This window comes from Ochlerotatus camptorhynchus, unplaced genomic scaffold (genome assembly GCF_037179485.1).
Source record: "Ochlerotatus camptorhynchus isolate MF236.1 unplaced genomic scaffold, CSIRO-AGI_Acam_v1.1 ptg000114l, whole genome shotgun sequence".
In the NCBI taxonomy this organism is placed as follows: domain Eukaryota; kingdom Metazoa; phylum Arthropoda; class Insecta; order Diptera; family Culicidae; genus Ochlerotatus; species Ochlerotatus camptorhynchus.
The window spans coordinates 2532279-2654614 of record NW_027040604.1 but is presented as its reverse complement, the minus strand read 5'-3'; the positions used below and the strand labels follow the sequence as shown (position 1 = coordinate 2654614).

The 122336-nt window shown below is 40.3% G+C and overlaps 6 protein-coding genes and 1 long non-coding RNA gene across 8 annotated transcripts; 3 read left to right on the top strand and 4 right to left on the bottom strand.

Annotated features, from left to right (window-relative positions):
- Nucleotides 1-11773: 11773 nt before the first annotated feature.
- Nucleotides 11774-12316, bottom strand: LOC135699673 (ctenidin-3-like). Its single transcript, XM_065219965.1, has one exon. It carries the CDS (start codon nt 12225-12227, stop codon nt 11808-11810), a length of 420 nt encoding a protein of 139 aa, XP_065076037.1. The 5' UTR covers nt 12228-12316; the 3' UTR covers nt 11774-11807.
- Nucleotides 12317-24219: 11903 nt separating this feature from the next.
- On the top strand, nt 24220-24821 carry LOC135699672 (spidroin-1-like). The gene has a single exon (XM_065219964.1). The coding sequence runs from the start codon at nt 24264-24266 to the stop codon at nt 24690-24692; it is 429 nt and encodes a 142-aa protein (XP_065076036.1). The 5' UTR covers nt 24220-24263; the 3' UTR covers nt 24693-24821.
- A 16811-nt stretch (nt 24822-41632) lies between these two features.
- LOC135699760 (spidroin-1-like) lies at nt 41633-42786 on the top strand. The gene has a single exon (XM_065220081.1). The coding sequence runs from the start codon at nt 41640-41642 to the stop codon at nt 41982-41984; it is 345 nt and encodes a 114-aa protein (XP_065076153.1). The 5' UTR covers nt 41633-41639; the 3' UTR covers nt 41985-42786.
- Nucleotides 42787-43407: 621 nt separating this feature from the next.
- LOC135699670 (uncharacterized) lies at nt 43408-48471 on the top strand. The gene is made up of 2 exons (XR_010517530.1): nt 43408-45587; nt 48224-48471. It is a non-coding gene; the product is annotated as an uncharacterized LOC135699670 (long non-coding RNA).
- Nucleotides 48472-52506: 4035 nt separating this feature from the next.
- Nucleotides 52507-53287, bottom strand: LOC135699762 (spidroin-1-like). Its single transcript, XM_065220082.1, has one exon. The coding sequence runs from the start codon at nt 52934-52936 to the stop codon at nt 52592-52594; it is 345 nt and encodes a 114-aa protein (XP_065076154.1). The 5' UTR covers nt 52937-53287; the 3' UTR covers nt 52507-52591.
- Nucleotides 53288-61586: 8299 nt separating this feature from the next.
- LOC135699759 (spidroin-1-like) lies at nt 61587-62194 on the bottom strand. Its single transcript, XM_065220080.1, has one exon. The coding sequence runs from the start codon at nt 62098-62100 to the stop codon at nt 61750-61752; it is 351 nt and encodes a 116-aa protein (XP_065076152.1). The 5' UTR covers nt 62101-62194; the 3' UTR covers nt 61587-61749.
- Nucleotides 62195-80708: 18514 nt separating this feature from the next.
- LOC135699755 (uncharacterized) lies at nt 80709-101572 on the bottom strand. 2 transcript variants are annotated; one of them, XM_065220076.1, is made up of 4 exons: nt 101412-101572; nt 101104-101307; nt 100961-101044; nt 80709-81112 (listed from the first exon to the last, which is right to left on the bottom strand). In XM_065220076.1, the coding sequence occupies exons 1-4, from the start codon at nt 101479-101481 to the stop codon at nt 80811-80813; spliced, it is 660 nt and encodes a 219-aa protein (XP_065076148.1). In that variant the 5' UTR covers nt 101482-101572; the 3' UTR covers nt 80709-80810. The 2 variants fall into 2 exon arrangements, with proteins under 2 accessions (XP_065076148.1, XP_065076147.1); XM_065220075.1 differs by lacking the exons at nt 100961-101044; nt 101104-101307; nt 101412-101572 and adding an exon at nt 81536-81686 and having other exon boundaries at nt 80709-81469.
- Between the last annotated feature and the right edge of the window lie 20764 nt (nt 101573-122336).

The following is a 122336-nucleotide window of genomic DNA, read 5'->3' as shown; positions in this document are numbered from 1 at the left end:
TCCCGCATTTTGAACTTGCATCCGGCCGCATCGTGAGACACTATCCACATACACACACACACAGTAAGTCGAAATAAAATACTAATTACTAAGAGAGAAATTGCTTTCAATTCCTTGATCGAACAATCTGTATATACCTACAGCCGACCCTGAAGGATCCTCTTTCATGCTCGAGCTAAAGCCATCACAAAAGAGGTTGTTGTAGAACCCACCCTCAGTGATCCCCGTTGGCTAGACCAGGGATCGAGGGCCTAGGGAAGTGGTCCGTCTGACCGCTTTTAACACTTAGCGTAGCATTTTTTCGGATTCTAAAGCGACGTGTTAAAATCTTAGATTTATACAGACCCGATGTTTCTGAATCATCTTTCCCCTTAAATGCCGCACAGTGCCGATCGTTTTGATATTTGTTGCGCATCTCTGATGTGTAACATATATCAAATAGGCAAGAAAGATGATGGAGGTATACCCAACATGGTGCTTTCAAGAACTGGCTGTGTTGGCATTAGATTAGATTACGCTAGATATTTTTCTTTAAAATTCTCTTGAAATATTCCTCAGAATTCCTTTACAAAACCTTTTAAAATATCCATGGATTTCTTCTAAGAATTGCCATAGAGTTCTGTTCAGAATTCTCCCATAACCGACATAGGAACTCCTTATATTTTTTCTCTAAATTACCTTCAAACTATACTCAGATTCAGATTCTTTTTGATTTCGAATCAGAATTTCTTCAGAATCATCCTCAGAAATTTTCGACAAAATTTCGTTCGATTTTTTATCAATTTTTTTTTTCGAATAATCCTTAGAATATCTTAATCAAAGCTACTTTGGCATTCCGCTCAAAACTGCTTCTAATACTCTAGGAATTCTATTCAACATTCTCTAAGTAATTCCTCCTTGGAATGCTTAAAACACAAGTCTTATAAGGTTCTTAAACTTACAAAAAATTTCAGTAATCTAAAGATTTATTTTTATACGGAATTAGCGGCGAAGAGCGCGACTCTATATGCCAATACATTAAATGAAAATGGAATAAACTTCGTGGCAAAATTGCATAGAAGAAACTCTCTGAATACGCCGTTTTGGCTTGTCGCCCTTGGTGGGGTTAATTCTCGCCACTTCCTTAGTATGTGTTCAATTTTGGATACACTTCTCCAATGTTTTAAGATCTTTTGATGCGATCAGATAATCAGGGTTGCAATTGATAAAAATTATAGAAAGGATATATTCTACAGCTGTCATACTCCCTACATTCAGTGTGAATCCAACCTGGGACGGGACTTGACATTCGGGTAGCGATTTCAAGACAAAATTTTACCTTTATTTTTTTCGAACTGATTAAACAATTCGGAAAGTGTCGTCATTTTCATGATTCGCTAAGGGCGCAGCAAACCCTCACTACGTCTTTGTTGAAATATTTTTGATTTTTTTTTTTTTTTTTCCTTTGGTTTGTTTTTTTCGTCGATCTTGTTTTCCGTGCTGAGCACCAATGCTACCGACGTGCCAGGAAGGCAGCTCCCACACCTGGACCCTACCTATCGACCCATCAACTCATGAACCGGGGACCAACGGCTTTACTTCCCATCCGAAGGAAGGCGTGATCAGAGATGTTATGCCTCAGAACATCCCGGCGGCGCCGACTGGGATTGAACCCAGGCCTGCTGGGGTGAGAGGTAATCACACTTACCACTACACCACCGGTACCGTTGAAATATTTTTGATGCAAAACATTATTTTTGATAACTGAAATTCTTGGAACCAGAAAACGATACTGGCACTGTTATCAACACCGGTAATGCACCGCTGCAACATTTCATGCACAACATACACAATTCATCGCATCGAGACGCTATAAAAGAATGACCACATACAATGTTGTGTTTCAGAATCAATTCTACCTCAGAGTGAAAATCATCCTTCAAGTGATCCTGTTAAATAATTAAACAAAATGAAGTTGTTCACTATCTTTATTCTTATTGCAAGCATCATTGCTGCCGTAAGCTGTGCCCCACAGTATCCAGTGTTGAGCCAGCCCTGTGGGTTACTGGTTCCGACGGTGAACCTCAACCAGCCACCTTGCTGTATTGGACCACACGATTGTCCTTGCATACTCCCTGCAGTAACGAACGGAGCTGTCTTCTATAATTAACTTGCACTTTTGGAAATGGTCGACAGTCCAAGGATTCGGATTCGGTGGATGAATATATCATCAGAGTGTGTTACAAAAGGTCAATCAAAGTGTCAATATTTTTCCCAAAACCGTTAAGACAAATAAATATTGTTTTTGACATAAAAGTGTCTGCTGATCATATCATGATGACATCGTCGTATATTTTGCTGGTAGGGTTGGCCACGAAGATGTAACATACATAATTACAAACATTAATGTTCACTAACCGTTATGTAGCCGTTTTTGGGTGACGATGTTGATGACGACCTGTGTAAGGAGAAAAATGAGAAATGAAGTTTAGTGTACTAATTCCGTGTTGAAAAGAAATGGTAAACTGGATTATGCTTGGCATGTGAGTTGTGATACCGATAGTACCTGTATCGGTTTTACCTGTAATATAGGATGATTATTCGATACCGGCACTCAAAATACCGTCTTAAAGTAAAAAAAAAAATCGGCACTTAGTGCTGATAAATAGTTCTTCACGCACTTCTGTTTTAGTTAGGACAAGTATGCCATTTTAGTACTCAAAGCAGTGTCGAAAAGCGACACCTTTCAGCACTGAGTGTCAAAAATAATTTTACGAAAAACTTGACCCTGATAAATGCTGCTGGTTTACTATAAGCTGCTGTAAAAACAACCATTATAGCATTATAGAATTTTGTTATTTTTTTATTCTGTTTTGATTGGAAACAAATCACAAACAAGAAATTTACATCAGAAATTGTTTTATAAACCTTAAATTTAAAAAAAAAGCAGAGGTCTAGTGCACAAACTCCGAAGTCTTACAACAATAAAAGGGCCAGCATGAACCTTCAATATTTTGGGACTCGAAAACATTATTTGGATATGCATTAATTTTGAAGAAATTTTCAGGAATCTAAGACAAAGAGTCTCAACATGTCGGTTATTAGGATTCCAGATTTTAAATGTTCGAGAGATTTTCAGATTTGAAAACAGAGATGAAGGTTGGGTTATGCCATGAAATAATTTTCCGGATTCAGGATCAAGATTAATAATCAATCAATAATGAAATTTGGAGGAGAATTCCTTCGAGGATTCCTAGAGAATATCGGGGACATTTAGGGGAGAATTCCTACACCCAACCGGGGGATGTAAGATTTGCTTACAATTATGTGGGATTCATCATCAGAGGATGTTAGTGGAGACCGCATGAACAGTGGATGCGATATACCGAGCTGCAGTCCAATGTAGGAAACTGGAGAAAGAAAAATGTGGAGTGTATTAGTGAGTGAAATTAATCGTGTCAAAAAAATTGCCGACTCAGGGACTCGACCCACGAACGTTGCGATTATCAGACCTGTGCTTTATCCACTGCTCTCTCCATGCTTCGGGATATGGATAGGCTAAAAGCAAACAAGTAGGCTCATTTCCTCGCATACTCAACTTCGTTTGTTTTTCTGCTGGAGAGATTCGAGGCAAGTTTGTGCGTCGTTCTACCATGTTATACATAACAATCAAGGCAAATGCTTGCTTGTGTAGGTGAAAGCATACACAGAACACGGAATAAAAAAAGATAAAAAATTATTGCATCGTCTGACAACTTCTGACATTCGTTGCGATGTTCATGAACAAAGGATGATAGGAAATGGAACTAACATGCATTGTAATAAATTTTTGTTTTGCGTGTAGAAATTTATATGTACTGAAACTTATTCAAGTTATCCAAGGGCGTAGCCAGGTTTATAGCTAGGGATGGGCGATAAAAAATACTATGGAAAATTTGGCCAAATGCCATTTGACCGTATGCCCCCCTCTGGCTACGCCTATGAAGCTGTCTAAGCAACTCTTATTAGATCATATGTCATATATATCATGATCATATGCCATATGACCTATAGTCATAGGTCATATGGTTTTATTGCTTAATAAACGTGTTATACGAGATAACAATAAATAATTGGGAACTCTTATGAAACTTCTACGTTGTTCAAACGTTAAATAATAGCTTCCAGAGTTGAACAAGAATGTAGTTGATTTTGTCATTTGGTTAAAAGCTTAAAAAACTGCTTACAGCACTTTTGAATGATTGTTTGCATTTGGTTTAACTATGTTCTTCATAAGATCCACGATAACTTTTATAGCACCTCAGTTAAATCGATTGACAAGAGCTTAATAGAACGTGTTATAAAAGCAATAATGATGCATGATAGTGGTTTACCACCCATTGTAGCACGGAAACTAAGTCCGACAGCAGTGGGCTCTCCTCTCTGTTTGTCTTGATCAAGCTTAATAACCTCTGATTGTCCTCAACATGTCGCTGTATGAAGGGCCAAAAACGGATTGGGTAGATCGATAGGCAAAGTCGCCTATACGCATCTACGGAACAAGAGAATCTCCTTCCAGCAACTTGATCAGCCAATTGGTCAGAAAGACAAGCCCCCAAACAGGAAGATGCCCCAATGAGTGGGGAGAAGAGCCCGCCCTTTATCCACGAAATGTTATCAACAGGGAGTTGTCATTCCCACTCTCCCCGTCCAAATCGCTTCAATCGGGTGCCCTGTTGGACCGTCCCTTCCCTTTTATTTATGTATTTTAATGTATAAACGAGTTGATTGTAATGATTATTGTCAATAATACTTACATTTCGATGAAAACCGTGATACTTATCATTACAGAAACCAATTTTGAATCGTAGACCATGTCGTTCAACAATCCACTCGTTCCGAGACGGGGCTCTGTGATAAAGCCATCTTCTTCATCATGTTCGCTCGTCACCCGGAATGCAAATGAAAAGAGATACAACCAGGATTAGTTTTTTTTTTTTTTGCAATAGTCCTTGTTACACATTTTCTGTCTTATCCTTTTTTCTTCCAGTGTTTATAATTTCCTTTTCTCGATCTTCTTCCTCTGTCGATACACCATCTGAAATTTCGCTATACTCATTATTATAAATTTCTTCCACTTTCTTTTTAATTTTTCTTTGTCCTTAGCTAGTTCTTCCCATTCTTCTATATTAAGTTCTTCATATCTATCAAAGTCCTGATTTAATGATTTCCTCCAAGTAAGGCTTGGTCTACCCTCTTTTTTCTTGTTGAATTTGAATCTATACGCTAATTGCAGTGGATGATTCATCTCTCTTCTTCTGATATGTCCAAAATAACTTATTCTGCCTACCCTAACTCGTCTATTTATTGTTTTTCCTGTTAAAATTTTTCTTGCATTAAATTTCATATTACTTGGTTTTTTACAGCTATTAAAAATGTTCCTTAGAATATTTTTTTTCGTAGTTTGCTAGTGCCACCCTGTTTTTCTTTGTTAATACCGCTACCTTAGTTCCGTATAATAACGCTGGCGCCAAAACTGTATTATATATAAGCTTTCCTAATTCCCAGCTCGGATGAAATCTTGTACAAAAATCTACTACTAATCTTGAAGTTTTCAAAGCGTTTATAGATCTATGCCTATTGGTTAATTTTCTGTTTAGGGTAGCTGTCAGACAAACTCCTAAATACTTAATATATTCACTAGTTTTAAAAGCAGTTCCATTAAGCATTAATTCGTTTGGCTGTACTGCTTTGTCATTTGGGTATCTAACTAAAATTTGACTTTTCTCCCTATTGATTTTAAGACCTACTTTGGATAGCTCCTCTTCTAGTACGTTAAGAATATTCTCTAACTCATTTATACTTCTTTCTATTATTAATATGTCATCGGCAAATGCTAAAATTGGCCGGCGCCGGTGGTGTAGTGGTAAGCGTGACTGCTTTCTAACACCCCAACGCGTCTGGGTTCAATCTCAGCCGAGCTCGGTGGGATTTTTCTGAGGCATAAAAATCTCTGGTCACGTCCTTCGGAAGGGAAGTAAAGCCGGTGGTCCCGGCCCATGTGTGGTTGTTGAATGGGTGCAATATCCTACGCAGGTGTGGAAGCTGCCTTCCTGCACATTCGATTGCCGTTAATGGATGGCAATCGATGTCCGTCGGTGATTGGCACTAGATTGCGGAACAGAGACCGACGTTAAATAAAGGAATGAAGAAATGCTAAAATTATCAGCAGTTTTAAACAATCTACATCTATCAATTCTAATTCAGGAATATCTCTTGCAACGTTTTTAAGAACATCTTGTATTAAATAATTAAAAAGTTGAGGTGACAGGGGACATCCTTGTTTAATTCCCTTACCTCTTTTGAACTCTTTAGAAAATTGGTTTTGCCATAAAACTCTAGTGAGTTCATTCTTAACACATAATAACACCCTGTCAACTAATCTAGATGGAACATTTAAATTAAGTACAAATTGCTAATCCTCTTGCCTTATTAATATGGTTGCCTTCCACCATCCAAGTGAAATTCGCTGTGTGTATTTGATTCCCTAGGGTGTTTGCTTCCTGCAATACTGCTACATCTACTCCATATGCATCTAACGTACCGTCAATTTCGGTCCATTTGGTTAATGTTTTGCACCCTCTTACATTCCAACTAGCAATTTTTATTCCTATGCTCCTTTCTACTGGTTTGCTTTCAACCGAATATTCAGAATTATTTCGATTTCTTTCATTCTTTTGTTTGAAAATTGCTGGTTCTCTTACTTTATTCATTTCACTTGCACACCTACTTAAAGGCTTACTTCTATCATTTTGGTTTCTCTTATCGATAACTACCTGAGTGGGAGTTATAGTTGAAACATTTTCTATTTTTCTATCAATTATACTGTCGTAGTGGTTTTGGACTACTCCTCCTGTATAAAATAGTCTAAGCTGTTTCCTTCCACTCTGAGCTTCTCCGAACTCCACTCTGATCTAGCACTTTAATTTCTACCTCAAAAATTTCTGCTAGTACCACTATTGCTTCTTGTCCTAACCAATACCCATTTTGGTTCAACTTCTCCAACGCCGCTTCAAAATTTCCTTCCAATTCAATGTATTCTGCTAGGTACACTTCAAAACGTTCCCTGTTTATCTTAATGTAATAAACTATAATATAACGAAGCTTTGCTACATTGTAATCTGACATATAGTATTCGTTTTTCACTCTTCCAAGCTGGTCCAACACAGCTCTTAACAGACAATTCCCATCTCTATCTATCTTTTTAATCTTAAGAACTTCCTTAGATGATTGTTAGCTAAAATTGTAAAACTCTTCTTTTGTTTTAGTCAAGTATCTGTCTTCCGCTAATTCAAATGCCTGATTATTAGAACTATGCTTGAAATGAGGTCTTGTAATTACCGCACAAAATTCCATCTCACTATCTTTCTCCACTATTTCCAAAATATAGGGCTCTGACTTCCTCATTCTCTCTGTGACTCCAAACACGATTTCTTTCTCCTCCTTAACTATGACTATTTCTTTCGTCAACCTCACAGCTTATCTGTTTATTAAGTGATCCTGTTTCAAACATTCGTCGTCATAAAAGTTAATGCTTGTTATTTCATCAAAAATTTGTGAATTAATATTTTCTGAACCCTAACTTCCTCATCACACCATTCTTTCCTCTTATGTTTCAATTTGAGCACTTTTAAAAGACCATTTTTAAGCACTTCAAACACTAATCTTTTGTTGTTTTCATTTCTCGAACAACTATCTTCACTGTTATCTTCCAGAATAACTTCACCATTATTTTCATTCTCAATCGGTAAGTTATTCACATCACTTTCACTCATCACGTCCGTTAACTTTCCCTTATCACTTCGTTTTATAATTGCCACTTTCGGTTCCTTTTCACTTTGAAGTGGAATACTTTTCTTTTTTTTACGCTTCAGTACTTCCAAAACACTTGTCACTTCACCATTTACAGATACCCAAAACTGCAATTTCCCAAACGTTGAGTTTCTGCTATCTCTACCATATAATTTGTTTCCTCCCTCCTCAAAAAATATTTCACCTTCACATTCGAGAATCAAAGCTAAAGCCCATGAAATTGCAGGACCAAATTCTGCCGTGCCTTTCTCTACCTCCTTTAGGTGGAGGCGAACCAGCCCAAGGCTGAAAGCCTCATTAATAAAGTTAAAGAAGAAGAAGTAACTCCTTTAAATATTCGTTTAGATGATCCTTGTATTCAGATTCGGGGAAATTATTCAGACCACTGAAAAACAAAAACTCCGATTTATGGCTTTGAAAGAAATCCGTCAAAATTAAATTAAACTCCATTATCTCTTTCTCCGAGTAGCAACCTCTTCCCGCTCTATAGCAAATTTGATCTAATACGATCCGTCCCATATTATTTTTACTCTGATCGCGACTGAAGGTTAATATTTTATCCCCTCCCCAGTCAATTATTACCTTCTTGTTTTCCATACCGAAGATTCCAAATATTCCAGTTCCCACTGACTTCCTTGCACTTTTCCACTGTAATATTCTTATTCCACCACAGCTCTTTTTTATCACAGCACTTTTCCTTCAGCTTGTGCCTCAGCTTGTGCGAACGTGTTATAAAAGCAATAATACTCCAAAAAAAACTTCTTTTATGCAACACTACCCAACAAACACTGGATGCTCAAAAAGAGCAAATTTAGGCAAAAATATGTTTCTTCCGCTTAGAAATGGCTTATTCAGCCTTTAATCAGCTCAAATTGTTTGTTGGGTATGTATTGAGTTAAACACGATCATGAAAAACAGTTTCAATGACTATCACTAAACACCCATTATTCAACTGCACTACAACTTACAAAACAGGTTGTACTGAAACTTATACAAGTTATCTAAGCAACTCTTTTCAGAACAGTGCTTCCAGATATGTTTGTTAAGCTTTTATTCAATTATTGTAAAGCCGTTTTACAACGCCTAATCAATTTTGATGAGGTTGTTGTTTAATGACCTATAAAACTTTGTTTCAGCATGGGTTATACCAGTGCGCCGCCGACGCTTTTGCGCACGCCACCGCCGACGACGATTTCGATTCGGCGCGCCGCCGTGATGATTTTTTGATATGTCTACAATGTAATTTATTTATTAATAATTTATATTTTGGAAGACTTGTTTTTCTCCAACCATTGCACAAAACACACACAAAGATTATAAATTTAGCCATAGCATAGCAAGCGACACCTTAAACTACAAGGGAATTCGATAAAAATCTAAAGGCAGTAATATCGAGTTTGGCCAAATGTTACATATCAAATCACGAAAAAAATCCAAACCACCTGTTTGATGTAAGTCACAAATCTCTGCTATGTTTTTTAAGCTTTATTAGCGAGATTTTCACCTCATTGGATAGTTCATGTCGTAATCTCGACTAGTGACTAAAGTAGCCGGACTGCCAATATCTGCACAAACATTGAGCATTCATCCAAATAACATGGATAGAGTCATAATTTTCCTTCTTATTCTTACTGGCTTTATCACTTCTTACGCGAGAGTTTTGCCTACTTTCTACTTAGTGTTCTTCAAGTACTTTCACTCTAAGCGGGGGAGAGGTAGCTCATCGATTCTTCCGGTTCGCCTCCTAGCATCGTGCTATAAGGTACCAGGCGATAACCAGGGTAGTTGATCGATAGCTCGATGATGTCATTTTGTTGGCGTCTGCAATGGGAAATTCTCATAGCAGGCGTTGACGATGGGGCGTTGTCGAATAGCAACTATCGTGGTAACTCACCGATTACCTGTCGATCTGCCAAATTTGGAAAGGCGTCTGCATTGAATTGTCTCATTAAATAATATTCCGCCCACTATATCACAAGAAATTGCGAGTAGCTGAGTGGAATGGAGATAAGTTAAGCATTGGGTACAGGAGCAAGTCTCCCCTGGGTGGTGCCAAAAGATGAGCGCAATAGAATCATCAAGTTGCCATAAGGCACGGAATGAGACTATTGCATGGCTGGGTAGTCAAAGTCTACTACTACAGTGGCCTGCTTACTGAGCAGAAAAACGCGGTCCCAGGTCCTTACATATCAAAGAGATTTATGGTAAAATCGCTTGTGTATCGTGTATTGCGAAAAACGTTGTTGTCGTTGGTTCCGGGTTTGAATGGATACACAAATTTGAGCAACGGTATTATGTGATATGAGGGGCTCGGTGGCCTTAAAGCAACTGTTTTTGCTTACTGAGCAGAACATCATGAGTCTAATATCAGGCCCATCCACATTCAAGATTCGTCAATCGTTTTATTTGTTAATATGACTACATGGTAATAACAGCAACTCGGTGATTAAAAAGGTGCTCGTCTGCCTAGTGGCAAACGTTTTTGCTTACTGAGCAGAAGACCGTGGGTTTAGTCCCAAGCTCCTTCGCGTTATATGATCGTTAGGACATCAATTCAGCTTATCGTTTACCAAAACGAACCCTGCTGCAAACCCAACCCTCTTATCCAACATCCCAGTGATTCCTCGTGGAAGTGCAGAGGTGTTCTCGGTTTCCATCAAAGCGAGTGTCATGTCAACACAATCCTTCCCATTCCTTTCTTGACCTGTGTTCGGGCGCGGCCGGCGCAGGTATTGCCTAATTTAAGATCACCAGTTTTTACACATTGAGGATGATTGCTAGTCCCAAGCATCGTCTATTGGTTCTCTGTGTAATTACAGCTGATCTGGCAGTAACAGAGTAGCAACCGTGGGCGGTCAATCAAGCTCAAGCTCAAGCTCAAGCTCAAGCTCAAGCTCAAGCTCTTCAAGCACTTTCACTCTAAGCTCATGAACATCGATTTTTTTTTTAAATCAGCCAGATTTTCTAGACCAGGCTGTTAATCAAACCCACCACCTTCGGTTTTTTGATACCGCCATAATTGACTAGGCAACTTCTCTGGTTCGTCTCTGTACCTGTAGCCAGAACGAGGGAAAAGCAACTGGTGAGAAAATTCAATGAACGAGGGATGCTCCATTTGCACATCAATGCTTGGGAATGTGGATGATAGAGGGTGCTAGTGTGCATGCAAAATACGCTTGACGATCTTTTAAGAAGAATTTTCTTTTGAGAGTTATGTCTGTTTGTCTGTGGTAGACACATTTGTGAAAAGGGCGCAATTTTCCCGCCCTCTGTTCAACTTTTGGTTGGCTGGGGACGTAGTGGTTAGCATCGATGCTGTGGTAGATGTTGCCTCTCACGATAAAGGTCACGAGTCCATGTCCCATCCCCGGATAAGTCACGAATGGCCTATAAAAGTGACTATAATAAAAAACCAAACTTTTGCTTGGCGGGTGCCACCCGTCAGTCATCCAAGTTTGGAGTCGAGCAGTGTGATTGTCTTGCAGCCTTTTCTTAAATTGAGCCCTTGAAATAACCTGTGCTGTAAAACAAGTTCCACACCACTTTTCTGCACATGCCAATTACTGTCCAGCCCATCATTTCTTTCCATTCAAGATGTGTTGCATAAATTTTACCACATGACCAACGAAGGATTTACTATACTGAAATTAAATTTTCCCTTTTCCCCTCGTACAGCCCGTCACCAACCTGTACAAAGATCGAGTGCTACACACGACATGAGCCCAAAATCGGCAACATAAAGGTTAGTGATAATTCCTTTCATGTGCTGTCATTATATTGTATTTAAAATCGGATTCGCTACTTACTTAATGTTATTGTGACTTATCAGTTTAATTATGCATGCATCATCTTCGGGGCCAATGACGTCATCAGTAACTGATCAGTAGACACATATATGATGAAAAATACTTTAATTGTGTTTTTGAAAAAAAAAAATCGACACTCTAGTTAACCTTCTGTTCTGCACTCACACTCATTTATCCGCCAAATCCGAATCCTTGCGCACCGGCATTTGCCGCCGATCCGGACATGCCACCTCCCATGTGACCGAATCCACCACCCTGGCCGAAGCTCTGGGCTCCGGCGTTGGCCGCCGAACCGGACATTCCACCTCCGTGATGTCCACCACCCATTCCGAAGCTTTGGGAACCGGCGTTAGCAGCCGATCCGGACATGCCACCTCCCATGTGACCAAACCCACCTCCCTGGCCGAAACTCTGGGCTGCAGCATTGGATGTCGAACCGCTCATTCCTCCTCCGTGATGTCCACCACCCATGCCAAAGCTTTGGGAGCCAGCGTTGGCAGCCGATCCGGACGATCCGAATCCAAACTGTGGGGCGCAGCTAACGGAAGCGATGATGCTTGCAATCAGAACAAAGACTGCGAATGACTTCATTTTATTTTTTGATTAATTGGAAGCCTAGAGCTTGAACACTTGATGGGAATTTTTGACTCTGAGGTAGAATTGAATATGATGCTTGACTTTCTGTTCCAGCAATCTTTTATAGTCCCGCAAACATTCGTTGCGATTAATTATCGCCGCTGTACGTTTGATGGAGGCCGGTTATCAGCTGTTAGCAGGACCGGCGTTGCTTGGTAGGACTGCCGCTTTCCTGTTTCAATGGTTCAATGCGTGTGGTGACTTTATGAGTTTCGGGTTTTTTTTCTTCATCCAGACGTAAACGCATTACAAACATACAGGGATTTCCGTCGCTGGGATTCCCAGTGTCCATGAATGTCCACGGAATCTATGGAATAATATGGTAAAGTCGGTCCCATACTCTGTAACGCAAACCAATGGTGGCAATGAAATGTCACATTCAATTCGAAATAATTGAATAATTCATCAGTGTGGTTGACGGTAGACATCGCAACCATGTGGATGTATTTAGGAGCAATAGCCTGATACAAAATTTGAAATTCGTTTAGTTGGCGCACTGCCAGTCGGCTTTGAAATCGATAGAGAAAGTTTTTCACTTTTTTTCAGTTTCTTGTCTGTTTTCTTCTACTGCTGTCAGTGCTGAGTCTATTGTGCAGAGACATGGATTAATTTAATACCCCGTTCACATTACAGCCTATATCACGTAATATAGTCTGTCTTACAAAGAGCACGCATACATAGGATTTCCAGTGCTCATTGCAAGACACCGTATATCACGTGATATACGCTGTAATGTGAACGGGGTATAAGCTGTCAGTTTTAATCTCGTCTCTACTGACAGCATGGCGCCACCTTCCTACGGGCAAAAAGCTACTCAAAAAAAAATGTATGGAGATTTGAACCTTTTTCCAAAAATATCGATTTTAGAAGCGAAACGAGATGGCCAGGTCCATCTTCTTGGGAACCACTGTGACGCCATTATCGCTGTAACAATGTTTGGTGTAATATTGTCGTTCAAGTTGGACACCGGAAAACCTACACGCGACATTCGATTTTACCCTCGTTCGTCGGACATAGTGCGCTGAATAGCGCATCATTGTGCGAATACAGCGCACTATGTCCAACGTTATGTTTAACGTACAGAACGATAGTAAATTCAATTGGCGCGTGTGGGATTTCCGGTTTTCAACTGAAACGATAATATGAGTAGTGGAAGCTTGCCAAGTTCGACAAGAATAGACAATCCACCTCATGCTGCTCCAGAATAGACAATCCACCTCATGCTGCTCCAGAAATGGCAGTAGTCTCTTCAGTAGGCACTCCTCCTGGTAAATTTGCTGGTCCCAGAAGTAACGAAAGTTTCGAATTTATTGGGGAATTTCGACTTCTTTTTGATTTTACATTCTTCCGGGGCACTCTTCCGGTCAACCGAGGTATAAAATTCCTGCTCAAGAATTTGATCGAAAACTGCCAGGAGTAGATAGACCAGGATTTTCGTTTCAAGCGTGCTTTCTTCGGTGAAGCCATGATGTAAACAAATGAACTTATCCTGACAACCAATGCCTACTGTGATTCTATACACTCTTAGCTGGATTTAGTTGAATTTTTGGGCAACTTTTACTCATCAAATGCCTTATTGGTACAACAGCAATTGTATCTGTAGTTGAGTTAAATATTAACTAAAAGAAAGTCGATGAAGAGAGTCGATCTATGCAGATAAATTTTTTAGTAATGTTTATCTAGACATTACATCTTGCGTAACATTTGAAAACGACACCAAAGCTTATGTAAAAAAAAGTTGTAAGTTCCTTTACACGAGAACCGAAGTACGCCCACGCAAACCAACAAGATCATCGGTTAAGGGAAATTCTAGTACACTGAACGAAAACATCCGCAATACTTCAACTGGATTGATGATTGATTTATGGTTAAATTCGTCATCAACTGATGAGCATCCATATGACTGTCATCCAAATAAAGGATGATGTTTATTTAAAAATTGGTTGTAAATCATGCAAGGCTCAGAGGACAACAATTTAAGAATAGTATGTATTGCAAACCAAACAAACAATTCAGAGTCACAAATAAGCATATATATTGAATAAATGCTGTATTTATTGCAGCATACAATGTGCAATGCCCAATAAAACGAGTTGTCGAATTATGTGCTGAAAAACGTCCATTGAAATCGATAGATGAACCTTTATTCCGCTGTTTGCAATGAGGTGATTAATTTACTTTATAAGCTTTGACTGTCTTCCCGATTCTACACCAGAAGTTTCCCAACAAACAATCGTCTATTGGAGAAATGACTTCTTGACGATTTTATTCAACTATATGCTTAATAATAATTGCATTATTTTTAAAAATAACTTCTGTTCAGGCTTTGTTCACACAAATCTGGAGAATTTATTCAACCACAACACATTGAACTTTTGGTGGTGTTGTATAAAGTATGTCGAGAAGCTGTTATTCGACTTATATGAGTTGTAACAGAGCTTATTCGATAATATTTTTGATTATTCAGCGTTTATTAGACACCACTGCTTCCTTAAAACAGTGATGCTCTCTGTACACACGCTTGATTCTCATATGAAGGTAACGTTTAATTAGACATTATTATACATTTATTAAACGATTAATTCAACTGTGGGAAAATTAACCCGAAAATAAGAGGGACGCGGGGACAGGGAATGGTGTGTTTTCTTAAGTGATTGTTTTCATTATTTGTGACGTGGCTCGCACTACACAGATATTAGAAAATTTATTAAATACTTATACATGTCGTTGCATGGGATTCGAACCATGTACCTTTCGATTATCAGCCGAAAACATTTATTAGACGTCTAATAAAGTATGCTATCAATTGAAAACAGTCGAATTAAAGCGTCAATCTCAATGTATGTGCAAATTACACTTATTCAGTTTGTTATTAGATCAAACTTCTGGCGTTGAATTGGGAAGACAGTCAACGTATATAAAGCTTTTAATAAGAAAATTAATCAGATCAGAGCAAGCAGTGGAATAAATGTGCATCTATCGACCTCAATAAGCTTTTTTCAGCACATAATTCGACAACTCATTTTATTCAGAATTGTACACTGTAATACAGCATTTATTAAATACATATGCTTATTTGTGACTCTGAATTGTTTGTTGGGATTGATCTTATAACAAACTGAATAAAGGTAATTTGCAATTGATTTAATAACATGCTTTATTAGACGTCTAATAAATGTTTTCTAGCTCCATTATTAGATTTCTTTGCATCGATTTACAATATTGCTGAATGAAGATGAATACAGTCAGCATAATAGCTCTTATACCACTATACGTCCATGTTTTAATAGCATGCATTGTAAATGCTTTATAAATGACGTATTAGATTCATTATTGCACAACACTGGTTCAGCTTAACAACAAGATGAAATCAGTGGAAAACTGGTTACCGTCTCCGCTTTCCAAGTAGAAGCTCGCGAGTTCAATCCCAGCCTCAACCTCAATTCACTTTTACTAATTCTTTTTCACTATTTAATTTCACTATCACTTTAAACTATAACAGATACGTATTTCGTTTACTACTTGCAAATTTCAACAGTGTCTAGTCATAGTCACACTGAAGAAGTTTGCAGTTGTAAACGAAATACGTATCTGTTATAGTTTAAAGTGATAGTGAAAGTGAATTAGTGAAAGTGAATTAGTAAGAGTGAATTAGTGAAAGTGAAAATGATGCAATAGTAGTAGAATTAAAAGGAAAACAACGTAATCAATCACTCAAATTAAATTTTAATAACTCACATTTTTACAACGCAGTAAACAACTATAATAATGTGAGTCCAACCTGAAAGAGTCACGACCGGACAGTGAATCTAATAAAACTTTTTTCCTTCATTAACTATTAACAATAAGACTAACTCTATCTGAAGACTTCCTCTAACTCTTTCAATACTTATTCTTTATAATTATGTTTTCACTGGAAAAGTCTATGACGGAGAAAAGGACTAAGTAACTACGAATAAATTTATGATCAACTTATAATCTTTTTCGTTTGGGAATTTCGAAGAATGTTTGTCTTAAGCAGTGTTTTCCAAAGTAAAATATGTATTATTCTTAATGTCTGTTTTGTTACAAATGAATATGATTTCTAGACGGTATATATAAATAAGTTAATGATTTAATTTTTATCTACTATCACTTCATTTGATGACTAGCTTCTACAGAAGTTGCTGATTTGAACACCTGGGGGTCGCTGCCAAACCAACGAAGGCTTATCCACCGAATCCTTGACCCATTCCTTGGGCTCCTGCATTCGCCATCGATGATCCCATTCCGCCGAAAGGTCCTCCCATGCCCATGCCTTGGGCACCAGCATTAGCGTTCGAAGCACTCATGCCACCGCCCATACCGGGGAATCCTCCCATGCCCGTGCTCTGGGCACCAGCGTTAGCGTTGGAAGCACTCATGCCGCCTCCCATGCCAGGAAAGCCTCCCATTCCCATTCCTTGGGACGCAGCTTGGGCTCCTGCACCGGACGTTCCGAATCCAAACTGCGGAGCACAACTCACAGCCAAGGTTGCAAATACTCATTTCAGCTAAAATAATGTTTTTCGGAATAATAAAACCAAAAGATGGTATGATGTCATGTTTTACTTGTAACTTACAAGAAGAGGTTACAAAGTATGCGTTTGAAACATAAAACCTGTAAATTTTGCTTTCTATGAGTCACAATCAGCGATTTTCTGATCGCTGAGTGAGTGAGTGAGTGAGTGAGTGAGTTTGTGAAAAATCGGTGATTGTGACTCTCATGAAGTGAAATAAACAGGTTTAATATGTCAAACACATTCTTTGCAACCTCTTCTTGTATCCTACCAATTCAAAATTTGACCATGGCATCTAATTATTTCATAATTTAGAAAAACATTGTTTTAGCTGAAATGAGTATTTACAACCTTGCTCACAGCAGCGATGGCACTGGCGATAAGAGCGAAAATAGCGAAGAATTTCATTTTTATACTTTTGAAACTATCACTTGGTTTGTTAACTGTGGATTGCACTGAGTCGTGATTGACTTTGATGCTTTAACTAGAAATCTCGTACCATTTTATAGTCGCTCAAAAGCAATCTATTTGATGTTAATGTGTGAGCGCAGGCCTCTGGTTAATCCTATCGGATATTTAATCTATTTGAGTAAACCCCAGACAGATTGTTTTCCCGATTGGTTTGTTATCAATGAAGCTCGGAGGGGGGTTTGAGATGAGAGATGGTGGAATTTATAAGCAAGAGTTATAAATGTTGTGAATATGAGTGATATCGGCATAATCTATGAACTCAAATAATGTTATTTAAAAGACGAAATTCGTTCAATTTTTGATTTTATATAGAAGTCAAAAGTGAAATCCAATTAACAAATGGTTTTAAAGGGAGCAGCCATAAATGACATAGCACATTGTATGACCAATTTTATACTCACCCCTTCCCGCTCAAATCCTACGTCATTTATGCATGTTCCCAAATTGGGGTGGAAAATAGCTTATCTAAATGAATAAGGTTATTTTAGTCACAACATGGGCGTAGTCAGAAGGGTTGCGGGACAAATGGTCGAAAAACAAAACGTCGAAAACGTCAAATGACAAAACATCGAATGGCAAAAAGTCGAAGGGACAAAAGATCAAATGATGATAAGGGGGACAAAAGCTCGAATGGACACATTATCGAATGATTCAAAACGGGACAAAAAGTCGAAAGGACAAAAGGTCGAATTGCGTTGTGTTTGTAAAGGAGTAATTCGTAAATTGCATACTGTCATGTATCTACTTTAACGGTCTTATGCTGATTGCATGAGGAAAACTATTAAAATAGCTCTCCAATCAAAGTTCAAAACAAGGAAAGCATGACAATTACCATTACCGATCACGTCCATCTTCTCCATTACGGGGAACAGAAGGATACTGTTGGTGTAACATCTACTTAACGACTCTCTGACGCCCCCATATTATAATCTGGTGGATAAAATTTCGGGAGCTAATTGAGCTGTCAAATAGCGGAACCAATCGAGCAAATCACGACCAACAACATAAAAGAAGTGGGACCATCATCATCATCATCATCAAAAGAGCACATCAGCTATTGCGAACAAAACTTCGAAAACTCTTTTCTCGTGACTCAAGACTCGCCTACGCAAACTAACACCATCTTTGGGTTGGGAAAAGTTTCCAGTTTCCCCTATCCGATGATGCTAGTAATTTGCGTTCGATTGGCGAGGAAAGAATAATCAACGTTGTGTTTATAAAAGATGATTGTACCTTTTCAATTGTTGTTCTACAATATATTGAATTAACCACTTTATTCGAGCAGTCAAAATGACGTTTACTACCACTCGAACTTTGAAATAAAACATTATTTTGAGATTTTTTCTTCTAGTACCTCGAGAAAAGTAGCCAACATTTGTGCGTTTCATAAAAAATATAAATTATTTGGACCAGTTTTGTGAAATCGCTCGTAGAAAGTCACGCCAAAACTGCTTGACAAAGTGGTCAATTGGTTCTGCTTTTTGATGGATCGAAATTCTTTCCGCCAGACTATAAATATAGCGACTGTACCCCATATATGCTACGGAGTTGGATAGTTGGGTAAGCGATTAGTCAGGATTCGCTTAAGCAACCAATGCGACCAAAATAATTGTTTTATTTTGAAGGAGCTTGGGCGTAAACCCACGATCTTCTACTCAGTAAGCAAAAGCTGTAGCTACCAAGCTATTCGAGCTTCTTAATGTGAGTTTTATGGCATTATTTGATCTGTAATTAGTCGACCTCCTCGTGATTCCTAAGCTTAAGTTCAATTGATCTCCCAAATGAATCAGCATCTCCTTGATCTTGATATTTAGAAAATCCGTTTCCCCTTGCTAACTTCGGGAAGAAGTGCATCGGAATAAACGCACTGGCATTGCCCAGTGTCACTATGAACCTCCTGATGTTGGCCCACTTGACCTACAATCCTCTTCAGTTCCACGTTTCCAATCAGCTCAAACTGCTACCGATAAACTGCACTTTTAATACACTCTCAGATCCAATACTTCCAATACGAAAGTCAAAAGTACAAAAGGTCAAATAAACAAAAAGTCAAATGGTCGAATGGACAGAAGGTCGAATGATGATAAGGGGGAAAAAGCTCGAATGGTTCAAAGGGACTAAAGTTCAAACGGCTTTAAAGAGAGGGAAAAGGTCGAACGGCCCAAAGAGGAGCAAAAATAAGAATAGACTAAACGTTGAATTATAACAAAAGGTCGAATGATCCAAAGAGAGACAAAAGGTCGAATGGACAAAAGTCGAATGGTTCAATGCCGTGACCAGGATTTTGTTCCAGAGAACCGACGCGGTGTCGGTAGGACCATATTTGAGTCTACGGACAAAGGACTTACGCCATCATTACAACTTGGTGCATTGATTCGTCCGACAAAGGACATACGCCATTACTCCATCATTGCGACTTGGTGCATTGACTCGGAGTATAAAAGACGTACGCCATGACATTGCTTGGTTGGCGTCAGCTTGGAAGTACTGTTTTAGTAGCCGGTAGATACACAGCATACAAGGCCTGTTTGACAGACTTACAAGGTGTAACCGTTGGTTTCTTAAATCGATTTGCATTAGCTTCGCCAAGTGCACCACCTCCTTTAAAAACACCTTGCCTTATGCAAAGTAGTGCTGCCACCTATGTGTCAGTAGACGGTGTTCATTCAGTAGTCGACCGTATTAGACTTTCACTATTCTTACACTGTAAATGCAGCATAAAAAAGGAACATGATTCACGAATGAATAATATTGGTTTTGTCAAAAAAAGGAAGCCCCAAGAACCTTCTAGATACCGCCGTAAAACCAATTCTTTCTTTCTGGCTCAAGACTTCGAGATAGTTAGTAGTGCGGGCGTGTTCTTAAAAATCGAGTTAGTTGTCCGAAGTGAAAAGTGTGATTTTTGAGTAATATTTAATTCTTTTATTTTAGGAAAGTTAGTAGTGTGTAGTAAGGGAGTTAGTGTTTCGTGTAATAGTAGTGTTAGTAGTGTGTAATAAGGTAAAGAGTTAGTTATTTGTTAGTAGTGTATAAACTAATTGTTAGTGTTACCTTATTTAGGGTTCTGTGTAAAACAAAGCCAACGTGGTCCCTTTCCGTTAAGCGGGTCTTACACGTTGAAGATCGGAAAAAGGTAAAGTTTTGTATGGTTAAGATTTCCAATTCGACGCGGAAATTATGGTGTATGTGTGTGGTTGGGACTAATGCCTGTTTTAATAGGCCTGACTAGGCCTTTTTCCGTCCGTTGTGCACAAATCGGACATTTATTTCCAGTTCTACTCCCAACTTGGACACACGTGAATGCTATACGATTCCCGGAGCCAGAAATCAACCCTGCGTGTACTCCCTTGGAGACAACGGCAGAAGCGGGAAATTCTCGACGTCCAAGTTGTGGATCCACGTTCTTTATCAAAATGGCGATGCAATAGACAATAAGTCCATTATAGTCAGATCGACGCATGGTCAGGGAAACCATTGCTGTGGTCATTGTTTGTAGCCATTCAAGGACGCCATCATAACGCCTAAAACCACCGTAAGCCACCATCACCGTAAGCCACCATCACCGAAAGCCACCATCACCATCACCACCGAAACCGTAAGTCACCATCATCACTACCACCACAGTCCCACCACCAAAACCGTAAGTCGCGCTGGTCTAATTATTAAAACACAAATTAGCATGCAAGAACAGAATAGTACGAAGACAAAACACATAAGTTAGTTGACATGTATAGTAAAAAGGAAACAGATAAAACACGTGATCACGTAGGATTTTGTATGTTGTAAACCATCAAAATAAATGTTCAAGTATCGAGGCATGATTTCTAAATAACACATTACAGCTTTGTTGATTTATTAAGAAGTAGATATTTCTAGAATTTCACACATTTCTGAGTTATTCGTGTTTCGACGATGAAAATTCACACAATGCTGGAATTTCCCACCCCTTGCTTTCTGAAATCTTTCCGAGGTTAGATTTGGTGAAACTAATGTATCTAGTTGGATTCAACCCTGATGAACCTTTTAGCGTTCATGTTGTTCATGTTTCTTCTTTATGCTAGAAGGTGCAGTGTCAGAGAGAGTAAACATAAAACGACCCTGTGAGCTTTCCTTTATTCGTTTGTATTGAAGGAGGGTATAGAAAGGAGTAACAAAGGTGAGTACCTGGCCAACAAGTTCCAATAAGTCTTCACCCCTACCTGGTTACTTTTTTTTTTGCTCCTCTCGGCACTCCTCTCGGCGTGGACTTGGTGGTGGAGAACGGCTGGACGGAACTTAATTCGACCTGGATCGAGATTGGATTGTAAAGCAAATCCATCAGGTCAGAATCTAACCGTTGACGACTCGACGGTGTTCGGGGGCTTTTCGACTATTTGGATGGTGCGACTTGGACTTCACCGGTGCATTTGGAACAATTGAAGTTGCTACGACCTATACTTAATTCAAGGCCTACAGACAGGCTCACAAAGTGAGTATCTGTCTTTTTGGTGGGTCGGAAGGTGCTCCACTTGGACTATATTTGCAGTATCGGCTCTGGACGGTGAATCTATAATTAGTTGCTGGTACTCCGAAGACTTAAACCTTGGCTGATACTGGTGATCGGTGTTTTGGATTGGTCGGAGAATTGTAAGCAGGTTCCAGAGAGACAATTTGTACAAGGCCTATTTGACAGGCTCAACAGGTGAGTACCTGTCCAAATACGTAAATCTCTCTTGGAAAGGCTCTTCGCTTTGTCCCGTATATTCACAGGACATTTCCTGATTCTTCGACGCTCTGCCATCATCTTCTATGGTACTCATTATGGGGAAGAAACTGAAGCCCAAAATCCACGTGAGGGACAGTATTGTAGACTTACGGCAAAGTTCATATCCAGCCACCAAACTAGGAAGATCAATTACTTATCATCCTATTAATCTGTAGTGTTGTAGTTTTAATGTAGAGTGCAATAAATGTAGTATCCGTGAAATAAAGTGTTTTGCAGTAAAAACAACAATCAATACGAAACTAACGATTTTAAATTGGCTCACCACGTGACTAGCCTATTGGTCCCAAGCAAAGCGACTAACGTACCCCATTCTAGTATAAATTCCAGTACTACACTATGTTTGTTTTGATTTGCTATGAAAGTTTGACTGACAGATAAAATGAGGGGTTAGTGGATTTTCGTATGTTTTGAGGGGTGAATCGATTAGCTTGGGACCGAAGATAGTACCAAAGCTGAGCCAAAAAGTTGAGCTCGTTTCTTCGGGACCTTCTGGTCTTAGAGCTACCTCTATGGTAAAAATCTGTGAATGCATCTGGAGTGCCTGGAAAATAGACATTTATATTCCGGAACACGTATACACTTACTGGGGAGCAGACTAAACAGCAAAAAAAAAAATGTAATATCGATCAATGTAGTTCAAGCTGATGAATGAAATAATGATGTAATAGCAAAAAGCAGATACAATTTTACATCAATGGATGTAATTTTGTTCGCAAAATCGATGTACATCGTGCAACGTTATATTACACAACCGATGGATTGACCTGGTTGCAGCAGTTTGGATGTAATATTCAACAACTTTTGTTTCTGTTTACTGGAAATTCTCAACCTACCGGAAACAGCGATACGATCACAGGAATCTCTGGTGAAACACTTAGTAAAGGTCGCAACATTGGGATAAAAGGTCAAACAACCCAAAGAGAGACAAAAGGTCGAATGGCCCAAAGAGGAACAACAAAATTCAAATAGACTAAACGTCGAATGGTGACAAATGATCGAATGATTCAAAGAGAGACAAAGTCGAATGGAAACAAGCTCAGATAATTAGAAGGGAGACAAAAGGTTGAATCGTTCAAAGAGGGACAAAAGGTCGAATGGTTCTTGGAACCAAATTTTGTTCATTTAAATAAAAAATAATAATATTAATTTGGCAGAATTTAGCTGCAGCTATTCCTCGGAATTCAACCAAAAACGGCCAACATGCGACGAAACCGAAGTCATGGATCCGGAGACCCACCTAGACAAGTGGCCAATTAAAACTCCAGATCGAAAAAAAACCAGTGGAACCCAACAATGTCAACGTCACTCCGTCGTATATGATGCCGATCCCCATATAACCCCTTTTCCACGCAAGACGGCGAAAGAAAAAACGAATATCCGAAATGAATTCTAAATCCATTCTGTTTCTCCCCCCTTTCCCCTGGCACCAAACATAGAAAGAAATACTAAAATAATTTTAAAATACAGCTAATCCAAACCATAGAAAATCGATATAGTGTTATTCAGAATTTTATAAAATTTGGTAGTTTTGTTTCTTATCACAAAATATTAGACCCATATTTTATTTTATTTTGTCATTAGGGTGACAATTTACATGTTAGGGTGGTCTAAAAAATCGATTTTTGTTTGATATTTTTTCAATTTTTTTTTATTTAAACATTAATTTAATGACTCATTCGACCTAGTGACCTTTTCGGCTGGACTCCTCATCTCTGTTTCGAAATCTGGCTAGGGTAAAAAACTACTTTTGAACATCATACAATTATCAGTTTGAAACGCAATTGACACATATAATTTAACAATTTGAATTGTCGATACACAACATACGCCTATTCTGGAGCCGAGAAGATTTCGGGTTTATGATAAGATCCATTTTATACTGTTGATATCCATCTACGGCCAGTAGCGTAGCAAAAACATGAAATAATTATTCACAACATTTGTAATTCCTTGCGGACAGAGTTATTTGTTTTCTACCATTGCTGCAAGTTGCCCCAATCGAGATTAATTGATAACGAATCTACTAGGACAGTCTGGGTATTACTCAAGTAGACTGAATAACCGATTGCGAATGCACATCAAAAACAAACGCATTGCACTTGAGTGTGTATAAAAATGCCGCTGATTTCAAACCAAAGCATCACATTCATTTACGATTCAGTGCAGTCTACAGTTCAAACAATTAAAAGACCTTCTGCTAAGTTTAACGATACAAAGATGAAATCGTTCGCTGTGTTCGCTATCTTTGCCAGTACCATCGCCATCGTAAGCTGTGCCCCACAGTTTGGAATGGGAGCATCCGGAGCTGGAGCCCAGGCTGCATCCCAAGGAATGGGAATGGGTGGAGGCTTCCCTGGTATGGGAATGGTCATGAGTGGTTCATCCGCCAACGCCGCTTCCCAATCGATGGGTCACGGAGCATTCCCTGGAGGCATGGGAATGAGCGGTTCATCGGCCAACGCAGGTTCACAGAGCGTTAGCCAGGGTGGATTCCCCGGAATGGGAATGAGTGCTTCCGGTGCCAACGCTGCAGCACAAAGCATGGGACAAGGCAGTCCTTTTGGAGGATTTGGAGGATCAATGGCCAACGCAGGAGCCGGTGCCCAGGGCATGGGAAATCCTGGGGGTCCAGCATTCGGTGGATAGACTTACTCTTCTTATGAAATGTGTTATTAATATTTATTTTAATTATTTACTGTGCAACAAAGGTAGAAAAGAAGAAAAATCTTCAGGACTGATTATGTTAACAGCACTGTAACAACTGTTGATAGCTCTCGAAATAAAAGGACGATATGAAAAATAAACAAAAGTATTTTCTTTTCAAATGCACAACCTTGTTAACTTCATTCTTAACTTAACATTCACTCAATCACTGATGCAATTAGCAAGAATCTTGAATTATGAATACTCTCATAAGCTTCAGGTCCCTTTCAACCTGCAAAATATCACTTTTATTGATTTAAGAGTTCTTTATCTCCTTCACTCTTTCTAATGTTGTCACAAACCGAAGAGCAAAAAAACCCCCTGTTGGGAATGGGAACTTAATGTTGAGTAAAATCATGATTACTTACTTTTATACTTCAAATACAATTCATATACCCCGCATGAACACATTCACATATCAAATGGATATATCTAAAATGAATTCACATTTCCAGAATCAACAAAAATACTTCTTTGATATTGGCACGTATTTAGTGATAAAAATTATAGTTGCAATTTATATGGAAAAAATAATTATATTGATCGTAAATTAATTTAGCTGAGCGTTCCAGGGTGTTATTTAGAACAAACGGCACCTCATTCCACGGAACAGGAAGGAGTTGATTCTACATTCACCTCATATCACTGATCACTGCGACAAATACTAGGGACGCATGGGATTTGATAATTATCACTTGAAACACTTTTAATACCTCTTCGGTGCTTTCAATTAAATTTTTATAGTCCAAAATTTTTATTTATGCAAGAGCAAAAACGACGTTGCAAAACAAAATCACGTCATTTTTGCAGTGCGGCCTACTCTGATCTTTTTTTTCATTTAGGAAGGACGTAATGTTGTATTTTTATTATTATTCTCTTACAAAAGAGCAAACAGGTTTCAGAAGCATATCTAACTTAAGCATGTAAAAAGCAATTATAAAGCATTTAAATGTTCAATGTTAATCATACTAATTCAAGTAAAACCCAATAGGAATAAAAACAACTTAGTGCATAAGTATGTGTTTGAAGACATGTTTAAATTAGTGCTGGTTAACTAGCGCTGATGAGCCAGCTTCTAGCAAAAATGGTCATCAGCATGATGAAGGGTGGTCACTGAATTTAAGAAATCACTTTCCGGTCAGCCAACACCATTTCATGTATTTTTTTTTTTTGACATTTCCTCTGTAACCACATCGGAGGGCCTGCCGCTGCGGACTTGATCGGTAGTGGAGTTGCGGCCACCACGAAATACTCGAAACCAATATCTGACGAAGCATTAGCCCCATAATATTTATCCAACTTTTCTTTTGTTTCCTTCGCCGTTTTGCTTCTCAAAAAATAATGTGTTATGCGAGAACGAAAATCGTTTTTATCCATACTCAACATGATGCCAAACACGTCAACAACAATCAGCTGTCAAAACTAAACTAAAGACAGTATCGTCACAGACAAACAGACATAACACATTGAATATTTCTCACTGTAAAACATCGTCGCTAAAACATAACCGCCATCTGTTGAGTACACTGTACTACCAAATTCAAACATGTACCATGATTGAAGAAAGCGATTCAAGGGCCATTGTTATGTTAGGCAACGTTCGGTTGGAACAATTCCACTTTGTGCGGTTCGATAGTCTGGAAAATATTTTAAAGAAACAAGGTGCCACTAGAGTGGTCTTGCAATTTATGCTTCTTGAAATTTGGATATAGCTAAACGGTTCTGGAAACTTGATAACATGTGAGATACATATGTCACACCATTTTTCATGCTATCTCGATGTTTTACCTCTGGTGATATTTCTCATATGACAGTATTTTTCAGATCGTCTATCACCTCCGAGTTGCAACCCCGTTGATCTCATTTACGACTGTTGGTATTTTCGTGAGATTTGTTTGCCGATTTGCACGCACTCTATCAATGAGATTTGAGAATGATTTTCCTGACAGTGATTGGTACATCAAATTACAAGGAAATTATATTGACACTAAGATCCAAAGATCAAGCGCTTTGAAAATTATATTGACACTAATAACATACAAAAAATCCATTCTATTGACTAGCAACCCGCAGGAGAATGGCAGTGCAAAGATTAAATTATCTACATCACTCTTCGGGGAATTCCTAAACATGCATCAACATAACTTCTATTTAGGCTACACCGTTGGAAATTCCCCCGTAAAGAGATGCATGCGAGACTGATTGATAACGAGTGAATACAGGAAAATAGCATGGGAATTCCGATGATACCATTAGTACGATCCACCGACTGTATTGATAGCACATCATCAACAAACTCATGCAGTTTAAACGACTATAAAAGATCGATCCTTTTCAAACTGGAGTATCAAAGTCAATCGCGATTCAGTGCAATCCACAATTCATATACTAACTGATAGTTTCAAAGCTATAAATTGTTACCAACAACTTGGGAACAATAGTCTGGTTCAAGGCAAGGCACACAAGGAGATTAGTTGAGGTTAGGGTTAGGTCCTTTTTTCATTAGTTTAGATTTGTTAGTATATATATATAGAAATAATTATTTGAATTCAATATTTTCCCTTGGCACATTTTCATTTGTAAATAAATTATACCTAACATAAATATAAACCGTTCAATTAGTTACCCAGCCCACTATATTAATGTTTGTAAATCTTTGCATGCAGATAACTGTGAATAAATAAATAAATAAATAAAAACAATAAAAATGTAAATAAAAAAACAAAAGACGGCAAAGTCCGCATTAATATTACCTAGTTTAAAATCTACTAACCCCTCGAAAACGGCTCACATCTTATCCGTTCGATTACATGTCATTTATGCATCTAAAATGTTGGCATCACGGATCACCGGAAAATTAGAAGAGGAGAGTAAGAAAGAGAGAGAGAAAGGAAGAAAAGGGAGAGAGAGGGGAGATGATGAAGGAGTTTTGCTAAAGCCGGCAGAAAGTGGTAGACCGTCCAAGAGTTTGGATCAAAAATATATAAAGAAAAACTAAGAACGGAAGATAAGTAGGAAAGTGGTTCAAGGATAGTGCTTGTCAACCTGAGGCCCAAAGGACATCATTGGGAGACCGAAGCCTGGGTTCAATTCCTCCAGCAGAGACCTCCGACGAGTGTTGGCCTTGGAGAAACCGTGTGGAAAGTGGTACCAAGGAGACCCCCCCCGGAGACTAAATACCCGCAAACGGAGACGGTGACAATAGTTCCCACGTGCGCTCTAACCACGATCCAGGAAAAAGTGAGTTGGGGATCGGCGAGTCCCGCGCTGGTGTCTAGCGAGTATCCGCCATTGCTACGACACACGCAACGGGCGAGCAGTAGCCAAAGCTGTGGCGGTGAGGGTCTGGTAAGGTCTGGCGGGTCCGCCCCCGCTTGCCAGTGCCCAAAATCCAATGTGCTACTGCCCCGTCTGCGAGCGCGTGGAACGTCGGTTATTCAAACCTTACTCTGTCGGAGCATCGAGAAGGTACGCCGAGCTACGGATCTACGCAACGACATCGGTAACCTAGCGGCGGAGTTCCCCCCATGGAGACCAGGATCATGGGTGCTGATTGGAGTAGCTGACCACCCTATCATCAGAGGTAACCAAACTACAAAATCCCTTTCTCTCTCTCCCTCTACGCATGGGCCCCACCGTTTCCTGATCGGCCGCAACGACCCCCCCTTATGATGTATCTTTTAAATTGAAAATTATATAATGAATAAGCTTATTTTCTGTGTTTGTGCCTTTTTTTTCTTGAGAGACTGTCTTGGTGTCCTGTATTGTTCCGCCTATTATTCTCATGTTGATTGGTTGTATGTGTGATGTCCTCCCGAAGCAAGTGAATGTAGCCGACCCTGAAAAGAAACCCATTAGCACTGAGCTAGCCGTAAATAACAATTGGCGATCCAACCAAACAAAAAAAAAATATTCTTGCTGCAAGAACATTTTTCTACTTGCTCCGGGAGACTCACGATTCTCCCTCCTATTCATCGTGATTGTATCGTGGTGTTACGTTAGCGTATTGGTTCAACGAGAAAGCATTAAACTCTGTTTGATCCACTTTGAGTCAACATTTCCATTGTAAATACGACGCATAAGATCTCTAATTTATATTACTATTTTTCCATTGATTGCTAACGGTTTATTTCAGAAATAAGTGAATTTTAAAATTAGAAATAAGTGAATTGAAAAACAAGGAATAAGTGAATTGAAATTTAGGATTAAGTGGAATTAAATTGAACTGAAAATTGCATTAAAACTATTTAGTTAATTAAGCGGAAGTTATTAGTAATTAAGTGATTTGAATTGAATTGATTTTTTTTCTGCATATAGCTTTTCTTCTTATTGATAAACAGTAGAAATGGCAAATGAACTTGATTTAGTCGTTGAAAAGTTAAAGCAACTATATTGTGACATTCGGGTAGATCATTTAAATGAAGATGAGTTAGATTTTGAGCTTGAAGTCAGGGATATTGTTTTCAATAATAACGAGTCAATCTCAAGGAAAAGAAGAGCGCTAAGAGAGACGTTAAAGAATGAAAAATCAGAGGAAAATCCAAAAAAATCGCTCAAGCAAAATCCGGTTATGGACTTTCGTGTTTGTGTGGCAAAGTTTAATGAGATCGATGAGACGATTCGGATTTCATCCAAGGGTGTGCCACCTAGATGTCAGTCTAGATTGTTGCATATAGGTAGTCGGTTGATTCTTTTAGAAGATTATATTAGCCCAGAGGATGGAATCGAAATCGGTAGAATGCAAGAAGCGGTTCTGTCTCGGTTAAATAGATATTTCTATGGAAAGCGGACAGTTCTAACAAACGAGTTGGAGGACAATGATTTGGGCAACCTTTTTGATGAAACAGGAAATCCATTGGTGGAGACTACTGTTTTGTCACCAGTAGGGAATGTAAAAAAAACCCCCTCACCGGAGAAGAAAATGAGATTATGGATTCTTTACTCAGGTTAGGCTTGTTGGACCCTGATAATCCGGAAGGAATACAGGCCGGTGATGTGAAGAAAGCACTTATAACACTAGAGCAGGAACTTTATTCACTCCGGAGTTTTAGGGAAGTTCAATCTGCTTTCCGGGAGAATCATTATCAGACTTCACAGGTCACGACTAGTTCAAACCACACAATACCGAGTTGTACCACCACCTATACGGGTACTATTCCGAAACATTCGGTTCCGACTGTTGTCAGTACAGGGTGGTATCCTTTGAGGACAATTCCTCCGGTGTCTTCTTCGGTTCCTAGGATCAGTTTTTCCACAAATTCAACATCAAGTAGCTCGATACCTCGCGTCGTATCCTCGGTCAATTCGAACCCATACTTTGGACCAGTACCAGTTCCGGATGTTTCGCAGTCCGTGACAGTTACTTCAGCAGGGTATCCTTTGGTGACAACAGCTGGACCGTGGCCGGGATATTATCCAGGGGTACCAATCGGACAGGGATACACAGCTCCTCCTACCACTACTGGACAGTATATTGCGCCAATATGGAATCAATTTCCCTACTCAATACAGCCTCCGGTTACACAGCCTATTATAAGCCGAGAGAATGTTCAGCAATCTCAGGTTGGTTCTTCTTATCCTGTAGCAGGACAAAGTCAGGTACCTCCACCATCTTGGTACCCTTTTCCAGTTGACGTTCCGCGAGGTAACTATAGTCATAAATCGTTACCGGTTTCGAAGTGGAAACTGGAGAAATACGCGGGTACTGACCAGGGACTCAAACTCAATGAATTTTTGGGTCTAGTTTCGCAACTAGCCTTATCAGAACGGACTTCTGAGGCTGAGCTATTTGATTCAGCGTTTCATCTGTTTTGTGGGCCAGCACTCAACTGGTATATGACAATGCGTTCCTCAGGACGACTGGCCAGCTGGACACATCTAGTCCATGAGCTTCGAAGAACATTCGCTCATCCGGAATTAGATTCATTGGTACGGACAAGGATTTACCAAAGGCGCCAGCAACGGAATGAAACATTCCAGGAGTATTATTACGATATGGAGAGAATGTTTAGGTCCATGATCGTACCCATGAGCGATGTGGAACAGCTGGACATCCTCAAAAGGAATATGAGATCGGACTATAAGAAAACGCTTCTTTGGAAGCCAATCTTTAGTCTTCCAGATCTTCTAGAAGCAGGGCACGTGATTGATGCGTCAAACTTTTCACTGTATGTTAAAGTATTCGGAAATGAGAAATCCACCAATGCAGTTACGGAATATCAACCAGGAAGAGGTGATCCCAGGAATTCCAACAACCGTCCTCCTTTCAAATCAAACCAGCAGGGATCAAATCATTACAAGCCTAAAGAAGGAAATCCCAAAAAGAAGGAAGAAATGGAGGGTAAAAAGCCGAACAATCCTCCATTATCAGGTCTCCCAAAGCAACCTGATCCGAAGGAAGGTCCTTCTAAACCTACAAGAACATTAGAAACCCTTATTGAAGCACATCGACCTCCTCGTAGCTATGAATGTCTTTATTGTCGACAAACAAATCATTCTTTAGAACAGTGTAGGAATTACAAAGGTTCCCTTTGCTTGGTTTGTGGATTCAAAGGATTTGAAACTCAAAATTGTCCCTACTGCCGAAAAAACGGCTTGCAGACGGTCCAAAATCGCAGACCGTCGACCACATCCGCGTAAACCCAGTGCCGTCAGATTTCTATCCTCCGGAATTTTGGGAACCTGTTCAGAGAGATCTATATACGGATGAGGAATCTCAGGTTCTCAACATTTCCTTAGTCGACACCCACGATAACAGACCTTATGCAAAAATCAAAATCTACGGCATGCCTTCTAAAGGGTTATTGGACTCTGGTAGCCAACTTACCCTAATCAGTGAAAAAGTCTTTCTCAAGTTAAACAACCAGAAGCTTAAAGCTTTAGACCGTCCTACAGTGATTCGTTCCGCAAATGGGTCAGAATTAGAAGTTCTAGGTCAATTGTCCATTCCTTTCAATTTTGCTGGGCTTATCAAGATAATTCAAACCTTAGTAGTCAGAACTTTGTCGGCTGACTGCATACTCGGCATGGACTTTTGGCGGAAATTTCGAATCTGGCCAACCGTTAAGGATTGTGCCACAGTAGATGAAGAGACTCTTCTCAGGGCCGAATCAGATCAAATTACTTTCAGTGATTCTGAACTCGTCCAGCTTGAAGAAATTAAAAAGCTGTTTCAAGGGGCGTGCTCAGATAGGTTGACCATGACACCTCTAATCCCACACCATATTGAAATAGCGGACGAATGGAAGGGAAAACCTCCTGTTCGCCAGTATCCATACACACTTTCCCCAAAGGTACAACAAAAAGTCGGGGCAGAGTTAGAGCGAATGTTATCGATTGGTATAATCGAGAGGGCTCACTCTGATTGGTGTTCGAATGTTGTACCGGTTATTAAACCAACTGGGAAGGTTCGCCTCTGCTTAGATGCTCGTAAAGTAAACGAAAGAACGATTCGTGATGCGTATCCCTTGCCTCATCCAGGCCGGATTCTCGGTCAACTCCCCAGGGCCAAATACCTGAGTACAATTGACTTGTCCGAAGCCTTTCTCCAAATTCCTTTGGAGAAAAGTTCTAGGCGGTATACTGCATTTAGTGTTCAAGGCAAGGGAATGTTTCAGTTTACGAGGTTGCCTTTCGGCTTAGTGAATAGCCCGGCTACTTTATCACGATTAATGGACCGCGTCCTTGGGCATGGTGAGTTAGAGCCGAACGTCTTCGTATACCTTGACGATATAGTCATCGTATCGGAGACGTTCGAGCATCACATGCACCTCCTTCATGAAGTAGCTAAGCGCCTGACAGAGGCAAACCTTTCCATCAATATCGAAAAGTCAAAATTCGGAGTTAATGAATTGCCATTTCTAGGGTACCTTTTATCAACAGAAGGCCTCCGGGCCAACCCAGAAAAGGTCCGAGCAATAGTGGATTACGAAAGACCAACATCGGTCACAAAACTACGTAGGTTCTTAGGGATGGCAAATTATTATCGCCGATTTATAGACGACTTCAGTGGAGTTACCTCTGCATTAACAGACCTTCTGAAAACCAAGTCGAAGGTTTTAAGCTGGACTGAGGCCGCTGAAGAAGCCTTCAATTTAATCAAGGAGAAGCTTATTTCAGCACCGATCCTCGCCTGCCCTGATTTCTCACAAGAATTCACTATACAGACAGATGCCAGTGACGTTGCAGTTGCCGGGATTCTTACGCAGATTCAGGGTAGTTTTGAAAGGGTGATAGCCTTCTATTCACATAAGCTGACAACTCCGCAAAAAAATTATCATGCTTGTGAAAAAGAAGCGCTAGCGGCTCTTCTTTCCATTGAAGCCTTCAGAGGCTATATCGAGGGCTCACATTTTACGGTGATCACTGATTCCGCCGCCCTAACACACATCCTGACGGCTAAATGGAAAACTGCATCTCGTTGTAGTAGGTGGTGCCTGCATTTACAACAATTTGATATGACTATTCGCCATCGGCGGGGAAAAGAGAATGTTGTGGCAGACGCGCTCTCCCGCAGTGTTGCTGCTGTTTTTGCTGATCCAGGTGCTGTGGCTATAGGAGATGAAAATGCGGTTACTACTGTTTTCCCGTCCACTTCCATGATATTTAACAAACCGAACCCAAACCCAATTGAATCAGCTCAGGCTTGGTATGAAAATTTGCTCGAAAAGGTTTCTGAGCAACCAGATGAACATGTCGATTTTCAGGTACGTGAAGGTGTGTTGTTCAAATACGTATCAAACCCCAGTGATGTGCATGACGATCGATTCGATTGGAAAATAGTTCCACAACCGAGCGATCGAGCAGGGATTATCAAAGAATGTCACGATAATTCCATGCATCCTGGAACTGACCGCACTCTCAGCAGAATTCGATTGCGCTACTTTTGGCCAAGGATGGTAATTGACGTACGGGAGTACGTGAATAAATGTACCATATGCAAGGAAACTAAGGCTCCCAACATAGCCCTAGCACCCTCGTTAGGAGAACAACGGATCACTACTCACCCATGGCAGATCATAGCCCTAGACTTCATAGGTCCACTTCCCAGAAGTCGAAAACAGAATCAATACATTTTGTCCGTCGTCGATTTGTTTAGCAAATGGATCATGCTAGTCCCCTTCCGCAAGATAGATAGTCAGAGCCTCTGCAAAGCTTTAAGGGATCAATGGTTTTACCGTAACTCAGTCCCCGAAGTGGTGATTACTGATAATGCTTCGTGCTTTTTGTCCCGAGAATTTCGCTTGATGTGTACGCAGTTCGACATTAGGCACTGGCTCAATTCTAAATACCACTCGCAGGCTAACCCTGTGGAGAGGGTAAATAGAACAGTAAACGTAGCCATACGAACTTACGTTAAAACCGATCAAAAACTGTGGGATACCAAGTTGTCCTAAATAGAAACAGTGCTCAACACTTCGGTGCATTCAGCGACTGACTTGACTCCATTCTTCACGACGCACGGATACGAAATGTTGTTGAAGGGATCAGACCATCAGTACGGCTATGAGGACCCACCACTATCTACAGCTGATCGTGAAAAGCGTCAGACTGAAATATTTAGTAATATCACTAGCGTGCACAGGAATCTTGTTAAGGAGGGGCATTTTTTATATGGTGCATTTAATCTGGGGATGGGGGAGTACTCCAAAGTATGTGGTGGATGGTGCTGTCCACCTCCCACTATTTTGCTACTGTTCAATTTAGCTAATTTAATTATTGTTTGCTCCGGTGGTGGTTCATCCTCTTTAACGCAAACTGCTTTCAGACAGCCAATGGAAATATGCAATTCAATCCCATCGTCGATGTCGATGATGATCGGTTCGTCAAATGGTTGCGATATTAGGACTTTAACCGAAATGATACATTTGCTGCAACGTTGTTGCCTTGGTGGTTGGGTTCAGCTGAAGTCACGTCAGATGGTGGTGATAGCACCGACAAACCGACATGAATGACCAATAAGAATCGCATTCTCCTTTCACATGCACACTGCTTCGACAAGTACAAGGTTTAAACAGTGCGCATAGCAGTGAGCAAACAGTATATTGCTCTTGATCAATCCAATCTTGATCGGTGGTGTTGAGTACTTGGCACTGATGAAGTCTTCAAGAAGTAGATGAAATACGCGTATCTGTCAAAAGATAAGCAATTATAACGGAATGAAAATGAAATAAACCAACACACTCAAAGCTCTTCATAAAAGTATATGGTTGTTTTTGTCCTTGCACTTGGCTTGTACTTCAGCAGTGCTGCCAGCCATTGTGCTGGCACTGTCAAAACATACTGCCATCACCTGCTCCCAAAAAATCTGCATCGCTGTCAGGACCTCAGCAATAGTATTGAAGATGGTCGTCGCGTCTGTTTTCAACACCCGTCTCACAACCACCGAATGTTTCCGTCGGTCAATTCGGCGTTATCAATATACGGGAAATGGATGTAATGTCGGTCTAAATGCCCCTAATTTGGGCCCATAGATAAATTCAGCAATCGACTAAATTTTCAATAGCGACCAAAAATATCCATTGGTACCGTCCCAATGACGCATTCATCTAGATAAAATTAATAAATAGCAGACTTATACCCACTTTTCAATTAGGGAATCCAAAAGCATCTTCAACCTTTGTACAGTTGCGAAAAAGTCCATCCTCAGAATACCTTGAGGTTCTTTTCGAAATTTTTAGAACTCTATGAGCTCTTTTGAAATTCTTCTCAGAATTCCACTGGAATTATTTTTAGAACTCTTCTTGACGTTTACTCAGAACACCTTGAAACTGAAATTCCCTTAGAGTTTCAGAAGAATTTCCTCAGTAGTTTCAGAAATTTTTCCCGGAATGAACTTGAGATTATCCTCGGAATTCACTTTAAATTTTGCGTAAAATCCCTTTGGAATTTCACTCAAAATCTAATTTTTCTCGGAATTCTTTTCAGAATTATCTTGGAACTATCTGCAGGATTCACTAGAAATTATTCACAGACTTTTCTTGGAATACTCCCCAAAAATCTTTTGGAACTGTCCTCAGAATTCAATATCCTTAAGGTTCTTCTCGGATTTTTTTAGAACTCTCCTAAGAGCTCTTTTTAAATTCTTCTCAGAAATCCACTAGAATTATATTTAGAACTCTTCATGTTTTTTCCTCAGAACACCTTAAACCTGAAATTCGTTTAGAGTTTCAGAAATTTTTCCCGGAATGAGCTTGAGATTATCCTCGGAATTCACTTTAAATTTTGCGTAAAATCCCTTTGGAATCACTCCAAATTTGATTTTCCCGGTATTCTTTTCGAAATTATCTTGGAACAATCTGCAGGATGCACTACAAATTAACCGCAGAATTTTCTTTGAACTCTACCCAGAAATATTTTAAAACTGTTAAAGAATTCAATATCCTTGAGGTTCTTCTCGGAATATTTTAGACCTTTTTTTCTCAGAACACCTTGGAACAGAAATTCCCCTAAAGTTTCAGAAGAATTTCCTCTGAGTTCTCCAGAAATTCTTTCTAAAATGAGCTTGAAATTATCCTCGGAATTTCCTTAAAATTTTCCCCAACATACCTTTGTAATTTCATTCAAAATTCGATTCTCTCTGTATTCTTTTCGAAATTATCTTGGAACTATCTGCAAGAATCACTAGAAATCATTCGCAGAATTTTCATGCAATCATCCCCAGAAATCTTTTCTTTTGGAACAATCCTCAGAATTCAATACCCTTGAGGTTCTTCTCGGAAGTCAAGTTTAAGTTGTCCGTCCATCCACCAAAAGGTTGTAGTTTTTCTACCAGAAATGTTCAATAAAGCTTGCCCCTCCATTCACCAGAACTGTGCAATTTTTACGTAAGGAATTTTCAATTCAGCTTGACCCTCTATTAGACTAATGCAAAATTTGAAATTTTCACTCCACAGTGTTCAAACGGTTCCAAATCGGGTCCTGATTAGCCTCCGAAAGTTTAAAATTATTTGATAAGAAACTGACTTGGCACAAACCATTTGAAGTTTATATGGAAATTACTATGGGAAAACAAAACTTTTTGTTCATCGTTTTCTAGCCTTTTTACATATGGTACTGTTAACAAATTCTATTACTATTTTTATGGGAATTTTTATCAGTTACAACTTTGCAGAAAATCGTTTTTCAGCCAAACGTCAAATTAAATAGTTATTAATTGTTTAAGAGATTGACAATCTTATGGTAAGATTAAGCAACTGTATTGTGGGCAACACTGTATTCTGCAGTGTGACATAGTAGCCATGATTTTTGTCCTCTATTCTACGCGCCATAAACACCAATGTTGCCTGCTGAACAGTTGATTGAGCATAATCATAAGACATCAGTGACATGAATCATTAATAATTTTTGTTCCTTAAATTTGATCGAAAAGTGGTCTTCAACAAAGTTGTAGCTGAGAAAAATTTTAACAAGCTCAGCTATAATTTTCTAAAGTAGAGTAAACTGGTGAATTTTGAGATAGATATGAACTGAAATTATGGTTTCTCCATAGTAATTCCCATATAAACTTCAAATGGTTTGTGCCAAGTCAGTTTCTAACTAAATGAGTTCAAATTTTGGGAGGCTAATCAAGGCCCAAGTTGGAACTGTTTGAGCACTGTGGAGCGAAAATTTCAAATTTTGCATCAGTCTACCCTCCATGCAGCAGAGTGTTGCAAATTTTACACCAGAAATTTTCAATACAAACTTGTTCCCAGAAAATTTCATTTGACCAGAACGATACAAATTTTCCATCGTTAATGTTTAATAAAAATTGCTTCTCCAATCTTCTGATTGGTGCAGATTTCCTTTTTTCATTTTCCACTAGTAATTTTCAATATAGCTTGGTTCTCCTATCATCAGAATGTTGCAGGTTTTCCACCAAATAAAGCTTGCCCCTATTTTCAGTAAAGCAGCTTCCCTTCAATCATCAGTGCAAATCAATGGTGCAAATTAAACACCAGAAATTGTTATTAAAGTATGTTTCTCTATTCAGCAGAAGGATGCAAATTTAAGACCAAAAATTTTCCGAAAAGCTTGCCCATCCGTTCATTGTTGTGCGGCAGATTATCCACCAGATATTTTCAATTTAGCTTAATTTTAAATAAAGCTTGTGCCTTCATTTACCAGACCAGTGCAAGATTTCCACCAGAAATTTTCTGTTCATTTCATTTATCAGAGCGATGCAAATTTTGCACCTGAATGTTTCAATAAATCATGCTCCTCCATTCATCAGAACGGTGCACCGAAAATTGTCAGTGAAGTTTGTTTCACCATGCACCTTTGTGGGTCAATTTTCAGGCTTTACCTTTTCATGCACCATAATGGTGCAAATTTTCCACCATAAATTTTCAATAAAGCTTACATTCATCAGAACGATGCAAATTATGCACCAGAAAAATGAATAAACCTTGCTTCTACATTCACATGTTGCGAACTTTGTACCAGAAATTTTCAGTTAAATGTGCAGTTGCAGATTTTTAGCGTGATTCAATTAATTCATTACGATTAGTCATTCATTTTGATTAGTCCCTCCATGTTATTCAGTTTGACTAGTCCCTCCATGCACCACCTTGATGATATTGTTACAACAGAAATATTCAATAAAACGCTTTTTCTTTGATTTACCACCTCGAAGTTTAATTTTTTTTAACCTTAAATTTGCCCTCTTGTTTTAACCCTCCATTAGCCACCTTGAAAAAAAATTACACCAAAATTTTAATGTACCGGTGCGGTGCAATTTTTCGACCAAAAAAATTCATTCAAGTCTGTCCCTTCATGCACCTTTGTGGTGCAATTTTCAGGCACCATCTCAAAGGATTGACGCAATACAAGGTTTTCATTTACCTTCAAATCAAGTTCAGGTTATTTAACCTTCAAATCAAGTTATTTTATATCATAATTTTGTATATGTGAAAATATTTTTATTTTTAAAAGGGTGGGCAATCGCCCCACCTTGCCCCACCCTGTGCACGCCAGTGAGTAATATTAAAAAATTAGTTCAGGAAAATCTCCAAAAAGCCCATCAGGAAGGCCTTAAACGATATGATCTTCGTCATAGAGCGTATGGAAAAGCACTAGAAGTAGGTCAAATGGTTTATAGGCGCAATATGAAGCAGTCTAGTGCTATTGAAAACTACAATGCTAAATATGGGCCTCAATACCTACCAGCTAAAATAGTACGGAAAATTGGTTCATCGTCCTATGAAATCACAGATCTCGATGGTAAATCATTAGGTGTTTGGCCAGCCGTACATTTGAAACCCGGATAGAATTCACTTCATCAACTGATAAGCACCTACGGCGAAGGATCATCGCTCTCTGAAATCAGAACCCAACCCCAACTCGACCTATATCCTGTATCTCTCTAGGTCATTGACCTCAGCCGGTGCAGCCTGCAGAAAATAATAGAATTTGTCTGGTATACAATCGTTTCCTCTCCCAAACAACTCAATTGCAGCGATGAAACTGGAAGAAAGCGTAGATAGCCCCACGGCTTCGTAGCCACAAAATTCCAACGAGCAGCAATAATTCTTCCTCCAACTAAATAAGAATTTTCAAAGAAATTTGTTCGTTCTCCGATAACTCGATGCGTTGTTAGCCGTACCATAATAACTTTTCTGTTTGTTTCTGTTTCGGATTTCCTTTCACAGGTGTTCGAAACCGTGCGTTCACCTGCAAAAGTTTGACAGGTAGCTAAATGGCTCAAATCTCTAATTCGAAGATAGATATGCTATAATTATGCTTGTTTTATGGTACCCGAGGGACCAGCTGTTTTGACGAAAACAGCTTGGCCCTAGACTTAAAACAGACGAAAAACTGTTTCTTTCCACGAGAAAGATTAACTTTGTTTACATCCCTGTTTATTAATACCAAAACCAAGGTGATCATCGTTGAGGTAGTTATTTAGCCTCTTCGATCTTTTAGAAGACAGATGAAGTCTTCTAACATAGGAAATCTATGAAGATGGTACAAGTCTTCTAGGATAATTAAAGTAGATTAAAATAATAAGTTGAGTTAGGGTTAATAAAGAAATGATTGTGGAAAGCATGAGTGTTGAATGAATGTAATGAGAAGGGTACCCAATTGAATGAGAGTCTGAATGAGAGTGTGTTTGAGATAAGTGAATAAATATTGTTTATTAATAAGAAGAAAAGAGCTTCCATTATAAGCTGAATGAAACAAAACGAACAAGGAACTGCAGGAAATGAAACAACAAAATCAATGAATAACCGAGCAAAAGAAAAAAATAGAAGTTATAAGAGAGCATCTGGAATGCAGTTGGTATTTATAATAGAAACAAATCATTAAAACATAGGATCCGGAGAATTGTATACTCACAGAACTGATAGTTTGCGTGAAACATCGATCCATGACACGAAAAATTACCAACCTAGGCTAGTTTGGTAATTTTTTATGGGAGGTGGGATGATTGTTACCAACAACTTGGGAACAATAGTCTGGTTCAAGGCAAGGCACACAAGGAGATTAGTTGAGGTTAGGGTTAGGTCCTTTTTTTCATTAGTTTAGATTTGTTAGTATATATATATAGAAATAATTATTTGAATTCAATATTTTCCCTTGGCACATTTTCATTTGTAAATAAATTATACCTAACATAAATATAAACCGTTCAATTAGTTACCCAGCCCACTATATTAATGTTTGTAAATCTTTGCATGCAGATAACTGTGAATAAATAAATAAATAAATAAAAACAATAAAAATGTAAATAAAAAAACAAAAGACGGCAAAGTCCGCATTAATATTACCTAGTTTAAAATCTACTAACCCCTCGAAAACGGCTCACATCTTATCCGTTCGATTACATGTCATTTATGCATCTAAAATGTTGGCATCACGGATCACCGGAAAATTAGAAGAGGAGAGTAAGAAAGAGAGAGAGAAAGGAAGAAAAGGGAGAGAGAGGGGAGATGATGAAGGAGTTTTGCTAAAGCCGGCAGAAAGTGGTAGACCGTCCAAGAGTTTGGATCAAAAATATATAAAGAAAAACTAAGAACGGAAGATAAGTAGGAAAGTGGTTCAAGGATAGTGCTTGTCAACCTGAGGCCCAAAGGACATCATTGGGAGACCGAAGCCTGGGTTCAATTCCTCCAGCAGAGACCTCCGACGAGTGTTGGCCTTGGAGAAACCGTGTGGAAAGTGGTACCAAGGAGACCCCCCCCGGAGACTAAATACCCGCAAACGGAGACGGTGACAATAGTTCCCACGTGCGCTCTAACCACGATCCAGGAAAAAGTGAGTTGGGGATCGGCGAGTCCCGCGCTGGTGTCTAGCGAGTATCCGCCATTGCTACGACACACGCAACGGGCGAGCAGTAGCCAAAGCTGTGGCGGTGAGGGTCTGGTAAGGTCTGGCGGGTCCGCCCCCGCTTGCCAGTGCCCAAAATCCAATGTGCTACTGCCCCGTCTGCGAGCGCGTGGAACGTCGGTTATTCAAACCTTACTCTGTCGGAGCATCGAGAAGGTACGCCGAGCTACGGATCTACGCAACGACATCGGTAACCTAGCGGCGGAGTTCCCCCCATGGAGACCAGGATCATGGGTGCTGATTGGAGTAGCTGACCACCCTATCATCAGAGGTAACCAAACTACAAAATCCCTTTCTCTCTCTCCCTCTACGCATGGGCCCCACCGTTTCCTGATCGGCCGCAACGACCCCCCCTTATGATGTATCTTTTAAATTGAAAATTATATAATGAATAAGCTTATTTTCTGTGTTTGTGCCTTTTTTTTCTTGAGAGACTGTCTTGGTGTCCTGTATTGTTCCGCCTATTATTCTCATGTTGATTGGTTGTATGTGTGATGTCCTCCCGAAGCAAGTGAATGTAGCCGACCCTGAAAAGAAACCCATTAGCACTGAGCTAGCCGTAAATAACAAAATCCAGACAAAATGAAATTCTTCGCTGTTTTCGCTCTTATCGCCAGTGCCATCGCTGCCGTGAGTTGTGCACCACAGTTTGGATTCGGAACGTCCGGTGCAGGAGCCCAAGCTGCGTCCCAAGGAATGGGAATGGGAGGCTTTCCTGGCATGGGAGGCGGCATGAGTGCTTCCAACGCTAATGCTGGAGCCCAGAGCACGGGCATGGGAGGATTCCCCGGTATGGGCGGTGGCATGAGTGCTTCGAATGCTAACGCTGGTGCCCAAGGCATGGGCATGGGAGGTCCATTCGGCGGAATGGGATCATCGATGGCGAATGCAGGAGCCCAAGGAATGGGTCAAGGATTCGGTGGCTAAACCTTCGCTGGTTTGGCAGAGATTCCCAGGTGTTCAAATCAGCAATTTCTGCAAAGGCTACTCTAGTCATCGAATGGAGATGGTGTAGATGATAAAAAAGAAACTAATGTATACATACAGTCTAGAAATTATATTCAATTGTAACACATAAGTCTGAAAAAAAAAACATATTTTGCTTTAGAAAACGGTTGTCTAACTTGACGATAATTCTTCGAAAGTCAGAACGGCTATAACCTTAAATTGATACTTAGTTGTTTGTCCCTTATTTTGTAATGTTGGCTTCGATTCCCTGTCTGTTCGAAGATATTTTCGGGTTGGAAATGTTCAAGACTTCACTGGGCATATCGAGTAGGATTGTGCTTGCCAAACATTATTTGTATAATTGTAAACATGGTTGGATGTTCTCAATTAAAAACTGTAACCTGTGGTGTGTCTGTCTGTCTGAGATTAGTGAGATTGTCGCGATTAGTGTTTCGTATTTTATGTATAACAATATGCCAAGGAAAGGTTTGAATACAAGCTACCAACACCACCCATCGCCCACAAAATCACCCACTGGACAGTTCACAGCCACACCACTAAACGACAGGAAGATCCTCTACCTACCACCAGATGGTACTATTTACTGGATTTGGAGGCCATTAGGAGGTGGCATAATGGGGCCATGATGAGGCGAAATAGGGTGGAAGGACGATGCCTCATCGAGGAGGAAAGGAGGAAGGAGGAGAAAAGAATAGATCAGCCGCCATCGTTGAAAATTATTTGATTGGCGATACTCAACAGTGAGACTTCGTAAAGCAAGTTCAAGCATGTTTGAAATTCAGTAAGAACCGAGGACGTGAAAGAAATGAAGAAGGAGAGTGAGGTGCAGACCAGGCATGGAAAATCATTTACATTCATTTCATGCATTCATTTACATTCATTTGCCTCTAACTTTTTTCATCAACAGCATTCCGCAAAATGATGTACAGAGCTTAAGTAGGTTTTGTTATTAACTACAACTCTGTATCTCTTATGCATCACGAATTAGAGCGGGCAAAACTTGTTACTGTTTTTCAGTGAATGTAAAATACATTCACTGAAAAACAGTAGTGGATTTTGTTCGCTCTGGTTCGTCATGCATAAGAGATACGGATTTGAGTTGTTAACAAAAGTAGCTAATAACAAAACCTACAAAAGCTCCATACATTATTTTGTGGAATTCTGTTGATGAAAAAAGTTAGGGGCAAATGAATCTAAATAAATGCACGAAATGAATGCAAATGATTTTCCATGCCTGTGCAGAACCATGCAGGACCCCGTAGTTTACCGCTGGAAAATCATCCACGGCGTGGTCAGACCCCGTAGTGTCCGTCATTCGGCATACGGCGTGGTTAGACACGGAGCATCTTCCGATACGAAGGTATCCGGGAATACAAACCAACGGCCCATCGACCGTTAGACGCCACGAGTTTAGTGAGGATAGAGAGAGAGAGAGAGATCGAAGAGCCGTCGCGAAAAGTACCGAAGTACGCGCCCGGCTTGCGAACCAAGTCGAGGGTTCAAAGTCGAAGGAAAGGAACCGACTGGACTGTGAAAAGTGCCCAGAAGGAACCAGAGGAAAGTGAAGGAGTGGCTGTGGAAGGACCAACAGCGGGCCTGCGCTGAAGAACAAGAAAAACCTTAAGCGAAACGAGGTAGGAACTAGCCAATAAGAAAGTGGGACTAAAGTGGGAAGAATAAAGGTACCTGGAGCTAAACAAGTGTTGTGTGTGTTGAATATTTGAGCGCTTCCTTGGCCGCGATATTCGAGCGCGCATGCCGACCCTGAGGTTGTGTAGAGGGGGGTCTCATTAGTGCTGGGCAGGGAGTACCCCATCCCAAGTAACATTGAAAGTTTTATCGAGTTTTTATAGTATTCTACAAGTCTAAATCAGGATCTACAGAACCCTCATAAAACCCAAATTGATACTTGGGCTGTTACAAAACTGTGAAAGTGCTTAAATTAACGCTGAAGACAGGCATTAAGTTCCAGTTAAGACGTAAAATTGACGATAAATTGATAAGTTGACATATTGAAATTCATCATTATTCACCACAGTGTAGGCAAACTGATGAGTAGAAAATAACATTGCACTGGCGTAAAAAGTTACTTCACTCGAGAGCGAGACTAAACCTTCTCGAGAATTGTCTCCAGCGCCATCTCTGGGCAGAGGGCCACCTTACCTAAAACTGAAAATCACTTGAGAGAACTTTGGTGCCTCGCCGCCAAAAAGTCATGTCAATTTCGGTGCTCTGAGAGCGGCATATGTAAGTGGGCATTATGAAAGTTCAGTTCAGTTAAAACAGGGTGTCGACCACTTGAAAAAAAAACCTGGAAAATGAGTGAATATCAGGGAATTTATTTTAAGACCTCGAAAATCAGGGAATTTCATTCAAATTCAGGGAAATCTTTCTTAGTCACAGACAGTTATTAAAAAGTATGACTGACTTCGCCAGTTTTAAGCAACTTAATTACTCGGTGTATGATGGTTGTTTATGTCAAATTTTATACAGAGATGTGAACTTGTGGTTGCTCAATGCTTAATGTTGCATTTTCGCAAATTGAGCAAAAATTACTCAAATAAAAGGATAATTTGTTGTGTTTGGGCCTAACCATCAAATAGGTATGTGCGACTCTTAACACTCCGAACACGAAGTCTCCGGTTAAAATGTGTAACGGAAAACTTGCAATGTTTGAAAAATCATAGCTCTGCCATTAATTGGAGAATTTCAAATTTATTGATGCCATTTGAAATTACAGACTTCGTTTAAAGATTCATTCGGTTTCAATAGATTTAAAATCTTATGATAAATTGCTGAGCAATGATTTTTCAAACATTGCCAAATTGGAGTTATAAATTTACCGAAGGTATCGTGTTCGGAATGCTAAGGTATGTTACACCTAATTGTGTCTGACAAAATTTAACCTTCGAGTAGATTGATGCGTCTGCTCGATCCAGCTGTGTCCAACAAAAAGTCAATCCTTTGAGCACATAGGTGCGCCTTTGAGTAAATTCAAGAATAGCAAAGCTTGAGAATTCTCGGTCTGCATTGTAAATCTGGTCAGCTCGGAAAATAAGCTTCTCAGTGAAGATTTAGTATTGTGATGTTGCTGCTAATTGAGGTTGAGATGGAATTAACTAACAAGTTTTTACGATTTCCGACCAAAAGAATCCGTCCGCGTTTGGTTAATGTGCAGACTTCTAATATATACTCGACACTAACTTCTAATATATACTCGACACTCGAGTATTAGTACAAGACACTGAAGAAGTCTGCACATTGTAGACGAAATACGCGTATCTGTCAAGGATAAGCAAATAAAGTAGTGGAATTAAATGGAAAATACTAATCCTTCTCTCTCTCATTATACAGGTATTCCACTAAGACGCCCACATTCATCAGGATATAAAAAGGTGCTAAAAGGATATGATTAAAGACACATGTTCATATGTAATATGTAGGAAAACTGGATGAATTACTGTTCCTAGCGTTGAGTTCGGAAACAGTTAGAACAGGACTTCTAAGTGTGAGAAAATTGCCATGCTAAGGACCTCTTCTCGTATCATGGAGCAAATCGAGGTAAGAAACGGATCTTGAACATGCTGAAAACATTGAGCGATTAAGCATGTCTTTTTTGTAGATTTATATCGAAATTCTTGTAGTTTTCGCCACGCATCGCTATCAATCATATTAACATCCCGGTTACTGCTTGAATTGATTACCTGGCGCTTACCACGTTTAAAATTTGTAAATTTAGAAAATTGCGGTGCCTTCCCGTTTTTGGCTACACGCAATTTTTGTCTTTTTTGAAATCTATAAAATGTATCGAATTCAATTTGAAATTGTACTGAACCACGCTTCATGGGTGGTTTGAGGTCCATGGGGTATTCCATGCATTTTTTTTCCAGAAAAAACTAGTACATATCGGAGGAAAGTAACAACTGATCGTCGCTGAGGTCGTGTTGCCAAAAGCGGGTTAACACTGGGCCTTAAAACGGGTGTCACTTCACGGTGAATACGAAGTGTAGTGACACCTTTTCACTCACGGTGAAGTGTTTTCCATTTGATTTTCCAGGCAATCGCTTCACCGTGAGTGACAAGTGGTCACTTCACTTCGTTTTCATTTTATTTTATTTATTTAATTAAAATCTTCAACATAATGTTGTACAGATATTTTCTAGGCTAGGTGTCGAATTCTATGTCTGTAAGTAGACTTACTAATGTTAAAATCATAAACATCAAACGTTTCATTAAACACACGACAGCACAAAGTCCACGGTTCGTTGAATCCATAGTTGGTCCGATGGGTAGATTGCCACAGAAGCGTGCAGTGTTCGGAAAATAATTCTCAAATCTCATTCATTGAGCCATCCTGCAAGAATAAACTCGCGTGCGAATGCGGCAAACAAAATTCACGCTTGAGATTCTCATGCATATTCACGCACTCGCACTCATAACGCCGAAAAATCATTCCAGCTTTAAACTCATAAAAACCACTCAAACGTCAATTGTTATCATGCCTATGCATGTTGTGTTAGTTTTCCAACCCCTGATCCACAAACAATAGTAATAACAACGAATAACGCCAAAATATAAAGCAATGAATTTTTGAACCTGTAAACTCATCGGTGATTTTTGCAACGTTGAATTATGCAAGGCAAAACTCATAGGCGCATAAACTCATGCATGAGATTTGAGTTTTTGAGTTTTTCCGAACACTGGAAGCGTGTAACTACGTAGAACTCTTTGAGGAGCATTGATGTAGATTTGGCTCACAAGAGAGTTGCAATCCACGTCACCGTTAAGCAATCCAAACACGAAGAGTCGCTGAAGTAGTTTCCTCCTTACTGCCAACGTGTCCAGGTCAATCAGCCTGCACCGTTCTTCGTAAGGCGGCAAATTTACCGAATCGTTCCAGGGCAGAACACCTAAAGCGTATCTTACGAAGTTTCGCTGAATGGCCTCGATTCTGTTAGCTTGAATAGCGTGAAAGGGTGCCCACACAACAACAGCATACTCTAGAAGACTGCGGACGAGAGCACAGTATAGTGATTTCAGCGCGTAGATGTCCTGGAATGCGTTTGTGTTTCGTTTCAAGAAACCTAATGTGGCGAATGCTTTAGCAGTTATCATGGAGATGTGCTCATTGAATCTTACTTTAGAGTCGATGATAACACCCAAATCCTTAACTGAAGAAATGAAGAACAATGGATGTAATGTCGGCCTAAATGCCCCTAATTTGGGCCCATACATAAATTCAGCAATCGACTAAATTTTCAATAGCGACCAAGGATATCCATTTGTACCGTCCCAATGACGCGTTCATCTAGATAACATTGATAAATAGCTGATTTTTAGCGATGGGCCCAATCTCAGATCCATTGGCCAACATTAGAGCCATTTCTCCTATCAGGGAATTTGGTTTTCATGATTGAGGCGACACCCTGTTAAAGGAACGAGAAATTCAATTCAATCAAACGCACTTTTCGTCGAATTACGTATGTTTCGTATTCGCAACACGTAATTTCAAATAACATGTTTATTTACGTTCCATGATTGACGTAAAAGATGAATGTGTTTCCGGATTCTAATTAGACCTTGGTCACTTCTGACCACCTAAATAGGGAAAATGGCTCTAATGTTGCCCTATGGACCTAAGATTGGGCCCATCGCTAAAAATCAGCTATTTATCAATGTTATCTAGATGAACGCGTCATTGGGACGGTACAAATGGATATCCTTGGTCGCTATTGAAAATTTAGTCGATTGCTGAATTTATGTATGGGCCCAAATTAGGAGCATTTAGGCCGACATTACATCCATTTCCCCTACTATGAAAAAATCCATGAACTGCATCCAAAGAAGCTCACTTAAGATCACCGATTCTATGCCGATATAACTCGCCAATAACAGTCTTCCATAAACAAAATATGCCGGATTCACGCTGTTTATAAACTTCGTCATCTTTTGCCTCAAAGAGCCATCCTTAATTGATAACAAACCAATCGGGAAAGTAAACTGGGAATTGCACAAGTAGATTGAAACTCCGATAGGATTAATCACAGTTCAGCGCATGCACATTAGCAACAAATTGATTGCCTATAAGCGACTATAAAACGATTTTGCTATTCAATGCAATCCACAGCTCACATGCTAAGTGATATTCACATAACTATAATAACAACATAATAAAATGAAATTCGTCGCTGTCTTAGCACTTATCGCCAGCGCAATCGCTGCCGTGTGTTGTGCACCGCAGTTTGGATCCGGTGCAGGAGCTGCATCCCAAGGAGTCGCAATGGGAGGCTTCCCTGGCATAGCAGGAGGCACAGGTGCCACAGGTATGGGCATTGGAGGATTCCCCGGCATGGATGGTGGCATGGGACGACCCTTCGGCAGACCGGAAATACAGACGGCATGGGCTCCTGCTGCTCCTGGTGGTGGATAAACCATTGTTGATCTGTTAGACACCCCGGTGTTTTAAGCTCTAGTCGGCGATTGGATGTGTTATGGACGAAAGAATAGATAAGAATTGTGTATCAAACTAAAATAAGGTGCAATGTAATACTGCATGATTTATCACGCTCCTTTTGCATTGCATGACATTTAATGAAAATATACCCTACTTTATCGAACTGTGCATGTATAGTGTACTCATGCGATGTAGCAAATCATTTTTTGCAACTGAAAAGAGTGTCGAAAAGTAGTACTTGGCGGTGCCGGTGGTGTATTTAGCATGTCGACGTCAGGTGTATGTCGGTGGTGATGTCAAATTACCGTAGGATCTTGGTTTTTGTGTTAGGGATGGTTATTTTCACGCGTTTTCTATGGTGAAAATTTTCGACTCTTTCCTACGGTAGCCGTCCGATTTTCGTTTCAAAAAGTAGAAGGGTCTGTGCCTAAGGGCACGAACGGAAGCAGACGTAGGACCGCTAGTGGACGGAACAAATGTGAAGAGCATTTAGTTCTTTTAATTGATCGATCATCTATTATCGTAACTCTTTCCGTTTTTGAATTAAAGGCGTACCGAATTTGTAGTAATTTTTATCAAAGAGAAAGTTGATGAAGAGAATCGATCAAAATCACTTGCACCCCTGCTTCCAAGTTTGGTTACAAGATTACAACTCTGGAGAATCCTGATGAATATGGGCGTCTTAGTGGAATACCTGTATAATGAGAGAGAGAAGGATTAGTATTTTCCATTTAATTCCACTACTTTATTTGCTTATCCTTGACAGATACGCGTATTTCATCTACAATGTGCAGACTTCTTCAGTTGTCTTGTACTAATACTCGACTATAGGATAAGCAAATAAAGTAGTGGAATTAAATGGAAAATACTAATCCTTCTCTCTCTCATTAAACTCTGGAGAGCATTTTGTGTGGTCGTTGGGGGCGTGTGGTTCTAAATATGGACACACAGGCACAGATAAATTCTATTCCAACTCTTTGCGGCAATAAACTTGTTGGCCCTGAAAAGGGCCATTTTGTTGTCAAAATTGGTGATGATTTAACCTCCGAAACCGTACCAAGTACGTCGCTTCAAACGTAGACGACATCCATGGCTGCTTACACTTGGCGTGTTCAGAGTAGGTGACAGCATCACGGATCACATTTTCCAAGAACACCTTCAGCAAACCTCGTGTTTTCTCGTAGATCATACCGGAGATACGTTTGACACCGCCACGGCGAGCCAGACGACGGATGGCGTTTATCACGAAGAATCTTCCGATGACGCTTGGCGCCTTCTTTACCGAGACCTTTTCCTCCTTTGCCAGTCATTTTTGCTTGTTAGGTCGAAGAGTGCACTACCTAACCTGCCACCACCTTCCTACTGCTGCCTGCTCACTGTAACTAGTGTAACTCTACTGTCTGTTCCCGGTAAGTTCTAGAGACCTCTCGAGCTGGGTCTCAAGGTCGGCTTACTACTGGGCAATCGGTTGGGCTACGCGACCAAACGTGCAGAATACTGTCAAATGATTAACGTTATGGAACAAATGCAACTGTGGTTCAAGGTGGAAACAATTTATTGAGGACAACTATTGTTTGAGAGGGTTGGTTTATACTACTAGTATTGTGGGTGTGGGTGTAAAGTGGGTGTTTTATTCTTGAAAAACGTACCGGTACTGCTGATGAGGATGACTGATGCTGAAGATGGACGGCTTCGGCGACGTTGGACGGGCGCTCGCTGGACTCACTGTGCTACGAATTCTGCCAGATTCGGTGTGGCGATCGTGGTCAAAATTGGCTGAGTGGCGGTGTGAGGAAGCGGTTTCGTTGGCGCATGAAACTACTATAGGTCCTCCCAGGCCCAGGCGTCTTCCCTCATAGACTTACATCGGCAGAGCCCAGGCAAGGCCGGAGTGACTCTACCGAGAGGGGAACGTCTCCTTGGCGGTTAGGGAGGGTTCCCGAGACAAATTCCTTCTAGCCGATTATTTGTGGTCTGGCTTGAGGAAGGCTAGTTCCTTTGCTTTTAGACCTAGCGGCCCCTAGAGACTACTAAGCCGAATCACGTGCGCGTCGGTTGATCTTGTCAACGGACAAAAGGGCGGTGTGTACCAAACGGTAATACAAAAGGTCCTGAATTGAGCTGTGGTGCAGCAAACTGTCACACTCGAATATTACCACTCACTACTGGCTATTTCAAGCACTTTAACTGTTCAACACCTTTCACCCGTGAACGCAAACAATTCCCTACTAACAAATTGACAATATTTTAATACATAATCTTCTAATAATCCTACTAACCAACACCAAATAACTTATAAAAACGTGACAGTACATTAAACAATTAAGCACGAATTAAAAATCATACAAATCTTGTAACAAACGGTTACATCACCGAAGCGAAAATGAGTTGAGGTTGGACAGCAGCGCTCTTTTATATATTTTCAGGTTCAAGCAGAATAATGTGCAACCAAGTGGTACTCGATTATGACGACTTATGACGGAAGAACGTTTATTTCACGAAAACAGGGATAAAATTATCAATTTTTATTTGTACATTGGACCATGACATTACCACTTTTTCAATAATTCTTTACTATTGATAAGTAGAAATATTTCTGATCGATTGGTGATAAAATTATTGAAATTGGTCCAGGGGCAGCTGATTTATTAATGTTCAAAATATTTCATAATGTTGTCACATGTTCCATTTTCGGTTTTTATAAAGTATGCCCCCATATAAAAATCACAGACGTAGTCCTAGGTCAAAGTGACATCAAATTCATGAAACCACCAATATTTATATCTAGGTTCATATTAATGGTAGTTTTAAGCATGGAATAGTGGCTCCACTTTGTCGACGGAATTAGGTGGGAAATATATCAGCATGCACTTTTCATCCACCGACCGGATCTTGTTCTTCATGCGCCATTCGTCGAATTTCTTGTAAGCACGTTCATATAGAGCCTTGGACTTATTTGGAAGAAGGCCAGTCTTAGCAGCATCTGCTGCTGGATGTCCGAATCAAAATCGCTCATCTTCTGATCTTGATTATTTATGACAGTCATATTTCACGACCTACTTGATCGGATAGTTTGGTTTTCAACATGAACGTTCATATCCAGTTGCATTTTATGCAGGCAAAAAAAAATAATCTCAAACGATATTTTTCGACGATGCAAAAAATGATGTATGCTACTCGATCTTTTCAGCGCTCGTCGTAATTATCTAAAAATAATTTAATGAAAATTTAATCAGATTGAAAAAGACTAAGAAATCGGTAGGATACATGCAGCGATGTGTTTTGATGGGTAAATTCAGTGAAATTAACATTTAAATTTTGGCTGCCGAAAACAGTAAATGGGTGCCCAAACCGTAGTTTACCCTATTTCTTTAAATTCTCTTTAAATCCTCCTTAAAATTCACCTTCTAACCAAATCGATAAAAACTGGGAATTAACCGGGAATTGGATTCTATGTCAGAATCTTCTGACCCAGATTTTTTAGGAAATAATAATCTAAGTTCACTGTGAAAACTCCTCTATGAAATCTTTTCGGGAATCTCTTTAAATTCTTTCAAAATCCTTATAAATGCTTGTAGCAATTTCCTTAAACTATCTTCGGCGAAGTATTTTTTCAGTTATATTCAGCATTAGATTCGCTTGGAGTTATTACCGATATCCCATCACACCGAAAAAACACTGAGACGTAAATCAATAAAATATTTACCAACTAATTTTACACGTGACAGAATCCATCTTTGACATAAAGTATGAGACGTAAACAAGCATGTCATGTAAAATTAAGTGCTCCGAGACTGAATAGTTCGTTACTCGACGAAAGTAGGTTTTGGCTCAATTTTATGTCAAAATTTACGCTCGTATATGTCAGTCCCAGGGCACCTAAATTTACATGATTTTTTCTAAGTGTAAGTCTTTCTAACCACGTTTCGTAAACACAGAAATTATTAAAAACTGTTTAAGTTGCGTTATGTGATAGTGTCATCAGCGATAGAATAATTGTTTTTTTTCAGAATTATCGAAGTGTATAATTTTACGTATTTATTATTATTATTTACATTCGGCTAGCTATCTAATTTGAACATCTGAAGGACTCTGCCAAACGAACGAAGGTTTATCCACCGAATCCTTGACCCATTCCTTGGGCTCCTGCATTCGCCATCGATGATCCCATTCCGCCGAAAGGTCCTCCCATGCCCATGCCTTGGGCACCAGCATTAGCGTTCGAAGCACTCATGCCACCGCCCATACCGGGGAATCCTCCCATGCCCGTGCTCTGGGCACCAGCATTAGCGTTGGAAGCACTCATACCGCCTCCCATGCCAGGAAAGCCTCCCATTCCCATTCCTTGGGACGCAGCTTGGGCTCCTGCACCGGACGTTCCGAAACCAAACTGCGGCGCACAACTCACGGCAGCGATGGCACTGGCGATAAGAGCGAAAACAGCGAAGAATTTCATTTTGTATGGATTTATAATTTTGAAACTATCACTTAGTGTATGAACTGTGGATTGCACTGAATCGCGATTGACTTTGATACTCCAGTTGGAAAAGGATCGATCATTTATAGTCGTTTGAACTGCATGAGTTTATTGATGATGTGCTATCAATACAGTCGGTGGATCGTACTAATGGTAACATCGGAATTCCCATGCTATTTTCCTGCATTCACTCGTTATCAATCAGTCTCACATGCATCTCTTTACGGGGGAATTTCCAACGGTGTAGCCTAGAAATTATGTTGATGCATGTTTAGGAATTCCCCGAAGAGTGATGTAGATAATTTAATCTTTGCACTACCATTCTCCTGCGGGTTTCTAGTCAATAGAATGGATTTTTTGTATGTGATTAGTGTAATCTAATATGATGTACCAGTCATTGTTAGGAAAATCATTCTCAAATCCCATTCATTGAGTCGCGTGCAGATTGGCAAACAAATCTCACGAAAATATACCAACAGCCGTATATGAGATCAACGAGCTTGCAACTCGGAGGTGATCATATGAGAAATATCACAAATAAGAGAGGTAAAACATCGAGATAGCATGAAAAATGGTGAGACATGTGCATTTCACATGTCATCAAATTCCAGAACCGTTTAGTTATATCCAAATTTGAAGAGGCATAAATTGCAAGACCACACTAGTGGCACCTTGTTTCTTTAAAATATTTTCCCAGGCTATCGAACCGCACAAAGTGGAATTGTTCCAACCGAACGTTGCCTAACATAACAATGGTCCTTGAATCGTTTTCTTCAAATAGTTCTTGCACAACAATCATGGTACATGTTTAAATTTGGTGGCACCGAGAAAACATGGCGTGTGTCTTAGAAGCTCGTTTCATTGTTGTAATAATAAAAAATTCTTCTTCAACATTTCAAAAGGGCGAAACTGGTTTCGTAGACAATTGATTTAGCCATAGATTTCTCGCGAATAGAAGCTGCTGTGCTACTACAAACAGGGAGTAGCAATTTCAAATTTGTATGTTTTGTGGAAGCTGACATTTGAACCTTTAAAGTTTCGCGCTAAGGCTTCCTTAGAGTATCACCATAGAGGCAACTCTAAGACCAGAAGGTCCTGAAGAAACGTGCTCAACTTTTTAGCTCAGCTCTGGTACTATTTTCGGTCCCAAGCTAATCGATGCATCCCTCGAAACATAGGAAAATCCACGAACCCCTCATTGTATCTGTCAAACTTTCATAGCGAATCAAAACAAACATAGTGTAGTACTAGAATTTCGACTAGAATGGGGTACGTTAATCGATTTGCTTGGTACCAATAGGCTAGTCAAGTAGTGAGCCAATTTAAAATCGTAAGTTTCCACCAGTTGGTATCACCTTAACGTACCCCATTCTAGTCGAAATTCTAGTACTACACTATGTTTGTTTTGATTTGCTATGAAAGTTTGACAGATAAAATGGGGGCTTCGTGGATTTTCCTATGTTTCGATTAGCTTGGGACCGAAAAGAGTACCAGAGCTGAGCCAAAAAGTTGAGCACGTTTCTTCGGGACCTTCTGGTCTTAGAGTTACCTCTATGGTTTTATCACTTCTGCAGGCACTCTTTCTGGTAAATCTCCTTGTTGACTGTGCCTGTAGTGACGAAAGATTTACTTTTTCGACCAGACGTGCAATTTGCTTGCTAAATAAGTTTTTTTTTTTTGGGAAATTTCGGTGCCTTCTTCGTTCTGAAATACTCAGCTGTAGCATTTTTGGCCATAGCAGAATAGAAAGCCGACCCTGGAATCTGCTTGAAATGCTCCAGGATATAAGTTTCATCGCCCATAACAACACATGAAATCTTCGCCAAATATTCGCAGTACAAACGTCGAGTCCGTGGTTTTGCTGTCAATTTCTTTTTCTCGTTGCGATTTCTGTTTTTACCTTCAATACCAAACGCTGTTTTGATTTTTGGACAAAACCAGGTGACATTCCTATTTTACGAGCCACCGTACGAACAGAGAGATTCGGGTTTTCTCTCAATATCCTCTTCACCTTTCAGTCCATGACAGGATCAGCACGTCCAATATTTTTATCATTTCTCGATTTCCTCTCGTTCGTCCAACGTTCCGAAAATGATTTGAGCACACCGTGAACAGTGGATCCAATTTTTTTGCAAGTTCCTGTATTGACAAGTCAGAATTTGCATTTCGTCCATACAAAACCACTCGCGCATGTGTTTTTTTTCATTCGCTGCCATCTTGAACACTAAGCTGGGAATGTAAACACCAATCATAGTCTTTTTCATCGATGACTCCCAGCTGTACCTCAGCGAATTTTTTCACTCGTACGTGCAATATTTCAAAAGTTACAGTGATTGGAAGGTGTCCGGATTAATATGGATCAAGAATTTTGGGTATTTTTTTTATACACCGGTCAAGCAGTTTCGAGGTTATTTTTTTATTTTTATTGATTTTTATGAAAGTCTACTTTTCTTAATGTTCTAAACTAGAAGAAACAATGTCGAGAATTTATATAATATCGACATTTAATCTATAGCATAATAAGACGTCTTTAGGCACTACAAATTGGCCAAGAGTTCAGAGATTTTTCCTTGACCACAGGGATCTTCATAAAACTTCAAGGACTTCTAAAAAGTTCAGGGAACATCGTAGACATTAGCAAACTCTAGGATAAATTCTGGGAACTTCATAGCGCTTCAGAAAAATTCGAAAAAACTAAGGGAGCTCTGGAAAGTTTTGGGATTTTCATAAAAGTTAATCATTATTTAATTTCAGGGAACCTCATTATTGTTCTTCATATAATTTGTAACCAGTGGTGTGTCTGTCTGTCTAAGATTGTTGAGATTGTCACGAATTTAGTGTTTCGATTTAGGATGCCAGAAAAGGATTCAAATATTACACTGTACACAAACATCATCCTCTGATCGAATGAAACCTCAGACCATTCAAAACAAAAGACCGAAATCGCTTTTTCGAATGATAGCTGCAACCGGATGACGGTTGTTTTGAAATCAGATGATTTTCCTCTCGAATACTGGATGAAACTTGTTATGAGAAGGGATATAGCCTTCAGTTGAAATGCGTAATGCTCTCTGCAGAATGACTGTCATACTAAATGGAAATGCATATGGTATTGGTTCAGCCCCATAACGCAAATCATTCAAAACGATGATGAAAATAATTCTATCGAACGTCATTTGCTGATCTGAGCTGACAAACGAGGTGGAAGCATATGCATCGCTATCAGAGCTGTTACGAACAAAATTAAAGGATGAAAACCAATGTTTGACTAATTCGTCGTGGAGGAGGTTTTCTCCACCACGAAATTTTTTGTATCCATGATGGAATGGCTTATTATGGCTATTCAGTATGGAATTGTACATAATCAAATTATAAATCTAATTAAAAGCACTTGCATGTCACACTATTCTTAAATGTTTGTCCTCTGAGTGCCGTATGTTTTATAGCTAATTTTCAAACGAAAATCATCCTGTATTAGGATGACAGTCATATGGATGTTCATCATCTGACGACGAATTCAACCATAAGGAAATCATTCGAAATTCGAATGCATATTGTTAAAGGGCTCGAGCAATGCAATAATCATTCGAAGTATTGCGGATGTTTTGGTTCAGTGTAGTGCCAATACCGCCCACCACCCACTGGATAGCACGCAACCATTCCACGAAGTTCCGCTACTCACAGCCAGATGCCGCTGACAGCAGCATTGGGAGGCTATCGGGTGGTGATGTAAAGGGGGCCATGATGGGGCGAAATTGGGCTGAAGGAAAATTGATCAACGATCGAGAGCGCAACGAATTCAGCCGCCATCGTTGCTAGCGAATTTCCTGGCAAAAGTCAAAAATTGTAGTCGAAAACAAAGCTAGACAAACCCAAAACGAATATGATACCTATACATTAGACTGATGCAAAATTTGAAATTTTCGCTCCACAGTGCTTAAACAGTTCCAAATTGGGTCCTGCTTAGCCTCCCAAAATTTGAACTACTTTAGTAAGAAACTGACTTGGCACAAACCATTTCAAGTTTATATGGGAATTACTATGGGAAAACTTATGTTTTTGTTCATATATATCTAACAATTCACCACATCACTATGCTTTTAAAAATGATAGCAGTGATTGTAGCAAATTTTCTCTGCTACAACTTTGTTCAAAACTACTTTTCAATCAAATGTAAGGAACAAAAGTTATTAATGATTTAATTCACTGATGTCTTATGATTATGCTCATTCAACTGTTCAGCAAGCAACATTGGTGTTTCTGGTCAGAAGAATAGAGCATAAATATCATGGCTACTATGTCACACTACAGAATACAGTGTTGCCCACAGAACAGCTGCTTGACCATGCCATAAGATTATCAATCTCTTAAACAATTAATAACAATTTAATTTTACATTTGGCTGAAAAACGACATTCCGCAAAGTTGTAGCTTAGAAAATTTTGCATAGTAATTATAGAAATTTTCAAAAAAAGCAGTATGGAAAATGGGTAGAAGGCAATGAACAAAAATTTTGGTTTTCCCATAGTAATTTCCATATAAACTTCGAATAGTTTGTGCCAAGTCAGTTTCCTGCCAAATGAGTTTTTAATTTTGGGAGGCTAATCAGGACCTGATTTGAAACCGTTTGAGCACTGTGGAGCGAAAATTTCAAATTTTGCATCAGTCTACTATACATCTATACATAGCGAAAGATCGTTATTCGAAAAGGGAAATAAAGTGATTAGTCTGCACGAGTCTTGAGACGTGAAACTCGATCAGAAGTGAAGGAGGATATAATGAATATAAAATATCCAGGACCCCGTAGTTTGCCGTTAGAATTCATCTACTGCGGTCAAACCCCGTAGTGTTCGTTGTATTCGACCTACTGCGGTCAAACCTCAAAGTTACCGTACAAATACAACCGTATTCCGATCCATGCTAGAATCAGCCGCGTTCACTAGTCCGCGTTCATCGCCATTTTGGATCTGCCTTGAGCGTCGTGGACTTGTTATACCGTTCGCGAACGGCTCGGCAAACGGTACCGTGGAAGCACCCGTAGTAGGAGAGGAGAGTGAAGTGGTAAGAGGTGAGTCGACTGGGCAAACCACAGACAGTCGAAACCGAGGGACGAAGAACAGAAGCAAAAGAAAGGAGAAAGTGAAATTGAAGGTGTAGCGGAACGGAGGAGAAGGGGGGCCTCATCGACGACGGAAGACGAAGGATGAACTAGTGAAGGCTAAGGTAATAAAAGAGACCTGTGTGAAAGTTCATCGGGGTGTGTTAAAAGTATTTAAGTGTTATCTTGGCCGTGACAGTCACACGTGTATGCCGACCTTGAGGCAGTGTAGAGGGGGGTCTCATTAGTGCTGGGCAGGGGAAAACCCCGCCTGTTACAAATTTCAGGATACTTTTTGAAGCCTGATGAGCTTGGAATAGTTCAGTGAATTACGTACAAGGGCAAGAAATTCCATACGTGGAACTTCGCGGAAAATCAACGAGAAACGTTGAAGTGCAGCAAACTTTTAAGAGGATTTGGAAATTTCGTAGCATTTTGAGAAGCTGTATAAAACTTCATATCAGTGCAGGGAACTATGTAGAATATCTAAAAATGTTCCAAAGATCTTCAGAGATCCTCGCTTCAGTTTAGGAAACTTCGTTGCAACTTTCCAGATGTTCAAAAATATTTGTAAATGATGGCATTTTTAGAAGCTGTATAAAACTTCATATAAGTGCAGGAAATTTTGTAGAAGATCTAAAAATAGTTCCAAAGTCTTCAGAGATCTTTGCTTCAGTTTAGGGAACTTCGTTGCAACTTTCCAGATGTTCAAGTAACCAGAAGTAATCGTAAAATTAAGAGAGATGAAAAAATGTGAAATTTGCAATAAATTATGGAACTTCGTAGAAGTTGAGTAAATTTTGTAAAACTTAAGGGAGTTTTGTAGTGATTAAGGGAACGTAGTATGACTTTCAGAATATTCTTTCAGACATACTTCCTGAACAGTAGGTAATGTTCAAAAGATCTCCAGAGTAACGAAGGTGTTAGAAAAGTTCATTGGATATTTTTTTCAAGACTTCTGGTTGATTAAGCTCTGAAGATCTCCCATTCTGGACCACTGTGCATTGTAACAAAGCATATGTATCACAAACTATACGAAGAAAAAAAACAACTCAAAATTGAGATAGAAAGTACTTAAAATTAAGTACTTCTCTAATACTACTGTTTTGGATTCATGTTCTCATTGATAAGTACTTTTAACTTAATTTTGAAGTATAACCAAAACAGTTACTTTTACATCAATGCGCGATTTTAAGTTGTTTTGTGTTTCGGGCTCTTAAAGTATCCAAAATGAAATTTTGCCATTATACTTCGTTTAGGATGAAAAACCGCAAAGTGCGCCATATTTATTTCGGCTATGTCATCTGCCCAAAGTTGCTCGTTCATAAATAGTTAAAAGGGAAATTGGTGAAATTTATATTTAGTGTTGCGAAGAGGAGAAAGGTAAGTTCTAAATGGTTCTAGGTTCTACTCAGTGCTCACACGGCTGTCAACATAAGCAGACCACTCTCGATGTGTGTCACACGATCGTCTGTTTACTCAGCAGCAACCATTATGTTGTCTTCCTCATTGTTCTTCATCAGCAGTTCTTTAAGTCGATGCGTCGTCGACTTTGGAAAGCAACCGTTTAGTGATGAGCGTATGAGTGCTGACCACGTTTTGCGTCCATTGCTGCAATGGAAGTGCTCTGCCCCCTATTGGCGATACTGCCATACAAAGAAAAGGAGGAGGCTTTTTGGATAGCGGAAGATAAAGTGTTTATTGTGTTGCACCTTTTGACTATAGTTTTAAGATATTTTGTATAGTGAACAAGAATCCTCGGCTCTGCACAGTTAATTCGATTGAGCCTTATCAAATACATTAATAAACAAATAAACAAAAATGGTTCTACTGAACAGTCTGTGAGAGATTTCCCGGAAAGTGTCAGAAATTAACCTTAATTGCTTCTTAGGTCCTCGGGCTAAAAAATATCAGATAAGATTCGTGCGAATTTGAGGGCGAAATGGGCTTGGCCAGCTACCGATGACTCCAAAATTGATGATAACCATAAAACAGCATCCGAAGGCAGTGGAAGTATAAAGATAATGACATTTTAGTTTTTCGATCCAGTTTTGCAGGTAGATTAATTTTGCCTCCTTTTTCAATTTATTCCAAAACAACAGAGTAATTAGGCTGAGGTTGATGAGTCTACTACGTTTTCCTCAGGCTTGATGGAGCCTCGCTCGCGAGTTTGAAATGAGCCAAGCGTATCATTTCAGGCATAACATTTGATAACGGCACAAAAGCATTTGTAAACAAACTTTCTAAAGCCCTTTACACGCTAACCAAAGTACGCCCACGCAAACCAATACCACTTTCGGAAAGGTGTAGGTTTGTGTGAGCGTACTTTGGTTCGCGTGTAAAGGACCTTAGAAAGTTTGTTTACAAATACTTTTGTGCCGTTATCAAATGTTAAGCCTGATTTTTCTGTGGAGTAGAATGCCTACTGGCAAATCATTCCACAGAGCTTCAGAGCTTGTGAGTGAAGGGGGATAAAATGAGAGTGAGGTTTGCTGCCATTCATGTTCATGTTTTCTATCACAACATCCTCTCACTGAAGTTCACTCTCCCTCTCTCTCTAGGAGTTTTTGTTTAATTCTTCCATATTCCTACCGCCACTCATTCGAGGTGAGGGCTGGCTAAACTCGCAGGACAAGAGTGTTTTAAAACCTCCAGTGAGTTTGAGAAGTTTCAGCAAGCCTGGTTTTCCTCGAGTACACCAGCCGGAACAAGGGAATGGATCCTACTACCCAACGCAATGGATCTGGTAGTTCGTGTTTTACTACTTTTTCAGGGTTATGGATTGATTTTATTATTATAAGCTCGATTATAAGGATAGATAAAACCAAACATACAACTTATTCTAAGTGCTCAATATTAATATGGAAAGCAATTGAAAAATCCCTTTTTTGATATTATTAAAAGCCGATGTGGAGTAGTTTCTACCCAACATTCACTCTTCCTTAAATAGTAAAATAGCAAAATACTCAAATTTGGATTCTTCGTAAAGAACTCAATTTTGACTGGTTTCACTTAGGTGTCAAGAGTACAAAAGACTTAACTTTGAGTTATTTCATTTCTAGCAACTTAGTTGAACTATGTTTAAAGAACATGGATTTATAGTTTTACGAGAATTCTCTACACCATAGAATTTGGACGATGTAGATCAACAATCAACAAGTTTCAACTTAAATCAACAGGGATCAAGAAAACGGATACTACTTACATAACGTATTACGTAATTTAGAGCGCATTTGTGAACTTGGAACAACACTGTCGATGTTATCAGCCAGAAACTTAACCTTGGACGATCTTTACTGCCTTGTGGCATATACGGCAAATTAATCAGTAGATTTGTTGTTTACAAACTTGCTTTGACAGTCTGATTACACACATTTTCTACCATTTTATTTGTCACTTGTAATTTGTGATTTGAAGGCTAATTTCCATAAATAAAAAAAAGTTCTTAAGCATCTTTCATAAATCTGATCATTTGAAGAATTTGAATGGTTTGTCATCATTGTTTGTAGCTATGATCAAAAATACATGTAAATTTAGTTGTATAAATAATAAATATCGTATATTATCCACGTGTTACATTAACAGGCACGAGTTGTTTCCCCACTGATGCCATCAGCAGTGTTAACACAGAAACACACACCTTAAAATACCAGTCGAATTAAGCTAATAACCGTTGTTACTCCACACCGCAAGCCTATCCACCGATACCTTGTCCCATGCTTTGGGCACCAGCGTTGGCCATCGATCCACCGAATCCACCGAAAGGGGATCCCTGGCCGAAGCTCTGCGCACCAGCGTTAGCAGCTGAAGCACTCATTCCCATGCCTCCATGGGGTCCTCCGTGGCCCATTGACTGCGAATGTGCGTTGGCATGGGCAGCCGATCCCGACATTCCCATGCCATGGGGGTAAAATCCTCCTCCCATTCCCATTCCTTGGGAGGCAGCCTGTGCTCCTGCTCCGGAGGCACCCATTCCAAGCTGTGGGGCACAGCTAACGGTAGCGATAACGCAGGCAATCAGGACAAACACAGCGAACGAATTCATTTTTGTACTTTTAATGTAAGATTACTATCACTTGCTAGAAGCTTGGAAGGTGGATTGAACTAAATGAAGACTGCAATTGACTCTGATGCACCGGTTCGGACTTGATGAATCTTTTATACTGGTTTGTTGTTTTGGAATCATTCGCATTGAAACGATCATGCATCGATCCACGATTGGCACGTTATCAGTGGGATTGCATCAGTATGTGTCGGGGAACTCCCATGTGAATTTACCGTTGGGATTTTTACATCAAATATTTAGTAAACAGTAAATTTTTCTGAGGTGCACTTTCAGATGATAAGAACTCTCTATCATTGCAGGGACTAGTGGACTGGGAATTTTGAGTTACGTGTTGATTGCTGGGGAATGTTTCATATGGTTTATCAAACTGTCTTCGAAGGAATTCCACTACATATTTCACTAAATAATTAATTCCATCATTCGAGCAGATTAAATAGCGTTTTCTACCACATGAGAAATGTTTATTTATAATTTCTCAAAAATATCTACAATTTATCATTTCATTTTCATTTTATTTTTCTTTTTCTGGTACAAGGTTTTCCTAAAACTACTCGACTAAGTTAATTGAACAAACGTGGAAAAGGGTTAAATAGCTTTGAAAATGCTTATTTAGCTATAATTGATCCTACATCAAATAGAAGGATAGTAAAAAAAAAACGATTAGATTTATTCAAAAAGATTTACAAAGAATAACCCTGATAGCAATGGCAAAACTTGATTCAAATAGTCTAGACTTCAAAATTTCAACGAAATATTTCTGGAACTCCCAGTAATTTTGAATCTTGAAATTTGATTGACATGTCTTCTAGATTTTGTAGTTTTTTTAACGATTATCTATCATAATTTTACAAAGGAAGTTAAACACTTCTTTCGCCTATGCAAGCTATGAAGCTGCAGGCATTGAAACTCCTCAAAACAGGTAACAGAACGATCACTGGATCGGTCCTACTACATAACATACATAGACTATAATTTGAGTCTCCATCATAAACAAGGTGATCGATTCTTGCTCTCCCACTGGAGATAATACTAAACTTCCGACGGCAACAGCGGAAAACCGGAACACCGCACCAACGAGTGGAATTCCATTGAACATACACTTGAAAATATCCAAGGGGTATTCAACTCTGCACACCAAAATCTGTGCCAAGAGTTTTGGCAGTGCCGAAAGTTGTGCCAAGCGTTGTGCCGATCATTCCGAAGTAGGCCGAAGTGTATAAATCAAGGTGTCAATATCCCATGAGCTTGGCAACCCTGAAGTTAGACTTTTGTGATTGTGTTTACATTTTCAATTTCTTTAATTCGTGACCATGGTTCATGGCAAATGTTAAGCTTCATTCTCATTAGATTGAAAGCGGAATGGGCAGTGAGGAACCAGAAGCAATAAATCTATTCGACTGGTCCACAAGAAACGGACGGTGGACGAAATTTTCACCTGCTGCCATTAAAATGCTCCCCGACATAATCAAACCCAGAACTCGAACGGTCGAAAGTTCACTCCCACCTTAGAAACAGTTCTGATCGAATCAAAACTACGCAACCTCGAAGACATCACCATCGTATCGCAGATTAGGATGGCCATTTACTTAAGTTCAAGCATATCAAGTTCACGATCCTTGGCAGTGAAAACCATCAAATGTCCCCCCACTTCATATCTGTCATGCCTCGGAAATGATGCACGATCCAGATAAATTTCGCATCTGCAGTTCAACTGTACCCTGTGCACGCCCATGAGATCTTGCCGAACAGCAATTTACTTGGTGTCGTCATGCATCATGGACTTTTGAGATTAAGCAAGGCCGTATAATTGATTGATTGGTAGGCCACCCATCGCACCGGGTTCTTTTGAGACGAACTAGTGCAACAGAAGACTGCAGATTAGATCGTTGATGATGGGGTGTACTCACGGAATAGAATGTAAGTAATTGCATTTTTGATTGCATTGATCTGTTCCTAAAAGTCCTATACTGTTTCGCTAGGGCAATCGTCCAGATCTGATGGAATATTTGGGGTTAATACGTATCGACATCCCCCAATAAGTACTGGGACTTGTATGGACATCCCTATAAAGTCCTGTGGATTTCCCATCGAAGTCCATACCAATTGAAACCAATGACTGGCAAGGATACCTAAGGAAAAACGTAGGAGGAAACGATACAATTTTCATCCCGGAAGACTCTTCGCAAGACCAGGATTCAAGCCTGGCCCCCTATGATGTGGTTTTTTCTTTATCGTTCGTTCTGCATAACAACCTTGTAAAATAAAACAAAAAACTTCCGCAGCTGGCACAATATTGTCGTCGTTCAGAGGATTGTTGTCCATTCAGTTCGCCGATTGCATTTCGCACCGTACCGTCGTATTGGATGATCTTACAGGCATTTGACCAACCGTTGCTGGAGGGAACCCACTTTGGCCATCTTGACTGTCGTATCGACCCGAGATGTTTTTAAGACAGATGGGCAGGAACTCACGGTCTCCCAGTGTTGGTGAGTTCTTTGCCGTTAATGTTCATGAAAAGTTCACAGAAATTCAAAACAAAAATTTTTATCTGCGGATTTGGACAGTTTTTGACCTGTTTCATACGACCGGAAGGTGTATGCTGGTTACAAATGCCGTGCCAAACTGATTTCCTGCGCAGTTAATCAATCTTTGATGTGAATTTCCCTGATAAACACGAGGAGCATTTCTTATAACAAAACTTGCCATAACAAAATGGGCGATTCATTTTAGTAAACAAACTAACACTTCTTCCGACTGTGGTACCTCTCTTAGTCGCCTGGGTATCGACCCTCTCGACCGACCATGGTGTGGAAGAACTCTGTTGGCGTGAAGCTATTGTGGACGAAACCACGAGCTGCTAGAATTTTTGCTATGAATCGGATGAGATAAACTTAGGTTCACTAAGACTTAAGCGAACTAAAACCTTGTTTGAAGGGAACATTAAGGGACACTTACATATATTAAAACTAATTCGAATCAATCCATTAGTTACAGTCAGTAATGATTGGATGGAGACAAAATTCAATTTTAGTCGACTGTTCAATGTGGTACAACCAGACCGCTCTCTCTGGAGTGCGGGAGGACCACAAATCCGCCCAGAATCAGTTGTATTCTTTACTGATGGATCAAAACAAAATGATAAAGTGGGAGCTGGTGTGACAGGTCCTGGTGTTAATATTTCAGTTTCCATGGGTGGATGGCCAACCGTTTTTCAGGCTGAAATTCAAGCCATATTAGAATGCACTATTGTGTGTTTAAAGCGAAAATATAAACATGCAAATCTATGCATCTTTTCTGATAGCCAAGCAGCTTTGAATGCTTTAAAATCATTTACATGTACTTCCAAGTTAGTATGGGAATGCATTCAGTTACTTCAACAGTTGTCTAATAACAATACAGTAAATCTCTACTGGGTGCCAGGACACTGTGGAGTAGAAGGTAATGAAAAGGCTGATGAACTAGCCAGGCAAGGATCATCCAAACAATTTCTAGGACCTGAACCATTCTGTGGGGTCTCTCCAAGCTCCATCAAGATGGAATTAAGGAACTGGAAAAAGATGATGATAGATTGTAATTGGAATAATACTGTCACAGCCCGACAATCAAGAAAGTTTGTGATGCCAAATGCATCAAACACCCAAAAACTCCTTAGCCTCTCAAAGAAAGACCTATTTACTTACATAGGACTAATTACAGGGCACTGTCCAGCCAAATATCATCTAAGACTAATTAAAAAAGTTGATGATGATATTTGTCGGTTTTGTAACGAGGAAACAGAAACCTCCGAACATTTATTGTGCAACTGTGCAGCACTTCTTAACAGAAGGGAAAAGTTCTTTGATAAGGGACTACTACAGCCCTTTGAAATATGGTGTTCATCTCCTAGTAAGGTAGTGCGTTTCATACGACACATAATTCCTTGCTGGGAATATACCTAAAGTTAGGCGTTGATGGTTACTTCTAATAGTAGTTTTTCACCCTAATAAGGTTAACAAAAAACCGGGGAATATACTACAATAGATCAAATAAATGGTCGCAGTGGTAATGTACCCAACAAAAAAAAAAAAAAAAAAAAAAAAAAAAAAAAAAAAAAAAAAAAAAAAAAAACTTAGGTTCATAGCGTAGACAGATACAGGCAACACTCACAGCATTTTTCTTTGGAATCCGAACCCAATGCAGTAAACAAAGAAGTCACCTTAGCAACGATTGGAAAAAAACGTCAACTCTCGACAGTGGTGCCGTTTAATATTATGTAGGTTGTATCCTACTTGTCAACGTTTGTCCAAAAGTGCCGAATAGTGTGCCATGCTGTGTTTCGGCACAGTGTGCAGAGTTGATTACCCCTTGGAAATATCCTTCGTTTATCCATAAGATTCTGCAGTCGCTCACTTTTCTAAAATATGTTATCGAGTGGCAGAGCCTCCAGCTAAAAATTGAAAAAAAAACGAGATGAAAAGGTGAACAATTTGACCACACTTTGTTCGTGTCCGTTTAGAAGCAGGACACACTTGGATCGCAAGGATCCCACGTGTTTTTTTCATTCGTCAGTTCCAAATTCGTTCAGATTTAAACTTGATGCCAGTTCCTAAAGTATGAAATCGAACTTTTTGCCAGTGTGAACCTCACTGACGTTTGTCGGAAACTAAGCAGACCCAATCTTGATACCCGATCCAGGTTGGGACTGAATAATAAACGAATTAGCTATTAGATAGTTCACTGAAATTAATATTTCATTCATGAATCCCATGTTAATCCAACTGATGAATGCCTACAAACAAAAAAACCTGGCGATCCGCACCAGTTCATGAAAGTCGTGGATGGTCCCTTGCGAAACCACGCGGTTCAAAGGTTTTTCAAAATACGGTTTAGATTAAATGTTCTAATTTCGTCGTCACGCTGGTTCTTGATTATATATATAAAAAATATTTCAGGATTCATAAAAAAATCTGGAAATAAATTTTCTTGTACTCTCGAAAACTTTTCACGTGATATCAATTTTCATCAAGTTTAAGAAAATATATCTAGAACAACTGGCTACATTTGGCTAAGGATGAAAAAAAATACAGTTCTGATCAGGCATGGAAAATCATTTGCATTTATTTCATACATTCATTTACATTCATTGGCCTCTAACTTTTTTCATCAACAGCATTCCGCAAAATGATGTATAGAGCTTTCGTAGGTTTTGTTATTAGCTACAACTTTTGCTCATAACTCAAATCTGTATCTCTTATGCATCACGAACTAAAGCGGGCAGAACTTGTTACTGTTTTTCAGTGAATGTAAAATACATTCACTGAAAAACGGTAGTGATTTCTGTTCGCTCTGGTTCGTAATACATAAGAGATCCGGATTTGACTTGTTAACAAAAGTTGTAGCTAATAACAAAACCTACAAAAAGTCCATACATCATTTTGCGGAATGCTATTGAAGAAAAAAGTTAGAGGCAAATGAATGTAAATGAATGCACGAAATGAACGCAAATGATTTTCCATGCCTGGTTCTGATTATCATTATCAACATATTTAAAGGGTGAAACTGCTGTTGTAAATAATGGATTTAACCATCAATTTCTCACGAATAAAAGCTCACATATCCATTCTAACAAACATATGATATAAAGGGAAAAAGAGGATTACCCAACTAACAATTTTTCACAATGTAAACGCTTTACTCATTTCATTTATACAGTCTCAAGCTGTATTCAAACGTTATACGATATGAGGAAACCTTTACTCAACCTCTATACAAGCAAATCTGGCGAACTTAGTCAGCTACTTATGGCTGTTGGAACGGTCGGGAGAAGCTCTTATTGCATATCCATTAACGCTTCTATACAGCTGTTATCCTGCTGTTTAGTTGTGTGTGAACTTGAAAGGCGCTTATTCAACCTTTTCCCGGTTATCCAATAATCACTACACAGCTTTCTCTTGAAGCCGGGTTAAATACTGTTTACGCTTTTTTATGAAGGAATTTATTGAGTTTATTTTGCTGGGAATCAAATTAATCGAAATTAGTTACAAATCATCACCAAATTATTTACCCTGCACCGGAACCTGGAATCGAACTCGAGACGACCTAATTGGCAAACCTTGATACTACCAACTGTGCTACGCCAACACTTTGAACTTATGTAAACAAATCAACACTCCCTTCTACAACAAAATCGCTGAGTAGAGGCTTTATAATAGTACACATGAATCTTTTTTCTCGACTAGTTATAAAAGAACAGAGTAAAAGCTGTAAAACTGCACACGTCTAAAAATAAACCTAGTTGACTGTGAAAAAACTTCCGAAGTTGCTCTAACACAGTTTATAAGCTGAGTACAGGTTGTTTAGTTGTTGAAAAAGCACTTTTGATGTTTATGTTATTCAGCAAGAGTGGTTGGTTGTGTAGAAGCCATCAAATGAGTAATATATATTCACTTTGTTAGCTTTATTTTGCAGCTACAAGTTGAAAGTTGGGTAGTGTGTGTATAGAAGTGACATTAGCGCTTATTGGCTGATGTTATTCAGTGTGACTGACAAATTGAATAATGGTTGTGAGAAAGTTGAGTAAACACTCTCCACAACTATTTTGCTAGCTTTTGCTTGTAGTTGTATCTGCAGCTTCCTTTCCTACTTTACAGCACAACGCTGGAAAAGTTGGCTTACAAAGCTGAAAATGTTAGTTGGGTAGTAATTTACTACCTTGAGTGCTTATCTTTGCCGTCATCAAAACCATATGATATCAAGTACACGGTAACTTGATAATACCCATTTGTGAGTATAATTCCATATAAGTCGAGATATAAGTTAACGCACATTTCGGAAAAAAGTTGCTGTACGCATTTATGAGTAACTTTTCCTCGCAAATACGAAACTTTTACTCGCTTTGTGTATTAGATAAATAATTTACCCATTTATAAAGTTACCGTGTAGCGGTGCCAGTGGTGTAGTGGTAAGCTTTATTACCTCTCACCCCAGCAGGCCTGGGTTCAATCCCAGTCGGCATTGCCGGGATGTTCTTAGGCATAACATCTATGATCACGCCTTCCTTTGGAAGGGAAATAAAGCCGTTGGTCCCCGGTTCATGAGTCGTTGGGTTTATAGATAGGGTCCAGGTGTGAGAGCTGCCTCCCTGGCGTCGGTAGCATTGGTGCTCAACACGGAAAACAAATTAAGGAAAAAAAGTTACCGTGTAGGGGAATGTTTGCTCTTTCAGTTCATATATCCAGTATTTTACGATCGATTGTGGCCGCCATAATCTTGCTGAGTTTCTGGTAGGGAACATAAGATTTGAAGTTTGGGTTGTGTCGTTTGACGTGTAAACGATTAGATTTGAACGTTTATACGTCAAACGACACAACCCAAACGTCAAATCATATGTTCCCTACCAAAAACTCAACCAGATTGTGGCGGCCATAAGCACTCGTAAAATACTGGATAATTAGTTTGCAAAAGCTGTTTCGCCCTAATGAAATATTGCCAACGATATATTCTCCGTCCCGGAGCATCTATCTGGTTTCATTGCTAGAACCGAAGATCTTTATCTTGCACATAACTTACAGTCATACCTACTCACAACGTCACACGCATCCGTTGAGAACAGGTTTTCATCAAAACAACAGCGGAAAGATTATTTTGTTTTTGCATCTTCCCCAGCGAGATGATTGGAAATTTTTTATTAGAATTTATTACCTGATTAATCGAATGGGTTGTTTACGAAGAAGACATGATGAAAATCAAAACGAAACCGTTGAACTTTACATACAAGCTCGTGAAACTGGCATATCTCAGAATGTGTACCTTTTTTTATGAATAGAGAAAGCTTGGATGCCAACTACGCTATTCTGATCACTTCCTCCTTTTATGGCAAACTTGAATAAGTAGGGGAAAGGTTGAATGTATTTGAACAAAATTCAATGTTCCACATTTGAAGATTTGGGGCTTGAAAATAACTGTAACGGACCCCCGTTAATATGGACGACACTTTGTGCTTATTAACGGGGTTCTTTTTTAATTTGAACGCCTAGTAGGGTAAACTACCCCATTCCCGGCCTATTAAGCACAACCCGGACTTCTTATTCTTCTTCTTCTTCTTCTTCTTCGCATTTCATGCTTAATGCTTACCGCATTTTAGCTTATTGCGTGCTCTCAACTTAGTGTTCTAGATGCACTTCCACAGTTATTAATTGAGAGCTTTCGATGCCTGTATCATTTTTGCATTAGTATAATTGTGTGGCAAGTACAATCATACTCTATGCCCAGGGAAGTCGAGAAATTTTCCAACCCGAAAAATTCCTAGACAGGACCGGGAATCGAACCCAGCCACCTCCAGCATTGTCTTGCTTTGTAGCTGCGCCTTTACTGACTGAGCTAAGGGAGGCCCACAACCCAGACTTAGTCTTTCTAAATTTAGCGGAGTTTAGCAGCAAATGGAATGTTATTATTACAGATGACTTCCTAATTTATCTACCTTTCCATATGTACCGTTAGTTCTGATAAGGGGTCGCGAAATATTTTTTTTATTGTTGAAAATGCAAAACTGCTTCTGGCGGCTCAACTCGGCCTACGGGTTTTCTTGGGCCTATTAGCCATTGAAACGCCATTGGGATTCTCTTTGGCCTATCGAACGGAAAGAAAAGCTAATTTGCGTGCATGAATTTTGTACACTTCAAGTGCGCCTTTTGTTTTCGAGATCTTAATTTAACTTTTTTCGTCTTGCAGCTATTGAATAGAAGCATCGTACAAAACGTGTGTTTTACACATTCACGCCGCAATCATACACTCAAAATAATTGTCACGTCAAAGCTACGTGAAAAATATGTGGATTTTTCCATCGCACTTTTCACGAAAAACTTAAGTGATTTTCATGTAGCGATGAAGGCATCCATTCCCACCCTTTCCACTGGAGTTTCACGTAAATATTACGTTACTTTTTAGTATTATCTACGAAACCTTTCAGTGAATTTTAAATGAAATTATGATACAATTTATGTTAAAATCTAATCAAAAGTAATAACATTTTTGATGAATTTAGTCTTCTTTATAAGAATTACTGTGATGATTACTGTGAATGTAAAGTAAATGTTGCAATAATTGCAATGATTTTTACTTAGCAATTATTTCAAGCATTAAATGCTATATGAATATTACGCAATTATTGAAACGTTATCAGGATTAGAAAAAGCCGTTATTTTGTACAATGTTTATTATTATAATGACAATGAACACTTATTGACTATTTCAGGCATAACATTTGATAACGGCACAAAAGCATTTGTAAACAAACTTTCTAATGCCATTTACACGCGAACCAAAGTACGTAAACGAATACCACATTCAGAAAGGTGATAATTGCCCCTATCCGATGATGTTGTTGGTTTGCGTGGGCGTACTTTGGTTCGCTTGTAAAGGGCCTTAGAAAGTTTGTTTACAAATGCTCTTGTGCCGTTATCAAATGTTATGCCTGATTTCACAGTGGTTTAGAATTATCTATATTAAACCTATTTTTGACACGGAAGAAGTAATATATCGTCCAAAATCTGCAACAAATGACCGGCGATCTCTAAATCACTTAACAGTTCTTATTCTTACAGTGCGTTTTGTACGGTGGCCATGTTGGTTATTTTTCCATACGTGTGAAACACGTAGAAAGTACGTGAAAGTAGAACTGTCATTATCGGCAGGATGATGTTCCCAACGTATGTGATTTTCACGTAAGTGTTATTGATTAACAAGGTGGATGTGAAATGTATTTCAGATAAAATTCAGATGCTAACAACTAAATTCTACTTGTGTCAGGTAGCCTCACAACCAACAATACTTTTATAGATCTACGTGATTTTTCACGTAATTTTGACGTGACAATTATTTTGAGTGTAGATTTATATTTGATGTTTTCTGCTTGATATTCCCAAAACGGGCGATTAGGCCGAAGTAGTGCTCTACCCTAACCTTTCGACCATCAGAAAAGAAAGTTTCTTGTAGCCTTATTTGCTGTTTCGTTTTGATTCTACGTTCCGTTTCACATCGTTCAATTTCGTTTTACTCTATTCCATGTGCTAGATGGCGTTTGAGCATTTTTTAGTGTTCAGAAGAAGAACGGTCAGATTACCGGTGGTCCACTGTATATGCCATAGCCTTTATACCCCGTACAGACTAGAGAGTGTCTAGTATAAGAGAGGAGCGGACTGGCTGGTTTTGAGTCAAACGAATTGTCAAAGCCAGAGCCAATCGAGCAGCGCCTATCTTGATTGCATTGGCGGTGTTGCTAGAAAGCGCTGTGGCATAGGTTGCCAAGCCAGTCTGTTTTTAATTCTTTCCTCTCTTATACTAGACCCTCTCTAGCTTATATCATGTAATATAGGCTGTCTTGACACGCCAGTTACCTTGGAATCGAAGCGTGCCCTACTTCTAACATTTTCCGATTGTCAAATTGATCGTCTATGTTTTTTTGTTGTTGTGTATTTCACGATTTTTGGCAGGAGGCGCTGTGCCACTTGATAACCTTTTTCTAGAAAAGTTCGCGATTGCATGATAACTCCAGGAGAACTTCAGGTATATTTTCAACGGAATTCAGGTCAGGTGATGTTTTGTGTACTTTTAGAGTAGGAGTGAAACCACGATCGTGTTGTGGAGTTTCATTGCCAGTTTACATTCGACAGGATGTGATTATGGGTATAATAGGAGGCATATGGTGAGACCTTTCGATTACTGTTATGTTTACATTATATATACATATCAAGGGGTTGGTCACTCCGCACAGTGTGCCAAGCCAACAACAGATATGGGCTGTCTTGGGCACACTCGTTGGCACTGTTTGGCACCCATAGTTTGACATTTTTATGATCTTTAATGTTTCTGGCAGCACTGCCCTATATGTGCGTCAAACGTTTGATAATCATAGTTGTTGACACAATCCAATTTTTGGAAACCGCAACCGTGAATTTCCACTAAGTCGCGTCTAAAAACACATAGTCAGCGCACATCCTAATGCCTGTCGGAAGCCGTACATCATGCCACGCGAGAATCTGCATTCTCACATTCGGACCATCATAACGATAACAACGATAACAACACCCCACTCAACCAATCCCACATTCCAAACAGCACCGGTTGTGATTTGAAAAAAAAGATCCTCCACGAAATCTAATTGGCCTACACTCAAAAAATGATTGTAATTGGCCTACACTCAAAATGTGATTTTCACATAGCTTTCCTTTGATCACATAGCAGAAAATCACACCACAAAATCACATGAATATTATGAGGTCCATGGAATTCATATGAAAAATAATATAAAATTAATGTGATCGCATAAATGTTATGTGAAATTCAGAGGAATTCCATTAATTTTGATTATGGATGAAAATCATGTGGGTTTCCAATGGAAGCTACATGAAAACTATTCTCGGTGTATTCCTCGGCAAATATTGTATCCCGTATCCGGATCCGGATGCATGATACCCTCCAGCTCCGTAATCAAATTCGTTACGCAGAGCTACAAACCCGTCCACAACTGATTGTGGACTAATTTCCGGGAGATCAATGCCCAAACCAAAACATTGTAGTACCTTCCAACTGAAGCTGCTCGTCGTGATTGGAAGCTGTTATTTTTTGCCTGATTGCTTCCCTCCACTGCTGCTCCTTCACCAGCCATTCCCTTGTACAGGCATACAAAGCACACGGTAAGAAAAAAGTACCCAACGGAAAGTTCACTTTTACCTACTTTTGACTAGTTAGTCTCCTTTTCTCCTCTTAATGTTGTCAAAAACGGAGGAGCAAAACCACCCAACAGGGGTAGTAAAGTGTGGGAACCCAACGTTGAGTATAATCATATTTACCTGTTGTTGGGTACAACTAACTTACTTTTGGTTAAAAAGCCAGTGGAAAATTCCATACGAACTTCACACAAGTAAATGAAAATTACTTTGAGCCGCTTTACCTACTTTTGGGTTCCTGCACTATAGTGCCGAGATGAGTGAAAAGAACTTAATTTTGGGTACTTTTTTCTAACCGTGCACACTTGAGGCACACTCAGAAAAAAGTTACCGATGATATGTGCTCTCAATATCTTCTAACTTTCTCATGTGCAAAATGAGTGTGTAGGGTAGAGTGCCCACTAGACTGGCCCACATTTATATGGGAGAAATTTTTTATTATTTTTTTCAACGGGTCAACCCCTAGATTTGTGTCATTATGTGAGAAAATCACTCTCTGAAAATTTCAGCTCATTCGGATGTAACACGAGCTGGCGCTTTTGATTCAAAATGTATGTGGGGATTTTGGAATGGAATGCATGGAGAAATAATATTCCATCACTCTCTCGTGCATAAAACTGGTTCAGCAAACTCGATTAAGCTCAGAATATCAGCACATGTAGCTTAAACTACAAGGAACAACTTTGCTGAACACAGCATCACGATTCATGTTAGTATTATGGACTTACTTACTTAAGTGTCCTGAGCGCCATCCCTGGCGCAAAGGGCCAACGTGAAAGATCTCCATCCTGGGCGATTGTTTGCTTTCGCCTTGACCTGGGCCCAGGTCAAATTCCGGTCGACTTGCTTAATCTCCTTGTTTAGGCTTCGCCGCCATGAGCCCCTGGGTCTGCCTCTGCTGCGATGTCCGGCTGGATTCCAATCCAGCGCTTGTTTGCAGATTTCATTTCCGCTCTTCCGTAGAGTGTGGCCAACCCACCTCCACTTACGTTCCCGAATTTCTGTCGATATCGGCTTCTGGTGACACCGTCGATGGAGCTCGGCATTCGAAATCCAGTTGTGAGGCCACCAAGCACGAATTATATACCGCAGGCATCGGTTGATGAACACCTGCAGCTTCTGTGTGATCTCCGCTGATACGCACCATGTTTCGCTAGCGTACAGCAGTACAGATTTCACGTTAGAGTTGAAAATTCGGATCTTCGTGCGGAGACTAATCTGATTTGACTTCCAGATGTTTCGTAAACTCGCAAAAGCAGCCCTTGCCTTCTTGATCCGTGCACCTATGTCACTCTTGGTTCCGCCGTCCGACGCTATCTGGCTGCCAAGATATTGGAAACTTTCAACCTTCTCCACTTCCTGACCAGCTACCGTAAAATTGGATGGATTTCCCGTGTTGATATCCAACGATTTAGTCTTGCTGACGTTGATGTTGAGACCTGCCGCTGAGGAGCGTTCGGCGAGATCGTCGAGCTTACTCTGCATGTCAGAACGCCGTTGTGATACTAAAGCAACGTCATCCGCCAAATCTAGGTCGTTTAGATGCTCCATTGTAATAGGCTGCCAGAGCAACCCACGGTTCGGCACACGGTCGATCGCACCAACCATTATCTCGTCGATTACGATGAGGAACAGTAGCGGTGATAGAATACATCCTTGCCTCACTCCAACGACTACCCGAATAGAGTCAGATAGGGCTCCGTTGTGCAGCACCCTGCACGTGAAAGCCTCATACTGAGCTTCGATGAGGTTGACGATTTTATCCGGAACTCCCTTGCGCCTTAGGGCGCCCCACAGGTTTTCGTGGTTGAGTCGGTCGAAAGCTTTTTCGTAGTCAATGAAAACCAAGTAAAGGGACTCTTGGAATTCGTTGACCTGCTCCAAGATTATGCGGAGTGAGACAATATGGTCCACACAGGATCTTCCAGCACGGAATCCCGCCTGCTGCCGTCGGAGAGTCGCGTCGATCTTCTCCTGTATCCGGTTGAGGATAACTTTGCATAGAACTTTGAGAACACAACACAGTAACATAATGCCACGCCAGTTATCGCATACAGTTGGGTCCCCCTTCTTTGGGACCTTCACTAAGACGCCCTGCATCCAGTCAGCCGGAAAAGTCGCGGTGTCCCAGATATTGCAGAATAGTTGATGCAACATTTGTGCAGATAGCATGGGGTCAGCTTTGAGCATCTCTGCTGATATGCGATCGACCCCGGGAGCCTTGTTGGATTTCATGGTTCGGATAGCAGCTTCGATCTCCGGTAGGGATGGCGCCTCAGAATTGACGCGAGTGATGCGTCGCACTCTTGGCGGTTCATGCCGAGATGTTGATGGCTGGTTGACCGACGAAACTTGTAGAAGCTGTTCGAAGTGTTCAAACCAGCGTTTCAGCTGATCAGTGGGGTCGGTGAGCAACTGACCAGTCGCGTCCTTCACTGGCATCCTAGGATTCATCCTTGCTCCACTCAGGCGTCGTGAGATATCGTAGAGGAGACGGATATCGCCTGTTGCTGCGGCTTTCTCACCTTCATCGGCCAGGGAGTCCACCCACGCTCGCTTATCCCGCCTACACGAGCGCTTCACTTCCTTCTCGAGAGCCGAATACAGTTGGCGGGCCTGGTTCTTCGCTCCTCTGGTTCTCGCCCGCTCTATCGCGGCTTTTGCATTTCTCCGCTCCTCTATCTTCCTCCAGGTGTCATCCGTGATCCACTCCTTTCTCTGAGCGCGCAGCTCGCCCAGGTTGTTTTCACTCGTTTCAGTAAAGGCATCCTTGATCGCCGTCCATTGCTCTTCTACGCTGCCACCATCAGGAATATCCGCAGCTCTGGTCTCCAGTTCCTCGACGAATGACCTTTTTACTGCTGGGTCTTCCAATCGGCGTGTGTTGAATCGCCGTCCGAGCCGTACCTCCCGCCGCTGGACCCGCGCGATACGAAGGCGGATCTCTCCAACGAGGAGATGGTGGTCAGACGCGATGTCGGCACTGCGTTTGTTCCGAACGTCAAGAAGGCTCCTTCTCCATTTTCGGCTGATGCAGATGTGGTCGATTTGATTTTCGGTATGTCCATCACGGGAAACCCACGTGACTTTGTGCACTGGTCGATGGGGGAAGAGCGAACCCCCGATCACCATGTCGTTATTGCCACAAAACTCTGCCAACAGCTCACCGTTTTCGCTCATTTCGCCAAGACCATGGTGCCCCATGACACGCTCATAATCCGTGTTGTCGGAGCCGATCTTCGCATTGAAGTCGCCGATGTAGATCTTGATGTCACCTCTCGGAATTTTATCCACGACTGCATTCAGTTGACTGTAAAAGTTCTCTTTGTCCTGTAACTCGGCAGCATCGGTTGGCGCATAACATTGGATTATGGTTAGGTTACGAACCCGCGTTCTGAATCTGGCAACGATTATCCTCTCATTGATAGGTTCCCACTTGATGAGCGCCGCATTTGCTTGGGCGCTAAGCAGGAAACCAACTCCACGGTGGCGGGGAGCGTTTTCACCTCGAATACCAGAATAGAGTAGTACCTGTCCCGACGGCAGCTTGTGTTCTCCAAAGTTTGGCCAACGGACTTCGCTTAGTCCCAGGATTTCGAGCTTCATGCGTCGAGCCTCGCTGGCGAGTTGTGCCAGCTTCCCCTGTTGGGCTAGCGTTAGTACATTCCATGTTCCAATTCTTGTCCGTTGTTTTGCGCTAAAAGTCGTTGCCGTAATATCAGTCCGTGATCTTTCTCTATTGGTTTCTGTAACAGTTGTAAAGTTTCGGGGACAGTAGGTAGTTAGCCTAAGGTCTCCTATCCGCCGTGATGGGGCTGCCATCTTGGGTATAGCTTTCGGGGATAAGCATTTCTTGTTTTAGCCACTGGATGCCAGGCAGACGCTGTTTGAGCCGCACCTCCATGGTGGACAGACGCTCAGTTATTGTGTAGATGGGGCTGCCATCTTAGATTTAGCTGACACAATACAGCATTTCTTATTCAGCCGCTGGATGCCAGTCAGACGCTGTTTGAGCCGCACCTCCATGGTGAACAGACGCTCAGGCCGTGTAGGCCGAACCCGCTAGGGGCCCCCTTCCCTGTCAGCATATGACCAAAGCTCCCACCGGGGTTGGTTACCCGATCTTCGCTAAGGTTGCTCATATCCCAGGAGACACCACGAGGAGGTAGGGATAGGAGTTACTGGGTAAGAGGCTAATGGACCACTAATGGGGTCTATTTTATCCTTCAAGTACTCGCGGTACTGGTGGTACGCATTACCCAGTCGTTTGCCCCGCTGGCCAATGGCCAGCGGTGATGAAAAGAATATGATACTTTTACATCATCCCTTAGTATTATGTAGATATTAATCAATTATTTGCATTCTCTCGTATATTGCAACAAAATACAAGCAACTTATGCAACGTATCAACTAGATTACCTTTAAAAATTAAAATTCATATTTTCCACAGGCCAACATAGAGACTCGTGCCTTTTGTTGTGATAACCACTATTTGAACGTTTCAGCTCTTTTTGACGTTACACGGGCTGGCGCTTTTGGTTTAATGGGATAATGGGATTTTGGTCATATACAAAATGCTCATATACATTCAAAAACGAATATCTCAATAAAACTAACTGGATCCATAATGAAATCTTCAGCAAAATTGTTACTCATTAACTGAACTATAAGTTTTGAAAATCTGAATCAAATCGAGAATATGGAAACTTTTGTATGATCAAAAGAGTGTATTTCATCCAAATTCTTCATACAAAATTCAAACTAAAAGCGCCAGCTCATCTGATGAGCTGAAACTTTCAGAGAAAATTTTTCTCACCTAAAGGCACAAATCTAGAGGTTCGCACGTGGAAAATTAGAACTTTTATTTTTGTGGGCCAGTTTAGTGCCCACCCCTTGATACATATTCAGCCATTCCATAGTGGTTCTTAGAATTTCGTGAAAAAAATGTAGTTTTATTCCTTATCGCAAAATATGAGACCCGTATTTTTATTTTGTCATTAGGGTGACCATTTCCATGCTACGGAAGGTCGGAAATATCGATTGACTTTGAGAAAAAATATAATGATATTATAAAATTGGGATTTTGTGTTGACGAACATTGATTGTATTTATTGTTTATGGTTTGCATGGTTTGTAGACAGAGGGCGCAGTATGTTTTAAATATTTTTCCTTGAAAATTTAGGCTTTTTTACACAACATATTAAAACAATCAGCGGTTTTTTTTTTCGTGTTTGAGTAATATTTTTTTATGTTATCAAGTTTTGGGATTTCGCTCAATACTCCTATGCGACTAGACTACCATGCGTCTCCATTGATACATAGCTCATATAATCTAAGTCATAAGTGTAATACAATTTACATTATAGACAAAAATCCCAGGTACCATGTGGGGTTTATATACTAACCGAAATCATTCAAAATTTTCTTTTTGTATGTGGTGGACATATTTTGAATATTTTTTACATGTATACGGATCTCGATACAGTAAGCATGAAAAAATCAAAGGTCAACAGTCATGATAACCTGAGACGTCGATATGTGCATCGCAGCTCGCATCCCAAGAAGCGATTGTTTCTATTTTCTGAGATTTGATTTTACTGATTTTTTGTGATTTTTTTCAAGAAATACCATTATGTGTAAAAGTGTTAAGTTAAACTATTTTTTTTTTAAATAAATTAAAATATTTTTTTAAATTTTGAATCATAGTCTAGAATTTGTTTTAGTCCTTCAGTTTTGATGACACACACCGTAAATTTCCTGTATTTTTTTATCTTACGTCTTCTTATTCTTCGTCTTCTTCACATTTCAAGCTTATTGCTTATCGCATATTAGCGAATTGCGTGCTGTCAACTTAGTATTCTAACTGCACTTCCACAGTTATTAATTGAGAGCTTTTGATGCCTCAGCTCATAGCTCAGTCGGTAAAGGCACAGCTACAAAGCAAGACCATGCTGGAGGTGGCTGGGTTCGATTCCCGGTCCGGTCTAGGAATTTTTCGGGTTGGAAAATTTCTCGACTTCCCTGGGCATAGAAGTGTGATTGGACTTGCCACACAATTATACCAATGCAAAAATGGTACAGGCATCGAAAGCTATCAATTAATGGAAGTGCATCTAGAACACTAAGTTGAGAGCACGCAATAAGCTAATATGCGATATGCAATAAGCTTGAAATGCGAAGAAGAAGAAGAATATGATGCCTGTACTATTTTCGCATTAGTATAATTCTGTGGCAAGTGTAATCAAACTCTATGCCCAGGGAAGTCGACAAATTTTACAACCCGAAAAATTCCTAGACCGGATCGGGAATCAAAATCAGCCTGTTGGTCTTGCTTTGTAGCTGCACCTTTACAGACTGAGCTAAGGAATGCCCCATATTACGGTGTATCCGTATTTGTTTATACCGGAATTGTAGATTATCAGTTAAAGGATGATATGGTTTCTGAACTCATAACTTTTAAAAGAGTATTTAAGCAATGAAAGTTTTTAAAAGACTGGTTGAAAATTGCTCCAATTTTACCATATTAAAATAAATCACGCGTATTGTCGTCATCGAGAGGCTTCAGCAGCGCACGTGTAAGCGCCGAAATTCCGGCATCTAAATTAAGATTCAAATATAAACCAAAGCGACGAACCCTGTCCCGTGTCACTGCAACGTTCTTTCATCATAAAACAATCGTCATACAAATAAAAAGCTACAGATTGGTGTGACATGAGTATTTTCAAATTAACATAAATTTTATTGCCTACATCGATCATCACAATCCGCCGAACCCGAAACAAATAGCTTTGTTTGTATTCCACAATCGGTCCAATTTGCATAATTTTCAACGGCGGCTCATTTTTTTTTTGCCCGTAACGGTTCAATCCGAACGTGAATTAGTATGCCCGTGGCGTCAATCTCAAGCGTGTTCCAATAATCATTGACCGTGAACGTGTAATTAGTCATCATTTCCACCTTCCTGTGACTTTAAGGATATCCTATTTAGTGAACACCGATCTGATGACCACCTCCCTGAGTGAAGGATTGAGCGGCAGCATTGGCAGCCGATCCGCTCAGACCACCACCATGTCCACCCTGAGTGAACGACTGGGTTCCAGCATTGGCAGCCGATCCGCTCAGACCACCACCATGTCCTCCCTGAGTGAACGACTGGGTTCCAGCATTGGCAGCCGATCCGCTCAGACCACCACCATGTCCTCCCTGAGTGAATGATTGGGTTCCAGCATTGGAAGCCGATCCGCTCAGACCACCTCCGAATCCTCCCTGATGGAACGGCTGAGATCCTCCGAATCCACCGAAGCCACCACCTTGGGTGAACGATTGAGCACCAGCGTTGGCAGCGCTACCAGACAAACCACCACCGTGGCCTCCCTGATTAAACGACTGGGTTCCAGCATTGGCGGCTGAACCGCTCAGGCCACCTCCGAAACCTGGGAAGCCACCACCCTGGGTGAAAGATTGAGATCCAGCATTGGCAGCCGATCCCGAGACACCTCCGAATTGTCCACCGAATCCTGGGAATCCCCCACCCTGGTTGAAGGACTGAGCTGCAGCGTTAGCAGCGCTTCCCGAACTTCCAAATCCAAATCCACCATTGGCCGACCGGGCCACACGAACTGGAGCCTCCTCCAAGAAGATCACTGTAATTTCACAAAAAAAAAATCAGTGGATTTGCAAAATCAAATCCAATAACTACACTCAATTACCATAAGGGGCACAACTGGCCACGGCCAGCATCGATGCCAAAGCGGCAGCACACACGAAAGATTTCATGTTGACAAAACTCAACAAGAGGTTTCCTTTAGCGATATATACGTCGAGAACTTAGGCTTGACAATGATACCCTGCTAGAACTGGATACGCGTATTTATATATCTGTTAAAATTCCGTTTTACTACTCTGGGGTGACGAGCCACACCTCTTCTTCCACTGCTGCTCCACACATCTCTTCGATGGACGGCCACTTCTTCAGCAACCGATCGGCCGTGAATCTGTGGGACATTTTGCGCCTGTGTATAGAACCGAAGGAAGAAGACACAAGAAAATGAATCAAAATCCAGTTTTGAATAGGGTCAATCCAGACGGCAGAATTGTCGGTGATTTTCAGCGCTGCATCACCAACGACATTAACGTTAATTACCCATCTTTAGCATGTTGTTTATAGCTGACTATTTGGATATTCAAGCGATTATTGCATCAATTTGGTTCGTTTTATGACTATTTATTGAAATTGATTAGGAATAACATCTACAATAGAATTAAAACTTTCCATTCGCTCATGCGGTGGACAGCTCTATTCCGTGAAAAGTTGATCTTCTTGTTACTTGTTCTTGATAAAAAAAAATTATGCGAAAAAAAATCTTCCTTCGAGTTTAGCATGCGCATAATGATGAACGACCAATTTTATAAAGCGATTCTAATAAAATTAATGATCTTTTTTTTTGCGAATATGGTTAAATCGAAGATAGTTTGTTGGCACACTTTCTTCGGAGGGTATGTTTTTGCTTTCATAAAATAAATTCAACATTCGAGCGAGTCAATATTTGAACGTTAGTTAGACAGGTAATTTGATGCGATGATCTACTATCGGAGATCACCCAAGACACCGGTCACAAAGCATTACACAGTGGGCCAGATATCCAATCAATTTTAATAATTAATTAATAAATTAATAATCTATTTACAGAAACAGATAATTCAGAGCCCATCCGCATAGATGGCATCAAAATAATCTTTTCACTCTGGCATTTTAAAGACTTGACGCCTTGAGCAAAGTTGTTCACCGTATCAAAATAAACAACTCAATTAGAGACGTCAAAATGCCACAGCCTACTGTTGTTAAATTATTGGACAACATTAAAAATTAGCGAAAAAAATGTTTTCTGATTCGTTTAAGATTTTCTCCCTTACTCGATATTTTCCATAACTCGATGATTTACAAAGTCCCTTCAATTTTTCAACCATCACTCGCTACCTAACTCGATATATCCCCAACTCGATGCCTCCTTTACTCGATGGGTTTTGATTCACTTTTTTCACCTCCCTTAATAGATTTGATATTATTATTTTCGATAATTTTAGTATTAGTCGTAGCATTAGAATTGATCATGGTGATTCAAAATTAATCTACTAAGGATTTATTCCTAAGGTGAATTTTCAGTTAAAAAATAAAAAATGTATTGTACTTGCCAGAATAACGAATAAACTATTAATATTATCTCTAATTGCATATCAAAGTGTCACAGCCAACTAGATAATCGAATTATTGACTAGCATGAGGAAATTTAGAAGTTTTGATTATTTTCTGATGCTCTGCAGCTCAATAGCTCCTTAAGTCGATAATCCCTTGAATATTGCGTAACGGATAGTAGACTGTATTTTCATTGCTCGCCATGTAAGATAATATGTTCAAGGTTCTTAAAAATAATTTCATTCGTTTTTAGCACTAGTTATTAAAAGGTTCAATTTACTTTGGTGCATTTTCGAAAAAAAGCAGTTTTTTTCGACGCATTATTTCAGATTGCAAAAAGCTCGCAAAATTTTGTGTATAATAGCAAAATGAATAGAATGATGCGAGCTTTTTAAAAAAAAACTGAAATAGAAAATTGGACCTTAAAATACAAAAATCTTCTACAGTATGTTGAACCCAGTATGGACCCCTCGTTAACTAGAGGCTCGAACAGGTTAAGACATTTTTTTTTTGCAAAACCTTAGATGACTTAAAACAGTGCACAGTGGTCTAGAATGTAAATTTAGGTGAATGATATGTTTCGAGCCTGAAATTGAAACTTTACACTAAAAGTCTCTTCTACAAAGTTGTTCCTTATATTTAGGCCCTCATTTTTATGACAATGGTGATTCTAGGGTGGTTCTTATTATCATTAAAATAAAAAATCTAACTTTTTTGTTTGAAGAAATTACGGTATACTTTCTTCGGCAAAGTTACAGCTGAGCTAATTTCCAGCAACCAAGTTTAAAAAAACTTTTTTCTTGAATTGAGTTAGGTTTTTTTTTTTTTTTTTCTTTATTAGAGAGATTTTTAGCCTAAGGCTAGTTCATCTCTTTTAAAAATTACAAAAAAGAATTGGGACCTCAAAAGGAGGATCCCAATCTTGGCAAGTGGGCATTTAGCTTAATTATATAAAATATTGTAAAACACTACCAAAAGGGCCAACGAATTCAAAAGCACAAACAGAAAACACTCAAATGTTGTAAAAAAGATTCGCCTCCTTCAGGAAGGCGATGAGGGCGTCTGCTGCCGGGGACTCGTCGCCAAGCAGACTTTGTATGCTGGTTCCCTCCAGACCGAAGGCAACCCGAAGGTCCTCGAGCTCCACACAGTTGATGAGGATGTGTTCTACGGAGGCTGGCACTCCGCAGGTTTCGCAGGTTCTCCGGAACGGTGTTCCTCCGAAATTATGGGAGGCCCTGCTATGCCCGGTGCGCAGCCTGGACACCACTTGCTGCTCCTTGAGGCTCGGTCGATCCTTCCAGGGATCGGTGGTCGCCTTGATTTTTCGTAGTTGGTGAGTTCGATTGTTCCTCCACTCGTTGTCCCACGCTCTCCGAACCGTCCGCTTGATCCATTTTTTGATGTCCTGGAACGGAACATTGTCAGAGAACCTGGGTCCGATGGGGCCTGAGCCGGCGAGGTGGTCGGCGATCACGTTCCCCTGGATGCCACAGTGCCCGGGTACCCACATGTATACGGTGTTGGGCGGCGCATGCGTTACCGTCCCTTGTATCCACGGATGCTTTGGTGCTTCATCGGTTAGGGCCATTATTGCGCTTTGTGAGTCGGTAACGATGAGGATCGGCCGATTGGCCGGAAGGGAGGTTGCTTGAAAGACGGCCGCTGCCTCAGCGGAACACCGAGCACTGGGCCGGAAGTGAATTGCTGACGACCAAACTATCTCCTGAAACCCCCATTCCCACTCCGCTGCTGGAGAGCGAGCCATCAGTGTACCTGATTTCGTGATCTTGATAGTGCGCCCCGAGAGTTTCAACGACTGTCCGGCGCAAAGCCAGTGTATTGTCTCCTGCCCTGAAGCGGTCCTTGATTCGGCTGTCGATTCTGATCTGATGTGATTGCCAACTTTTGTCTCCGTGCCAGTGGACCCTGGCCACTGGAGGGAGATCTACGTCGGCGACCGTGCGGAGGAGTCGGTTCGCCTCGTCGAGGAGAAAGATCCTGCTGTTTCCCGACGTTTTAGCGAGGAAGGCAGCGGCTTTGGTAGCGGTAGCTGCGGTGTAGACGAGCCGAAAAGGCAGAATACCGGCTTCCACGCACGCGGCGTCGGCCGGGGTGGAGGGCAGGAGACCGGAGACTGTCCTTACGTATCCGTTGTAGACCGGTTCCAAGATTTGGACGGCTTTCTCGGCGGCAAGGCACGTTAGTTCTACGCCGTACAATAGGCGACTGTCGATGATGGCTCGGGCTACCCGGAAGCGGATTTCACGGTTGTTGGATCGGTGGGGGCGGGAGATGGTCTTCATCAGGTTGGATCGACTACAACAGTCCTTCTTCACCTGTTGGAAGTGCGGCTCAAGGGATAGGTTCCGATCGAGGAGCACTCCCAGGACCCTTATTGTGTTTTTGGTCGGTATCGCTTGCTGTTTGATCATGATGGGCTGTCCGTTGTTCCGATGCCGGGTGGTGCATATATGGCAGCGCACGCTCTTGCCGGCGGAAAGCTGGAACCCAACGGAGTCAGCCCATCTGACCACCGAGGAGACTGCCGCTTGCGCCCTTAATTTCGTCCTCTGCCGGGTGGGGCCCACCGTTACAATGAGGACGTCATCCGCGTAGACGAAAATATATATGTTCCTGGGTAGCTTGTCGAAGACCCCGTTCATGGCCACCAGGAAGAGGGTGACCGCGATGATCGAACCCTGTGGTACTCCGGTTTCTTCGCTGAACCTTCTAGATTGGACGTTTCCGACCGACACCCGAAAAGATCGGTCGGTCAGAAAGTTTCGGACGAAGTGTAGGATGCGTCCTTTTAGTCCCCATTCGGCTAACTTCTTCATTACTGCTGGTGTCCACGTTCTGTTGAATGCTTTGGAGATGTCCAGCGAGACGATCTCCGTATGATGGCCTTGGTCCTGTGCCTCCTTCAGGACTTCTCCAAGAGTGGCGAAGTAGGTGGAGGTACCGTACCCTTGCCTGAAGGCATGCTGTCGATGGTCAAGCAGTCCCTTAGACTCCAGGTATTGCTTGAGCCTTCTGTTGACCATCCGCTCCAAGACTTTGGGCCATGCAGCAGGTCAGCGCGATGGGGCGAAATCCTGTGACGTCCTTGGTCCCTATATTTGTTTTGGGGATCGGGATCACGAGACTTTCCCTCCATTCGTCCGGGTATTCTTCGTTGGTCCATAGCTGGTTGTAGAGTTCGAGCAATTGTGTTTTCCCTTCGAACGGTAGATGCTTCAGCAGTGGGTATCCGATTTCATCCGGTCCAGCCGAGTTTCCGTTGCTCCGGCTAAGAGCGAACGAGAATTCTTCCCAGGAGAATGGTTGGTTGATCGGTAGGTCGTCGTTGTCTGTGGGAATTCCGAAAGTGGGCACCGAGGACAGCGAAGGACCGACTCGTCGTTGGAAACTTTCGCTGTACTCCGCGATTCCTGATAGTTTGGCGAAGTAGTTTCCCAGTTCATCTGCTACGGCGTTTGGTTCGGTGATGGTAACGGTGTCGGCTTGCACTTGTAGCGGCGAGTTGGGATGTGTGTTAGGATGTCTCTAAAAAAAACAGTTGTTTTGCTCTAGTTTTTTTTATTTCAAATTTCTCAGCAAAGGTGTCTTCAAATAACTTTTAGATCTTTAGAAAACGCAACTTTTTGCTGCACAAAGCTTGTCAATACCTTTCGCCGATCAAGAGTTATTGACGTTTTTTAGAGACACCCTAACTCAATTCAAGAAAATAGCTCTAAATTGGTCAATTTAAGAGATACAAACTTTTTAACTAAGTTGCTGGAAATTAGCTCAGCTGTAACTTTGCCGAAGAGTGAATACCTTAATTTCTTCAAACAAAAAAGTTAGATTTTTTACTTTAATGATAATAAGAACCACCCTAGAATGCATTGTCATAAAAATGAGGGCCTAAATATAAGGAACAACTTTGTAGAAGAGACTTTTAGTCTAAAGTTTCAATTTCAGGCTCAAAATATATCATTCCACCTAAATCTGCATTCTGGACCACTGTGCAGTGTATTTCTAAAAATTCTTGCATAAAATCTTTATGTTTACATTCCATTCGAAAGTGCACGTCAGGGCTTTCATTTAACTTATTTATAATTGTTGGCGGTTACTTTGAATGAAGAGCTTTTTGAGTGGGTTGATTTATTTCCTTTTAATTCAGTTATAATTGCTTATCTTTTGACAGATACGCGTATTTCGTCTACTACTTGCGTGTATCTGTCAAAAGGTAAGCAATTATAACGGATTTAAAAGGAAATAAATCAACACACTCAAAAAGCTCCTGATAAAGAGATACCGTTTAGAGGCTCCAAAAAATTTAAAAGATTGAACTTTGACTATATGTTTTTAGTATTACTTCTACGTGAAGTCAACGATTTACCTAGTTGAAGATGCTAATTTCAAATAACAGACTGTAGTGGTAATTTTTATACGATAGATGGAGTAGCATCTTCAACTATGTAAATCATTGACTTCACGTAGAAGTAATACATATAGTCAAAGTACATAACTCTGGATGGGAGCATACCATCAATTACTGTCAATGGTCGAAAGGTACAGTAGCAACACCTACCCCACCCGTGTCCCCTCGAGATCGTCAAGTCGACGATGACAGGAGCACATATCGTGGTAGGGGTAAACAATAGTTGCAATTTCCAAACCTACGACTGGATGCCTTCCTTCGAATAACAATTGAAGTGCGGTAAAAAATCGGTAGAACTGTTTCAAACACACAGTTGGTACTTGAGCGGGTCGGTTTTCATCTCTTTTTGCCAGTGGTGGCGGGGGGGGGGGGCACCCCTCACCATCCCTCTCCAAAGGGGGAGTTTGGTAAAGAGAGATGAAAAAACCGATGTGTACCTTCCTTAAAAGTTGTCCTAGCTCTCTATTCTAATATCTATATGCAATCTTCACACTGCCGTACTCTAACGGAACTATCAACTCTTTGCTTTCATCTACTCCATCTATCGTATAAAAATTACCACTACAGTCTGTTATTTGAAATTAGCATCTTCAACTATTAAAAGATTGGTTACTATCTGTTTCTTTGGTAACAAAACACGCTGAAAACGACGCAGAAATCATCGCCATACAAATTCCTATGGCGACGATTTCTGCGTCGTTTTCGGCGTGTTTTGTTACCAAAGAAACAGATAATATACTGAAGTTAGGCGCCATATTATATGTTTTAAAAGAAATTAGTTTTTCGTAGGCTTACCTCGCACTATTCAATTAAAAACAAAGCAGGCCATTTGAAAGCTCGGACTTTTTCCTATAAGATACATGTCAAATTATGATGGAGCCAGAGTGGCCAGATTATTTTTTTCATTATCGGTAGCTTCTCAAAACTTTTATCGGTAGTTATCGGTAGGTCGACTTAAGAAGGCTTTCCCGATACTTGAAACTTTTGTGAGCTCCAGAACAATACAGTATCCTTCAGATCTTCTGCTTCAAACGTGTCGAAATCAATTTTTCTATTTTTCTATTTTCTATTAAAAATCTGTGATTCTCGGTAGGAAAAGTGAAAAATCGGTAGTTTTGAACCTTTCGGCTGTGAATCGGTAGGCACCCCGAAAATTGGTAGAACTACCGATAAATCGGTGCCACCCTGGATGGAGCACTACGTTTTTCGTATGGAAACAGAATAAATAAAAACAAATTATCACAAATCAGTGTTCCCTCGGCTGTCGACAGAAGCAGACCACCCTCAATGTGTTGTGTGGTTCTCCTCATTGTTCTTCATCAGCAGTTCTTTCGGTCGATGGGTCGTCGACTTTCGTGATGAATGTGTGAGTGCTGACCACGTGTTGCGTCCATTGCTGCAATGTAATCGCTCTGACCGTCGTTGGCGAATCGGTCATACAATGAAACCACTGGAAGCGGCTCCCGTTCTGGTGGATGAGGCTTACTGGATAGCGGAAGATAAAATGTTTATTGTGTTGTACCTTTTGGCTATAGGTTTAAAATGTATTGTATAGTAAACAAGAATCCTCGGCTCTGTAAAGTTAATTCGGTTGAGTCTTATCAAATAAATTAATAAAAAAAAAAATCATCACAAATTGTATGGGATCATATCCCAACTAACAATTTTAGCTGCAGACAAGCCTTTACAGGCAAAATTTGTTGCCTGTTAATTTTTGCCTGTATAAGCTGGTCTGCAGCTAAAATTGTCTGTTGGGGTTACCTATTCTTTCTTTTTCTGCTGGTTCCTTACGATCAACAAATTTCTCCATAATAATCTGATATGCATCCTATAGGAAACAGTCTCAGATTTCAAATAGCAAGCTTAGTTTATAAATTGGTGGGAGATAAGCTTATGCAAAACTAAATCAATCAATTCAATATAGCCGTAACTCAAGTCTTTCAGCGGCACCGGTGGTGTAGTGGTAAGCGTTACTGCCTCTCACTCCAAAGGAGTTGGGTTCAATCTCAATCAGCACCATTGGGATTTTCTGATGCATAAAACCTCTGTTCATGCCTTCCTTCGGAGGGGAAGTAAAGCCGTTGGTCCCGGTCCATGAGTTTTAGGGCGATAGTGTTACCGTTTGGGTAGTTTACCCTATATCACCAGCACTGAGCGATGACAGTGAGTGTGAGTATCGGCAATCCATACTGCTATTAAGTATGAACGAGTAAGGCCGACTGTTGCTATCAATATGCTATTGAGTTATTAATTATATTAAGCTATTTATTTAACTGTTATACAGAAAGTTATTTTTTATATATCTAATGTTCTATGTTATAAAACTTAATTTATTAAAAACAAATGAAAATGTGTAAAAGATAGCAAAACAGATAAAAAATACCACTCCAAAGAAACGGTCAAATTTAAATTATCAGAACACAATTTGTTAAACATAAGGTACACTTCCCATACAGACACCACAAACAGGATCGGATAATCGAAGAGGGAAATACAGTATGACGGGTGGAAACAGGGAGTATGGTAAAATAGAAGAAAATCGAGGTTACTACTGGGTCAGATCGAATGGGCAAGTTCTTTTCCACTTCAGCTCTTCTCGAAGGAGGTTTGGAGCATAGTTCGCAGATAAAAGTCAAAGTGTTTAAACAAGTGATAATTCAAGTCGAAGTGACTTTCCAGTTAAATTAAATGGAAAAAAAAACTCGGGAACGCGTTTATCAAAAGAATCAGGTAACATACCTAACCCAACTGCCCAGAAGTTTGCCTATAATAAGACCTTCCATTGTTTTACACCCAAGGACCCATTGTCCTTAGTTTAAGTCTCCGCTGTTCACCGTCGATCAACCGACGCTGTCTAGACCGTCGGAGCGGTCAACCAAGCGAGCGTCGGGAGACACGAAATCGCGATGATGGTAGTTGGAAAACGGCAGCTGGTGATACCCAGTGCCCAGCACGAGGTTCCGTGCAGTCATTCCATACCACCCACCCAAGCAATAAATTGGGTTTTATGAGGGTTCTGTAGACCATGATTTAGACTTGTAGAATGCTATAAAACCACGATAAAACTTGCAATGTTGCTTGGGCAGCGATCCACGAACCAGCATGCCGGCCGTCAATTCACACACACACACACGCACACACCTTATTATTCGTAAGTAACATAAAAAAATCTAAAACCTAATTAAAAAGTGCATATCAGAAGACCGAGTAGAGTGCGCCCTGATCAGCCTCACCATCCCACCCTTTGTCGAGAGTCGACCTGGGGAAGATTCGTGAGCTAAGCCAACAAAAAAAGGCTGGTGGAAAGCCCACCCCGTTGGCCCCCGTGGCTCTAGACCAGGGACCTGGAGCATTGCCATAATAGAGAGCTCTGCTCCTACAGAAGTAACAATAGGTAGGGTCCAGGTGTGAGATTGAAGGAAAACAAATCAAGGAATCGTTTTTTACACAGCTTTTTTTTACGACGATTTTCGAAATAACGCGGTTTTTTTTTTAATGGCACGGTTTTGTACGATGATTTTGACGTAGGATTACGTCTTTCGGCAACATATTGGGGGTGCCATTTCAAAAAACTAAACTCGACTGCGTTACGAAAAGTGGTCAGGCTTTGAAAACTTAAACTCTGTCAATAAACGGATGGATTTTAATTCTAAACAAACCAATCGATTGGAAATTTTTCTACGAATCTGTTAAAATGAACACTGTATCGATTTTCAATAGGTAACTATTGAAAATTACACAAATGTCCAACTGCTGCAATGGTGATCAAAATTATCACCGATTGCCTGCAAAAAGTGTCTTCTCTGACACACATTTCCAAATCGAATTCCATCCGGGTCTCCGAAAGTGGACCCTACACGTTTGCTCTTATTAACAATAATCGTATTGTCAATACATTCGATATTGACGTCAATACATCGGTATTGACAATAATTCTGTATTCACATAATCAATATTATTGTCCATAATTCCTCTTCGCGTCAATATACATGTGGGGTTCGCTGAACGGTACTTATTCAATCACCGCGTGTGGTGAGTGGTGGTTAGACTGATGCAAAATTTGACTTTTTCGCTCCACAGTGCTTAAATGGTTTCAAATCGGGTCCTGATAAGCCTTCCAAAGTTACAACTCATTTGGTTAGAAACAGACTTCGCACAAGCCATTTGAAGTTTACATGTAAATTACTATGGGAAATCTCAACTTTTTGTTCATTGCCTTCTAGTCTTTTTCCATATTGAGCTGCGAAATAGTTCGATAGCTATTCTTATAGAAAATTTTCTCAGCTACATCTTTGCTGAAGATCGTTTCTATGTAAAACGCGAACGGAAAAAAGTTATTAATTATTTAAGAGATTGGTAAACTTATGACATGATCAAGCAGCTGCTCTGTAGGCAACATTGTATTTTGCAGTGTGACATAGTAGCCATGTTTTTGTGTACGCCCCAGAAACACCAATGTTGCCTGCTGAGCAGTTGATTGAGCATGATCATAAGACATCAGCGCATTGAACCATTGATAACTTTCGATCCTTGCATTTGATCAAAAAGTGGTCTTCAGCAAAGTTGTAGCTGGGAAAATTTCCTACAAGCACAGTTGAAAGCTTTTGAAGCAGACCGATATGGTGAATTATTAGATCGACATGAACAAAAATCTTGGTTTTCCCATAGTATGTCCCATACAAACTTCAAATGGTTTGTGCCATCTCAGTTTCTCACCAAATGGGTTCAAATTTTGAGAGGTTAGTCAGGATCCGATTTGGAATCGTTTAAGTATTGTGGAGCGAAAATTTCAAATTTTGCATCACTCTAGTGGTGGTGTCTGGTGGTTTTTCTCCAGTACACAACGCAAGTGCAAGCAGCTAGCTATTAAGGCTGCCCTCAAGAAGTCAAGAGCCCTAGATTCACCGAAGAAGGAGGAAGAAGCCACACCGCTACTGGTCGGATTCAGTTGCTCGTTGTGAGCCGTTGTGGGCCACCTATGCCAAGCGCATCACCTTCGTTCCAAACAACATACAGCTCGCCAGCCTCATCCGTGTTGAACACCCTAATAACTCAGCATTACTCAACCATCACGACAACGGTTCTTTTCAGGACCACCATAAATTATTGTTGTTTAAGAGTTCATTTTCATTGACGAAATTTCTCCAATAAATTTTCGCTTTTCTTTATTATCTATTGAATAAACCGAAAATTACGTGCGTTTTGTGAACGAAAATGCGTAACTTTGTCATCAGAAAATGAGGCGTTTCCGTGATGGGCAAACGTGGTTTTTTGAACACAGTTGCCGAATATTGATAGGGAGCACGTACTTCTACGTCAAATCTACGGTCGTGTCTTGGATACAACCACTTACTTTTTTAAATAACGCGGTTAAAGAGCTAAACAATGGACTTGACCAAAAAACAAACTAGGAAGTGTGCATCGAGTGGGTTCATCGGACAATATGGCTACATATTTTTGGAACGGGAACGACGTGTATTTAGAGGCCAGTAATCGATGATTGACATCATTTTTAAATCCAAGATGGCGACTTCCGGTCTCCAAAAAACTGTCGAATACCCTACAATATGGGTATTTCCGAAACGGGGACGACGCGAAGAAGAAACTGGATATCGGTGAAAAACTGTCAACGAGCCTACTATATGCACAGTTAGTTTTTTTTTCTACCGAGCTCGGCTGTGTAAATCTCGGCAAAAAAAAAGTGTCACTGAGATCTCAGCAAAAGTGACATTTGATTGCTGGGTCTCGGATAATGCTTAGCTGAGATCTCAGCAAAAACTTTTTTTCCCGAGATTTGCACAGCCCAGCTCGGTAGAAAAACTAAGTGTGTGGATATTTTCAGGACGAAGATGACGCGTAAAGGCCGGAAATCGATCATGGACGTTATATTGGAATCCAAATGGCGACTTTCGTTTTGAAAAAAAAAAACACTATCGAATATCCGGTTTAAGAAAAACTGTCGAATAGCCAACAGTATGGGGACGACGTGAAGAAATCGGAAAGTAATCAAGATGGCGTCTTCCGGTTTGTCGGCTTGTGACAAACTATCAGATTTCATACGATTTTTTTTTCTGAACTGGGACGACGTGTAGAGGCCAGAAATCGGTGGATGATGTCATTTTGGAATAGAAGATGGCTATTTCTGGTTTGTGATGAAATTTCGAATACCCTACAATGGGGCTGTCTCATTTCGCCGAAATAAGATGCTGGTGCATGGCCAAACGACTAGCGGGTCAATATTTACTAAACCAAATGACTAGCGGGTTGAAATTTCCAATATTCACTTGAAGAAAATACTAAAATCTCGAAAGAATAGCTCATGCTCACAATATCTCATCCTAAAAATGTAATATTTTGATTTTTCACAAACTACTGTGAGTTGTAGTTTGTCGAAATGTTTTTTTAGACATTCGTTCTTACGTAAAATTTTATTTTTCGGAGCAGGTCCTCCTCCAGCTAGACACAACATTGCTCGACCTTCTGCTGCTTTTTGTTCATAGGTTTCCTCTACTTACTTAATCAAGTTTTCGATGCATTTAGGGGAAATCCTTCCGAATGCTTGACAAAAGGTGATGGGGAAATATCCTTCGGAGTGTGGAACGCTAGGGCCTAAATTTTCTTGCAATACGGTTGCAGCTATGTGGTCGGATGCAGAAAAAAAGTGAAACCAAGCCTGCCCGTGTTTCCATAAGTTTTGGCACAAATGGAAATAACCTAGGGGCATCCCACTCTAAACTTTAGTACTAGTATGTTTAAATTTCTCATAAGTATTCATAAGTATTTTTAAGTATTTTTAATCTTGCATAATTTTCATCGTAGTTACCGGTTGCTAATGTTGTTGTTTGTTGTTGTAAGCCCCATCAATTGTATAGTTTTCGTCACTTATGAAATGAAATTAATTCTTGTTTTAATCTATTTTAATTGCAATAAAATCATGATAATTGGTATATGTATTCCAATTATGCTTATCTAATAGTGTAAAAAAATCGTGTGATATTCGAATTACTGGTGGTTTGAGTAGCGAGATTCTATCTCTCTAGTTTTGAGTAGACTTTCCAGTGCGCTATTGTAGGATCTAAGCAACCATTGGTTTTGTAACAACCTTAAAGCATGAGAATAAATATAGTGCCTGGAAAAAGACTTTAACTTCAAGGAAATCGTAGCGATCGGTCGTACCCACGAGTCTGTTCAAATACAGATGAGTGATTTGGACAATCGGAACGGAAACTTACAAAAAGTCAGCGCTGTCGAAACGGAGGCCAATGAAGAGTCAATTTTGAAGGTACGCTCCAAACTCGGAGGACCAAGGCGGTTCAGATGTTTCCGATGCAATGGCAGACATGATTCGAAAGATCCATCGTGTCCAGCCAAATCACTCGAATGCAGAAGTTGTGGTCAAGTGGGACACTTTTCCCGCTGCTGTTTTCTAAAAAGGAAGAAGACCAACGGACAACCGTCCCAGTACAATCGTTTCGGAGCTTCCCGTAAACAAAACCGATTCGTACGAGAAGTATCTGTAGATGGAACCGAGCGCAACTCAGATGTAGTTGATCTTTTCCATCTAGGAGCAGGAAAGAAGCTGGTACCAGTATCTGTTGGAGGAGTTTGTTTGAAGTTCGTGATTGACACAGGAGCAGACGAAGACGTTTTAAGCGAAGCGGATTGGGCTACGTTGAAACGCGTTGGGTTTGAAGCATACTCTATCAGGAGAGGAAGCAGCAAAGTATTCAATGCTTATGGGATAAATACACCGTTGAAAGTGCTTGGTGAAGTCGACGCAGAAGCTATGATCGACGGTCGGAGATCCATTTTGAAAAGCTGCATAAGGAACTGTATGCTTGATTGAGATTGCATTTGTCTGACAAAAATTCAAGAATTCTGCTGAAGAAAATGGCTGACCATTATCGCAAACAACTTCAATAGGATAGCCGAACCTTGCAAAAATTTCCCTCATTTTAGTGACTGTTACTTTTGCTGTCATTGAAGTAAGTATAGCAACTTCAACGTACCGGGAGTAGTAGTCTGTCGCTACAAGCAAATGGTAACCGCCAGGAATTTCCATGAAATCCACCGCTATTTTCTTCCACGGTCCGTTAGGCATCTCGGTTCTTGTTATAGGAAGTGTATCAGGTTCTGTTACAAGCGTACATCTTGTGCAAGATTGGACGAATTTCTCTACCATAGAGTCCATCCTAGTCCACCATACTTTAGATCGTAGTCGACGTTTCATTGCTGCAATTCCAAGTTGAGGTTCGTGTGCAAGCTTCAAAATTTGGGTTTGTAGGATTCGAGGAATTACAATTCTTTGATCTTTCATCAATAAATGTCCATCACTGGTGAAGCATCCCGACATCTTTGCATAACGCATTAATGTTCTAGGCCAACGTCGAGAAGGGTACGGTAACCATTTAATCAGTTCTTGCAGTTCTTCATCTGAGTTTGTGGCAGTTACAATTTCCTGAAGGGTTATTGCCAACGGGCAAGTATCACTAGCTATCATTCGTACGGTTCTTTCTGATTCTTCATCAAAGCTAGGTCCATTATCTGGTACAGATTGGCAGAGTCGTGACAGCGGGTCAGCGATGTTATTCTTTCCTGGACGGTACATTACTTTGAAATCGTAGGACATCAGGCGCAACTTCCATCGTTCAATACTTGGTGACGGCTTCAGACGATCTCCAAAAATCACGACTAACGGCTTATGGTCCGTAACCAGATGGAAAAACTTCCCGTAAAGATAATAGTGAAACTTTTTACAAGCCCATACTAATGCTAAAGCTTCTCGCTCAGTCTGCGCATACTTCTGTTCTGTCGGAGTGAGAGTTTTAGACGCATAACAGATCACACGATTGCGATTATCTTTCCCTTTTTGTACCAAAACAGCACCAAGGCCAACAGGACTCCCATCGGCAATAACATAAGTTTCATCGTCAACATTATAGAATCCAAGGGTATTTTTGTTAAGTAGAATCATCTTAATTTGCTCGAATGCTTGTTGGTGTACTGGTTTCCATTCGAAGTTTATGCCTTTCCTTGTGAGCTGATTTAGGGGGTGTGTAATGGTTGCCATATTTGGAACATGTCGATGAACGAAATTAACCAAACCAAGCAGACTTCGAACTGCTTCTGCGGACTTGGGGACTTGTAATTTTTCGATAGCTTCCAGTTTTTCTTGAGAAATTGAAATTCCTTGTGTAGAAATGTGATAACCCAAGAAGTCTATTTCCCTATTGCCTGTGATAACTTTGTCAGCATTCAGTAGTATCTTGTACTGCTTCAATCTGTTATACACCATCAAAGTTCTTTCACGAAGCTCAGATTCGTTTCTAGCGGGGATCAGAATGTCATCGATGAAAATAATAAGCCATGGAAGATCAGCAAAAATCGTCTCCATAACTTTTTGAAACAACTCAGGAGCAGCAGAAAGTCCAAACATGAGCCTTTTATAACGGAATAAACCAAGGGGGGAAATGAAGGTGGTGATGTATCGACAATCTTCTCGAAGAAGAACATGATGGAAAGCTTGTCGAATGTCAAGTTTAGTGAAAATTTGATTTCCTCCGATTTTCTTCGTTATTTGCTCGAGTGTTGGAAGGGGATGGACTTCTCTAACTATTGCTTTGTTAGCCTCCCGGAGATCTACAATAAGTCTAACAAAGTTTTCACCGTCGGAATTGATGTTTGGGTGGAACATTCGGGATAAAATACCAGGAAACTCAAGACCAGTCAATGAAACTGAAGCAAGAGAAAACGATAAGAAGGCGAAAGAAAAAGGAAGAATGTATGCGGATTCAAAAAGGAGAGTTAAGCAATGCAATATCGATGTTGGAGATTATGTGATTGTGAAAAATTTTGTCAAGAAAAATAAGCTAACAACCACTTTCAACCCCGAACCTCATCTTGTGATACAACGCGACGGATCACGGCTCCACTTGAAGAACATTAAAAGCAGTGTGATCTCCAATCGACACGTGAACCACACCAAACGAATCCTAAATGCGAATCCCATGATGAAACAGGAGAATGACGCAGATAATCATAAAACCTTTGAGGGCACACAAGAAGAAGATGACATGGGATCAGCCATTCCAACTGCTGCTGAACGTACTACGAATCCAACGGAACAACCCTCTACCAGCCAAACTACTACGGAACCTCAGATGGTCTCACGATGCGATGGTCGAAAACGCCCTTTTGAGACTAGCCGAGCTACCAGCAAGCGCTCGAAACATGTACCTAAATACTTAGCAGATTACAAACTTTGAATATATTAAATTTTTAAAATATTAAACGTAAGGAGGGAATGTAGGATCTAAGCAACCATTGGTTTTGTAACAACCTTAAAGCATGAGAATAAATATTAATTATCAGTTGTACCTCGGACCGAACCAGACGTTTCTACAGCTATCATGAATTTGAACTCCTTTACAGAGCTGTTTTAGATTCCCAAGAAAATAAGGAACCGTTGATTGACATGGCAGACCTTTGTTCTTAGCTATGCCTACACAGGTCAAGGATACGAGGGTGATGGGTTGTAACGGTTGACGTTTTTTACTATACTCGCTTCGCTGTCGTGCGCGACAGTCTGGTTGTATTCGTACTCTCATGCTCTACCGTCGTCTCTCTTACACAACACAAACGGTAGAACAACATTCGAGCAAAAAGAAAATTATCAAATAACTATCATATGACATGTGTGATTTCATTCTAATTCCTCAATTTGGTGTAAATTATACCATATCTGATGAGAAATGTTATTACTAAGACATCGTTTCTTGCTATTTTCAGAATTCACACAAGCACAACATCAGCAGCTCAGCGACAGTGTATATGACAGAGCCTGTCTTATGACATTTTAGTTTGGTACTGTCATTTGATAGCTTGTTTTGCAAGTGTCACAAGCAAAGGCAGTCAATTATCATAGTAAATGTGTCGACTACGGTGACCGCTTACAAGACTGACCAGGGTTACGCTGCGTATTTGGCTGTCGAACTACGACGATGAAGCGAACCTTTTAAAGTAGGAAATTGTACTGATTGCAATACGCTTTTCGGGGAACATACATCGGAAAACGGAGTTACTTTAGACTGGTGAAATAGTTTAATTAGCATTTTGCTAGTAGTCGATGTTTTCATTTGAGCATAAATTTTCTAGTTTTAGTAATTGGACCACCAACGACAAGGTGCTGGTGATTGAGGATTTCAAAAACACTAGCATCGTTATCATTCTGATCCGTAGTGGCAAATAGATTATCCCGGTTGAATCGAAGCGTTTCATGCGAGACATATACAGCTCGATCGTTCCAGAACGCGACACGTAAAATAAGTTGATTGGTTGGTTGTTTTTCTTTAAAAGTTTGAACAATCGATACTTATTTATTCACATGTCATGTGTTAAAATAAATTGATTAATTTTAAGTTTTACAATCGTTGCTGTTAGCTAATAGAATCAGTAGTTATTTTATGTTAAGGGTAGAAGCAGTAGTAGTCGCCTGGTCAAAGATTGTATCGAAATAAATTTCGTTATTAATGAAAAAATAAAAAAAAATAAAATTTATAATAGGACCACTACGGTCAAAAACTGGAACACTTTCCCTACAGTAGGGTAGCTCAAAATATTGATTTTGCTCCACCCCACTCAATTCTAAATCAGGTCCTACACTGGCCCTTTGAATTACTATGGGAAAAGTGAACTTCTCATTGTGCTAGCCGTTTTCCATACCCAACCAACACATGTCTATCATAATAAGTTGCTGCAACTTAATTGTGACTGAAATAAGTTACAGACAAGTAACGACAAATGTTCAGTGACAAGTGTGCTGCTAGGGTCATGATTTACGGGTAACCTTTCTATATGTTCTTATGTGAAATTCATCAGTTACAACTTTGCTGATGACCACTTTTTGATTTCACTTCAAGATAATTTGATATTAATGTATTTCTAAACCTAAAACTTTCTGATCAGTGTTCGGACAATCATTCTCAAATCTCATTCATGATATTTGATAATGTGCGAATATGGCAAACAAAACTCATGCTTGAGATTCTCATGCATATTCACGCACTCATACTCACAACGCTGAAAAATCATTCCAGCTTAAAACTCAGAGAAAGCACTTAAACGTCAATTGATAGCATGTTGTGTTAGTTTTCCATCCCCTCAAAAACAATAGTTATAACAATTGTTGGCGTCAAAATATAAAGCAATAAATTTTTGAGCTTGAAAACTCATCCGTGATTTTTGTACTGTTGAATTTTGCAAGGCAAAACTCATAGACACATAAACTCAAACGCTTTGAACACTGTTTCTGGTATGATCAATCGACTGCTTTCAGGGTAACACTGCAACATGGACCTATGACATAGTAGCCTGGATTTGTTTGCCTTATTCTACGCGCCAAGTATACACCAATGTTGCCCGCTGAGAAGTTGATGGAGCATGTGAGAATAATCATTTTTATGGCATTTACCAGCTTTGGTCAGATTAGACACTATTCAGTCAATTTTCGTCAAACGAGATTATAATTAATTCTGCAGGATATTTTTCGATTTTTACCACAGTCCTCTTAATGTAGTTTTGCAAATTTATTTAACTTAATTCTTGCACTGAAAACGAAGCTAACTCAGAGTGTGTGTCCCTATTACTCAGTTGTGAGTCACTTTTACTCATTCGTAAGGAGAAATTTCTAAAAGCGTAGGTCACTCAAAGCATGAGTACCCTACCCCTTTTACAAATGTCTCCATACGAATGAGTTCAAGTGACTTACTCTCTGAGTATGGTTCGTTTTCAGTGTGGAAGACAAACCTGAAAGTGGTTAGCATCCATGCCTCTCACACTGGACGTCATTAGTTCAAATCTAATCTCAGACCGAGGGGGACGACTCTATCTACGATGCAGGAAAGATTTTGTTTTGGTGTGGTTAGCTGTGCACACGCTGAGTAGAGAGAAAGAAGAATGATGCCAGTAGATGCGAGAAATGAAAGAAGATTTTTCGTAGATTGATTTGCTAGTTTGAGATTTTTCGAGCATCTAGAATTGAGATTTAGATGTGACGCCCTCCTCATCCCAGACAAGTTCCGTATGAACTAAAAATGTGCAAAGGTGATTATAATGCAAAGGATAAGACAAAAATCCACAGATTGGGAATTGGATCACAGAAAAATCGCATTTAAAACCCTGTTTTGAGTCGTGATAGTTTTTTTTATTTAAATTTCCCATGTAATGTTTCCATGTGAATCATTTGTATCACATTTGATCACATTTGATTATCTTTGCTTGCAGAGCTTATTATCGATGTCATGATGATAGCAGCTCGCTTATAGAATTTACGTGTGTGTGTCACTGATTCGTAGTTTAAAATAGTTGGTAGCTAATTTAAACTAAATTTTACTAATATTAAGCCAAAACACAAAATCCTCATGAATTCCTTTAGACAAGCTCCGGTTACATTCGCGCGGGTTAATAAAGTTGTCATGTCAGTTACAGTTGTCTAACCGCTGAACGACTGAGCACCGGCATTGGCAGCGGAACCGCTGAATCCACCGAATCCACCGGTGAAGCTCTGGGCCCCAGCATTGGCAGCACTGCCACTTAATCCTAATATAGAAAATCAATTAGTGCCTGGACATTCAATTCTACAGCGAGGCAAAAATTACCTGGGAATCCGAATCCACCACCCTGGCTGAAGGACTGCGAGGCTGCATTTGCAGAGCTTCCGGACAAACCACCGCCTCCAAATCCTCCAAATCCTCCGAACCCGCTGCTGAAGCTCTGGGCAGCGGCGTTGGCTGCACTACCGCTGAATTGAGCTGAACGGGCCACTCGGGTCAATGGCATTTCCACTGGGACCAAGTACGCAACTGTAATTCAAGAAATCGATAGAATTTGTTTACAATCACACAACACATTCATTCTCCGTCGTTTTGGCAACACTGGTCACTCTAATCCTTTCTTCCTCACTCACTTTGATATGGAGCACAGTTGGCCATTACCACAACGGTGGCCAGAACAGCAGCAGCAAAGATGGTCTTCATTTTGGTTTTGGTTTTTTTTTTCACAATGCCGCGAATGAAACGAAAGCTTGATCTGCACGCTATCACTAGTAAGTTGACAATGATATCGGACCATCTTGAGCCTGGGTGCTTTATATATCGAAAGGTGGGAAATTCCGTGACAGGGCGTAAGACAATACCAGTTTCAGTATGTGAAAGATGCTTATTTCTTCGGGATGATAATAAAACTGTCCCCACCTTTCGTAGTGGACTGAACTTTTTGGATATCGGTCCCAATCTGGAGGATGACTTGTTTCTCGGACAGATGAATGGGGAAGTGGTAAATGGAAAGGGGTGGTGCGTATGTGTTTCCGAATTGGGGATTTTTTTTTCGTTTCGCTGCATGTGCAAATCGGTTTTATCAATGTTTGCTGGATATATTTACCAAGCTAAGTGATTTTTTATTGCGATTGAAATTTGGAGCTCAAGAGTGACCTGCTGTCTCGCTTCAGTTTAGGGGATTTTCGAATTACACATAGTTTGTCCCAAATGGAAAATCAAAGCTCAAGATGATTGGCGTAAGTTTATGATTACTTGATGTCGGAATCATGTTGTGCCCTTATACGTTCAAGAGTAGTTATTTCCATTGGTGAAGATTACGTTTAAATTCATGCAATTCAATTGCTGAAAAAGGGGGTTTATGAGTTATCAGACATTTTTGTTTTATAAACTGGTCAGCTCCAATTAGCGTGTCATAAAATTGAACAAATTATGTCATCAAGAATGGCCATAAATATACATTCTGCATATTTGTCTACATCCAATTCAAATAACAGTACTGTTGACATACTTGGTAGTGTTGTTTTACTGATACATATATCCTAGGGTTGGGGCCTCAGAGAGCCTAGTCAAGGCACGGTATTACCAAACCGGAGTCGGTGGGTTCAATTCCCGGTTTTTCGATTGGGTCGATCTTTCGGGTTGGAAATTTTCTCGACTTCCCTGATCATAGAATAGCATTATGCTTAGCTCGCAATGTAAAAATTCATGCAATGGTTGACATAGAAAGCTAACAATGAATAACTGAGGAAGTGCTTTTAAAGAAAACTAATGGATTATCCATAAGCTTGGGGTATGGTAGGAATAAATGTATGGTTTTTGACACTAACTGACATCCGATCCACCAGCCTGGCAACACAAGATATCCCGTCGAAAGGATATTCTTAACGCAAGCTAACGAACACGGAACAAATTCTAAGAAAAAACATAAAAATCCAAGAAAATCAGTTTTTTTTTTCATAAATTCCTGAGAAAATTAAGCGCCATAAAGGTATCCCTATCGGTTGGATGTATATCTACCACAACAGAGTGATGCAAAATTTGAAATTGTCGCTCCACAGTGCTTGAACGGTTCCGAAACGGGTCCCAATCATTCCCCAAAATTTGATCCCATTTAGTTAAAAACTGACAGTGCTCACTCAGTATAAATGTATGAAAATTAATCTTGATTTAATTTCAAATGTAATTGAATAAATTCTACCGCAAAACAATATCGAATACAGTTTTCCATTTAAAAAAACGTAATTTATAAAAACAAGATATCTAATTTTAAATTGGTTTCATTATAGTTTAATTTTACAAGAGAGGTTTCAATTTCACTGAAAAACACTTTCAGTCTTCCATAATAAACGATATAAATTTACATGCGCTCAACGTAAATTTTGACGTTTATCGTTTTGTTTTGATGCGCGAGCCGTACCGGTCATGATTGGAGCAGCATGCGTTGAGGAAAAAAGCATATCTTCAGGTAACCGATAGAATTGTAGGATTGTAGGTGCAAGTGCCTCATAAACACTAATTTGATTTTTTTTTCAGATAGAAATATTCATCGATGACCCGTACGAAGCAGACCACTGGAAATCATGCTGAAGAAATGCCCTCCACAAAGCAGCTGCAAAACGCATCACGTGAAAAAGCTCTCAAGCCTTCAAAACATAGAGTTTTCGATCTAATTTCCGTCCTACTAAGCACAACCCGCGCTTTACCTCTCTTTTCTGAACGAGTTTAAACAAAAAATGGAATATTTCTGTCAAAGATGACTTGCAAATTTATTCACCTTTCCATACGTACATAGGATTTGATAAAGAGTCACAAATTGTTAAGATATTGTCTAAAATCTAACACTGCTTCTTGATTCTAAATTCGTTCTACGAGTTTCAATTCCGTCCTAACGCATTGAAACGCCATTAGATTTTCTTCGTCCTACGGATAAACGTAGAAAAAGGGGATTCGCTAGGAGTGCTTCTTTTGTTTTGAGAACAATGAGCGTAAATATTCATACAATGCGCTCTAACAGGATTGCTGTTGTAGCTAATGAACTAACGCATCGGAACAAACCTATTATTAATTGGTGCACGGTGAAATCATTGATATTATTGATCTTTTCTGATCGATAGACCGGAAATGGGCGATTACGACGAAGTAGCGCTCTACCCTATTTGTTTTTTTTTCGGTTCTCGACCGTGATGGAAATTAGAAATACTCAGAGGGAGAGATAGGTGGAATAAATTTTCTTGCAACCCTTGCTAGAAGCTAGCATTTCAAATTACTTTTATATTTGATGCGATTTACGTGCAAAATAATAATTGATACATCGCAATATTTTGCACATTTCTTGGTGCCATTCATTAACCAACGAAGATAAATTAATCAATAGAGTTAGAATATTGTTTTTGATTCCAAAAACTAGTTGAATTTGAGAAGCACACAAAACATAGAGGCGATTGAATTTCTGTTCGATTGCAATACTCTCAATTTTTTTCTAATAAGAATAAGAAATCCTCGGAAAAAATCTAATTGAAATGTTCGATTGGCTCAGATTTTGACAGTTCATTTGGATCTAAACATTCTCTCCGCCCATCCATCCATCCGTACACTGAACCAAATTGTCCACACATGAATGTATGATTATTGCTTCACTTGAGCCCCATACGGATTATTTTTCTATTTAAGAAAGATTATCATTCTCTGATTCAGCTTTCAAAGCACAGAAGAACTGAATAGCATCAATTCTAAAACAGGATGATTTTCATTATGCACACTGTAAACCATCAGTTCTAAATCAGCATGATTATCATCCATTCTTAGGAAGACTTGCAATGAACAAACCGTATGATTAACATTGAGAATGATACGGACTCGTCATACAGTTTCAAAATAAATTGTCATGAAATGTTCAAATGAAATATAAGTGCAATCTGAATGAAAAATATATAAAAAGAAGAAATCTTATTTTACAGTTTAAAAATTGTGATCATACCAAAATATATCTGTTCTAAATCGTTGGAACAGTAAATTAATGTTGTAAATTAAACGCTTTTGTTTTACAAGTTGGACAATAGTGTTATTCATTTATTTGATATATTTTTCTGCGAAACATAACTTTTCTTCCCATTTCTTCTAATGTAAAAGGAGGGCCATCGAAAATTGTCATTACATTGTTTTGATACAGCGCTCCGTTGACAAAATTGCAATATCTATTACTTGTGTGCCTTAGATTGTACATATTTTTAATTATTTCAGACAGCACATCTTCGGTTTAGAGAAATTTTCTGATTTGAAACTCTACGTTCATTAAGATTAAATGTGTAGTTTTGATGTTCGTGTCACTTCCTGCTTCATCGATACTACCGTTTTTAGCAATAAATACTCTCGGTTCACTGAAAAGGTCCACCTCTATAAGAAACTTAAAGAACTTGTGCTCTGTATCAATGAAATCAAACATTGAAGACATGTTTTGTAGATAAACGTCTGTAATATACTGTGTTTGTGGGTCACATGCCTGCAAAGGTACTATCATGTACTATGAAGCGGATCAGGTTTTCAAGGTGACTATATAATTTCTTGACGCTAGTCTGGACATCAAAAACATCCTTCAGTGTTATGTTGCGTCGGTTGTGGAGGTCAAGCACGAAGTTCAGTGCCATGTGGTCAATGTTTTGTAATGACTGAAGAATCTCACAGCTAGCGGAAGTCGTTGGTCTCCTTGGGAAGGTACTCCTGCATCTGATTCCTAGGATTGGAAAGATATGTATTATTAATGATGTTCAAAAACTTGAGGAAAAGTGGAGTCGGTCGAAATATTTGGTGAGGGTTTTGGAACAGTTTTTTTTTTCTCTCGATGTTTTCCATTAAAAAAAACCTCGCTATAGATGGTTCCATCGTGATATCCACCACAAACAAAAAGATCATCATCGCTTACCGGTCTCCTGGCTGGTCTTCCCGTCCGCCGGATAGTGTTATTCCGAATTCTTTGGTGGTCTCTCGTCCTACAACAGTTCCTTTCCGACAGAAAAAAAAAACCACACCACACCTTGCACCGGACAACAATTCAGCAGTAGCATCAAGGCAGGATCAGCCAGCGCCAGCTTCTACGGGGCAGCCATGGCAGGTGGACAATTTTATTCTTCGCTCCCTGTCCGTCCGTACCCTAGCCGTTCACTTTGCAATCGGAATTGCTTGTTAGCTTCTAGCTGCTTTTTATCTTGTTCCGTCCGTCCGTCGGACGAAACCCCACGCACACCACACACACACTCTCGGAAGCTCACGGATAGGAAAAAAAATAACCAGCCAAAAAGCAGCGGAGAAAGGCTAGCACTGCGGTAGCAGCAGCCCGAAAGAATCTTTTCCCGATCGGAAATGCACCTTTTCTGCGGTCACACTTGGCACCAGCTGCTTCCCGTGGCTTCCGGCAGTAACTTTGCACCACTTTGCGACAGTTTTTCACTAATTTTCACCAATTTTTCGATCACTGGGAGCCACCAAAAACTGCGAATGTTGCCCCTTTGCTCAGTGCGCGTTCATCCAGCTGCGAATATAAAATGGCGAAGCCAAAACGCAACGGAAAACTGGAACGATATGAAAATGAATTGCATGACAGTTGTTGTATGATTTTCGTCATGGGGCTAACTTGGATGATTTTACTTCATTTCTGTTCTTGAATTCATTTTTTGTTAATACCTTTCAAAATTTGAACAGTACTTCATTAAGTGGTTGATGTTAGTTTCTTTTATGATATTTATGATGAATCATCCCATTTAATGTCAATTATCAGTCAATCGGGTATCTCATATTATTTTCGATGTTAAAGAAATCGGATAGCTCTGAATGATTAATCATGCAATGACGACATGGTAAATTCGCTCAGTGTAGCCATCCATGCCAACTGTGCCATTTTGTTGCTTAGGAATATTCAGCGATCCATGACAGAATAAAAAATAGACAAGTTTTAGTTACTGTGAATAAATCTAAATAAACCATAATGATAGAATAATCCGTAAACATTTATAATAAAATAAATAGTTTTTCCTAACCTCAAAATATCATCACATGACCCAAGGTTACATGCAGATTGAATTTTACATGGCATGTAAATTTAAGCTATGAATGAACACGATGCGTAATTTTGAAAACTGATCTAAAAATACGTTACATATAATGCGGTCTATAGAGAAATTATATTGTATCGATATTTAACCGATGGCAAAACAAGACGTCTGCAGGCTCTAACAATTGGCCCTTAGTCCAGGAATTTTTATTAAACTTCTGAGAACTTCGTAAAACTTCAAGGACTTCAGAGGATCAGGAAACATCGTAGAAATTGAGAAAACTTAGTAGAAATTCTAGCAACTTCATAGATATTTAGAAAAAATCGTAGAAACAAGGAACTAGGAAAAGTTCTGAAAACAGCGTAGAAGTGGAAAATTTATTTATGTTTGGAAAAGTTCTAAAAACAGCGGAAAATTTATTTATGTTTGAGTTAAGTGACGAACCAGCCAGTGCCTGAAAGTCACTCTAATAAAGAAAAAAAAATATGCTCGAGTTAAGGGAACATTATTTTACTTCAACGAAATTCATTATTGATCGGGAACCTCTATATAATTGCAGGGCACTTTTTTGAAGCCTCATGGACTTGCAGTTGAGGAATTTACGTATAAATTCAAGAAATTTCGTTCGTGCAACTTCGTGAAAAATCAACGAGAAACGTAGAAGTGCAGCAAAATTTGTAGAAGTTTTGCGAATTTCGTAGCATTTTGAGGACCTGCTTAGAACTTCATATGAGTGTAAGGAGTTTTGAACAAGTTCAAGGAATTTTGTAGAAGATCTAAAAATAGTTTAATAAACATCTAAGAACTTCAGGAATCCTCGCTTCTGTTTAGGGACGAAGTTTGTCAGAGATCTTACTTCAAAAAATCTCCATGAACTTCTTGGGGGTTGGAACTTCATTAAATTTCAAGGAACTTTCCAGATATTTGTAGATGATAGGTGTCTTTCAAAAGTGCAAAGATGTTCAGAGATGGAATTGAGAGAGATGGAAAAAATATGGAATTTGGAATAAATTCAGCGAATTTCGTCGAAGTTGGGGAAATTGTGTAAAACTTAAGGGAAACGTTGCATAAGTTACAGGATATTCTTTCAGACATCCTTCCTAGATAGCAGGAAATATTCAAAAGATCTTCATATAGACGAAGATATAAGTATAGTTAGATAGCTTTTCAAGATTTCAGGTAGGTCAAGTTCTGTGGATCTCCAACTGTTTAAAAATTCAAATATTCTTTTAATACTGCAGGTTGTTCAGGATGTATTCAAAAGTTTTCCAGCTAATTGAATCTGATTGAATTTTGAATGATGAATCTAGAGTTTATGGACATGTGCCTTGGTGATTTAGCTATGTTGTGATGAATTAGCACTATACTATTCCTTTAAATTGTTCTAAATTCAAAATAAATTACATTTAATTTTAACCTAAGTGCTCCAGCTACTACCGTAACTTACCAGCCTTAATTGTTATGATATATATCTAAGTGTTTTTCCATTGTTCCTGCCTTGGCAACTCAGTATTTTAAATAGGTTTTCTAAACCTGCATGTCAGTATAACAATTGACATCTTAGAGCTAAAACCTAAAACTAAATCAATCTAAGTATAAAAGGAATTAATAGTTGCAATTGACGATTGCAACGATTTTTGTCTGGACTTATTAATTATTTTGTTAGACATTTGTTCTAAAGTCTCAACATTTGAAATTCTATTTACCTCGGTAGTACTGTACCAGGGAGGCACCTTCCCCCAAAATTCTTTTATACTCATCTTCAAAGGTTCACGGAATGCTTCTTTTTCTTCCTCGCATTTCAAGCTTATTGCGTATGGCATATTAGCTTATTGCGTGCTCTCAACTTAATGTTCTAGATGCACTTCCACAGTTATTAATTGAGAGCTTTCGATGCCTGTACCATTTTTGCATTAGTATAATTGTGTGGCAAGTTCAATCATACTTCTATGCCCAGGGAAGTCGAGAAATTTTCCAACCCGAAAAATTCCTAGACTGGACCGGGAATCGAACCCAGCCACCTCCAGCATGGTCTTGCTTTGTAGCTGTGCCTTTACCGACTGAGCTAAGGGAGGTCCCGGAATGCTATCCTTTGGAATTTCCGGGATTTACTTGGAGATGTCACCAGAACTCTCTTAGAATTCTTCTCAGAACACATTTTGAATACTTCAACTATTTATGTTTGTATTACTTCTGCGTGAAGTTAACGATTTTACATAATTTAAGATGCCAAGTTTCAAATAACAGACTTGAAATGGTCATTTTATACGATAGATTAGGAGATGAAAGTATAGAGTTGATAGTTCCGTTAGAGTACGGCAGTGTGAAAAATGTATATAGAGAGTAGAAAGCGAGCAAGGACAACTTTGAGGAATGCATGAATCGGGTTAATTATCTCCTTTACCAAACTCCCCTGTTGGGGAGGGATGGTGAGGGGTATCTCCCCCCGCCATAACTGGCAAAAGAGATGATCACCGATTTGCTCTTGTACCGACGATGTGTTTGAATCAGAAACCGCACTCAAGTCGTTATCTGAAGGAAGGCATCTAGTCGTAGGTTTGCAAATTGCAGCTATTGTTACCTCTTTTTACCTGTAGTGGCGGGGGGAGGGAGGGTGGATTCCCCTCACCATGCCTCTCCTTGGTAAAGAGAGATGATCAACCCGATTCGTACCTTCCTCAAAGTTGTCCTTGCTCGCTTTCTACTCTCTATATACAATTTTTACACTGCCGTACTCTAGTGGAACTATCAACTCTATACTTTCATCACCTCATCTATCGTATAAAATTGTAACGTTTTTGTTGTGCACACAACGAACAGCAGCTTAAGCGCCACTCTCTGACTAGAGAGACTGCTGACGCGTTTTCCGGTCCGGCTATGAGACTCGGTCTGAGGGCGAGTTTAAGTGGCTCAAACACTATGGTTTCCCTAGCTTACCCAAACGGGAAACAAAATATGCGGAAAGGAAGGAACAAACTCTTAATATTACTGTAGTTAGGATGAAGCTTCACAATCCACTAGGCGAAGAAGCATTTGTATTTTCAGGGAACTTCTCATAGTTAAAACAATATTTACATTGGTCTGGGGAAGGTTCCTAAATTTGAGCTCAAATTATCTATTCTAAACTTACAGTTTCGAGGCTATTGTCTTCTGCCCTTACTACAGCACTGTGGACGCCGTTCCGATGAACAAATAATGCTGCGACGTTGCTCGATGCGTAGTGATCACGATGCGACAAAGGCGGTGTTCTACGACGAGGAAAAGTTGCAGAGCGATCGCTTGGTGGGAGTCGGCGAATGTGACGTAGCAGTGTCGAAAAACGAGAGGCCGACGCTCAACCACACTTGGCTTAGTGGGAGTCAGCAAGATTCCGATTCTATCAATGGGTCGACTTGCGCTCGATTTCCAATAGCGTTCACGAGCGGTCGATTCACTCGACGGATGAGTGGCAGTGACGGAAAGCGTGGATCACTGGGTGGGGTTATCTGATGAACTAGGGCTCGACAAATCGTCCACCCTCTGGGGTCACGAACGGATGGAAACCACCGGTTATCTCACGATCCACGGTAATCACGTGATAACTTCCTATGCACTCGTCGAGGATTCGTAGAATATATAAAAAAAACCCTTCGTTGAAGGGAAAACTACCCCGCAACGAAATTAATCTCTGCAATTCTCATACACCACGCGATAACACATACCTGCGTTTTTTTCTTCTCACAATTAATTGTCGGATTTCGACGGTTTATAATGAGTAATGAACTAGAAAAGACTACAATAACTATCAATTTAAGTATTTCACTTGTAATCTAATATCTCTGCTCACCTCACTTTTCAAATAAATTGGTACAGTTCAACTGGTATTAAGCAATAGACACGTCTGATTAGAATGCGTAGCTTCACGAAAGTGATTGTGTGGCTAATTGAAAACGCCTGATCAAGGTCCAGGCTAATTGCGTCGCAGAAAATTCAATATACATTTGTTGGCGGAACAATTGCTCAAACGCCGTGATGATCTGGAAAAGCCCGATCAAGAGGTTTTTCCATCGCATTCCCGCCTACAGTACAAGCCGCGCTATTATTTGAGATCCATATCTCTGAGTGTGAGCCATCTCACTACGCTGGCACTCATACTCCAAACATCCGGTTTGCTACCTGTGTCTGCGTAAGTGAGAGAATTCTAATTGAGTGGAGCCATAAAAAAACAATCGTTACACGCACGCCGCACTTTATCTAGTGGTTGAAAGATGGCACCGCCACATGCTGTCAGATGGAGTTACAACAGTGTAGTCCACATGGACTGTTACATTCGCCCATACTAAAAAATAATAAAAATTTTGAAATAATAATTTCAAAATTTTTATTAACTATTTTCTACAAAAAAAAAACAAATTATTTGGTACCGAATATTTTTTTACAACGAACCGAATTCATTTGATTTGGTTTTCAAACAACTTTGATCTCTTGAATTTACTGTTGGAATTAAATAAAAGGTTAACTATGTTGATCCTTTTCTGCTTATTACCAATTCTTACTCTGCCAACTGAACAATCCATTTATCTGATTCATTCCTTATATAAAATGACCGATGACTTCAGACATATCTGAAAAACTGTCAACTTGTCAACCGACTAACTCCTGTAATTTCAGGAAAACATTTTTCTCTTGCACTAATTGATCCGAATAACTCCAATTTACCAATTGGAAAACAAATCCTAATTTACGCTAACCGAAAAACATTCACGCCCTATTTTCAATCTAAAGTCAACATAGTCACCCTATTGTCATACGTTACGCTATTTCATGAAAAAAAAACAAAATGATGTGAGAGCCGAGAAGTGCTGTTAATAACTGTCAACGCTTGGTCATGAAAACAAAGAAAACTGAAAAATAAGTTGGTAAGTATTTATCCTGAATTAAATTTTCTTATTTATTTTAGCAAACTGGCTGAATTTTATGGAATCAACAAGGAATTCAATGAAAATAAGGTTTACGGAAAAAAGGAACTATATGGAGAAACTGCAATTTGATAAAATAACAAATGGAAAACATTGATCTACAAATGATCGCAGTGGGATAATCTGGTTGACTCTCTTTGTAAAGAGCCCCATTATCCAGCGAAGAGCTTTTAAACTGGTGTGGTTTAGGTCTGCGGGTTCAAGGTCGTTCAAGGTCTCTTTCTGATCGAGCAGAGTATAGACCAACGACAAAGGGTTGCTGTTGTTTTTGAGGCCGATTTTGTCAACAACGTGAGGGAACACAAGGACTTCTCGAACGTTGGACTTGTTGCCGTAGCACCTTCAAGAGTGTTTTATTTTAGGCAGTGGTGTCTTCTTTGTTTATGTGCATCAGGCAGATGCACCGTCATAGCTGTGGTTTTATGGCTCTATGAGTTGTTTTGCTCAGAGCTCTATATCAGTATCAACTGACAGGGGTCACCGACTGAGGAAACCAAAGGACATCTTTAGTCGGGACGAGGCCGTGCACCACGAAGTGTGTTTGTTTAAGCAATCTTATAGTGTATGCACTTTCCGGCGAAGTGCAGTCATAGCTAAAGTTATTTTGTTTGATCACTGATACGGGGAGAGAACAGTAATCCCATTTTCAGTCTAGGCTTTCTTAAGGAAAGACCCATGGAAAGTGCCTGGGATTCTATGTCCGTTCTCATCCTCCAAGACATAGGTATTGGTTCCTAAGGCAGTACGAACTTTTGCTTGGCTGTATTTTGTTCCAAACTTTCCTACAAAATACTTGGACTTGTCAGATAGATGTACATCACGTTTGTAAACATTGTCGCCGGGCATAAAGGTGTGTTTGGCATTGGATCGCAAGTTATACGGTCGTGAATAGCGTTGATAAGCTGTATGTAAATTTTGTCGAACTAGGTCGTACAGTTTCCGAGTTTCTTCGCTCCGATGTGGTGGATCGTAATCGGGTTCGGAACCCAGATCCCGAAGGTGATCGTATTCAGTCCCAGTGCTGATCATGTTCCGACCGAAATTTATGAAATACGGAGTGAAATTAGTGCTCTCGTGAACACTGGTTCGAATCGCTGCTGCAATTTTTTGCACTGACTCATCCCAATTGCGGTGATCCGTTTGTTTATTTAACGAACAGCGTATAGCGGTCACAATAACGCGATTGACTCGCTCGGCAGGATTCGGACTCGGGTGGTACACCGCAAGATTCCACTGAGTCACACCGTAGTGGGCCAATAGGTTTTTGAACATGCTGCTTTGGAAAACCTTGGCATTATCTGTAATGCACACAGATGGGGCTCCGAATAAGGTGAAGACTAGGTTTTCCATCACAGTGCAGACTCCAGGAGCGGTGGCGGATTTCATACACTGTACTAACACGAACTTCGAGAAGAAGTCGCAGATGACAAGTATCCAAATATTACCCTTCCGGGACTTGGGGTATGGTCCAAGAAAGTCTATGGAGATCACCTCCCATGGTCGCCCGCATAGTTTAGGCTTCCCACAGGGGGGCCTAACATTTAAGTTCGGAACTTTAGATTCCTTGCAAACTTGGCAACCGCTACAGAAACGTTTTATTTCAGTAGCCATTCGTGGCCAGTAGTAGCGTTCTCGGATTTTTTCCAGCGTTTTTAGAAAACCTAGGTGAGCTAGGTTATGGGTTGCTTCAATGATTGGTTTCCTTTCACGCAACGGCATAACTTCTTTCCAGCGGAAAGCTGGGTCTTCAGCTAAGGTTGAATTTGTCACAAATTTGAAGACTCGTCCATCAACAATCTTGAAGTCACGGTATTGATCCGGTCGCAGCTCAATTTGTTGTTTAAGTCCATCGAGGTATGGATCTGGAAGGTCCTTTTCCAATAGATACAAACTACGACTCAAAGCGTCTGCCGAGATATTATCAGATCCTTTCTTATACTGCAATTCTACGTCATATTTGGAAAGCTTTAACGCCCATCGCGCTATCCGTGGACTTTTCGACTCGATACTCATAGTCTGTAAGAAGGTCAGACTCATTGCATCCGTCTGGACTATGAAGCGATGGCCTTCAACGAAGTGCCGGAAGTTTTCGATGCTCAATAACACCGCAAGACATTCTCGCTCCGTGGCACTATATCTTTTCTGCGTGCTCGACAACTTTTTCGAAAAATATGCAATGCACTTTCGTTCTCCGTTGAGAATTTGTACCAGGACAGCCCCAATAGCTAGGTCGGAGCTATCAGTCTCGATGATGAAGGCTTGCGAGAAATCCGGGTTGGCTAAGATCGGAGAAGACACCAAGGCCTCCTTCAACTTTTGAAATGCATCGTTGGCCTCTTTTGTCCATTCAAACTTTTTGCGTCCCTTCTTCAAAAGATCGGTAATGGGCACCGTGATCTCTGAATAATTCTTTATGAATTTCTGGTAAAATCCGGCGAGGCCGAGCAGCCGTCGTACGTCTTTCACGGTACGAAGTGCCAGGTAATCCAAGATAGGCTGAATTTTGGCGGCGTCCATGGACAATCCCTCTCCGGACAGCACGTAGCCTAGGTATCGGATACTGGTTTTGCAGAACTTGGATTTCTGGAGGTTGATAGTTAATCCTGCTCTGGCCAACCGTTCTCCGACAATTTTTATGAGGCGGAGGTGCTCTTCCAAAGTCTCTGAGGTAATTATAATATCGTCTAAGTAGACGTAGACGAAAGGTTCCAAGTCATGCCCAAGAACCTTGACCATTAGGCGAGACATGGTAGCCGGAGCGTTGGTCAGACCGAACGGCATGACTTTGAACCGATACAGGCCTTTATTGGTGCGGAAGGCCGTTTTATTTTTCGCATTTTCGTCAAGTTCGACCTGGTAGTACGACTCGGTTAAGTCGATGACGGAGAAGAAGCACGCTCGTTTGATTCGCTGGAGAATTAGGGTCATATTTGGAATCGGAAAATCGTCCTTTTTCGTCAATGAATTCAACCGACGTGAATCAAGGCAAATTCTCCATTTCCCAGTTGGTTTCTTGATCGGCAGTAGGGGATTGATAAAGTCCGCTGATCCTTCGCATTCTTCGATGACATCGAGGCCTAATAACCGCTCCAATTCCGCGTCAATGACTGATTCTACTGCAGGGGACCATTTGTAAGCGGGTATACGCTTCGGGGTAGCACCACTCAGTAGCTCAATGGAGTGCTTCAACAGAGTCGTTCGGCCTAACTGACCTTCTTTCGTCATCGGAAAATGTTGAATGGCTAGAAACAATTCTGTTCGCTGATCCGGGGTTAACTGATGCTCGGTTTCAATCTCATTGGGGTACCTAATCGTCTTCGTCGGAATCTCCACCGTCGGCATTTCCAGGCTTTCGTCTTCTTCCTTAGGCTCCATGGTTGGGTTCGGATTTTCAGATGGAATCAAATGGAAACAAATATGACTTTCGTCGTCTCCGAAATAATTTTCTACGTAGTTGAGACTAATTCCTTGTTCAACTGACGTCGAGTCCGGTTCAATGTCGGAATCCTGCTTTGGATCGGCCACTAACCGAAAATTGAAGGCTCTCAGAAAATCGATTCCTAAGATCAAGTTCTTGGAGATTTCCGGGACCACTAGCGTAGGGACTATTTTCGTGACATCTTTGTATCGATACGGGATATTCACATAGCCAAGACATGAATAAGACGTCTTATCGGCAGTTCGTATTCGCATATCGCATTTGTTGATCTTCAATCCAATACGTTCTATCAAGTGAAGGTTGCTGATAATCGACACGCTCGCTCCAGTATCTGCAAGTCCTTCGACCTCGTTGTCGAGAATCGAAACGGTTAAATGAGGGCATCGGCGGAAGTACGTTTTAATCATGCAAGTATGGTTGAATGGAAAAAACGGGGATTGGGGAACCTGTTCATTCGATTGGGTAGGAGGTCGGTTCCCAAAGTTCTCCTCCATTAATCGTTTTTTGATTTAGGTTCTAAGGCCGGCCGGATGTCATGCTGCTGAGGACATCTAAACGCAGTGGTGTCAGGATGCCCGCACATATGACAGAAAATGGCCTTTTTCTGGTCACATTCTCTCCATAAATGCCCCGATTTCCGACAATTCCAGCACAAAAGTCTTGGTCGGTCGGTTACTTCAGTTTTCCGCGTTGACGTATCTCTCGTGTTGCTTGATGACGTCCTACGGGTCGCTATAGCCGCTACTTCCAACTCATCGGTCTCATTCTCAACGTAGATTGCATCCTGTTCATCCAAATCGATTTCGTTGACCACTGGAGGCCTTATTGAACCTCGAGGATTGTAAAGATTTCCTTCCAGAGCGTCAAATCGGTAACAAAGTTGAGCCAAATGTTCCAAGGATCCAATTTTTTCAAGTGCCAAACGCCGTTTATAGGACATTTTCATGTTTTCAATGACAATGTCAAATTTTTCCTCATCCGTAATTTTTTTAATCATCCTTTGTGACAGCGTTTCGATGTCCGTTAAGAATGCACTGAACAACTCATTCGGGCGTTGTTTACGGTTTCGTAGTTCTTCCTTGATAAATCGGTCCCTGTTGGGGTTATCGTATCGCATTTGTAGATAATACAATAATGTATCCCATGAGTTGAACTTTGGTTCGTACGCGGTGTACCAAACAGCTGCATCCTCCTTGAAGAGGAGATGAGCATGGGTTCTCAACTCTTCCTTGGAAATTTGATATGATCGACATAGCAGTTCAATCTGACGGAGGAAGTCTATTACGGGTACCGGATTTGCGTCCCCGGCAAATTTCGGCCATTTCTCCAAGATGTTGCATGTTTGGTGAGGCAACCTCCCACAGGAAAATTGGGTCTGCATTCCAGGGTTCATTCGCGAAGAATTCACCGACGGACCAGGGGGGTAATTCCAACGACCAGTTGGCTCATTACGAGGGTCTCCACTAACTGCATCACCATAATGCGTAGAATCAGCCTGGGCTGCAAAATTTGGCCAAGCATTGTGTTGAGAGTTCCGGAATATTCTCGGCGTTTCTTCGTTAACTCTTTCTCTTCTATTTTCAGAAGGATTGACCTGTTCTCGATGTAGCTGCAAGGGCGGAGAAAGTCTAGACACGCCGGGAGGTGCATGTGTACCTGAATCTTCCGGTCTGGACATACGAGATACTTCCGGGTCATAGAGACCAATATCTGCAATTTCTCGTGCTAGGTTGTTGACTATTGTGTCTCGAACTATTGGTCGGGTTGGCTGGCTGCTAAGGAGCTGTCGAACATAGGTTTGCACATAAGTTTCGATCTCGGAAATGTGGACATATTCCATAGTATCCGGTTGATTTTGTGTTCTACTTTCAGATGAAACGTTTCTCGACTCTTGGAGGTTCAAATTCGCCTGACCTTGCATAGTCACACGAGGTACTCCTTCAGCTCTGCGATAATGGTCCGACCTTTCCTGCACCTTCGACGGTTGGTCTACATGAGCAAAAGACGAATGCACTGACGGTTGAGGTCGCTCTGGTCGAAGTGACGATCTGGGATCGGGTTGGGTAGACATCGGTTCGTGTGCTAGACCTTGATCGAAGGAAGGCAACATCGAGGTAGTAAACGGATTCAACGGATTCTCAACTCTCAGTCCAGTCACTGGTGTAGGATTTGGGACGTCTCGGAATGGCAACCGTGTGCCTCCTGCTGAAAATCTCCCACGCATGGCTTGCTCCAGTTCCTCTCGCAAGTTGTTCGGTGCTGGTAGCCGGCTGTCCATCGACTGGCGGGTCCTAGGCAATGGCGTATTCGATAACGCATCCTGCAACACCTGTTTTGCCCAAGTAAGGCGTTGTTCGTGTATGGGATCTGCATCGTCATCACCACCGACTGCACCCTCGCTGAATTGTTCCTGCTCTTGTTCTGACATCGGTGGCAAATTGGGTGGTGTGACTAGCGTCCTCTGTGCACCTGAAGTCCTATTCAGATCGGACGATTGCTGGAACGGAATCCCTGAAGGAGGGTTCACAAAGGGGATCGCGAACTCCAGCCTCGTCAAATCAAGCTGCAGGAAACGGGTTGCCAGTCGACATACGAAGTCGATCAGGCGCTGTCTCGTTTGTAGTTCCTTTGCGGTAACTGCTTGACATCTGCGAAGTCGTCGGTAATAATGCACCAGACGGGAGCGGCATCCTACCGTCCAGCCGGTTTGAAGTATCTCTTCCATCCGCTCCAATGCTGCCGAAACAATCAGGTACTCATCCCCAATTGTTCGCGAGGTGGCACACTCGTTACTTCCTTCTGCACGGAACCAATATCTCAAAACTCGACGATTATCGGCGTCTCTCCCGACAGGCAGATCTCGAATAATCAGTTCGTATTGAATTTCTTCCTCATCTAGCGCATCAGCATTTATGTAGAAGTTTTCCATTTCACTTGTAAATTTAATCAAGTATATCAAAGTAAATCACTAATCACTATATAAACTATTTGAAACTGTAACAACTACTTAGCACTAAGGATTTCAATTCAATTCAACATATCCGAAAAAAGAGACGAAAATAGCGGTTGACAGCAACAACTAAGAGCAAGATAATTCAAAATATTACTTATTCTAATTCAATAAATCCAACTGATGAAAAATAAAAAATAAATGTTTTAAACCAAATCAAATGATCAATAGAAATTCTCAACAAATTCCAAATTCCGACAAATTTGCCCACTTTCGGGCCCCACGTTGGGCGCCAAATGTAACGTTTTTGTTGTGCACACAACGAACAGCAGCTTAAGCGCCACTCTCTGACTAGAGAGACTGCTGACGCGTTTTCCGGTCCGGCTATGAGACTCGGTCTGAGGGCGAGTTTAAGTGGCTCAAACACTATGGTTTCCCTAGCTTACCCAAACGGGAAACAAAATATGCGGAAAGGAAGGAACAAACTCTTAATATTACCGTAGTTAGGATGAAGCTTCACAATCCACTAGGCGAAGAAGCATTTGTATTTTCAGGGAACTTCTCATAGTTAAAACAATATTTACATTGGTCTGGGGAAGGTTCCTAAATTTGAGCTCAAATTATCTATTCTAAACTTACAGTTTCGAGGCTATTGTCTTCTGCCCTTACTACAGCACTGTGGACGCCGTTCCGATGAACAAATAATGCTGCGACGTTGCTCGATGCGTAGTGATCACGATGCGACAAAGGCGGTGTTCTACGACGAGGAAAAGTTGCAGAGCGATCGCTTGGTGGGAGTCGGCGAATGTGACGTAGCAGTGTCGAAAAACGAGAGGCCGACGCTCAACCACACTTGGCTTAGTGGGAGTCAGCAAGATTCCGATTCTATCAATGGGTCGACTTGCGCTCGATTTCCAATAGCGTTCACGAGCGGTCGATTCACTCGACGGATGAGTGGCAGTGACGGAAAGCGTGGATCACTGGGTGGGGTTATCTGATGAACTAGGGCTCGACAAATCGTCCACCCTCTGGGGTCACGAACGGATGGAAACCACCGGTTATCTCACGATCCACGGTAATCACGTGATAACTTCCTATGCACTCGTCGAGGATTCGTAGAATATATAAAAAAAACCCTTCGTTGAAGGGAAAACTACCCCGCAACGAAATTAATCTCTGCAATTCTCATACACCACGCGATAACACATACCTGCGTTTTTTTCTTCTCACAATTAATTGTCGGATTTCGACGGTTTATAATGAGTAATGAACTAGAAAAGACTACAATAACTATCAATTTAAGTATTTCACTTGTAATCTAATATCTCTGCTCACCTCACTTTTCAAATAAATTGGTACAGTTCAACTGGTATTAAGCAATAGACACGTCTGATTAGAATGCGTAGCTTCACGAAAGTGATTGTGTGGCTAATTGAAAACGCCTGATCAAGGTCCAGGCTAATTGCGTCGCAGAAAATTCAATATACATTTGTTGGCGGAACAATTGCTCAAACGCCGTGATGATCTGGAAAAGCCCGATCAAGAGGTTTTTCCATCGCATTCCCGCCTACAGTACAAGCCGCGCTATTATTTGAGATCCATATCTCTGAGTGTGAGCCATCTCACTACGCTGGCACTCATACTCCAAACATCCGGTTTGCTACCTGTGTCTGCGTAAGTGAGAGAATTCTAATTGAGTGGAGCCATAAAAAAACAATCGTTACACGCACGCCGCACTTTATCTAGTGGTTGAAAGATGGCACCGCCACATGCTGTCAGATGGAGTTACAACAGTGTAGTCCACATGGACTGTTACAAAATGACCACTTTAAGTCTGTTATTTGAAACTTGGCATCTTCAAGATTTTGAATACTTATTAGAAATAGAGCTAGAATCCACGTTCTACCGTCAACGAATTCTTCTGAGAACTCTTCTTAAAATGCAACTGCAGCTCTTCTCACAATTACCTTGAAAATCCTTAAATTGATTTGGAGTTCTAGTCGGAACTTTCTTCAAATTCTTCCCAGAGTTTCATACCGTACATTCACCATAAGTTGAATAGTGTCTAATTTAGAAGAGTTTGATGTTAATTAATTATTATCCGATTGTCAAATGATTTTCTGTGTTTGAGTGGTTATATGTTCTCCGTAGGATAATTCTTAAAAGATTTCTAAAAATCTACTCCACACTACTAGCCTTGAAGGTCCTGAATATTTTTTTCCTTGATTTGTTTTCCGTCGATCTTGTTTTGCGGTACTTGTGGTACCCAGAATGCTACCGACGCCAGGGAGTCAGCTCCCACACCTGGACTCTACCTATCGACCCAACAGCTCATGGACCGAGGACCAACGGCTTTACCTCCCTTCCAAAGGAAGGCGTGATAAAAGATTTTATGCCTCAGAAAATACCGACGGCGTCGACTGGTATTGAGTGAAAGGCAGCCACGCTTACCACTACACCACCGGCACCGAATCTTATACCGAATTTGTGTTTGATTCAGTTCCAACCTGGATCGGGTATCAAGATTGGGTCTGCTTGTTGCTTGTCAAACGTCAGTGTGAACATTTGTTTCTATAACCTAGCGCGGGTTGAGATACACACTGACAATAAGCTCGGGTTTGCACGGGTTGGAACTGGTTCCAACCTGGATAATAAACAAATGCGCTATTAGTTTTATTTATTTTTCGGGGAAAGGATGAAGTAATCACGGCCTTTCGCAGTTTTCTTCCGGTGTTTTAGAATTCTCGCCATCTCCCTGTTTCCTGGTTAACTGATCACCCTGGTGATAATTGCTTGTCTTTTGACAGATACGTGTAGACTTCCTCAGTGCTAAGTACTCAAGTATCATAAGCATGACATGTGACACACATGACCAATTTAAACAGTTTAGAATTTTCAATTTTAAATCCTTCACTTTCTACATTAGTTGAGGAAAAGTGACTTTTGTGACTATTTTTAGATTATTTTAGATGTAAAAAGGTCCTTTTTAGTGACCGACTTGAACAAGGAATGTGTTTGCAGCTGAATTATTAACGAAAGAGAATATCGATGAAGAGAATCGATCAAAGTCACTTACACCCCTTTCTTTCTAACCCCCTCAATTGATGAGACTGCTTTACCTTGATGATGCTGATAAATTGGATTTAAATATTTATATTGTTATTATAAGTGTAAAAAATACCTTTGCATTTCGGTTTTCGAACCGGCAGTCGCTGGTTTACAGGCGTCAACTATATCTACTGGACCCAAGCGGTAGGTCACTCCGCGTACCAATCTTGCGTCATCTTTTGTTCGAACATACACTGAAACAAAATCAATTGGAAAAAATACTTTATTCCTGGTTTAAATTGAATTCCTCCACCAAAAGATTTTTGCAGAAAAAACTTCATTTAATTTTACTATTATTATTCCTATCAAAATTACAATGCATTTTGAGCAGGCATAGTAGTTTTGCCAGTGAAGGATACGACTGGACAATTGCTTACCGACCCCACTGACCAGCTGAAACGCTGGTTTGAGCACTTCGAACAACTTTTTCAAGTTTCGACGGCCAACCAGCCATCAACATCTTGGCATGATCCGCCTAGGGTGTGACGCATCACTCGCGTCAATTCCGAGGCCCCATCACTGCAAGAGATTGAAGCAGCTATCCGAAGCATAAAATCCAACAAGGCTCCAGGGGTCGATCGCATATCAGCAGAGATGCTTAAAGCTGACCCCATGCTATCCGCACAAATGTTGCATCAACTATTCTGTAATATCTGGGACACCGCGACTTTTCCGGCCGACTGGATGCAGGGCATCTTAGTGAAGGTCCCAAAGAAGGGGGATCTGACTGTGTGCGACAATTGGCGAGGCATCATGTTACTGTGTATTGTTCTCAAAGTTCTGTGCAAAGTTATCCTGAATCGGATACAGGAGAAGATCGACGCGACTCTCCGACGGCAGCAGGCAGGATTCCGTGCCGGAAAATCTTGTGTGGACCATATTGTCACGCTCCGCATCATCCTGGAGCAGGTCAATGAATTCCAAGAGTCCCTTTATTTGGTATTCATTGACTACGAAAAAGCTTTCGACCGTCTCAATCACGAGAATCTGTGGGGCGCCCTGAGACGCAAGGGAGTCCCGGATAAAATCGTCAACCTCATCGAAGCGCAGTATGA

Coding starts and splice junctions, on each gene's coding strand:
- LOC135699673 (XM_065219965.1), bottom strand. CDS start 12,227: ATGAAGTCATTCGCAGTCTTTGTTCTGATTGCAAGCATCATCGCTTCC.
- LOC135699672 (XM_065219964.1), top strand. CDS start 24,264: ATGAAATCGTTCGCTGTGTTCGCTATCTTTGCCAGTACCATCGCCATC.
- LOC135699760 (XM_065220081.1), top strand. CDS start 41,640: ATGAAATTCTTCGCTGTTTTCGCTCTTATCGCCAGTGCCATCGCTGCC.
- LOC135699762 (XM_065220082.1), bottom strand. CDS start 52,936: ATGAAATTCTTCGCTGTTTTCGCTCTTATCGCCAGTGCCATCGCTGCC.
- LOC135699759 (XM_065220080.1), bottom strand. CDS start 62,100: ATGAATTCGTTCGCTGTGTTTGTCCTGATTGCCTGCGTTATCGCTACC.
- LOC135699755 (XM_065220075.1), bottom strand. CDS start 81,602: ATGAAATCTTTCGTGTGTGCTGCCGCTTTGGCATCGATGCTGGCCGTG. Junction 81,470..81,535: donor GGCCAGTTGTGCCCCTTATG/GTAATTGAGTGT, acceptor GTGAAATTACAG/TGATCTTCTTGGAGGAGGCT.